The sequence below is a fragment of the Bubalus bubalis genome, chromosome 1 (assembly GCF_019923935.1).
Source record: "Bubalus bubalis isolate 160015118507 breed Murrah chromosome 1, NDDB_SH_1, whole genome shotgun sequence".
NCBI lineage: Eukaryota > Metazoa > Chordata > Mammalia > Artiodactyla > Bovidae > Bubalus > Bubalus bubalis.
This window is the reverse complement of record NC_059157.1, coordinates 29233563-29376755: the sequence shown is the minus strand read 5'-3', so window position 1 is coordinate 29376755 and position 143193 is coordinate 29233563. Positions and strand designations below refer to the sequence as shown.

At 41.1% G+C, this 143193-nt stretch overlaps 5 protein-coding genes and 1 long non-coding RNA gene across 17 annotated transcripts; 5 read left to right on the top strand and 1 right to left on the bottom strand.

Moving 5' to 3' along the window:
* The first annotated feature begins 4418 nt into the window (after window positions 1–4418).
* On the top strand, window positions 4419–15640 carry TLR3 (toll like receptor 3). Of its 3 annotated transcripts, none has more exons than XM_025289865.2 (5): window positions 4419–4779; window positions 7244–7695; window positions 9202–9393; window positions 12270–14119; window positions 14889–15640. In XM_025289865.2, exons 1-5 carry the CDS (start codon window positions 4749–4751, stop codon window positions 15115–15117), a joined length of 2754 nt encoding a protein of 917 aa, XP_025145650.2. In that variant the 5' UTR covers window positions 4419–4748; the 3' UTR covers window positions 15118–15640.
* Window positions 15641–31894: 16254 nt separating this feature from the next.
* Window positions 31895–71306, top strand: FAM149A (family with sequence similarity 149 member A). 4 transcript variants are annotated; one of them, XM_006060285.3, is made up of 15 exons: window positions 31896–32673; window positions 51441–51551; window positions 51848–51986; window positions 54177–54319; window positions 55649–55774; window positions 57204–57374; window positions 57927–58111; window positions 59013–59167; window positions 60451–60549; window positions 62082–62185; window positions 62592–62801; window positions 65533–65653; window positions 67547–67675; window positions 67763–67841; window positions 71074–71306. In XM_006060285.3, the coding sequence occupies exons 1-15, from the start codon at window positions 31967–31969 to the stop codon at window positions 71145–71147; spliced, it is 2553 nt and encodes an 850-aa protein (XP_006060347.2). In that variant the 5' UTR covers window positions 31896–31966; the 3' UTR covers window positions 71148–71306. The 4 variants fall into 4 exon arrangements, with proteins under 4 accessions (XP_025135546.1, XP_025135554.1, XP_006060347.2 ...); XM_025279761.2 differs by lacking the exon at window positions 55649–55774 and having other exon boundaries at window positions 31895–32673; XM_025279754.2 differs by lacking the exon at window positions 60451–60549.
* LOC102395436 lies at window positions 70343–77302 on the bottom strand. 4 transcript variants are annotated; one of them, XR_003107732.2, is made up of 5 exons: window positions 76937–77302; window positions 75422–75542; window positions 74857–74991; window positions 72160–72270; window positions 70343–70760 (listed from the first exon to the last, which is right to left on the bottom strand). It is a non-coding gene; the product is annotated as an uncharacterized LOC102395436 (long non-coding RNA). The 4 variants fall into 4 exon arrangements; XR_006549123.1 differs by having other exon boundaries at window positions 75422–77302; XR_003107734.2 differs by having other exon boundaries at window positions 74857–75612.
* Window positions 77303–77638: 336 nt separating this feature from the next.
* On the top strand, window positions 77639–91856 carry LOC102394892 (cytochrome P450 4V2). The gene is made up of 11 exons (XM_006060282.3): window positions 77639–77945; window positions 81287–81399; window positions 81782–81867; window positions 82649–82839; window positions 83233–83302; window positions 84587–84713; window positions 86323–86514; window positions 88586–88688; window positions 89681–89815; window positions 89910–90089; window positions 91301–91856. The coding sequence occupies exons 1-11, from the start codon at window positions 77732–77734 to the stop codon at window positions 91471–91473; spliced, it is 1584 nt and encodes a 527-aa protein (XP_006060344.3). The 5' UTR covers window positions 77639–77731; the 3' UTR covers window positions 91474–91856.
* A 4537-nt stretch (window positions 91857–96393) lies between these two features.
* KLKB1 (kallikrein B1) lies at window positions 96394–116991 on the top strand. Its single transcript, XM_044938292.1, has 15 exons — window positions 96394–96491; window positions 97092–97150; window positions 99118–99280; window positions 101029–101135; window positions 101772–101931; window positions 103438–103547; window positions 109087–109246; window positions 110293–110402; window positions 110540–110708; window positions 110803–110915; window positions 111090–111255; window positions 112977–113152; window positions 114049–114144; window positions 115899–116038; window positions 116536–116991. The coding sequence occupies exons 2-15, from the start codon at window positions 97093–97095 to the stop codon at window positions 116716–116718; spliced, it is 1911 nt and encodes a 636-aa protein (XP_044794227.1). The 5' UTR covers window positions 96394–96491; window position 97092; the 3' UTR covers window positions 116719–116991.
* Window positions 116992–118459: 1468 nt separating this feature from the next.
* F11 (coagulation factor XI) lies at window positions 118460–141272 on the top strand. Of its 4 annotated transcripts, none has more exons than XM_025279739.3 (16): window positions 118491–118769; window positions 121103–121658; window positions 122510–122565; window positions 125083–125245; window positions 126525–126631; window positions 127529–127619; window positions 129065–129174; window positions 129882–130041; window positions 132327–132436; window positions 132530–132692; window positions 132782–132888; window positions 136207–136375; window positions 137437–137612; window positions 138429–138524; window positions 139079–139218; window positions 139785–141272. In XM_025279739.3, the coding sequence occupies exons 3-16, from the start codon at window positions 122511–122513 to the stop codon at window positions 139944–139946; spliced, it is 1809 nt and encodes a 602-aa protein (XP_025135524.3). In that variant the 5' UTR covers window positions 118491–118769; window positions 121103–121658; window position 122510; the 3' UTR covers window positions 139947–141272. The 4 variants fall into 4 exon arrangements, with proteins under 4 accessions (XP_044794243.2, XP_025135524.3, XP_025135515.3 ...); XM_025279730.3 differs by having other exon boundaries at window positions 118493–118769; window positions 125083–125191; window positions 127529–127688; XM_006060290.4 differs by having other exon boundaries at window positions 118499–118769; window positions 127529–127688.
* The last annotated feature ends 1921 nt before the right edge of the window (window positions 141273–143193 follow it).

Genomic DNA, 143193 nt, shown 5'->3' with positions numbered 1-143193 from the left:
GCAATCAATCTGCAGGAGCATTCAGCTCTCACCAATGACCATTTTGATTTGATTCCAGTAAATTATTAGTTGCTTTTGATACTTTGAACTTCCTTGTGTTAAGTGTGATTGTTTAATGGCTTTGTCTAATATTTATAACTCCATTCATTGGAAACCCAGTAGGCATCAATTCATTCAGATTTAATTAGGATATTTAAAGTGTGGTTGTTGTTGTTGCTTACTAAGTTGTGTCTGACTGTTTGCAACCCCATGGACTGCAGCACACCAGGCTCCTCTGTCCTCCACTATCTCCTGGAGTTTGCTCAAATTCATGTCCATTTAAAGTGTAGGATAATGTAATATTGCATATCAACTATACTCCAGTTCAAAAAAAAGGGGAAAAGTAAGAATAATAAGGACAAATGCTCTTGTCAGCAGATTTTGATTTGGAATTAAGCTGCTCCTCATATAGACAGAGGTAGCACCCCTAGGGTTATTTATTTAATCATAACTCTGTAGAACAATTCCAGGAGGCCAGTTTACTCATAATAATTACTGAGAAAATGTCCACGTTGAAAATAAATAAATAGTGTAGGATGATAGTGAAGTGGAATATTTTTTTTTTTATTTTGCTACCCCACATGGTATGCGGGATCTTAATTCCCCAACCAGGGATAGCACCTGTTCCTCCTGCAGTAGGAGTGAGCAGTGTTAACTGCTGGAGTTGGGATTTTATTTTTTAAATTAATAAATGAATACCAAATTTAAAGCAAAGAGTTTGAAGCACCTTTCACCATATCCTGAGACTGTCAGTGAAGAAGCGCAAGACCCATTCACACAAACCCACCTCCCTAGATTTACAAGAGAGAGAAGGTCTAACCTCTTTCAACCACCCTGTAAAATTACCAAGAAATAACAAAATAAAGTTCAAAGTAAGTAGATGCTCTGTGTGTCAAATGTTGTGTGTGTGTGTTGTTTTTTCTTTCAGAGGGGAAGTTCAGGTTCACTCTTGCTTAGTAGACATGAATGAATGTAACAGGAGGGGCACAGTGTTACTTCCTCTCATTAACATTCTTGCTGAGTTTGTTGTCTGGCCAACAACAAACTTAATTTAAACCGTCACTTCAGTAAGCAGAAATGGAAATGACACTGGCAAGAGGAACTGCGTCTTTCACTTTATTATTTTTGTGTTTTTAAAATTTATTTTATTTGCTTTATTATTTTTGGCTGCACAGGGTCTTCACTGGTGCACTAGGCTTTCTCTAGTTGCAGTGAGTCGGAGCTACTCTCCAGTTGCAGTGCTTAGGCTTCTCATTGTGAGGGCTTTTCCTGTTGCAGAGCACAGGCTCTAGACTCAGAAGTTATGGTGCACAGGCTGTCGCCCCACAGCATGTGGGATCTTCCTGGACCAGGGATTGAACCCATGTGCCCTGCATTGCAAGGTGGCTCTTAACCACTGGCCCACCAGGGAAGCCGCATGTGCCTGTACTTTAGAGGAAGAGTTCACAAAGAAAAAGCAATGCCTCCTGGAATTTCAGACAACTCAGAGCAGGATTAATGTCCTTTCTGAACAGTGGTTGTGAAAGGAGACCAGTGCGCACAGTTCAAACTGACTGTCATCTGATGCTTTGAGGGAAATATAACTGTTTATCTAGGTCCATAATATACTGATCACATAATAAACTGATGGGAAGTTTTTTGTTTTGGAATCATCATTGACATACAATATTATATTAATTTCAGGTATACAACATAGTGATTCAGTATCTTTATGCATTTTGATCACAATAAATCAAGTTAAAATCTGTCACCATGTAACCTTGTTCTCAGATTATTGACTCTATTCCCTATCCGTTACATACTGGTGACTTACTTACTCTGTAGCTGGAAGTTTGTATCTGTTCTCCCGCCCACCCACTCTGGTAACCACCAGTTTGTTCACTGTATCTGTGAGTCTGTTTCTGTTTTGTTTGTTTTGGTTGTTTCAAGTCCACATATGGACACATATCACAGTTTTAATTCCCTTAAAAAGGGGAAAATAAAGTTTTTCACTGTAGCACCTACCGCCATAATAGATAAATAAGTTAATGCATAATTAAGAAACATACACTGGAGAGAAACTAACCTGTGTTGTTTTTAGAAGCCAGCATGAACTGAGGACTAATCATATCTCAATGCAAACTGGTATTATGCCTAAACTGATAATTGCATTATGAGATCACCGTAAAAATTATTTTGGGGAGCCATTCATTAGTTCAGCCAACATTATGGAAAGCCTAATATGTACAAGAAGTTATAAGGCATAAGAGATGGGTGTGTTGGATTATGAAAGAAATGAATTTTATGTAATAATGTCTAACACATCACTCCAAAATTTTTTGATTTAGTACATCACATAATTTATGTTTGTTCTTCTGGAATTGTTGGGGCAGGACTTGTGGGCACAACTCGTCTCTGCCCACTGGGGCATCAGCTGGAGTGACTCAACTGGGATTGGAAGACCCGGTCCCAATGTGGCATACTCAGTGGCCATCTTCTGGTTGCTCCGTTGGAGATACTGGCCAGACCCTCGGTTCTCCTCCCTGTTGCCTTGCACAAGGCTAGGCTGGGCTTCTCGCCACATGGCTACTGGGTTCTGAAAGGAAGTGGGAAAGTCCTGACATGCCAATGCTTATCCAGCCTTGGCTAGCTGCCTGCTTACTAATATCCCGTTGGCCAAAGCTAGTCATGTGGTCAAATCCAGGGTCAATGGGGAGACCACTCAAGGGTCTGAATACTGAAGGGCAGCCTGGTCCGTTGGAGTCAGCAGTGTTAACCTACCATGGAAGAATGACCGAGAGTCACACACAAGCACATCCTGCCCTGCCTTTGGGGGCTCACAGAGGAGACACCTTCTGAATACTGGGAATGTTTTACTGCACATCCCAATGCGTAGATGTAGTGGATAAATCGTTTACTCAGGACAGTTACCTGCTTATGCTATTACAGCATAGATGTGACAACAGAAGCTCACAAAAATGTAGCCACAAGGTGGTAAGCCCAATGCTGGGGCCCAGGAAAGGGCATTTTGCATCTGAAACAAATGTATTTCTTGCTCTCATTTTTGCAGTCAAGTCAAGCTAGTGACAGGTTTCACCTGTTCCAGGCTCTTTTCTTCCCTTGTTTGTATAAAGCATTGCAGCAGCTTGCAGTATGTCCTCAGGCAAAGCCCTCTTCTCGCTGTGTTTCATTTTCCTCCTTTCTCTAACAAAGAAGCTGGATTCAGTGATCTCTACAGTTCCTGCCGATTGTTATATTTTACTACATAACATGATAGTGAGAAATGGAAAATTTCCTGCCGTATCAGTAAACAAGGATGTCAGTTATCAGCGATTGCAGCCCTCCAACCTGAGTTGTTCAGCCCTGAAGGAACTCAGGAAGGAAAGAATACCTGCCATGTAGCAGCCATCGGACTGTAGCCACTCCCCACGGTGAGCCCTGAGGAAACTGATGTGAAAACATAGGATTCTGGCCCCAGATAGCTAAGGTGTACATCAAAAGAATGATTTCAGTGGAACCAGACTCTTGTATCTTCCTATACATAAAAAGGTGCTAAATTCCTTGAAAAGTGTTAGACACTCAGTCTTGTCTGACTCTTTGTGACCCCATGGACTGTAGCCCACCAGGCTCCTCTCCCATGGAGTTCTCCAGGCAAGAATACTGGAGTGGGTTGCCATTCCCTTCTCCAGGGGATCTTCCCAACCCAGGGGTCTCCTGCACTGCAAGTGGATTCTTTACCATCTGAGCCACCAGGGAAGTCCTGAGAAACCAGGAAGTCTGGTTTCTTTAATTAGTGATTGAATTGATACTCCTGACTACCTGCACTTGGTTGGAAAACTCCAATATATCCTAGTTCCTCCTCTTGCCTCCTCTGAATAGTTTCTCAGAGCTATCTAAAATGCTATCTCCTGGGTTGCATTTCTCATTTTACCCCCAAGCAAACTTACCTCCCAACTCTAAAAAAAAATGAGTAATTAAAAAAAAATTAATCATATCATGTTACATTAACAAGGAAAAAAATGTGTTCATTTTTTTTGACAAGCATATTCCTTACACTAGTTGAAGTCAGTAAAGCTAATTGATAACTAAATAGTGAATCTGAATTTTCTCTGGATGTGTCTGTTTGTTCCCTAACAGAGTCTGACCATGTAAAGTGGAACAGAATGAGTTAGGACCAGCTCGTAGCTTTGCCAAAGCCAGGTTTTCCTCTACTGTGAAACTTGGTCTCTTTCATCAAAAGGTTAATTTCTACATTATTTGCCTTCCAAGGTTGCTGAAAAGATAAAGTGAGATCAGAGAAGTGAAAGTACTTAGCTTTAATTAGGGACTGAGGTTTTTTTCTGTTCCTCTAATCACATTCTACTAGATTCCTGACAGCCATGCATCAGACTTCAGTTTGAAAAAAAAAAAAAAAATAGAGGAATTCACTCTCAGTCAGATATTCATCAACCTCTAGAATATTAGCTCTGCTCATATCAAAGAGTGAAGTCTTAATCCTTTCAACATTCTCTGTCACTGTGTCTGTGATCCTTTTAATAAAACCAAAGGGACCGTGCATGAAAAAGGAAAAAGAAGACATTTTTAAGAAGCAGTATAAAACACTTCTGAGACTATGATGTTTTTCTTTTGAATGTACCGAGTAGAAAAGCTGTCTTTTTTTTTTTTAACTTTAGTTTCACTTTCAAAATTGCAGCACATTCCCCAGATGAAAACGAACTGGATTTGGACTAATGAAAAAAGGAACGGTCAGCTGTCGTCACAGTAAGTGAAGGTACATTTTTTACATTTCTTATTGGGATAGGAGCTCTCGTGTTGGGCAAAGCTAGAATTACGTTAGTTTGAACATTCTTTGGTCTTCATTTGATCTAGTGCTTGAAATGGGTTAGAAGCATTCAACAAGGAGAACAGAGGAAAGGGGAGAGGGTGAAGGAGTGGGGAGAAGTGTATGGTAAGAGGACAAGTGACAGCAGCAATTTCTAATTAACATGAAACATTTTGTGTGGTGTTCTTTTTCTTTGTGATGTTCTGTAGTGGGAAGGCACACTGAGGAACTGATAGAAATCATTTTGCAACCGCCTTCTTAAAACAAACAAACAAAAAATCATATCTTTTCTTAAAGACACAAAGCCTTCTGAGCTTTAAAGAACTTACCTCCTTTTCTCAGTTTTGTTGGCTGGAGAGGAGATAGGGGCTGACATTCTATAGTGAATCTGACTATGAGAAAACATTCAGGCTTTCCTAGGAGTAAGCAAACAGCTTTCTTCGGCCTAAAAAGGAAAACGGAAGAAGATGAGACATGGAACAATGTCCAGATGTGTAGAAAGGTCAGAAATGAGTAAATGTGGGTTGGTCAGCCTCGGGCAGTACTGGTTTGGGGAAGTTGGCTCCAAATTTTCAAGTAGGATTACACGTTAGTGTGTGTCTGCATAAATTTAGGGGAAAATGTTGTGAATTTACAAGCCGAACTGTAAATAAAGATTAAGCAGCCTGGCTCCAGATGCCCTGTCCCAAACATTATTGGAAAAAGAAATGTATAATCCTAGGTTTTCCAAAATTGCAAGGCTCAGTGAACCTACTTTTCATCTCTTTCAGCCTTTCTTTGTTTCTATTACATCTCATGAAACATCAGCTCTTCACTCTCATCTCATTCTCTCGCTGTGTTTTTGTTTATTTTACCGAAGTACATTCTAGAATTAAAGTCCTTTTTGCAGGTTGCTTAGTTATAAACTTACAGAGTCTGTGCATATCTCAAAATGCTTTTTCTCCTTATCTTTAATTGTTCAGCCTGACATGAAATTTGAGGTTCAAAATTATTCCCCATCAATGTTTTGAAAGCTTATCACTATTGTTTTCTAGTGACTTATGTTGCTGGTGAAAAGCTTTGTAGCCATCAGGATCTCTTTCCTGTGGAAGTAATGGATCATATATGTTCTCCTTAGAGAGTTTTAGGATGTTTTTGGTGAGTGATGACAATTCTGAAGTTTCATAAGAGTATGTGTATTTTTCCTTTTTCACTCACCCTGCCTGGCATTTGGAGAGTCTTTTCTAGCAGATGAAGTGTTATCTTCAGATCTGAGAATGTCTTTCAGTCCTTACATGTTTTATAAATGGCTTAATCCTTCTCAGTAATTCTGATCTCTAGCTGTTGCCCTTCTGGAAGCAGTAAATGTCACCTAGACAAGGAGAGGAGTGTATTTTGGGGGCTGTGCCTGCTGCTGCTGCTGCTGCTAAGTCGCTTCAGTCGTGTCCGACTCTGTGCAACCCCATAGACAGCAGCCCACCAGGCTCCCCCGTCCCTGGGAGTCTCCAGGCAAGAACACTGGAGTGGGTCGCCATTTCCTTCTCCAATGCAAGAAAGTGAAAAGTGAAAGTGAAGTCGCTGAGTCTTGTCAGACTCTTAGTGACCCTATGGACTGCAGCCTACCAGGCTCCTCCGTCCATGGGATTTTCCAGGCAAGAGTGCTGGAGTGGGGTGCCATTGCCTTCTCCAGGGACTGTGCCTATGAACTGGTAAATAGAGGTCCTACCCTTATGGTACTAGGAGAAGAGTTTTAGGAATAGGTTTTAAAATGAGAAATGTAACAATAGATTAAATGAAATAAAAAATAACTAATGAGAAATGTGAAGAGGATGAGGAAAGAATATAATTAAGTTCCCTATTTTTTGGGGTGTGGGAAGAAACTACTTAACGTCTGGAAATAAAGAAATGGAAACATAAGCATATCATTCAGGTTTGTGTAAGTGACCATGAGAATTAAAAGTAGAAGTTGTTAAGAGGTTCACCTTGGAAGGTTGCAACTGTGCCGTGTGCTTACTGCTCAGTTGTGTCCGACTCCTTGTGACCCCATGGACTGTATCCCTCCAGGCTCCTCTATCCATGGGGATTCTCCAGGCAAGAATACTGGAGTGGGTTGCCATGCCCTCCTCCAGGAGATCTTCCCGACCGAGGAATCAAACCCAGGTCTCTCATATTGGAGGCAGGTTCTTCACCACTGAGTCACCAGGGAAGGGGAGAGTTTGTGGGTTCCATTTGTGAGTTTTTTGTGCTGATTCAGTCCACTTGATGTATTACTTGTATAAAACATACTTGTTTATCATAAATGTTATGAGTATCAAGAAGACACATAGTCACGTTTGGTTGCTTATTATTACAAGGAATAAACCAATGAATATGAAAGCGTATGTTATTAATGCTGTCCATTATTTCTGTGTTTTTCTTTATAAGGCAAAATCATGAGCAGGCCTTTGCCTTATCACATCTACTTCTTTACGGGACTGTTGACCTGTTGGATACTGTGTACATCTTCTGCCCACAAATGTACTGTTAGACATGAAGTAGCCGATTGCAGTCATCTGAAGTTGACTCAAATACCTGATGACCTCCCAACAAACATAACTGTGCTGAATCTTACCCATAATCAACTCAGAAGATTGCCACCTGCCAATTTTACGAGATACAGCCAACTTACTATCTTGGATGGGGGATTTAACTCCATCTCAAAGCTGGAGCCAGAACTGTGTCAAAGTCTCCCTTGGTTGGAAATTTTGAACCTCCAACACAACGAGATATCTCAGCTTTCTGATAAAACCTTTATCTTCTGCATGAATTTGACTGAACTCCATCTAATGTCCAACTCAATCCAAAAAATTCAAAATGATCCCTTTAAAAACCTGAAGGTAAGAAGGAAATGAACATTTTCATGTAAGAAATGAAAAATATATTATCAAATATTGTTTTCAAGTCATTTATGCATCATTAGACTTTGTAGCTATCAAGGTGAAGAATGAGAAGTCTGATGTACATAAATGGGAAGAGGGGTACCCCACACTCAAATATGGCCATTATGAATGGAAATATTTTCAAAAGAGCAAATACTGTCTTAAGTCAGTTTCAATCTTAATTATAAAGAACTCTCCTCTCTTGCATCCTTCCACTTGAAACAGAACTTAGATACAAGATGTGGAGACCAGAGATGAATCAGAATATCCTATGATGAAAGGCAAATAAACTCTCAGTACTGCTGATTTAGTACCTGCAGGGATGAAAAAGTGTCAAGTCCAAAATCTGATTTAAATAAAGTTAACAAATTGATCCATTATAAAGCAAATTGTTCAACTAAAAATTATCTCCTTTTGATTTATGAAATCTTCTACAGTATTACTTATCCAATGGTTACCACCTTTTTCTTGTCAACACTTTGCTTGAATTGTAAATCCATGCAAAATGTATGCTAAATCTGACGCAATTATTAAGTGATTTTTTATATCAAGGTTATTTTCAGAACTCTTTGTTTTCTTCATTTTGTGGGCTAACAAAAAAACTGAGCATCCCTTGGCCTTAGGTACCAAGAATAATGAACACATTTAATACGCTTAGACATATTTATAAAATGATTCATTGGATAGCTGGGGACTTGAAATGCTTTCTTGTCATGCCTGAGGTGGAAGAAATGTCTTTGGACTCAAAGACCTCAAAATCTGGTTAAATGCTCGCAAGATGTTATTTTTATTTTTAAAACATAAATTGAAGGCTTATGCTATTAATAGACATTATGTAAGACTTTGCCCTAACATGTATCAGCTTTTCCTTATATTTTACCTGAGTGGAAGTTTACATATTCAAAAGTAGCACGAAATGGTAAAACATCCCAAAGCACAGACAAAACAAATAAAAATGAGTATTCTGTACTAGTCAGGATGCAAAACTTACACAACCACCAATATTTCTCAATATAAAAATCCTTTTAGAATTTCATGGCCAGTAACGTTCTCTTCATGCCTCTTAAGACGCTGTTTCTTCAACTTTTTTTCTGTTGTTTAGATTCGAGACTAATGCATGACTATTTGTTTGATAAGCCACATGAATGTTTCCTACGTCATAAATGAAAGCTTATTATAAATAAGTAAAATGCTTATTATGAATATTCTTTACATCATGACAAATAAAACTTGTCCTTATATTTTGGAAGAGAAGTAAATTCTTTGAATTAAGAAATTCATCTTTGTAGCAATGGTGTTTTCAGTAACAATCAGGATTTCTTACCACTCCTACAGTCAGTTTTCTAGAGAATAATTGAGATGTGCTATTTTGCTGTCCAGTTATTTCTAAGATTCATGTACATTTAGAAGAACCATTTTTGATGCCAAGACTATAACTTACATACATATTTTTTTTCTCCTCAGAATTTAATCAAATTAGACCTCTCTCATAATGGCTTATCATCTACTAAATTAGGAACTCAGCTCCAACTGGAGAACCTCCAAGAGCTTCTATTATCAAATAATAAAATTTCTTCACTAGCACCAGAAGAACTTGATTTCCTTGGCAATTCTTCTTTAAAAAGATTAGAGCTGTCATCAAATCAAATCAAAGAGGTAAAGTAAACATTCTTGTGTTGTACTTCTCAGTGTGGGCAGACCCTAACTGTCTCATATGGATGAGAATCTAAAGCTAGAGATGAGGAAGGGATGATAACCTTTGTCATGTTTTCCAGAAATCCTTCACACATACTGCTTTGGGCCATAGACGTCAGCCTCACAAGAAAGTGAGTTTGGTAGCTATTAGAATCCAGACTCTGGGGCTGTGTTGTCAAAAAGAAGTGGAGAGTCCACTACAGACCAGAATTTTGGCCTTGGGGAACTTACATACTTTTCTCAGTCTAGTTTCCTTGCCTATAAAGTGGAAATAATGCTACCTATTGTACAGAAGTCCTGGAAAAGTTAATAATAGTATGATGGTTAAGAGCAGAGACTTTAGGGTTGGGTTGGCTGACTCCCTGTCTGGGTTTTATCTGTTAACAATTCTGTAATTGGGCAAATGATTCACATTCCGTCTGCTTCAGTTCCCTATATCTAAAATGGGCATAGTAATTACACTTCCCCATAGGGTTGTGTGGGGAAGAATTTAGCACAGTTTCTGGCATGTAGGAAGTTCTCGATAAATGATACCTTGCATTATATTTTTACAAACATCTTCCTATAATGGAGTAAACCTAACCTTTTTTTTGGGTCTATGACCATCAATTTGCTAATTATTTTTGAATACAGGTATGTCTGTATTTTATTCCTTTACAAACCAAGAAGAAGAGTATCAGGAATTCTAAGCAAAATCAAATTTTTTTAAAGCTATATTGATTTTCAGATAAAAAAAAGAGACTCTGAATGAAATTATCCTGAGATAATAATTAAATATCTTACTCAAGCTATTCGTGTTCATTTTGAACAGCATTTTTTTGTTTAGAACATTTATTGTAGAAATACATAAATAAATAAATGTAAAAGATGTGAAGTAATGAAGGAAAAAAATCATCCAAATCCCCATGATCCAAGGCAACCAGTGTTAGAATTTGGATATGTTTGTATCCAGCTTTTCTCCACAAAATAAAAGAAATAACAACAGCAACTGAAATTCATACAGTACTTATGTGTCAGGCATTGTGACAAGTTCTTTTTTTATTAACTTTATTTTGTATTGGGATATAGCCGATTAACAATGTTGTGATAAGTTCAGGTGATTAGCAAAGGAATACAGCCTAATTTTATACAGTTCTGTAACTAACTTATGCTTATCGTGGTTTTACACAGGAGTAAATTGAGGGACTTCCCCCGGCGATCCAGTGGCTAAGACGCAACACTCTCAATGCAAGGGGCCCAGATTCAATCTTTGGTCAAGGAACTAGATTCCACATGATGCAACTAAGACTTTGCATGCCAAAACTAAGTCCTGGCACAGCCAAATAAATAAATAACTTAAAAAAAAAGAGAGTAAATTGAGAGGAGGAAAAGTTAAGGAACTTACCCAGAATCTCAGGTGATGGGCTGGTGACTGAGCTGGGTTTCTAGAAGTGTTAGACCAGGGCATGTACTCTTCCCAGCTGTGCTGTATTGCTTTTCTGAGGATGACGGTGCATCCTGCCTTTTAAAATTAATATCATGTCATGAGTATCCTCCATGTCATTAAGAGTTATTCAAAAACTTAATTTTAGTGACAGCAAAATAACCCCATCATATACATTTACTTTAATTAATCTGACCCTTAATTAATTAAAGACCCTGATGCTGGGAAAGATTGAGGGCAGGAGGAGAGGGGGATTACAGAGAATGAGATGGTTGGATGGCATCACCGACTCAATGGACATGGGTTTGGGTGGACTCCAGGAGTTGGTGATGAACAGGGAAGCCTGGCCTGCTGCGATTCATTGGGTCGCAACGAGTCGGACACGACTGAGCGACTGAACTGAATCTAACCATTTTCCTGTTTTGTATTTTGACTCACTTATGATAAAGCACACTTTCTTCGATGTCTTTGTTATTTCTTCCATTAGCCCTAAGGTCACAGAAGTGACACGTTAGAAACCAGAGCCTCTTTGCTCTCCCGGTAGACTTGATCTATCCTCTCTGGATTCCTTCTCTCCTGCCTTCTGCCCTCTTGTTCCAGCACTGAGTCCCAGGGCAGCCAAGGCTTCCGGTGAGGGACTGGGGGGCAGAGCAGAAGGCAGATGGAAACAGAATAATGAAATAGTCAGGAGAAAACTTATTGGAAAAACAGAGAGTGTCACTGGAGCTCAGAGTCACAGAAGGGAAAGTGCGTGTCAGTGAACACTTTGGTCAATGGGTGGTAATAAAGTCCGCTCATTCATTCCAGGGTGTTCACTGAGAGCAGTGATCACCAAGACAGAAACAGCATCTGCCCCAGAGCTTACTTTGCAAAGAGTTTACTAATTACAGTTATACTCAGTGTAGTGAAATAAAAGTGCTAAGTATGTGTGTTAGCCACTCAGTCGTGTCCAACTATTTGTAACCCCTTGGACTGTAGCTCACCAGGCTCCTCTGTCCATGGGATTCTCCAGGAATACTGGAGTGGGTTGCCATTCTCTTCTCCAGGGGATCTTCCCCACCCAGAGATCAAACCCAGGTCTCTCACATGGCAGGCAGATTCTTTACAGTCTGAACCACCAGGGATGCCACTTAACCTAGTCTGGGAGATCAGGGAAGACCCTCTGAAGAAGTGGCATGGAGGCCAAGATGTGGTGCTGAATAGTGGCCAGTGACCATGGAAGTACAGGCTGGAGCAGGAGGCAGGTGACCCAGGCACAGAGGAAGGAGCTGGGAGAGAAAGGGATAGAGTGAAAACCCGGAGGAGGTGGTGAGAGAGGAAAGGAAATTGAGTAAAGAACTGTGCCTGTTTTCCAAGGGTCATACAGACTCTACTGTGTTTTGACTATTAACCTCTTCTTCCATCCCACTCTTAGTTCTCTCCTGGGTGTTTTCATGCCATTGGAAAATTATCTGGCCTCTCTCTGAACAATGCCAAGCTGAGCCCCAGTCTCACAGAGAAGCTCTGCTTGGAACTGTCAAACACAAGCATTGAGAATCTGTCCCTGAACAGCAACCAGCTGGACACAATCAGCCACACGACCTTCGATGGACTGAAGCAGACGAATCTCACCACGCTGGACCTTTCCCGTAACTCCTTACGTGTGATGGGTAATGACTCCTTTGCCTGGCTTCCACATCTTGAATACCTCTCTCTGGAGTATAATAACATAGAGCATTTGTCTTCTCGCTCTTTTTATGGGCTTTCCAACTTGACACACCTGGACTTGAGACGGTCTTTTACTAGACAAAGCATTTCACTGACTTCGCTCCCCAAGATTGACGATTTTTCCTTTCAGTGGCTAAAATGTTTGGAGTACCTCAACATGGAAGATAACAACTTTCCAGGCATAAAAAGAAATACTTTCACGGGATTGGTGAGGCTGAAATTTTTAAGTCTCTCCAACTCCTTCTCAAGTTTGCGGACTTTAACAAATGAGACATTTCTATCGCTCGCTGGTTCTCCTCTGCTCCTACTCAACCTAACCAAAAATAAAATCTCAAAAATTCAGAGTGGTGCTTTTTCTTGGTTGGGGCACCTGGAGGTCCTTGACCTCGGCCTTAATGAGATTGGGCAAGAACTCACAGGCCAGGAATGGAGAGGCCTAGACAATATTGTTGAAATCTACCTTTCCTACAACAAATACCTAGAGCTGACCACCAACTCTTTCACCTCAGTTCCAAGCCTTCAAAGACTGATGCTCCGAAGGGTGGCCCTGAAAAATGTGGCTTGCTCCCCTTCGCCTTTTCGCCCTCTTCCAAATCTGGTCATTCTGGATCTAAGCAACAACAACATAGCCAACGTAAATGATGAGTTGTTGAAGGGTCTTGAGAAACTAGAAATTCTGGACTTGCAGCATAACAACTTAGCTCGGCTCTGGAAGCATGCCAACCCTGGCGGCCCTGTTCAGTTTCTGAAGGGTCTTTCTCACCTCCGCATCCTTAACTTAGGGTCTAATGGCTTTGATGAGATCCCAGTGGAAGCCTTCAAGGACTTACGTGAATTGAAGAGTATTGATTTAGGAATGAATAATTTAAATATCCTTCCACAATCTGTCTTTGATAATCAAGTGTCACTAAAGTCATTAAGCCTTCAGAAGAACCTCATAACATCTGTTCAAAAGACTGTTTTTGGGCCAGCATTCAGGAACCTGAGTTATTTAGATATGCGTTTTAATCCATTTGATTGTACCTGTGAAAGCATTGCCTGGTTTGTTAATTGGATTAATAGTACCCACACCAACATCTCTGAACTGTCAAACCATTACCTCTGCAACACTCCGCCCCAATACCATGGTTTCCCAGTAATGCTTTTCGATGTATCACCCTGCAAAGACAGCGCCCCATTTGAACTCCTTTTCATGATTAACACCAATATCCTTTTGATTTTTATCTTTATTGTACTGCTCATCCATTTTGAAGGCTGGAGGATATCTTTTTATTGGAATGTTTCAGTGCATCGAGTTCTCGGTTTCAAAGAAATAGACAGAGCAGAGCAGTTTGAATATGCAGCATATATAATTCATGCCTACAAAGATAGGGATTGGGTCTGGAAGCACTTCTCCCCAATGGAGGAAGAAGATCATACTCTCAGATTTTGTCTGGAAGAAAGGGACTTTGAGGCAGGTGTCCTTGAACTTGAAGCAATTGTGAACAGCATCAGAAGGAGCAGAAAAATTATTTTCGTTATAACACAGAATCTATTGAAAGATCCACTATGCAAAAGGTAGGTGAACACTATGACATTTGAAATGTATTCTTATCTTTAAACTGAGCTTTTATTTTGTTTTAATTTTCTTTTATTGATTTGGCTGTGTCCAGTTTTAGTTGCGGCAGTCGGGACTGTCCATGCATTAAAGGGGTGCATGGGCTCTCTAGGTGGCCCATGGGCTCAGCAATTGGCGGCACGTGGGCCTAGTTTCTCCACAGCAAGTGGGATCCTAGCTCCCCCGTGCGTGCTTACTCAGTCACTTCAGGCGTGTCCGACTCTTTAGTTCCCCCACCAGGGATCAAACCCATGTCCACTGCATTGGCAGGTGGCGTCTTTACCACTGAGCCGCCAGGGAAGCCTCTGAACCACCAGAAGGAAAGTGAAAGTCACTCAGTCCTATCCGACCATTTGCGACCCCATGGACTCTACAGTCCATGGAATTCTCCAGGCCAGAATTCTGGAGTGGGTAGCCGTTCCCTTCTCCAGGGGATCTTCCCAACCCAGGGATCAAACCGAGGTGTCCCATATTACAGGTGGATTCTTTACCAGCTGAGTCCTTAAGGAAGCCCCTGAACCACCAGGAAAACCCCTGAATCGAGCTTTTAAATATTATTAACGTTATTACTCACAACTCAAAGTATTTTAAAAATAAAATTAAGAAGAAACATAACCTGGGTTTTAGTGACAAGACTAAAGTTAATTACAAGGAGAATGTTAGATTTTAGAGCGTTGGGCTGTTAAAAACTGTGCATTGATATATGACTTAATAATGTTTTTAACTTAGATTCAAGGTTCACCATGCAGTTCAGCAAGCTATTGAACAAAATCTGGATTCCATTATATTGATCTTTCTTGAGGAGATTCCGGATTATAAACTGAACCATGCACTCTGTTTGCGAAGAGGGATGTTTAAATCTCATTGCATCTTGAATTGGCCAGTTCAGAAAGAACGGGTAAATGCTTTTCATCATAAATTGAAAGTAGCACTTGGGTCCAGAAATTCAGTACATTAAATTTATTTAAAGACTAAATTAAAGGAGTAAGTTTCCTAATTTAAAAAAGTTCCATGGTAAATTTACATTTTCCTTGACAATAATATAAATCTGTTCATTCATATTCATAAGTAAGAATATCACCACTATGTCTCTTCTATGGAAATATGTCTCCCTATTTCAGGCCTTTTGTTACCAATTGACATAATCTGACCCAAAATAAACATATAAGAATATCTTTTACTAATGAACACACAGGTTACTGAGGCCTATGAAAACAGTTTTGAAATAGTCCTCAATTTAAAGAAAAGTTAGAGGTATATGAGGGTTTGTGATAAATATATTTGTCATTTTTTTTCTGGATGCACTCAGAATAAAATATGACTTTTAATGGGTACAATGCTATTTCAGTTGTGAAAGGGTAAAATGTACACCTATATTTCTAAAAGTTTAATTACAGCATTTTTTTAACTGAAAACTTTGTGTTTTAGTGGTGCCTGTTGCAGTGTTGATTTTATTAAATATTAAATTCCATTTTAGTATACACATGTGTGTGTGCTCAGTTGCTGAGTTGGGTTTCTGACTCTTTTCGACCTCGTGGCTGGGCGCTTCGGTCCATGGGATTTCCCAGGCAAGAATACTGGAGTGAGTTGCCATTTCCTTCTCCAGGGGATCTTCCCGACCCAGGGAGCTAACCTGTGTCTCTTGTACCTCCTGACTTGGCAGGCGGATTCTTTACTACTGTGCCACCTGGGAATCCCATATACTCAGGACAAAAAACATTTATTCTTCATTTTGATTACTTAATAAAATGAATCTTTTAATGAATACTTATGTTTCCTGATATTTGGATTTCTGAGGCATTAGAATAAACAATTCTTTTGCTTACAAGTGTTTCAGGAAGGCTTACTTCCCAAAGTTTAATTAGTAGATTGGCTTTGTGGAAACAAAATATTGTCTTACCCTGGTCACAGACTCAGGAGATGGCCCTGGCTAATTCACTTGGTTCCACTGGGATTTCTGCCTGCCAATCTTGAAAATTATAGTGATTAACAAAATATTAACTATTCCTACCTGACTCATTTGAAAAGACCCTGATTCTGGGAAAGATTGAAGGCAGGAGGAGAAGGGGATGACGGAGGATGAGATGGTTGGATGGTGTCACCGACTCAATAGACACGAATTTGAGCAAGCTCTGGGAGTTGGCGATGGACAGGGAGGCCTGGCACACTGCAATCCATGGGGTCGCAAAGAGTTGGACACAGCTGATCTACTGAACTGAACTGAACTATTCATATATCATTAGTGATGATGATTGTGGTATAATATATTCATGTAGACTATATTATTATAACCATTTAAAAAGTATCCTGTGTACAAGTTACTCTTATGATTGTTTTGTTTTACTTTCATTTTACAATTTAAAAAGGGTCTAATTATTGGAAATTGACATGAATAGCTTTTTTAAACCTTTATAGTTCTGGTATTCAAATATAAGGGAGAGTTGAAATGATCATGCTGAGATACTTTCTGTATCTGAAGCACTCATTTATCTGCTGAATTTAGGAAGCATGTGAGATGTCACATTTTGGAGATTTGGTTTAAATATTCTGTATTTCATATTAACTGTGTGTATATATATATCAGTTCAGTTCAGTTCAGTCACTCAATCATGTCCGACTCTTTGCGACCCCATGAATCACAGCACGCCAGGCCTCCCTGTCCATCACCAACTCCTGGAGTTCACTCAGACTCACGTCCATCAAGTCAGTGATGCCATCCAGCCATCTCATCCTCTGTCGTCCCCTTCTCCTTCTGCCCCCAATCCCTCCCAGCATCAGAGTCTTTTCCAATGAGTCAACTCTTCACATGAGGTGGCCAAAGTACTGGAGTTTCAGCTTTAGCATCATTCCTTCCAAAGAAATCCCAGGGTTGATCTCCTTTAGAATGGACTGGTTGGATCTCCTTGCAGTCCAAGGGACTCTCAAGAGTCTTCTCCAACACCACAGTTCAAAAGCATCAATTCTTCAGCACTCATGTGTATATATACACACACAGAACTATTAAATAGTTCTGTATTCTCAGGGTAGGTTCATGTAATCCTAAATAAAGTACACTCGCTGTACTGCTGGTTCTGAAGAACTCTACAACAACGTGAATATATGGAGAATTCATTTTCACTCTCACATTTATATGCCACCGTTATGCTTGAGATGTTAGTTTTATTGTTTTTTGTAAAGATTTGTTTTCTAACTGTGAAAAGTGAAAGTGAAAGTCATTCAGTCGTGTCTGACTCTTTGCGACCCCATGGACTGTGTCCATGGAATTTTCCAGGCCAGACACTAGAGTGGATAGCCTTTCCCTTCTCCAGGGGATCTTCCAACCCAGGGGTTGAACCCGAATTGCAGGCGGATTCTTCACCAGCTGAGCCACAAGGGAAGCCCATCTGTGAAAGAATCCTGTTTTATTTTGGTATCATAAAATAAAAATCACAACTGCTTTTTTCTTGATGCACTTTGTATGTTATCAATACTCCCAACCTCATTGAAACATTTTGAGGTCTGGCTGCCAGAGCTGGACTCAGGCAAAGTTACATTCACAAACTTTTACAAAATGTAACAACTTCAAAACACTTATAAATACTTCAATTTAGTGATTTTTTAGGCTACCAAAAAATGTTCTCTTTTAAATGACTCTAAAGTAAGTTCCCGGAGAAGGTGATAGCACCCTACTCCAGTACTCTTGCCTGGAAAATCCCATGGATGGAGGAGCCTGGTGGGCTGCAGTCCATGGGGTTGCAAAGAGTCGGACATGACTGAGTGACTTTCATTTTCACTATTATGAATTTATCAATATATTATCAGTTTGTGAAAAGCAAAGCAGGAAGTAATATTGCTTTTTCTCTCTTGTTTGTTTATGAAGTCACTGATCACAGGGGCACAATTTAAATTGAGTTCAAATGTCATTTTTTAGAAGTTGCTTAATATTTATGAGGTTAGGCTGTACAAGGGATGACCAGTTTAACTGAATATAAATATAACTAATAAAAGGTATAAGCCTTGACTTGTGTTTGACCCACACAGGAAGCTGCCGGTTCTTCTGCAGGTTGACCTTTCTAATTGTTCTCAGGGGGAGTTCATCCCCCTTGGGTTCAAGACAAAGGGAGTACAGAAAAGAATGTTTGTCTGACCTAATTTCCACAGTTGAACTGACTTGTCTGAATGTGCTCAGGATGTCATCATGTAAACCAATCACCCCAACTCCTTCCCATTTTCACTTTCAGAACAGAATCCAGCTGAATCAACAACACGGAGTTTGAAATAAACCTAGGTATTGAGATTTAAAAATGACACCTTTTAGGCTGCAGTAAGCAGTAGGCACAATCCATTTGGGAGAAAGAGAGGTTTTCAACGCCATTTACTTGATGTTTACTTTTTAAAATATCTACCTTGGATTATTTGTAAAAGGGTCTCAGTAGTAACTGATGGCCATCCTGAGAAAATGTAAAGATGTTCCAAATCAAGAGCTCAAAATAAGTTTCTTGCCAACCCTAGAGACAGTGGGCATCAGAGATCTTTTGGGGGTGGTGAAAATGTCCTGAAATAGGATTGTGGTTAATGATTGCACAACACTGTAAATTTACTAAAAATCACTGAATCATACACTTAAAACAGGTGAATTTTGGGTATGAAAATTAAACATTAATATAGCTATTTAAAAATCATATTCACTGAAGAGCTAGCTACATGTGCCTGTAGTTAGTCACTAAGTTGTCTCCAATTCTTTGGGACCCCATGGAGTGTAGGCTTCTCTGTCCATGGGATTCTCCAGGCAAGAATGCTGGAGTGGATTGACATTTCCTTCTCCAATATGTGCCTAACCCTGTGCTAAGCACTGTGGGGTACAGTTGGGTCTGAGATGCATGGTAGGAAATAGGGCAGTAGGAGTAGAGGTGGGAAGGGATGCTCAGAGATGGACCCGGCCAAGGAAGGATTTTGGTGAGTGACAAGGAAGATGGCAGAATGAATTGTAAGATGGAAGGGAAGGAGGGAGACATGGTTTGGTGCTGGAAGACAGTCCGGGTATGCAAAGGATGGAACCATATTGTGGAGGGCATAGCAGAAGAGCTGAGATTTAAGGGGTTAGGTATTTTGTGTTTATTTTGGTTTTGCTTGTTTCTCATATTTATTTTTATGTAGCCGTGCCTGGTCTAAGTTGCAGCACACAGGGTCTTTGGTTGTGGCATTTGGGCATCTGGTTCCCTGAGCAGGGATGGAACCTGGGTCCCCTGCATGGGGTACTCAGTGTCTTAGCCACTGAACCACCAGGGAAGTGCTTAAGGTATTTTGAAGTTGTAACTTGGTAGATTTCTATAGACAAAATGAGAAATTATCATAAAATTCCCTCTTGGGGTCTGTGACTTTGATTTACATGACACCTGGTTGAACAGAGGAGAATAACTTGTAACTTCACAGTCCACACAAGCAAGACTTACTCTCACATAACACAAGGGGATTTGAAGCATTTATTTTTTTCCGATAAATATATAAATCTGTATTAAAATAGCAAAGCATGATAATCAATTGATCACTAGTTACTAAGTACACCAGGTGATACGTCAGCCATTCTTAGTTCTTGCAACCAAGTTTCAATCCATATTACTGTTCAGGGGAAAAACTGGTTCTGTGAATTTCCCCCCACCAGCTTAACAAAGAGTCACGAGGGAGGGGTCACCGCACTTTTCAGTAATGGAAAAATGTTTCCAGTTCTGTGTGAGAATTCCTGGGAAACCTGTTCTGAATTCTTAGCTCACTTTTATCTTAAGTCAGTTCCCCAGAAAACAGACTCCTGGATGGAGATTAACTGAAGCAGGTGTCGAGTTAAAAAATATTCACAACCTAAAAGTTGAGTCGTGTTTTATTCGGCGGGAATTTTTAGAACTTCAAGCCTGGGAAGCAGCACCTCGAGTAACCCCGAGAGAACTGCTCTGAGGAGGTGAAGGGAGGAGCCGGGTTTCAGAGAAGTTTTACAACAAAGACAGGGTAGTCTGAACGTCAAAAGATAGTTGTTAATTAAAGAAAATCAGATATCTCAAGTTAAGAAATGTAGGGCTTTTCCGTCTATGGGCTTCCCAGGTGGCTCAGCAGTAAAGAATCTTCCTGCCAATCAGGAGACCAGGGTTCGATCCCTGGGTTGGGAAAGTCCCCTGGGGAAGGAAATGGCAACCCACAATAGTTATCTTGCTGGGAAATCTCGTGGACAGAGGAGCTTGGAGGTCAACAGTCCATGTGGTTGCAGAGTCAGACATGACTGAACGATTAAACAGCATGCATGGGAAGATGCAAGAGTCTGGGATCACTGAAATCATTCCTTTGATGTGCACCTTAGCTATCTGGGGCCAGTATCTCCTCAGAAGAGACCTATCCCTTGAAACTTACAAGCTTCCTAAACATGCCTCCTCCGTAGGATGAGTTATAGAACTTTATCTTAGATCAAGTACTCTTGGACAGGTAGGGCTCAGGCTCCTAAACACCAGGAATGCCTGGGAGGAGTCACAGGAGGGAACAACCGTAGGACCCATTGTTACTGATGCAGGCATCTGTACAAACCCAAAGCCCTGGTCGAAGAAAGGGCTTTGTCTTGGCTGTGGCCTCAGAGGGGACTCTCAGATCAGAGACTTTTCTCCACTCATTTGCTGAAGATAACCCTTCGGTGCAGGGGGATTTAAAGAGCTGTTCTGCTGGGGTTGTTTTGGTGTGAAGCAGCCTTGACTGGGATAAACACTGGGTCAAATGAGATCGTCCTTCCTCAGAGAGACCCGGTTACCTAAGCAGTGGTGAGAAACAGAGGATCCCTCTAGACTTCCTGATAACAGTGATTCTGCAGCCTCTCCTGATGTAACTTATCTCTGGCAGCTCACAACGTTCCCTGGCCTTAAAGGGCGTGTGCTCTCAAGATCAATCCTCGCCCTGAAGAGAGAGGAACACCCCTGCCCACCACCAGATCCACACTTCCTAGGGGACACCAGGCGAGTTCTGGACAGGATAGCAGAGTCTACAGAGGGAAGGTGGTATTTCAGGGATGGTCCAGGACTGAGGTTAGGAAACAGAAGTTCTGGTTAGTCTTTTGAATAGGTTCTTTTTATCATTCATTTTTGTTTATTTATGTATTGGGGGCTGGGTCATCATTGCTTTCTCTAGTTGTGGCAAGCGGGGGCCACTCTCTAGTTCCAGCCTGCAGGTTTCTCTTTGCAGTGGCTTCCCACAGGCTCCAGTAGTTGTGGTCCATAGGTTTAGTTGCCCAGGGCATGCAGGATCTTCCCGGACCAGGGATTGAATCTGTGTCCCCTGCATTGGCTGGCAGATTCTCAATCACTAGCCCACCTGGGAAGTCCCTTAGCCCATTTTAGAAATCAGGTTATTGGGCTTTTTTTTTCTTTTGCTATTGAATCGTAGTTCCTTATATATTTGAGAAATTAATTTCCAAAAGTTTCTAAAACCAGTTTTAATGTGTGGTGGTGTGAGTGAGTTCTCACACAACCAAGCAGTCCTTTGACACAAGCTGGGTGTCCTGTAACTCAACTCAATTCTGACACTATCTACCTGGAGAGAGCCTCAGACCCCAAAGGTTGAGGGCTCATTCCTACAAGACTGCACCCCCCCCACCCCCCCACCCCCCGCCAACTTCAGACAAAATCACACCAAAGTCATCACCTGATTGGATTAGAGTTCCTGGTACCAACTCCTTGGGTTCCATTAATTTGCTAGAGTGGCTTGCAGAACTCAGAGAAATATTTTACTTACTAGATTACCTGTTTATTATAAAAGGATATAACTCAGGAAAAGGCAGATGGAAAAGATGCTCAGGGCAAGGTATGGGGAAAGGGTGTGGAGTTTCCATGCCCTCCTGGAGTTCAGCCATTCTCCCTGAATCTACAGGTGTTTGCCAACCCAGAAGCCCTCTAACCCTCATACTTTGGGGATTTTATGGAGGTTTCATTACATGGGCTGCTGCTGCTAAGTCGCTTCAGTCGTGTCCGACTCGGTGCGACCCCATAGATGGCAGCCCACGAGGCCCCACCGTCCCTGGGATTCTCCAGGCAAGAACACTGGAGTGGGTTGCCATTTCCTCCTCCAATGCCTGAAAATGAAAAGTGAAAGTGAAGTCACCCAGTCGTGTCCAACTCTTAGCGACCCCATGGACTGCAGCCTACCAGGCTCCTCCATCCATGGGATTTTCCAGGCAAGAGTACTGGAGGGGGTTGCCATTGCCTTCTACCATTACATGGGCAAGATTGATTAAATCATTGGCCACTGGTGGCTGAATTCAGTGTCAGTCCCCTCCTCCCCAGAATGTGGGGGTGCGACTGAAATTTCCAAACCTCTAATCATATGCTCAGCCCTGCTGACACCCAGCCCCCATCCTTAGGTTCTTTCCACGTCATCTCATTAAGTTAAAGCCAGTTGTGGTGGAAAGGGACTTTCACCAGTTGTGGTGAAAAGTGAAGACACCAAGCTTCACTTTTATGGTTCTGAGTGTTTCAGGAACTGAGATCAAGAAACCAAATATTATAACAAAAGCTGCTCCCATTGCTCTTCTCACTGAAAGAATTTCAAGGGTTTTAGCTCCGTGCCAGAAATGAACAAAGGCCAAACACATATTATAAATCACAATATCACAACCTGTTATCAGATATACGGCTTACAAATGTTTTCTCCCATTCTGTAGGTTGCTCTTTACTCTTTCCATTGTATTCATTGCCGTGCAGAAGCTGTTTCATTTGGTGTAGTCCCACTCGTCCATTTTTGCTTTTGTTGTTTGTGCTTTGGGGGTCATATCTGTGAAATCATTGCCAATACCAAGGTCTTGAAGGGTTTCCCCTGTATTCTCGTCTAGTAGGTTTACAGTTTCAGGTCTTAAATATTTAAGTTTTTCATCCATTTGAGTTGATTATTGTGTATGGTGTAAGATGAGGCCAACAGATATATGGATAGATGCTCAGCATCAGGGAATTGCAGATCAAAGCCGCAATGTGATATCATCTCACATCTGTTGAAATGGATTTTATTGAAAAAACCAAAAGACAGCACATGTTGGTGAGGTTGTGGAGAAACTGGAACCCTTGCACACTGGTGCAGTTGCTATGGAAAATAATACGGAAATTCCTCAAAAAACTGCAAGTATCAAATGATCCTGCAATCCCACTTATGGGTATTTATCCTGTAAAACATTAATAAACAGAGACCAGAAGAGGGCGCTCTCATACCCTTGAGGCTAGCTGAGCCAAACAGGAAGAAGAAAGACTTTTCTGGCAAGGACCCAGCCAATGAAAAGTCAGGGACTCTGTTTACTACAGCTCTCCTTAATTCGCTGGGTTTTTTTCCTCCCTAGAGAGATGGTCTCCTTCTCTTGCTGTGTGGGAACTTGCACGTGGCTCACACTGGTTATGGACCCCCAATTGCAATTCTATGCTGATCCCAAATTAGCTCATTTTTGCTGGAGAAATATCTGGCATTTGTTTCAGGTCAGCAATCCAAAAGAGTTACTGTTCAGGATCTCAAAGGGATATTAGCAGATTCATTACATCACAACAATCAAAGGCACAAAAGTGCAAACAACCCAATTATATATTATTATAGTTTATTATTATCTAATGTATGCATGCATCCGTGCTCAGTCACTTCAGTCCTGTCTGACTCTTTGCAACCCTGTGGAGTATAGCCTGTCGAGCCCCTCTGAACATGGGGTTCTCCAGGCAAGAATACTGGAATGGGTTGCCATGCCCTCTTCTAGGGGATCTTCCTGACCCAGGGATCGAACCCTCATCTCCTGTGTCTCCTGCATTGCAGGACAATTCTTTACCAGAGCGACCTGGGAAGCCCTAATCTAGTGTGTGTGTGTGTGTGTGTGTGTGTGTGTGTGTAATTATTTTTTATAATATTTATAAGTCTCTTAAAGGCAAATTTATTTATATACAGCTTGGACAGTAATTAACACACTATGACATTTTGTCCATGCTATATGAGAAATTATCTTTTTTAAAAAAAGGAGATATTGGAACTTCCCTGGTGGTCCAGTGGTTAAGACTCCAAGCTTCCAATGCAGGGCCCTCAGATTCCATCCCTGGTTGGGAAACTAAGATCCCACATGCCGTGTAACATTGCCAAATTAAAAACTAAATCAATAAAATATTCAAAACTTTTCTTGAACTCACCTTTCTGTGACGCCCTTCTTAATCTTCCGCTTTTCCTTGTGTGCTCATTGGCCACAGGGCTTTAAGCAACCAGGGAAAGCTTATGGCCAGTTACCATAACAACAAAGAAATGACCACTGGAGGAGTCCAAAGAGAGAGGGTCCTTGACTGTATTCCTGGAAAACTGATGAGTCAGTCCCCAACAGTGCTGTCGTTTTTGATAACTGTTTAAATTTATCATATGAATTATCTCTGTGCTTTTTAAAACCAGTTTTTCTCACAGTGGCCTTTTCTTGCTGTACTTTAAAAGTCAGAACTATAAGCATCGTGTCCTTTATAATCTACTGAACTTTAAATATTTAAAGTGTTATAAGTCAAAGGTAAGAATATTTTATGCCCATCGTGCTTTGTATACCACTCCAAAATGTGTGACATTGGCATAAGGGTCATTTTGAGCTGACAGCAATTGAGAAAAAGGACAACCAGGATGAGCAATCTGCATCCCTATCCCCACCACCACCATCTGCATGAAAGCAGAACAGAAATTCTCATGTGAAAGTGAACCCCACCCCCCACCATCTGCATGAAAGCAGAACAGAAATCCCCATGTGAAGGCGAACCCCCACCACCAACCACCTCCCTGCCAACCTCCCGAACCAGGAGCAGGAAGAGATAAGATGGCACCATGAAAAGGTCAACAGTAACAAACCTCACTAAGCAGCCGATCTTCCATTACTCTCCCCATGTTTTTACTGTCCCACACTTTGCTGCCCCTAGAAACGTAAAGTCCTTTTCCCTTGTCTTCTGGATCTCAAGTCACTCCAGCCTGCAGCGGCTTGAAGCAGCATTTTGATTCTTGACCAGAGATGGAATGAGGCCTCAGAGTGAGAGCGCTGACCAGGGGGCCAATGACAAGGCCCCTGGCCCGTCAGCTTTGTGGAAATGAATTCCCACAATGCAACGGAAAGCAGTGAAATAAGTCAAGTGTTTATTAGGAGGAACAAGAGTCCCTGTGAGCAGGCACACAGAGCAGAGGCAGGGAGTCATGCCCTCGTGGTACTTTGAATCTCTTACATGGGGCATTTCTTCTGTGTTTCCTCTGACCAGTCACTTTGCTTGGCCTTGTTCTGAGTCTGTTTGGTTTAGCTCAGGGTCCTCCCATCTGGGCGTGCATCTCTTAGCCAAGATGGATTCCAGGGAAGAGGCCCATGGGTAGGTTGACATCAGCACACTCTTTTTGACCTCCACCGAGCCTTTCTGTACAAGTGTAGGCAGGAAGCTCCCCTTGACCTTGAGAATGAAGAATATGTGGTCTCTATCTCATCTGGGCAGGGCTCAGCCTCTCCTCTTATCCTCCTACTACTGTCTTCATCTTGGAGTGTCTGTCCACAGGGGATGAACTCCAGCTGAAAACCTCTGCTACGGGTGACTTTCCTCCTCTGGATCAGTATGTGCTTTGTAATCCCAGCCAGTGGTTTGATCTGTTCCAGTGTCAACTGCCATATGCTCTGCTTCAAGTGGAGAGCTAGGCTTTCGTGAATTCTTTGTACATAAGTATTTGTTACCAATATTTTATCAGACGCTTTCAATTTCTCTTGCTGATGCATTATCTTGGCTGGTGTTACAGAAAAATAGTACAAATATTATTTCCTTACTGGGAAGCTTCTTAACTTTACTCTTGTTAATCTTATTTTTATCAGTCTTTTATTTAGGGCCCAGCCAATGAACCTAAGGTGTAGAGAAAAAAATAATTTTCTTCCTCTTTTACAGTTGCAAACTTTTTTTAGAGAACTGTTAACCAGTTCTTCAGTTTCCTCTCTATTCCTCTTCTGGAGCATCTTGGTTTGTGAAATGTTTTTCATGAAGATTCAGGGATTTATCCTCCCCCTCCCACCCCCCAGCAATTACCTTGGTTCTGCAAATGTTTTAAGATTTCAATTTATCAGTCTTTTGCAAGACTGACAAGTGTCATGGAACAGACGTTCATGTGCTTAATACACAGTGAGGCCAAAAAATCTGAAAGGGCAGAGTTTGGAGCATAGAGAGGTTTACTGAATGGCCAAGCAAGGAGAATGAGTGGCTCGTGTTCAAAAAATCTCAAACCCCTCAATGGTTTTCAGCGAAATGTTTTTATAGGCTTAGGGTGAGGGCTACAGGATGTGTGACTTTCTTCTCTTTGGTTGATTGCAAGATAAAAGAGATGTTCCAGGACTCAGCTGGAAGTTTCCATCCTCCACGTAGGTGGAGATCTTAGTTCTTTCAGAAGAACTCAAAGGTATTGGTCTGTGTGTTCTTTGAGGAGGACCCTGGACCCTGCTTTAATCGCTGCACCATTGTTTCTTGATTGTTCCTCCTTTGTTTCCAAATTCCTTCACTTCCTTGATTCAGTTCAGTTCAGTTCAGTCTGTCTGACTCTTTGGGACCCCATGGACTGCAGCACGCCTGGCCTCCCTGTCCACCATCAACTCCTGGAGCTTGCTCAAACTCACGTCCATTGAGTCAGTAATGCCATCCAACCGTCTCATCCCCTGTCGTCCCCTTCTCCCACCTTCAATCTTTCCCAGCATCAGGGTCTTTTCAGATGAGTCAACTCTTTGCATCAGGTGGCTAAAGTATTGGAGTTTCAGCTTCAGCATCAGTCCTTCCAATGAATATTTGGGACTCATTTCCTTTAGGATGGACTGGTTGGATATCCTTGCTATCCAAGGGACTCTCAAGAGCCTTTTCCAACACCACAGTTCAAAAGCATCAATTCTTTGGCACTCAGCTTTCTTTATGGACCAACTCTCACATCCATACATGACTACTGGAAAAACCATAGCCTTGACTAGATGGACTTTTGTTGGCAAAATAATGTCTCTGCTTTTGAATATGCTGTCTAGGTTGGTCATAGCTTTTCTTCCAAGGAGCAAGCGTCTTTTAATTTCATGGCTGCAGTCACCATCTGCAGTGATTTTGGAGCCTGGAAAATTAAACTCTGTTTCCACTGTCTCCCCATCTACTTCCTTGATTAGCAGGGGCTGGAATTTGCCTTTTGGAACTCTGGGAAGTTCTAGGAGGCTGAAGAAACCTTTCCCTACAAACACAGAAAGGATTTATACCCAGGAGGACTCCACAGGTTCTTGCTCCCTTTCATTAGTCTTGCACACAGTTATTATGTGCTAAAACTGAGGCTTTATACCAAATCAAACTCTCAGGCACAGGGCTGCTGTTTACCTCCCAGTTCACTTTAAGCACAAACTTGGACATGCAGACCCTTGAAGTGGACGGAGACCTGCTGGTGAGACCTAAAGCCCTTGAGCCTGGCAGCCCCACCACACGTACAGATTTCCTGTGCTCCGCAGGAGGGCAATGCAGCTGCAGGCGCTGCTGCCTGAGCCCTGGGCTTCATCTGTGCTGAGATAAAGAGGATCCTCTCAGTGTGACTTGGTATCACATGTGATGAAAAACCAACATCTACTGAGAGCTTATGCTGTGGGATCATATCACATCCCAAGCATGTGTCAATTAATGTAACTCTCCAAGTCCCACTATTTCAGATAGAAACCGTTATCACCATGGGATTACAGGTGAGGAAACTAAGGAACAGAGAGCCATGGGTATTGGCCAGTAGCAGAGACAGTGTGAACTAGAAAGTCTAGCCCCAAAGGCTTCCATACCGTACCGTCTCCACCCAGGTGCTAAGCTAAATGTTTGTCGAACCAACAAATGCCTTTCCTTGCCCAGAAGTTTAGTTGTTTCTTTTATAAAATCAGATTTGGTTGTATTTTTCTTTATAGAATCTTGACCGTGGTGTCATACTGAGACAATATAAATCCCTAAACAGATTAATTCCTCAGGTTGTTTTAACTTTCAGGTTTCCAAAACATAATATCTCTACATAGCAACATGATCATCACTTCCTAATACTTTCTCAGTGATGTAGTCAAGCATCATTATACACATCAGAAAACCAATTAATTAAACAACTTAAGCAGGAGAAGTTTATTACATAAAACACAGCTTTGACATTTCAAATAAAGTCTATCCAAGATCAACACTGTCAAAATTAGAAAGGATGATTTGCTGCATTTACTCTCATTTCTCTACTCTGCAGAGCCAGGCCATCATGGCACATCACCCGGGGCTCATGTTTTAAGAATGACATGCAACTGGTAATTAACAGAAAAGCTGGGTAGCCTCTAATGTCTGTCTGAAAGACTGCTGACAGATGAACAATGGGTATAAAAGACCTAGTGTCTTCTGTAGAATTGTTTGTCATGTTTGCAATTATCCGTCGTTTTCAAAGGACCTTCAAACAAAAGGATCAATCATTTATCCATTGTGCCTTCTTCATAAAGCGGGCTGACCAGAAGGTTCTTACATCCACTGTTTAAACCACCATGGTATTTTTTTTTCTGTCCTTTTTATATATTCTGTCATCCTCCCTGTCAATTTTTTTAGACAATTATGATAATTATCTTAATTTGTAGCTAGCTTTTTAGAGCCAATACACCCACTGAGGAGAATAAAATGGCAACCCACTCCAATATTCTTGCCTGGAGAATCCCGTGGACAGAGGAGCCTGGAGGGCTGCTATCCATAGAGTCGTACAGAGTCGGACATGACTGAAGAGACTTAGCATGACTGCATGCAGTGGGGAAGGAAATGGCAACCCTCACCAGTATTCTTGCCTGGAGAATCCCAGGGACAGAGGAGCCTGGTGGGCTGCCGTCTATGGGGTCGCACAGAGTCAGACCCGACCGAAGCGACTTAGCACAGCAGCAGCACACCCACTGAAGACTTTCATAGAGGTACCAGAAAGATCCTATGATCATGAAGCATCCCAAATATTAATTACTACCCCAATAGTGTATTTGTTCCTTAGGGCTGTTATTGGAGAAGGCAATGGCACCCCACTCCAGTACTCTTGCCTGGAAAATCCCATGGACTGAGGAGCCTGGTAGGCTGCAGTCCATGGGGTCACGAAGAGTCGGACACAACGGAACGACTTCACTTTCACTTTTCACTTTCATGTGTTGGAGAAGGAAATGGCAACCCACTCCAGTGTTCTTGCCTGGAGAATCCCAGGGATGGGGGAGCCTGGTGGGCTGCTGTCTATGGGGTCGCACAGAGTCGGATACGACTGAAGTGACTTAGCAGCAGCAGCAGCAGCAGGGCTGTTATAACAAAGTGTCACAAACTGGGTGATTTTTTTTTTAATTTTTAATATTTATTTATTTATTTTGGCTGTGTCAGGTCTTAGTTGCAGCGTGTGGGATCTTTTCATTGCGATGCATGGATTCTCTAGTTGTGGTGCATGGGCTCAGTAGTTGCATGGGCTCCAGAGCACGTGGGCTTCAGAAGTTGTGGCACATGGGCTTAGTTGCTCTATGGCATGCAGGATCCTAACTCCCCAACCAAGGACTGAACCCACGTACCCTGGTGGCTCAGCTGGTAAAGAATTTGCCTGCAATGTGGGAGACCTAAATTCAATCCCTGGGTTAGGAAGAAGATCCCCTGGAGAAGGGAATGGCTCCCCACCCCAGTATTCTGGCCTGGAGAATTCCATAGACTGCATAGCCCATGAGGTTGCAAAGAGCAGGACACAACTGAGCGACTTTCACTTTCACCCTTCATTGCAAGGTGGACCACCAGGGAAGTCCTGCAAACTGGGTGATTTAAAACAATAGAAATGTTTCCTATCACAGTTCTGGAAACTAGAAGTCTGATAACAGATGCCAGTGGAGCCAAGCCCCCTCTGAAACCTGTAGGGAAGGGTCTTCCTTGCCTCTTCCTAACTTCCAGGCCCTGGCCTTCAAAGATTGATGCCCCTGGGCTTACAGCTGCCTCACGCCAGCCTCTGCCTCTGTTATTACATGATGTTCTCCTTGTGTGTTTGTGTTCAGAGATCTCTCTTCTTAAGGGTATTGGATTAGAGCCCATGCTAATGACCTTGTCTTATGTTGATTTTATCTGTAAAGATCCTATTAATATCTCCAGATAAGGTTACATACACACACAGAGTTAGGACTACATCATATCTTTGTGGGGAACACAGTTCAGCCCGTAACAGAGAGGATACCTGCAAACACACCTCAGAGACAAACTACCTTCAAGGCTGGGACTTGAAAGAGTAGGAACTTTTCTGTTGGCCTTATTGACAGTATCTTTGTATTTAAAGCGGTCTTCCCAGGTGGCTCAGTGGTAAAGAATCTGCCTGCCAATGCAGGAGACACGAATTCGATCCCTGGGTGGGAAAGATCCCTTGAAAAGAAAACGGCAACCCACACCAGTATTATTGCCTGGGAAATCCTATGGACAGAGGAGCCTGGCGGGCTACATCCATGAGGTCACAAAAGAGGTGGACACGACTTCGCAGCTATACAACAATAATAGCATGTATGTAAAAAAAGGCGTGTGCAATAATGGAAGTGGTTAGTAATGAAAGCATAGAAATAACTGAAGACAGGTGGATGAATTCCCTGCTGTTCATGGAGAAGGGTGATTTGCTCCCTTATATTACTGCCCTCTGTATATAAAATATATATCATATATATGACTCACTCCCCTTGCTTTGATTCTGTGCTCAACTTAATTTGACCTCAACAGGAATTCCTCTCTAAGAGAAAGAGCAGACAACACTGCAGCTGTTATTACTTAACACATCTGAGTTGGATTTACACATCAGTATTTTATGAGTTAAGTTACTGGGGCTCCATCCTAAGAGGTTGCTCAGCTATGAAGGTCTTGGGCCTGTAAAATCAGAAACCCAGAGAGGTGGCAGCAGACAAGTGCAGCTCCCAAGGAACTGGGTGAGTTGAATCAAGCTTCACTCAGCAATGACCCTTTGTGCTGACTCTCCCTTCAAGTTACATTACTTGTGTTCAGAATCAATCCGATGATTAAGGGCTTAAACCCTGAAAGCTCATACTCTAGAAATGATCTGAATACAGCTTCTTATTAACCTTCCCTCCTATCAGAGAGCTGGCCATGTTTCATTTTGGCCTTCGGCTAAGTCCCAGATCTTTTGGAATCAGGCTTATGGTTCCCAGGTTTGTGTTCAAACTTCGTATCATTTTGCCCAGAGTTCTGCAAATCTGTTGAAGTTCCAAGGGTGATAAATTGGAGAGTGTTCCTTTAAGGCGAGGTTCAAGGAGGAGACCCAGGTGTCTATTGTAGACGCAGCCAGAGGCTGCAGTCTGGGGCCCAATTAGCAGTGAGCTAATCCGGGTTTTTGTTTAGCTTAGCAACCGCCTGCGCCGTCCCGGGGGCCCGTCGGGGTCTCTTCGGGGGCCGGAGGCCCGGGTCTGAGTCCTCCGCCCGCGGTGGCACCGGCGGCTGCAGGAGTCGGCCCCCGTGGGCACCGGGACCCCTGCCCTCGGGGTCTTGCAGCAGCGCTAAGGCAAAGAAGGATCTGCTCACCGCAGAGGGCGGCAAACCCGGCGTCGGGGAAGGTCCGGCCGAGGAGTAGCGGGGCCGAGCGCCCGGAGGATTTCCTCCGCTAGGAGAGAGCATCAAAGGCCCCCCGGGGGTGCGCGACTAGAGGGGACTCCACGGGCCCCGCCGCGCCCCGCCCCGGCCCAGGGCCGCCTCATCCCGAGCCCTGCGGGCGGCGGTGGATGGAGCCCTGCAGCCTGGCTCCGCGTGGACTTGAGGTTCGGGCCACAGGCAGGACGGCGTTTCTAGGGCCAGGACATGAAGGTCGCGGTGTTGGACCTTGGGTCTCTCTTTGCCAAAATCTTCAAGACCTCGACGGCGCCCCCTGCGGCCCCCTCGCCGGTTGCCTCCTCCAGCCCCTCGCAAGGCGCTGCTGCCGCGGGGGCCGCGGGTTCCCGCCCGGGCACCTCGCTCAGCGCGGCCCGGACTTTGACCGTCCTCCCGGCCCTGGCCTCCGACTCCCCGTCCAGCTCTCGGGGGCCCTCGGTCCTGCTGCAGCCGACGCCCGCTGCGCTCCATCCCCTGCTTGCCGCCCCCCACGTCCGAGTCTCCGTCGCCGGCCGCCCGGCAGAGGCTGTGGAGACTCCCGCTTCGCTGCCCAGTAGCCCTGGAGCAGCCAAAGTCCGGTCCTCGCCCCTGCCCCTGCCCTTGGCTCTCCCGCCCGCCCCCTCCAGCGGCGGCTGCAGCTCGGCGGGCTCCCCCGCCCACCTGGTGGTCGTGGCGCGGCAGCCCCCGGGCTCCGGCGTGGTCTGGGCGGCGTATCCGTCCATCGGGGGCTCGGTGGGTAGCAGCATCAGCAGCAGTGTGACCGCGAGCCCGCGGAACCCTCGCCCCCCCTGCCCTGGGGAGACAGAACCCAGCGCTCGGGTGCCCCCCGGGCCTGGCCCCAAGACCCTGTTCTTCACTTTGCCGGACATCGGCGAGGAGTGGGCCTCGGACAGCGACTCGGAGGACGGCCGGCTAGGGTGAGTAGCCCCGCTGGGGCCAGGCAGGTCCTTCTGGGGACCCCACCCTCCACCTGCCACAGCCACCTTGCTGGGCGCCCTGTTACAGAACCGCGCTATTTGCCATTACTTCCGCAAACTCCCCTGGATCACCCTCCTTGCACTTTTATTGGGTCCTGATTCCTTGGCTTTCTGTTCTTTTAAAATACAGGCTGTGACAGGCTTGCGCTCAGCTTTCTGGGAAATAATCCTCTGGTGTTTACCATCAGAGAGGGAAAGACGATGAAACAGGGCTTGCAGGAAAGAAAGGCAACATTTTGTTTCTTTTCTCGCTGAAGCCTTCCCTTTTAGATCGTTTGAGAGTCTGGTTTCCTTAAGGATTTAGAAAGGAGCCTTTGAGTCCTTCTCTCTGATGCAGGATTAACAGATGTGCAAGTAACCCAATTACTACACTCGCAGCTCTCATTTTAAGAAATGGTGAGACTCATGCCTCCCCCCTTTTTCAAGGATCAGCCCCAATTCTCATCCCTTTAAGTGGGATCTTTTTTTTTTGGTATGAGACAAGGAGGCAATTTATGTATGCATAACATCATCTGACACAAATGGATTTGTTATATCTTGTATCCTAGAGCTCCTGTGTTCTTGCCATGGGGCCTTGAGATACTCCAGAAACACTGACTGACTTCATGGGGACCATCTCAATGGGAATTGGGAGACACTTCCCTCAACACACAAACTCACACACATTCCTCTTGGAAAATGTGGATGTCAGAAGTCAGGCAAATTTTATTTTGTTAATGAGCAGAAGATATAGCTATTCTTAAGTGAATATAAAGATGTTCAGCCTTCTAAATTTCACAAAAGGATACAGTCAAGGGCAAATGTAGTGAAACAGTCAAGCACAAACCAGGAAGTCCCTTTCCTGGTTGCAGATTTCTTCATTGTAGTCTAGTGAAGGAAGAACGGTCAGGCCTGCTAGCAGAAAAGCTCTCCTCTGCCCACAAAAATGGACTGGAAAACTTTGGCATTAAGACTGATTCTAAGTCATTCAAAATTCAAATAACTATTTTCACAAAGCCATGTGACACTCATCTCAGTGTTAAAATAAGCAGTTAAGTAGTAAGTTGTTTCTTTTCACTTAAATTATTGTATTATGAAATAGATGAATTAACTGATTTTTTCCCCCTAAAGGAAAATCAGTTGCATTTGGATGAGTGGCTAGAATCCCTGGAGGAGGGCATGGCAACCCACTCCAGTAGTCTTGCCTGGAGAATCCTCACAAAATCCTCACAAAAGAAGAGCCTGCCAGGCTATAGTCCATAGGGTCTCAAAGATTTGGACAGAAGCAACTGAGCACGCATGCCTGCAAGTGGCTAGAATACGTATGCCTAAGGATTTAGACCTTTGTTATTGGCTACTGGTCCTTAACATTTATGCAATTAATGTTTTATGAGCAAACATATACACAGTGATCTTGAACTCTAGTCTTAGTCCTTTTTCCAGCAGGCACTGAAACATTCAGTAGGGCCAATGAAAGCACTAGTGTGGTTTTCTTTCTTGAACATTTTAGTCTATGTTGCTGCTGCTGCTGCTGCTAAGTCGCTTCAATCGTGTCTGACTCTGTGCGACCCCATAGACGGCAGCCCACCAGGCTCCCCCATTACTGGGATTCTCCAGGCAAGAACACTGGAGTGGCTTGCCATAGTCTATGTTAGCATTGTCCAAAAATGCTCAATAGATACTTTTTTGAATAACACTGTATTTGGCACTGTTTACAGTATGCTAATCTGCATTAGCAGAGATATCCAATTGTCCTGAAAGGGCAGACACTGAATTTTATAAAATTGCTTTGAGGAATAATAGGCACAGATACGTGTGTTCAAGGATCTTCCTATTTATGCTTGTTTGTTCTCTCTGTGGAACACCCTACAGCACTTTTGAGTACATTAGTTATTTTTTTTTTCTTTTGCATATACAAATAGTCATATTCCCTTCCTTTCATACCTCATTTTTTTTTTAAATCATGAAATTTACAAAGGGACAAGGGGGAAGAAAAAAAGAAAGAAATCTTTCTTTCGATCTTACAGGCCTTTTGCATCTTAAAATGTATTTTTTCCCTCCTGGACATCTGGTTTGACTATGACACTGAGTAAGAAATAATCCTTCAACAATGGATTTAAATTGCACAACAATTTTCACCTTATCTATTTGTTTTCAGATAGCTGCTATTAATCATTAGCCCGCTTAATTAATAATAAAACCATATATTTGGTTTTCTCAAGCCAGATATGTGAAGAATGGAAGGTGGTTAAAGTAGGAATAAGAGAGGGAAGAGGGGGAAAAGCATAACTAAAGAGAATGTAGATACATGTCAAACAAAGGTAAGAAAATCTTGAGAAACAGTTAATCTAATTTTAAGACCACCACTCATTTTTAAAAAAGTCCTCATTCACAATTTATATTTTTTGGAAGATCTATGCATCTTACCTTTGACCTGATTCTGTTCTTGGCCTTTACTAAAATTAAAAATACTGAAATTTCAGTGAGGATATATGCAAACTTTCTTTCAGTTCAGAGCCTTTTTCTTTTTCATTAAGGTGCTGTGTAATAGCATGAGTTTTGATCTCTGATTCATAGATTAAATGAATGACTAGCCCACAGAAGAGGGGTTCGCTCTTTCCAGTGACACGTTTAAACCAGAGGCAGAGGTACTGAGTTTCCTCCTTTACCCCATTCTCCCACACCCCCGGATGTGTGAGCTAGCACTTGTCAACTTCACCTTCATTTCCCTGTGTCTTTGATATACACATTGTCCCTCCTTCACACTGGTTTCCCGTCTCCCCATCCCTCATCACTACCTCCTTTTGCATTTCTGGTTTGATCTATACATTTATCACCTTGTAAATGGACTTACTCTTTCTTTGCGAATAGAAGAACTTCTATCAGTAGATAAGATAGGCAGATCGGCACTGTTGTTTGTGAAGATTGGTAGATTTAAACCTCATATTGTTGGAAGGTATTTCTATCTCTTTTAAGTTATTGCTGATAATATATAGTCATTGCTTTTGTGAGTGGTTGAGTTCCCTTGTTAAAGTCTTTTAAGTATGGAAATATCACAATAGCTGCATGCAGGACTTGTGAACTTGACTGCCAATGAAAAAGAATGCAGGGACTTGTTGAGTCCAGAGCTGGGGTGACTCTTCAGGATTCAGCCAGGAATTGAATGAGTTGAATTCCAATCTCAAACCATTTGCTTGCTGTGTAATTCTGGGCAAGCTCTTCAGTTTCCACCTTGATAAAATGGAGATAATAATGATGCTTTTCTCATACAGATGTTTCAAAAATTCATTGAAATAATATTTTAAGTTCCTAACATAGAGAAATGTGTGTAACCCTGGTGGCTCAGATAGTAAAGAATCCGCCTGCAATGTGGGAGACCTGGGTTTGATCCCTGGGTTGGGAAGATCCCCTGGAGGAGGGCATGGCAACCCACTCCAGTATTCTTAACTGGAGAATTCCATGGGCAGAGGGGTCTGGCGGGCTACACTCCATGGGGTTGCAAAGAATCAGACACGACTGAGTGACCAAGCGCATCTGATTCTTACCTACTTCTTGGCACAGAAATGAAAATAGAAAAGTATGTTTCATTGAAGAATACATACCAGGAGAAGAAAAGAGTGACAAAAATTCATTTATATTTATCATCTTGACTGTAATAAATGGAATCTTTTAGTGCAGTTATTAGGCAGAACAAGTAAGAGCACACTCTAATCTTGCATAATTTTCCCTGTGAAACTTACAGAAGATAAAGGCTACTTTAATTAGTATTGCTACTGTTTGCTGTACAGTATCTAGAAGAAAATGTATTTGCCACCCAGGGATCAAACTTTTAATTTTTAGGGACACTGCAGAGTAACCAGTAGCCTCACAAATCAAATCGTGCATGGCCAATACTTCATATAGCCCTTGCCATTCCTGCTTAGTGATGTGTTCTTTATATGCACATCATATCTTTTTTAAACTATAAACTTTGTCCTGTGACATTTAAGACAGCACACATCCACAAAAGGCATTTAATAAATATTTATTAAATGAATAAATGAAAATATTTCCATTACAATATCCACTTTCGTATGTTCCTAATCTTGTAAAAATCCAGAGGAAATTTAAATGTACATATGTCTTTTTTTACTATGTATTTATTTATGGCTGTGCTGTGTCTTTGTTGCTGCTCAGGCTTTTCTCTAGTTGTGGGGAGCATGGGCTTCTCATCGCAGTGGCTTCTCTTGTTGCAGAGCAGGGGGCTCTAGGCACACAGGCTTCAGTGGTTGCGGCATTTAGGCTCAGTAGTTGTGGACCACGGGCTTTGTTGCCCTGTGGCATGTGGGATTTTCCCGAACCAGAGATTGAACCAGTGTCCCCTGTATTGCAAAGCAGATTCTTAACCACTAGAGAGCCAAGGAAGCCCTCTTAAAAAAAAAAAAAAGTATTTTTTTGAGTGCACCAGGTCTTAATTGTGGCACGTAGGAGCAGCATCTGTGTTGTGCCATGAAGGATCTGGTTCCCTGACCAGGGACAGAACGCAGGCCCTCTGTGTTGGGAGCTTGGAGTCTGAGCCACTGGACCACCAGGGAAGTCCCTAAATGTCCTTCTTTAAGAATAATTGTCTTGGGCCTCTCTGTTCCATTGTCTTGGAGTTTTCCCAGAGTTGGTAATGCTTTCTGCTGGGACTTTGCATTCCCACAGGGATGAATTGTGTACTCAGCAGACAATTGTCATTTGACTATTACTTTCTATTACAGTCAGATGACCATAAATTTCATTAAAAAATAGTAATGAACCTGACTTGGGCATTCATGCCTCGCATTTGCTTAAACCCAAGAAAAGAATTTTGTTCTTAATGTCTTATACTGTAGGTTTTTAAGCTTTAAATTATCTTCTTTATTACTTTGAAGGCTCAAAAAACTGAACTTGAGCTATTATGTTCTTCTGCTGTGTATTTAAAAGACACATATTAAACCTTTTCTAATGTAATAGCTAATGTAATATAATAGCTAATGTGTGTGTAACACTTGGCATGCTAGCAGTTATCGGTTACCACTCCATGAAAAGTACAGAAAGTAAGAACAAATTCCTGGTGGTCCAGGACTCTGTGCTTTCAGTGAAGGGGGCATTAGTTTGATTCTTGGTCGGGGAACTAAGATCCTGAATGCCATGGGGTATGACAAAATAAATAAATAAATAAATAATTTTTAAAGGACATCAAACTCCTTACCAAATTATATTATATAAAAAATAATAACCTTTGGAAAAAAAGAAAGAATGAGAGAATAAATGTTTAGAAAAGTTTTTAGCAACTGACAGAGTAACATTATGTCTATTGACTGATAATTGGACTTTGTATTTTGTGCATCTTTTTTTCCATTTTGCTTTCTAATAATTTATTTTTATTATACTTAAAAGTTATAACATCCACAATGAAGAGGAAAGAAAAATTTAATAGTCAGACTACACATTAGTCCTTGGGGTTGCAAAGAGGTTGCAAAGAGTTAGACACACACAGCTTGGTGAGTAAGCCTGTAGCACGTGTTAGCCTGAGAAGCACTGAAGCAGACTTTACTTCAACACTTGTAAACCACAATGAACAGCAAATTTCAGGACACCGAGAGAAAAAAACAGCCAGATGACCACACTAGCATTTTACTCTTCCTAAAATACAGGGCTAAGCAATGTTTGAACAGTATCCTCTGATTAAAGAAGACATTCTTTAAATGATTGTTCAAATAATCTAGAGTCAAGAATATGCTCTTGTCACAAAGTTTTTGGGAGCCCTGGCTGTGGGGATATAACCTGTGGCCAGAAGGAGGAGGTTTCTCACAGTTAATGCATTTTTTTTTTCAAGTTTTACACCAATGCTGTATCCCATCAGAGCTCGTTCACAGCCCTTGGTGGCTGTTGTTTCTCTCATAAGGCATAACTTGCAAGTACAGATAATGTGTTTTTTTGTTCCTAAGGGAACTTTTAAGAGGAAATTTACAGACATGATCTGCTTTCTTCTCTTATTGCCAATTTGTAGTCTCTTTGGAAGAATCCCTGACTTACCAGTAATAAATGATCAGGTGTATTAATCCCTTCTGAATTGCACAGGAGGGAATCATGTCCCATAGGAGGGAATTCTATGACCCATTAAGTTTTTTTAAGTTTAATTTTAAGTTTAATTTACATTTGAAACTCCCTTTCTTCCCCTGGTGGAAATGAAAGCCCAGTTATCTGGGATTGCTCTCATCTTTATCTTAGACTTGAGCCTCATTCTGGGGGCTTTGATAAGACCAGGGCATTCATCAGTGGGGAAGGAGCCCACTTGTTCTTTAATAACCTCTGTTGCTGCTGAATATACTGAGATATCCATAATCTTGTCCTTCATAATAACCCAGGTCCCATGCCTTTATCCACAAAGGCCCTTCCAGTTAGGGGTCTCCCCGCTTAATTCTGTGGTACTTCTGGGAGGCCCTGGGGGCAGCCCACTGCTCTCATACCAACGTTCTCCGTCACAGGACTTCCAGGAAGATGCCAACCCACAGCACACAGCCTTCCTCTGGGGTTCTACCAGCCAACCTGGCCTGTGTACAAGGATCAGTGCCCTCTGATCCCTTACCTCGTAACATCATCGGTCAGCCTCTGTTGCCCCTGAGGTCTGCATTTTGTGCTTCTGCGTCAGTTTCCTGAAGGTCATCCTCTAGAACTCCCTGGTGCTGAAAGGCTGATTCAGGGCTCCACTGGCCCATGGGAATAAGAAAAGAAGCACTTTTCCAATGATGGGCTGGATAGATTTCCGCCCTCATTAACTTCCTGGCCAGGCATCTTCCTTATGGTACAGTGTTTCACTGGTTTAAAACATTAGTTTTGTGACTGTTTCTCAAATATGTATTATTCTATGGAGCCAAGGTTTGTAGCCTAATGACTAGTATTTCCTTGTCTACCAGGTACCAAATGCTGTGTGCATATTCTATAGTCATTATCATGAATCCCCAGAACACACACACAAGGAAGGAATTTTATTTTCATTTACATATGAAGAAATTGAGGTTCAGAAAGGATTATAAATGGTCTCATTCAGATGGTTAATATGTGGAAATGAAAGATTCAAATTCACACAGTCAATTTTTATCACCCACGCTTACGTGTAGCCAAGTTTTTTTAAAAGAATTAAGATGGTAATAAGGATTAAAATCTACTTCTAAGGAAATCGTAGCATTTTTTCTGAAACAAACTGACTCTAGGAAATAGTACTCTTTCCAATAAGAATTAGTTTGAAAATAAAAATCATGTTAAGTAATCTAAAATTATCTTTCTCAAAATAATATTCCTAGTAATACTATAAGGAGACAAAAATTAAAGCGTACTTTTGTCCACTTTGAGGCACAGATAACAAATGATTTTTATTATAAAGCTAGAATTTCTTTAAAGCATTTCCTTTCTTTAAAGCAAAACTATTGTCATCTTTCTTTTACTTTATTATGTATGTGTTTCGCATAAATTATTTTGTGTATATTTAATAGTAAATCAAATATTTTATTTGTACAAGTAAGGCAGATAATTAGCAAGCATTGTCTTACTGGGGAAAAATAACAGGAGAAGCAATTAGATATGCCTTTGCTAAAGGGAAAACGTACACATTAGCATTCTCTTAATTAGCCGTTTCACTTAAGGGTTTAGAAGAAGCCTTATATTAATAATTAAATATTGACAACTGTAAAGATATGGGAATGGAGGTGAAAGGGATAGTCTTGATAAAACTCTATTTTTTAATTTCTAATTTAATTTAATTTTTGGCTGCACCATCCAGCCTTGCAGGGTCTTAGCTCCCCTACCAAGAATCAAACCCAGGCCCTCTACAGTTAGAGCACAGGGTCCTAACCACTGGACCACCTGGGAATTCCCTACTCTATTTTTTTTTTTTTAACTTTACAATATTGTATTGGTTTTGCCAAATATCAAAATGAATCCGCCACAGGTATACATGTGTTCCCCATCCTGAACCCTCCTCCCTCCCCATACCATCCCTCTGGGTCATCCCAGTGCACCAGCCCCAAAAATGTTAATTACTGATAAAATTAGTCCTAAATTTCTTGGTTCAGATTTCACACAACTAAGACCGAGGTAAAGGACGATGATTTTAGGTGAGATGTGAGTAAGAAGAACTTGTTCTTTTGCTTACAAAACAGACTCAGAGACTTTGAGAACAGGCTTATATTTGCAGGGGATTGGGGGGAGGAAGGATGGGGAAGGGATAGGTAGGGAGCTTGAGATGGACTTGTACACACTGCTTTATTTAAAATGGATAACCAGCAAGGACCTACAGTATAGTATAGGGAACTCTTCTCAATGTTATGCAGAAAGCTGGATAGGAGGGGAGTTTGGGGGAGAATGGATACATGTGTATGTACGGCTGAGTCTCTTCGCTGTTCACCTGAAATTATCACAACATTGTTAATCGGCTATACCCCAATATAAAAGGTTGACATTAACACATGTAATAGGCAGTTGACTAAAATAAAAGCAAAGCAAAAAAAGTTAAAAAATGTTTCTCCATAGAATATTTGTATAGTAATGTTATCTTCAACAGTAACTCAGCTCAGTGTTATAAAAAACAAAAACAACACAACCCTCTGGGACACCTTACTACATAGTACCTTTTTTTTTTTTTCCTTTTTATAATGAGAAAAATGTGCTTTTACCTTTATTTTAGCCAAGGATTGACGTGTGCTTAATGGAAATGTGTCTTAATGTTTCAGAGTTCGTGATTCTTGTGAATTCAAAGTCAATATGAAATTCAGTTTAGGAATGCAGCACTTTTCTTTACCATTTAATTATTTAATGTTGCTCTTTTGCTTAACATGGACACTTTGAGTTTAGCATCGTGTATCTGTGTGTGTGTGTGTGAACTCCAAATACATATAAGCCATCTACTTGTCCCTGTTGGAAACCTCTGTTTTTGCCTCAAACTGATTACAAAGCAGCAGGCAATCTTGTTTTCACCATTAAGTACCAATGAATTGTTCTTGCATTAAAGAATTGCAGGAGGGACGGGGGACTTCCCTGGTAGTCCACTGATTCATCCTCCAAGCTGCCAGTGCAGGGAGTGAGGGTTCCATCCCTGGTCAGGGAACTAAGATCCCTCATGCCATTCAGTGTAGCCAAAAGATTAGGGGAAAAAAAGAAGAATTAGGGATAAAATGTGTATTTTACTGAAGATTCCCTTGGGAGATGAATGGAGATTTGTATCACACATTGTACAATATTTCAGTGCAAAAATTTCCTTCATTCTACTTCCAACAGTGACAAACTAGGTTGTTTTAGGAAAACCACCACCTGAGTGCATGTAGAAGAGCTGGAGAATAAATTTTAAAAAGCCACTGAAGTTTTGGTAAACTGGAAATAGACCAGCCTCATAGGAACTGAAACCCAGCTTTAAATCTTCTTAATTCCTGATTGGATTTAGATGATTTGAATTTGCTGGAGCTCCTAGCCCTGTCTGCTGTAAGAACCAAATTTAATCCCCTCTGTATTTAAGATTATAGCAACAACTGTATATTGTTCATCAAAGACACAGTTTATATATAAGAATATAGAAATATTGAATATAAATGTTTATGGATGAAGAGTTTGTACATGCAATTGCTAATGAAAAGAAACACACTTATTTCCACAGCAGAGAAATAGTAATATTAATCATCTGACAAATTATGCTGGTACAATATCATTTTCCAGTTTAGACTGCTTCTTAATAAAGGATTACCTTTTCTATACAAAAAAGTAGTCACCTTTAGGGTTGTTATGAGGTTTGGGAGTAAGGTATGTAGGTCCCTGACCTAATTACCTGCCAAGGTGAAAGCAGCATCCATGGAGGGTGTCAGTGAGATGACACTTGGTGTTAACTGCACAGACTAGATATTGTTCACTGAAACAGTGATTTCTGATTTAACCAGGTCCTATATCTGTGGTGGTGGTGGTAGTTTAGTCACTAAGTCATGTCCAGCTCTTGCAACCCCATGGACTGTAGCCCACCAGGCTCCTCTGTCCATGGGATTCTCCAGGCGAGAATACTGGAGTGGGTTGCCATTTCTTTCTTCAGGGGATCTTCCTGACCCAGGAATCAAACCTGGGTCTCCTGCATTGCAGGCAGATGCTTTACTGACTGAGCTATGAGGGAAGCCTATATCTGTACTATGATGAAAATTCACTAAACCTTGCAAAAGCATTGTTGTTCATTCACTCATCCATGTCCCACTCTTTGTGACCCCATGGACTGCAGCACACCAGGCTTTCCTGTCCTTCACTATTTTCCGGGGTTTGCTCAAACTCATGTCCATTGAGTTGGTGATGCCAGTCCATTCATCTCAACCTCTGTTGTCCCCTTCTTCCCCTGCCTTCAGTCTTTCCCAGCATCAAGGTCTTTTACAGGGGGTCATCTCTTTGCATCAGATGGCTAAAGTATTGGAGCTTCAGCTCCAGTATCACTCCTTCCAATGAATATTCAGGACTGATTTCCTCTAGGATGGACTGGTTGGATCTCCTGGCAGTCCAAGGGACTCTCAAGAGTCTTCTCCAACACTGGTCTTCTCTAACAGTTCAAAAGTATCAGTTCTTTGGTGCTCAGCCTTCTTCATGGTCCAGCTCTCACATCCATACACAACTCCTGGAAAAACCATAGCTTTGACTAGACAGACCTTTGTTGGCAAAGTAATTTTTCTCCTTTTTAATATGCTACATTTGTCATAGCTTTTCTTCCAAGGAGCAAGTGTCTTTTAATTTCATGGCTGTAGTCACCATCTGCAGTGATTTTGGAGCCCAAGAAAATAGTCTGTCACTGTTTCCATTGTTTCCCCATCTATTTACCATAAAGTGATGGGACCAGATGCCATGATCTTAGTTTTTGGAATGTTGGGTTATAAGCCAGCCTTTCACTCTCCTCTCTCACTTTCATCAAAAGGCTCTTTAGTTCCTCTTTGCTTTCGGCCATAGGTGGTGTCATCTGCATATCTGAGGTTATTGATATTTCACCTGGCAATCTTGATTCCAGCTTGTGCTTAATCCAGTCTAGCATTTTTCATGATGTACCCTGCATATAAATTAAATAAGCAGGGTGACAATATACAGCCTTGGTATACTCCTTTACCAATTTTGAACCAGTCCATATTCCATGTCCGGTTCTAACTGTTGCTTCTTGACCTGCATACAGATTTCTCAGGAGGCATGTAAGGTGGTCTGGTATTCCCATCTCTTTCAGAATTTTCCACAGTTTGTTGTGAGCCACATAGTCAAAGGCTTCAGCATAGTCAATGAAGCAGAAGTAGATATCCTTCTGGAATTCTCTTGCTTTTTCTATGATCCAACGGATGTTGTCAATTTGATCTTTGACTCCTTTGACTTTTCTAAATCCAGCTTGTACATCTGGAAGTTCTCAATTCACATACTGTTGAAGACTAGCTTGAAGGATTTTGAACATTACTTTGCTGCTGCTGCTAAGTCGCTTCAGTCATGTCCGACTCTGTGCGACCCCATAGAGGGCAGCCCACCAGGCTCCCCCATCCCTGGGATTCTCCAGGCAAGAACACTGGAGTGGGTTGCCATTTCCTTCTCCAATGAATGAAAGTGAAAAGTGAAAATGAAGTCGCTCAGTCATGTCTGACTCTTAGCAACCCCATGGACTGCAGCCTACCAGGCTCCTCTGTCCATGGGATTTTCCAGGCAAGAGTACTGGAGTGGGGTGCCATTGCCTTCTCCTATTACTTTGCTAGCATGTGAAATGAGTGCAGTTGTGCAATAGTTTGAACATGCTAGGCCTTGCCCTTCTTTGGGACTGGAATGAAAACTGACCTTTTCCAGTTCTATGGCCACTGCTGAGTTTTCCAAATTTGCTGGCATATTATGCGTAGCACTTTAACAGCATCATTTTTTTAGGATTTGAAATAGCTCAGCTGGAATTTCACCACTTCCACTACCTTTGTTCGTAGTGATTTTTTTTCTAAGGCCCACTTGACTTCGCACTGCAGAGTGTCTGGCTCCAGGTGAGTGATCACACCATCATGGTTATTTGGGTCATGAAGATCTTTTGTGTATAGTTCTTCTGTGTATTTTTGCAACCTCTTCTTAATCTCTTCTGCTTCTTTTCGGTCTGTACTCTTTCTGTCTTTCACTTTGCCCATCTTGTATGAAATGTTCCCTTGGTATCTCTAATTTTCTTGAAGGGATCTCTAGTCTTTCCCTTTCTATTGTTTTCCTCATTTTCTTATGCAAAACATAATAGAATTAAAATGTAATTGGGCATGGTTTTCAAAGTGCAAAAAGAGTGCCATCTAGTGCTTATGTGGCAGTATTGCATGTAAACAATTCAGTTTTAAGGACTTTGCTCCCATAATTGTGGAGGTGGTGGTAAATCCAGTACCTGCAGGGCAGATCAGAGGGCTAAAGACCCAGGGGAGAATTTTAGTTGCAGTTCAAGTCCAAAGGCAGTCTGCTGGCAGAGCTGTTTCTTGGTCTTCAGAGCCAGAGGACATGCTCCCAAGGAGGAGGCTCCTCATCCTCACTTGGCCAGGACTGGGGTGATGACATTTTAGGGGATTCTTGAGAGGCCTGAGTGTACTGGGCATGTGAGAGGGATAGAGACTCAAAGAGGATGTTGGCAGGGTAAAGAAGTCTGCAGATTCTTTTACCCCTTTCCTGCTGAGAGAGGCATTCTATTTTCCAGCAGGAGGAATAGATGGGCTTCTTTATACCTGCTCAGGGTTAGAAGGCCTCGTATCTAACAGGAGAATGGATGGCCAGGGCAGGCCGCATCCCCTTTATTCATTGTGATTATTAAGAACTTCTTAGTGGGAGAGGGCACACCCCAGGTAGTGCCCACCTTTGGACATCTTGCTTTGACAATGTATCTTACTTCAACCAACTCACTCTTGTTTCTTTTGGTTTATGAAAAGAGTGGCTTGGCCACTTGGCTGTCTCACAGCATAGCCCCCGGTGACTCTCATCTTGGTGTAATTGTATGAGTTCAAGACTGAAACAAGCATATATTCATAAACCAAAACAAGGTGTATGAGAGAAAGCATCTGAAGATGGAGACACAAGACCGCACAGGAAGTGAATCTGGGTGCCTAATGAGACCTAGTGCTGTGTGTGTGTATGTGTGTGTGAGAGAGAGAGTGTGTGTGTGTGCGCACACTGCAGGATCTTGGAACTCCAAGAAGTGTAGCCCGCTAGGCTCCTCTATTCATGGCATTCTCCAGACAAGGATACTGGAATGCGTTGTCATTTCCTACTCTAGGGGATCTTCCCCACCCGGGGATCAAACCCCCCTCTCCTGCTGTTTCCTGCATTGGCAGGCAGATTCTTCACCATTGAGCCACCTGGGAAGCCCAATGAGACCTAGAGTCCCTGTAAATCAGATTAGCATCTTGCCTTTACCAGGCTGAGACTTCACTTTTTATTACACCTCCCTCTACTTATCCTCATCCCCACTAGGAATCCTTTGACGCGAGGAGGGGGCTTGGTGAAATGGTTCCGTATTCCTCCTGTTGACTAAAATTCTATTTTTAAAGGTTAAGAATGGCAGACACATGTCTGGGCAGACCCCGGTGAAGGGGGTGCGAAGGTCAGATCGGTGCGCACTGGAGGCGCCGAGAGGGCAGTGGAGCGGTGGACGCCTGCGGTCAAAGCTCAGGGCACTGGATTGTGAAAGGTGGCCCCTGGCAGCGGGAAGGGGGCACGCGTGCTCTTCCAGGGAGAGGGGGCGCGACCGAGGCCCTGAGCGCCTGGTAGGAGCAGGGAGCGCTGCGAGTCTCTGGAAGACGCGGGACGCAGCCAGGGAACCAGCCTCCGGCGCTGCCCGACCTCAGCGAGGGGCGCGGCAGCCACGGAGGCGGAGGGGAGGGCGGGCGCGGGCCTGGAGGCGTCGCCCTGCCGCACTGGAATCTGGATGGAGGAGTCGGAGGGGGAGTAGCGCCGGGCGCCGGGCGATCGCAGTGCCCATGGACCGCGCTGCCTGGGCCCGGAGCGCCCCTGGCCGCAGCCCTAGAGACTCGCGGTTCCCGGCAGCGCTGCGGAGGCACATGCAGGGCTAGCGGGCCGGGGCGCAGAGCTGGGCGGCCGGGGACCCCCCGCCCCCGGGGCGCGGGGGCGCCGCCTGCAGGGCGCGGGCGCGGGTTGGCAGCGCCCAGCGGTGCCCAGGCCTCTGGGCTCCGGGCCCGGCCCACAGGACGCAAGCCCAGGCCTGGGGCTGATGGTGATTGGGTAAGTCCTGATCTGGGAAGGTAGGAGGCATGAACTTGCCTCCGTATAGATAGCATTTTTGTGCCATGCTCTTGGTCCCCACCCCCCCACCCCCCACCCCCAACACCACTGCTTGCAAAGCCAGAATGCATCTGGTCTGTTCCCCGGCATCCATTCATGAAATCTCGTGCTGACATCATCCGGCCTCCTGGAACCAAGATGCTCGCTTGGTCTGATGAGCATTCGTGGCGTCTGAGATAACTTTTCATCAGTCCCGAGGGCAGAGAGCCTCAGTTGCTTCTAGGATGTGCTTGTGTAAATCAGGGTTTACCATCCTGCATTCCAGCCCATTCACGTTTCAGACAGTCTTTTAAAGCAGAAATATACATTTTGAAAGCTGCGGTTACTGATTACTAATTGAATTTCTGTAGAGCAAAGTGACAGAGGTTTGTGGGCTATCGAGGGCTTTTTTTTTTTTTTTTTTTCCTTTCTGCTGTGGGGCGCTTGTAGGATATCCGCTCGCCAACCCAGGACGGAACCCCGGCCTGGCAGTCTAAGTCCAGTTAACTGGACTGCCAGGTAACTCCCAAGAGGCAGCTTTAAAAAAAAAAAAAAAAAAAAAAGTCGATTATCTAGTCGTTTCCTTGACCTGGAATAGAGTGACTCAAGGAGATAGAGTGCATGTGCATGCTAAGTCACTGAAGTCGTGTTCGACTCTTTGCAACCCGGTGGACTATAGCCGTCCAGGCTCCTCTGTCCATGAGATTCTCCAGGCAAGAATCCTGGAGTGGGTTTCCATGCCCTTCTCCAAGGGATCTTCCCAAACCTTAGCCTTAATTTAACTTTCATGTAGCAACCAATTAGTGCAGTGGAGTTCAGTGATTGCCCTTCAGTCTGCCCTAAGACCCAGATCCTGTGCCCAGATCAACAGCCTTAAATGTAGTGACTAGTGGCATTTTATTATTTCTAAAATTTAAACAGAATGGACAGGAAATAGTGTAAAATGCTTATATGTCTGTGTATCACATAATACAAGCTTACTAGACATGTCACCGCTTTAAGTTTTAAGATATTTATAAGACATACTTTAAGTTGTGTATACTTTCCTAGACTCTCTAAATGACGGAGGAGTTGACAGTTTACAGGATATTAAAGATGCTCAATATTATGTCTGATATAACTACAGTACATGGTTAGAGGCCAGAGAAACCACAAGGTTCAAAATAAACTGTAAAAAGAAATATGGCCAGTTTTATGTGTTTTATCCTTCATTCACCACATCAGTAACTTGTGGTTCCTGGAGAGACATGCAGATTAGATGGCCTGGGTCCCAGGACCAGCTCCAACCCTCTCTTCTTCATGACTTTGAGCAGTCATTGAGTTTGTTGGGCTCAAATTCCTCTTTAGAATTCCTTTGAACTTTGTGATCAAATGTATTTGCTGTTCAACTGAACTCTGATGTTGAACTCTGATGTATTTCCCACAGAAATACAGTGGTTTCAGAGAAGAGGAGGCAGGGAAGAGGTGAGGAGAAAGGAGTTAGAAGTGGTGTGGAGGTAGCTAGCATTTTCAGGCTTCTGTTTTCCAGCTATCTGCCCCCTCCCAGCATCCGTGCATCTTTCAGTCCTCCTGTCCTCAACTACACTTTGATGTGAGTAGGAATGCTGATCTGAGCAAGAATATGGTGTGATGTGAAGAGAGGGGTTCCTTCTTCAATTTGTAAACAGCTTTCTTCTTAGTTTGAAAAGATATCCCCTTGCTCCCTTAGAAAAAGGGTGAATTTTTTGAAAGAAGAAATTACTGTTCATTGAAAACAAAGCAGACTGGCATGAGTCTGATTAATGACTTTAACTTTCAATTGCAGAAAAGGCAGAGGAAGAGCTCAAAACGAGAAAGGTGGACTTGAGTGCATTAGGTGCTTCATAAATAGTCATTTTTGGAGATAGCAGCTATGCTAAGAACTGTGAATCTTCTTTCTTTATAAAGGATAAAGAATTCTCCAGCAATATCTTGGATGTGGAGGATACTTTCATTTTGCATTAAACAGAAACATTCAGAGTGATTAGAGGGCCAAAGTATGCTCTTTGTTTGAGGTACTAATTTAATATCTCACTAGGGATCCTTTCAGCAAACAGAGAGCATCTCTAAGTGAAAGGAAGTATTTTGGGTGCTCTAGATGGAAAATATTAATAAGGTATCAGGATCATCCCAATAAGAAACTTAAGTAGGGGCTTCCCTGGTGGTCCAGTGGCTAAGACTCCACACTCCGAGTGCGAAGGGCTGGTTTCAATCCCTGGTTGGGGAATTAGATCCCACATGCCTCAACTTAAGAGTTCGCATGCCACAACTAAAGATCCCACGTGCCCCAACTAAGGCCTGGTGGAGCCAAATAAATAAATATAAATATTTTTAAAAACTAAAGTACCAAGACAGATGTATAATAGGAAATGCTGGGAAAAGTGAAATAAAATAAGAACACGGTGTTTTCATTGAGTGGCATATGCCAACAAAGTAGTGATTTATCTGGCCTGATTATGTAGACACTTTACATACTCATCTAGTTTAAGTCTCACAACAACTGGAAAAATAACTTGGTCAAGCACACAGGCTTGTCAGTGCCTGGGCAAGATTTGAATCCATGCTATTTTATTCTATAGATACTACCAAAGAATAATATTTTATCTAATTTACCACCCTGGTGTTTAAAATTCTTTCTCAATAACAAGCAAATTAACTTATATATGAGTATATATTTTATAATACTCAAAGCAGATGTATTTGATACAATTTTTTATTGTCTCATGTCATAAGTATTTTTATGTTTATCTAGAGTTATAGAGTCATGTTGACATGACTGGATAAGGTTATAAGTAAGGCAGTATGTTAGTATAAAAGCTTGTCTATATTCTTTTCTCCATTACTCTTTCTTTAACAGCTTTGTTCTTAAGATTGTTTGCTTGTACTTATGACTATTAAACAAGAAAGGGAGGGGAAAAAAATCCTATAATTCTGTTATTCTCCCTTGTAAATATATATATGATTGCTCACTTTTGTGTAGTAATAACTACACAAAGTAATAGTTGCTGCTGCTAAGTCGCTTCAGTCGTGTCCGACTCTGTGCAACCCCATAGACGGCAGCCCACCAGACTCCTCTGTCCCTGGGATTCTCTAGGCAAGAATACTGGAGTGGGTTGCCATTTCCTTCAGTAATAGTAATTAAAAGTAATAGTAATTAACTTGTTAAAAATTCTCCTTGTTGTAGAGTTCTTTAGTATATAACAAAGGGTAAAACTGATCCTCATATTAATAGTTTTTAAAACTCCATTTACATTCAGAAACACAAGTGTTGAAAATTACATACCATTTATTTGAAAAGCAAATTTTTAAATGAATGCTAGAGTGGTGTCCCTGTTAGAAAATGGACTGTTTTCCTCAAATAACTACCATATCTAAAGTTAATATAAAACATGTGGGAAAATACGACTTTGATAAAAGAACAGAAGTAGTTTACTGTTACAAAGGTATTTTGATTAGAGGGAAGTAAATGTTTTAAGAGGTTCATTGAAAGGACATTTTAATGATTAACACTAACTGGACTACACCAGCCAGGTTTAATGCCATATTTAAAATTGAGAGATTTCTTCTGTTTTAGTTTTCCATTACTTTTAATATTTTAAAACTTTTTTTTTTTTTTTTTGGTATAAGGCTGGTTGGCTTTTGCAAGCCCAAGGGCGCCTGGGGTCAAGGAATACCTGGGACCTGAAATCCAGCTCACGTTTCCATCACCAAGTTTTGGAGCGAGGCTCTGTTCACCTAGGTTTGGGGCAACCTTTAGACCAATCTGGTTGAGTCACAAGAAGTTGCTTTTTCCTAGTTTATGTAACAGTGCATATAGGTTAATAACAACCTTGATTTTTTTAAATTAATTAATTAATTTTCAGTTCCGTTCAGTTGCTCAGTCGTGTCCGACTCTTTGTGACCCCATGAATCGCAGCACACCAGGCCTCCCTGTCCATCACCAACTCCTGGAGTTCACTCAAACTCACGTCCATCGAGTCGGTGATGCCATCCAGCCATCTCATACTCTGTCGTCCCCTTTTCCTCCTGCCCCCAATCCCTACCAACATCAGAGTCTTTTCCAATGAGTCAACTCTTCACATGAGATGGCCAAAGTACTGGAGTTTCAGCTTTAGCATCATTTGGAGGCTAATTACTTTACAAAATAGTGGTGGTTTTTGCATACATCAACATGAATCAGCCACGGGTGCGCGTGTCCCCCCATCCTGAACCTCCCTTCCACCTCCCTCCCCACTGCACAACCTTGATTTTAAGAAAAATAAAAATGGTAGGGAACTAAGCCTCAGTGTCTTGAGGTGTGTGTGGGGTGTGTGTGCTCATACATGTGTGTATTTTAGGGAGACATGATGGGAAGAGAGGGTCAACTCTATATGAAAGGAAATTTTAAATGTCTTAATGAATGAACTTTTCTTACAGTTACTTTTCATATTTTATTTTTTCAGAAGAGGACTGTCAGAAGGATCTGGAAAGCAGAGTTTCACTGTGAAAAGCAAAGATCCTTTACCTACCCATTTTACAAAAAATGTACAGAAAGCCATTGCTAAATACAGTCGGTAAGAATTAGCCTTTAAATGCTTCTGATCACAAAATCAAAACTTGCCTGAATGAATATGGGAAACAGAATCACTGATGGGCCATGGATTTCTCCAAGGTGAAAAAAAATAAAACGCTTTATTTTTAGCCAAGTGAAATGTTACACTGCATAAATCTTTTAAAATCAGTGTACTGTGAAAATTAACCAGTATATTTAAAGAAAAAAGAGGAAGTAAGCTCAGAGAGGTGAAGCCGCTTCCCAGTAAAACCTGTTTCCAGTAACTGTCGTTTATGTTACTTATATTTCTTCCTGCAGGGAATCTGTGTCATCATTTTCATCAAGTGGGAGCCCCACGCCTACAGAAGCCCCCAACTCCTGGTCTGGGTCTGGGACACAGAGTTCAACAACTGGTTTATCTACGGAGAGGAGCTCCATTTACTCCTGGAGAGATGATGTATGTCTCACAAAATTTTGGATAATCTCATGGTTACAATTCATAACGATGATCTGCTTTCTTATTTTTTTTTAAGTTTTTACCAAATTAAAATCTTTACCTGGTCCACTTGTACATGCACATAAATATTAAAGCACTGATATGTCACACATAAAACTGAAAATACAGGCACTCTTAAGAAAAATTAAAAAGCTCCCATAACCACACAATCCAGAATCTTAGCTGTTGATAGTTCGGTTTTTCCCACCTCCAAACCCCCCATCAGGTTGTTATATATGATTTCTTGCATAAATATCTGTGTTTGGAAATTCAGGAGAGATTCTGACAATTAGGAACGTGAACAAGAGAAAAATTGGGGAAAAATAAAAGCTGTTTAGAAAAAACACATCACAATTAGGGAATTTCCCCCTGAATATTCTAAATGAGATATTTTACACCTAATCCCAGCAGAAGATGTTAACCCTGTAGTGAGACTGAGCTGGGTGGGACTTTAGTCTGCAGCGCAAACTTACCATTCAAATCTGTGTGATTGCACAGTTTCTGACCTCTTCATCCCCTCAAGAGTCTGAGAATTCCGGAACACAGGCTTTTGTGACGCCCCTGTGGCCTGGAAGAGTCCGGACTAGCTCTTTGGATGGTCTCATTCCTGCTGTTTTCTTGTTTGTGTTCTGGTTTTCTTTGCTTTCTTTAAAAGCAGCTCTCCGCCCTGGACTGTGCATGTGGGTCCACTCCCCGGGGATGGTTTTACATAGTTTTATAGGAGCGGGTCTCCAAAGGGGCCAGAGGGAGAGGGTTGTGGGGTGCGGGGCGGGGGTTGGGGGGCAGCTGAAAGGGAGTCAGCCCTGAATCACTCGGCACTTTTCGGAGGAGATTTGAGTCTGTCACTGGGATAAACACCGCCAACCCCCACCCACACTCTTTGGTCAAAAGAGTGCAGATGGGAAGAAGGCTGAGAACCATTGCTTTATGAAGCATTACCGTCCAAATGCTGGGTTCCTTTCCTGCAAAATTTCAAGTAATTATCCAAAGAGAGTCTTATGACTTCCATTTATAGAGTTTAAATTACTCCAGTCCCTAAACATTGTTTTGCTTTGAATTTTAAAATGTTTATTTACTTTTTAATAGGTAATATTTGTAAAAGCAACAAAATACAAAAGAGAGAAAAATGAGAGAAAAATGAAAATAAGCCCTCTTCATACCCCAGCCAAATACTGTTCTGAGTTTTCTCCTTATTTGTATTTTAAAAGAGGTAATTCAGCTACCCTGCAGTCTGGGAATCTAGTTTTTTATCAACTAAGGGGAAGAAGTATCATGGAAAATATGGAATAGCAGTCTGTGAAAATCAGCCTGAATTGACCATTTTGGATCAGGTATGTCAGGCTGAATTTATGGGTTAGATTTCACACACCTGCCCTGGGAGAAAATGGACTGAACTAAAGCCCTTGCCCTGTAAGCCAATAATTGGTTCCTCCAGTTGTACTTCTGTTCACGTTTTCCTCACTGACTCTAGGTCAGTGAGGTAAGGGCTCAAGGCCTGTTACTTCTCACTCATTTTCAATATACAGAAAAACTGAAGGGTTTTCTCACTGACAGTTCACTGCGTCCACAGCCCAAGAATCTCTTAAGGCCAGACAGGAAAAATGAATATTCTGGTCTCATCCTAATAACCACATCTTTTAGGATACCTAAGATGGTTTTTTGTTTGTTTTTCTGTTTTCCTTGATTAAAAGAAAGTGATTATTTCCCTTTCCATGAAATAATATTCCTTTTCATTAGAAAAAGATTGTAATTTGCAAATGTAGTTAGGTGTCCGATGCACAATTATATGAGGGACACATGTCTGTGTACCCACATATATGTGCATATGTATGTGCTTGGATATATGGTGTGTGTGTTTCTAGCATTATCAATGTCTATGTCAATATGTATATTCATAGCTATAACTATGTTTATGTAAAATCTTGGATTATGAGACTTTCTCGTAGTAGAGATTATCTCTATTTAACAGTTAAGGAAACTAAGTCTCAGTTGGGATGTAATTTTTCAGAAGAGTAAAATTGGAGCCCTGGTATGTCTGGTTTCGATTGAGTCACACTCCCTCCTATTATATAAATTGTAAGTGTCATTGATTCTGAAGCCTTTATTGACAACTTCTAGTCCTGTAACTAAATGTGCATTTCTATATTTTAGGAGTTTGACAAAGCCAGTGCACAGAAAGTGCAGCAGTTATTCTGGGAGGTCGAGGAAATGTTGTTTGAAGGGAAAGTAAGCCCTCACACCCAGAATCTCCAGGCTGAGTGCCGTGAATGGGCGGGCCGGTCCCTGCATCTGAGGTGAGGAGGTTGTTCACAAAAATTCTCCAGAAGGGAGTTGGGAACTGCTCCCTGTTGACCTGTTCAATACGTCGGTATATTTTGAGTGAAAGTGTTTGTCAAAATATGTACCCAGAACACGTGTGCTTTACTGAGAAATCACTCCCTTTGAAATGGTGTCTGAGGAAATCTGGAGACCTTCCAAGTGCACTTTAATCTGTGAGAAGCAGATGGAGCTCGTGCTTGGAAAGGCATTTGTGTATCACAGGGGCAAGAATGGAAGAAGGGAGGGAGTTATCCGTGCCTTCCCACTCCCTAGTCTGTGAGCAGCTATGTCTGTCTGTCCTCGAGGAGCAATGCATGGGGCAAGGTCTGGGCAGGAACAGAGAGATTATTTGCTAGATGATGGCGTGGATGAATCTGACCATCTCATCAAGATCCCTTATGTAGGAGAAGGTCATCTATTTCTTTTTAATATCAAAGATGAAGTATATAGATTGAGTATAAAGGGAAGATTGTCTTCCTTCAATTACTCAGCCAAACCTACTTAGAGGGTTAAAAAAAAAAAATCCATGTCAGTTATCTGAAGTTTCTCTGGGTTATATCTGGGGAGACTACATTAGAACTTCCATACACATGTTGATAAATCTTCTGGTTATCTTAACTAAGTAACTAAGATTTTTAAAACTCCTGACTTAACTAAGATTTTTAAAAATCTTTACTCGGTAGGTTTAATTTTTCATCTCCAGGCCATTGTAAGCCTCTGCCTTAGAATCCACTAGATGTTAATGATGCAACGTGGACTTTCCTAGGCGTCATGGTGCACTTGCCTAAACCCAGGAGCTCAGATCTGTTTCTTTCAGTGTTGTCTTACATACTTAAGATAAAAATGAAGGAAGAGAGAGGGTAGAGAAAAGAAAAGATGGCAAGGACCATAAACCAAGTATATATATTCACATTATTTTCCTTTGTTGCGAATGTATCAGTTAACATAGGGAGCTTCTGTGTGCCTAGCATTACCCTAGTTGTCTGAATGTGATTATACTGTCTCTAAGCTACTTGTTAGTCCTACAAGGGAACTGTTATTCCACTTTGCATACAAAATGGAACAGATGAAATCAGTGGCTCAGGGAGCCTGCAAACTTTGGGTAAAAGCTCTCCATCAATGGCAAGAACAGTGTAGTATGTCCCCTCTCAAAGCCCGTACATTTCCTGTGATCCCGTTACACTGCTCATGTACCAGTATTTACCTTATTGCTTCATACTTTCAAAACTGCTTCAAAACATCTTCCCCTTTCCAATAAAAAAATATTAGTTTCCTTTTTTCCACCCCCCTCCCCCCACTTTCAGAGTATTAGGAAGACAGCTCATCCCGCCTGCTGATGAAGGAGTTGAGCATTTCCAGAGCAGCCGGCCTGCTTCTGCCATCCACGGACCCTTCCTTGATGACTGTGGACACAGCAGCAACATCAGAGAGTATGTTGCTAGAAGTTACTTTCGAAAAGTGTGAAAGTGTTAGTCGCTCAGTCGTGTCTGACTCTCTGCGATCCCATGGACCATAGCCTGCCAGGCTCCTCTGTCCATAGAATTCTCCAGCAATACTGGAGTGGGTTGCCATTTCCTTCTCCAAGGGATCTTTCTTGATCCCTTGACCTCAATCTACCAGACCCAGGTATCGAACCTGGGTGTCCTGCATTGCAGGCAGATTGTTTACCAACTGAGCCACCTGGGAAGCATATTTTAAATTACATATTTAAATGAATAATTAATAGCCAGAGTGTGCATGTGCCAAGTTGCTTCAGTTGCGTCTGACTCTTTGCATCCCTATGAACTATCCATGGCTCCTCTGTCCATGGGATTCTCCAGACAAGAATAGCCATGGAGTGTAGCCATGCCCTCCTCCCGGGGATCTTCCTGACCCAGGGACTGAACCCACATCTCCTGTGGCTCCTGCATTGCAGGTGGATTTTTCACTGCTAAGCCACTGGGGAACCCCAGTAGCCACGACTGAAACAACTTAGCACACACACACACATCCATCCACTGTTACGAGCAGATGTGCTCACGCTCAGTCATGTCTGACTCTTTGCGACTCCGTGGACTGTAGCCCGCCAGGCTCCTCTGTCCATGGAATTCTCCAGGCAAGAATACTGGAGAGAGTTGTCATGCCCTCCTTCAGGGGATCTTCCTGATCCAGGAATGGAACCTGAGTCTCCTGTGTCTCCTGCGTTGGCAGGTAGATTCTTTGCCACTGTGCCATGTAGGAAGCCCTAAAAAGTATTTTCAAATGCATTTTAGTTACACTTTTTCATGTCTATCTCAGCCGCGATCCTTGGCTTCACCAACTTAGAAATTTAGATTTTAATAAAGGGCAAATATAGAGCAATTTTTTTTCACCCAAGATACTTTCGATTCTAAACTGATGGTGCTGTGTGCATGTAATACAAATATCAAGACAGTTAACTTTTAAACTGTTGTTTCAAATACTCTGAGAGGCGGGGGCTAGATGCCAAATCAAGAACTGCCTCATGGTGATGGATACTAAGCCTCAAGACAGTAGCAGAAGAAATAAACTCTATTCTGTGTTCTTTTGCTCATGAACAGATTTTGGTAAATCCCTTATGCCATTCACACATCTTAGGGACGGACTATGCCATGATGCTCCTTCATCATAGCAAAGAAGACACAAACTCGTAGAATAATTAATATTTTTAAGAAGCCCTTAAAAATTTTAATGATGCCTGGGTTAAAATGTTGCTTTTAAGCATATGCCTTTTGTCAAATGTAATGTTTAGTGCTTTTTAAAATTTGGAAATCTGTGGCTTTATAACTAACTGAAGGGCCCACCCTGATCATGTAAACATTATATTGCTGACCCTCATGGAGAATCTGCTTTTCCCCATAGGCTGTGCATCTCTGGCTCTCAGATAGTCCCGGCCGTGCTCTCAGCCCCCTCCCTGCCGGGTCCTGATGGTACCAGGGTTGTGGACCTCATGGCACATTCATCTCTGGAAGAAGAGGTTTTTGATGTGGATGGAAAGATTGAAGAGTATTTTGCTTTTGACAGAAAACAAGAGTAAATAGAATTTTATTCGACATTGACTTAGTACAATAATATTTATTGGGCGTGTATGTTGATTATAGGCTCATGTAGTGTTTTGTGTATTTTTCACTTATCCGAAAGATTTTCCATTCTTTTGAGAGTCCTGTGCACCCCAAAGTTTTTCAATTCCTGGCAGGATATAGATATGTTAGAGCAGTGTTTCCCTGTCTTTCTGACAAAGTGGCACCGACAGAAAATAAGAATCGCGTATAGCGTGTTGGTGAAAGTGGAAAAAGGCTCCTCGTGGCCTTTGTCCCCCAGGGTTTCGGAATCTGCCTGCCCAGGAGAGCAAAGGGGAAAAGGTCCAGGTCAGTCTCTGCTCTAAATGCATATCTGATTCTTAGACAAGTGCTATTGGTATTGTATAATGAAAATTTGCGTCTTGATTAAAAATTAGTACTAAGAAAATGCTGTTTGTCTATATACATACAGTATACATATATGCATGTGTGTCGGATACAGGAGTAGCATTCTTTTAACCTCAACCATTGATAGCTTAGTAATGAGAATGGGTTTTGTCCTTAGTGGCGAGGACTGTCTTGAACAAAAACCAGCTCATCGTCGCAGGACGTGGCATAAGCATGGACTTCCTCCCGTGTCGCCACACGACTGTGTCAGAGATGCGGTGGCTGCAGAAGTATTTGATCATGTCTGGATGAATGTGGTGGAGGTGTTGGAAAAGCTGACCAGAAAAAACTGGGAACTTACAGGTACGTAATTTGTAGAATGTGACGTATTGAAAAGAAAAAGTAACCTGTGCTCCTCAGCTTTCTGTCCCACTTGCTTGACTTGGCCAAATCTAGGACATGACTGGAGTGAGAAGGGAAGTGGGTTTCTGCCTTTATTCACAAGTAACCTTTAATCACCTCAGAAATGACATTCTCACGTTTTGAGCTATAAAAATAAGATTGATGTATTCCTGAAAAAATACAGAAATACATTAGAGAGAAGCTCAAAGTCACTTTTTAAATTCTGATTAAAAAAAATTACCTAACTAATCTCTAGTAATGGGATATTGTTTTTTAATTCTAGATGACATTATTTCTAAAATAAAAGGTCAACAAAGCTAATTTATTAATCACTTCATTTACCTGTATAAAATGTTCTCTACTCGAAACCGAGCAGAAACAAATGATAGAAATGTCAGTGGTGGACAGTAATGACTTGTGTTAACCAATTTTCACAATAGTATAATAATATATCATATATATATTATTATAATAATATAGTAATAATTAATCAATAATTAATATAATAGTATATATTATAATATATTATATATTATATATAATTAATAATATATTAAATATTACTTTTTGCAATCAAAGGGATTAATTGGGATATTATAAAATACCAAGAATCATTCTTGCTCCAAGTGTATAATTCTGATTTTTTTTTCTTACCTACCACTGAAAGGATAGGCATTTCATTAGATGCTCTTGGAAAAGTGTCAAAGCCCATTACTCTGTAGGGTCTGTTCTCTTTAAGGTTCAATGGCCATCGCAGACTCAAGGATCTCAAGAAGAAATGCTCTCTCTGAACAGTGAATTTTAAGTACATATACAGTATTAGATAATGTTTTGTAATAATATTGGTTTTTCTTTGGCACAGAAGGAAAAAAACAGAAAGAAAAATTGAAAGTAGCCGAGAATAAATCTCCACCCATAGTCATTTCCCGCATTAACGCTGATGTGTCCAGTGTTCCACCATCCAGAAGCTCTGAAACTCGAAGTGTATCCCTGGCTTCTCATCTTAACCCACTGCAGGTAGGTGCTTTCTCGCTCTCTCTTTCAGTCTTTATGTATCTGGCCTCAGGTTGTCCAGAGTGCCAGTGTCCAGTGTTAAATTGTTATCAAGATATTTGGGTCTGTTGGCCAATAAGACCAAAATTTTAAAATATTTTATGAAGTTTAATAGAATTTCCAGATTTCCTGATAGAACAGGGACACTCAGATGAAGTTTAATAGAATCACCAGATTGTTTGACAGAGCAGGGACACTCAGATTTGTGACTTTCCAGCTGTTTGGAGTGGTAGAACTGATTCCACAATTTTTGAAAAGAAAACATGCTTTCCCCAGTATTTCTAGACAAGTTGAAGGTTTCGGATGTTCTCCTTCCCTCCCACCAAAGCAATAAAAGACTCAATCAATGAGTATGCATTGAATTCATTCAGCATTTATTGAGTTTGTATTAAGTGAACTGTATTGGGGCTTCTTAGGTGGTTCAGTGGTAAAGAATCTGCCTACCAATGCAGGAGGCCCAGATTCGATCCCTGGGTCAGGAAGATCCCCTGGCATAGGAAATGGCAACCCCCTCCAGTATTTTTGGCTGAGAAATTCCATGGAGGAGCCTGGTGGGCTATAGTCCATGGGGTTGCAAAGAGTCAGACACAACTGAGCACCCACACACCAACTATATTAGGTGTTTTAAGGACACACAGAGATGATCACAGCATATTCTCTGAAATAGTCGAGTGAAAAGTATTATACAGGTCAGATGCAGTGTCTTCTCTAAGTGATGTGCAAAAGAAGGGTTGTAAGAGGATGCGGATGAGGATGATTTACCGTGCCTGAAGCGAGGCTTCATCTTTTAGGTTGGAGATGAAATTTGAGCCAAACATGAGGAAACAGGTAGTTTTCCTGGGTGGGAAGACTGTGTGGGTCAATTCAGACAATTCTCACGTGGAGGCGTGAGGGAGGGCGGCATTGACGGACTGAGGGCTGGAGAATGGGGCACCGGGACCAGCAGAGTCTCTGTGGTAGGACGTGGCATTGGGAATTGAGACCCGTAAGGAGGATTATCTTGGACCTGTTGTTCAACTTTTCTAAACTTCAGTTTCTTTATCTGTAGAATGAGGGCAATCATATGTTGTGCAAGGGGTTGTTGTGAGCACAGAATCATACAAACATGTACTGGGAACTCAATACGGTTTTCTTGAATTACGTCCCTATGTGAAGAAAGATCTAGTGGGAAGTGGGCTGGAAAGGATGCACTTGTTCATGGGAGACCTTCAGGAAGGCTAAGGAGTTTGGACTTTATGTTTGTACAGCCCATCTGGTGTGGGGAAGCAGACAAAAGAGAAGACGAAATTCCTGGTTCTTACAAGTTAGTTGGAGGGAGTCAAGCCATGACAAAGAATACAGCACATGTGCGTATGTGCGCGTGTACACACACACACACACACACACACACACAGAGGCGATCTAGTAGATAATGTTTAGAATAGATGACAGCTGTAGCTTTAGATATATCCAAAGATACAACTTTGGAGGATGACAAAGCAGAGGCAGAAATAGGCACCCAGCATAGGAGCAATAGGGCGTGAGGTTCAGGGAGCAGTGGATTAAAACAGAAATAACTAATAGAATTTACTCTCTAGTGCCAGGGCTTTCCACTTAGTCTTTGCTTGTGCTGTTCAAAAGAAACTTTTGAAATTGCTACCAGCTTAATGTGCTTTTTGGTCTCTTTAAATTGCTGATAGGCTCAATAATATTTCCCACTTTTCATATTAAAATATGAAACGTGAATCACATACAAATGAACAGTGATGACAACATAGAAGAGAAGCTTTAACTATCAGGCAACATAAATATAGGGCTTCCCTGGTGGCTCAGAGGTTAAAGCGTCTGCCTGCAATGTGGGAGACCTGGGTTCGATCCCTGCATCGGGAAGATCCCCTGGAGAAGGAAATGGCAACCCACTCCAGTACTCTTGCCTGGAGAATCCCATGGAGGGAGGATCCTGGTAGGCTACAGTCCACGGGGTTGCAAAGAGTCGGACGCGACTGAGCTACTTCACTTCACTTCAACAAAATATACTTGAGAAATACGGAAAATTTCAAATCTAAGGAAATTTTTCAACAGATATTTTGTTGTACTTATGGCTTTTTATGGTTTTTAAAAATGTTTTTTACAGCTATTTTGTTTTAATTTGGATAAATGTAAAAGAAAGTGAATGGGCAACAAAGTTAAAAGTAAAAATAAAATGCTGCTGCTGCTGCTGCTGCTAAGTCGTTCACGCGTGTCCGACTCTGTGTGACCCCATAGACGGCAGCCCATCAGGCTCCCCCATCCCTGGGATTCTCCAGGCAAGAACACTGGAGTGGGTTGCCATTTCCTTCTCCAATGCATGAAAGTGAAAAGTGAAAGTGAAGTTTCTCGTGTCCAACTCTTCACAACCCCTAGTAGAGTTTATTTTGAAACAGGCAAAGCATTTGGTGGTAATCACACTAGGTCTTAATTTATGCCTCTGACATTTTTATATGCATTCGATATGAGGAAAATGGGATTAGGGTTGCCACATTTTTCTGGAATTAGAATTCTAGTTTTAGAAACCCTGTTTTCCTGAAACTAAATATTATCTTAAATCTACTTGGTCGTATTACAGGCCAGATATTAGATTAGTAATAATTTAGTCTTTATTTCACGCTTTCACCAAGGTTATCAAATTGAATTCTCCTAATAACTCTACGAAGTTGCAGGAGGATTCTTTACTGCTGAGCGACTGGAGAAGCCCATTCAGAAATTCGGTCATTCTTTATTAATTTCTCTTCACATATTTTTAGAAAATAGAGTCCCTTTATTAAATGCACCTCCCATTAGCCAGTTTGAAGGTGTCCTTTAACAGTAATTGCAGTGACCCTGGATGCTTTTTAATTTTTATTGTGTTTACTTTTCTCAGATACACCGCTTCTCCAACAATTTTTATAGTGACTTGAATGGTGTGATGACAATTCAAGCAAAACCACTTCAGCAGAGACCTACCTGTTTTGCAGATAGAACACAGTGCGTATAAAAAATAGTGATCCACCCTCTTCCCCGGGCTGGATGCGTTCTAGCCCTAAAAACCACATGCAGTCAATGTGTAAAAGGACGATAGTCAGGTATCAGCCACAAAACAATTTGTTAGGTTGGGGCTGATAAGAAAAGGGGACTGTAGCTATGAATTCTGCCTCTTGTGGGCTATATGGTTTGATGCAAACCAGAAGAAATTTAGATCTTTTTTCCCTGTTGATGATCCTTCATTGAAATTAAAATTGAGCTGGGCATGTTAGTCTGTTCATTCATTGAACAAATGGGACTATGTTCTGCACGCCAGGCTGTAGACAGAGTCTGCTAAAGGATAAATATGTAAGTGCCCTGTTCTCGCAGAGCTTACCCCTGAGCAATTAAGTTGCTTTCTCTCCCCCAGGAGTGAGCAGGAGGACAAACCATTGGGTGTAGGATCCGCTGTTCTTTCCTCAGCCCAGAACCGTCTGGCCCGGATTATGGATGCTCGTGGACCACAGACCTCCGCAAAGAAAACACTCGCGCACAGGAGGCTGCCTTCTCTTACCTCGGACTCCCAGAGACTGAAAATCCCCAATGTGTACAGTGATGAAGTTCTTAGGGGGACAAAACTGTAAGTCTTGCTTCTCTCTGGTGGTAAAGCAAAGATCACAGAGGACAGAGATGCTGGTCAGTTAGTTTGTGGTTTATTCCAGACAAAGCATCTGCTGTCAGATTTTATATGATCATTGTTCTAAGTGGTTCATTACTCTGGATATTTAACATGAACTGAAGTAGTATACTTAGTTGGATACTAGAATATAAAGTCAGGCCATGTACCTATAGCACAGGCAGCCAAACAAAAGGAAGTTCTTTGAGAGAGAGGGTCTTGGATGGGTTTCAGTGATCGAGTCTGTAAAACGAATAATTAGCTAATTATTAGCGTTTAAAAAACATAATTGATACTTTCATTGTGATGTGTAAAAATTGATGTACATAGCTATTAGAGTAAATAGCTCCAGTAAATAGTTCTTTACTGGCTCAGCAGTAAAGAACCTTACCTGCAATGCAGGAGATGTGGCAGGAGCTGTTCGATTCTTGGACTGGGAAGATCCCTTGGAGAAAGAAATGGTAACCCACTCCAGTATTCTTGCCTGGGAAATCCCATGGACAGCCCATGAGGTCACAGAAGAGTTGGACACAACTTAAAGACTCAACAACAACATACCTATTAGTTTTATTTCTCTCTAAGGACAAGTTTCACTCTGTGTAGGGAATTTCAGATAATCTTTTGGCCTTGGGGAATCAACATCAAATCATTGCCTTATTAAAAAGACATTTGTCGCTTCCTTTAATTGCAGAATTACAGAGGAGCAGTTTTCTCAGTCACCAAGTGTCAGGCAATATTTAGGTTAATAGTAGTGTCTTGTTGATTGCTTTGACAGTCCAAGAACAGCTTTTTTAAATGTATTTTTGGCTGCTTTGGCTCTTAGTCACTGCACACAAGATGTTAAATTGTGGCACATGGGATCTTATCAGTAGTTCCCCAAAGATGGAACCTGCATCTGCAAGCAGATTCTTACCCACTGGACCACAGGGAAGTCCTGTAATGTAGCACTTTTTCATACACTTTTTCACTTAAACATTACTCATATTTTCCATGTTATTGCATATTTTTGAAAGCATGATTTTAATGACTAAAATATAATTATGTGGGTATATGTGTTGCCCTGTTACTGGAAAATTTCATATCTTTTATATTTTCACTATTATAATGTGCAGTGAATATTATCTGACATAAATCTTAGTTGCTATGCTATGCTATGCTAAGTCACTTCAGTCATGTCCGACTCTGTGTGACCCCATAGACGGCAGCCCACCAGGCTCCCCCGTCCCTGGGATTCTCCAGGCAAGAACACTGGAGTGGGTTGCCATTTCCTTCTCCAATGCATGAAAGTGAAAAGAGAAAGTGAAGTAGCTCAGTTGTGTCCGACTCTTAGAGACCCCATGGACTGCAGCCTACCAGGCTCCTCTCTCTGTCCATGGGATTTTCCAGGCAAGAGTACTAGAGTGGGGTGCCATTGCCTTCTCCAAATCTTAGTTAGGGTGTCTTAAAATTGTTTCCTGGTAGTGAGTCCTAGAAGTAAAGCTACTAGGTCAAAGATTATGGATATTTTTAAGGCTCTTGAAATATTTTTTCAAAGTTCTTCTAAGAATGGTTCTACCAATTTTTATAGATCCCCTGGCAACAGACAAGACTCTTTCCTTACAGCCTGTAAACTTTAGGTAGTATGTGTATTTTAAAACCTGATGGATCAAAACCTGTCATATTTTAATTTTCATAAGTTTATGATTAGTGAATAAATGAAAAATGAATTAGAATTCATTTCTAGAGTATCCATCTCTATTCTTGTGCATGAGTTGGATCATTTAATTTTTCAATGTTATTATCTGGTAAGGAAGGTGTCTTATCATCCTTACTCTTCTTTTATTAAAATTTCTAATCCATCCTGATAAATTTTACAATCTGGTTGTCAAATTTTAAAAAAAGTATCACATTGGACCTCATAGCTTTAAATCTATTTAAGATTTAGGAATAATTGACATTTTCAGAATATTTAGTTTTCCCATCAAAGAGCATTATCTTGCCTCTTGATTTTATGACCTTACATAAAATTTTGTGGTTTTCCTCACCTAAGCCCTGCAGAGTAGAATTAATTTTATCCTGCATTGATTGCTCTATTCCCTAAATTTCTACAGCAGTTGTAATAAGAACCAGATACTGGACATAGCACTATATCAACTGCATTGCCTTGTAATCTAATTATTTATGTGTCTTCATCTTGTTTTCAATAACTTGTAATCTCCCTTAGGGCTTCCCTGGTGTCTCAGTGGTAAAGAATCCTTCTGCCAATGCAGGAGAGGCAGGAGACACAGGTTTGATCCATGAGTCCAGAAGATCCCCTGGAGGAGGAAATGGCAACCCACTCCAGTATTCTTGCCTGGGAAATCCCATGGACAGAGGAGCCTGGTGGGCTACAGATCACAGGGTCGCACAAGGTTGGACACAGCTTAGAGACTAAACAACAACAAATCTCCATAAGGGGAGGAACTAGACCTTCAGAAACTTGTGTGTTCTGCGCATAGCTGAGCACTTATTAAACACAGGCTCATAGTCCTTGCTAAACACGGGAGTGACTGGAGCTGGGGCTCAGTCCCCCGCCCACATTCATCTTCAGGAAACTCAGCTCATTCTGCTAGGTGCTGGAGGCAGGCTGTGATCAATAGCTCAGGTGAGGAGCTTTGCAGAAAAGTCTTTTGTCCCTCTGCACCTGGGTGCTCAGGTCACGTTGTTGTGTTTACAGGCAAACTGGCGTGGACCGTATGGGCTCCCCACCGACTCAAACCCCATGGAGCCGGCTGCCCCCAATAGGCTCCGAGACTGGAGAGCACCACGTGGCAGGTCCCGGATCACGCCCTGTTTCCGTAAGACAAATGTCTTAATACTTAAGTGCACCATTTTCACTGTTTGTTGGAAAGCAAGCAGACATAACTGTAACACTTTCACAAGAGCTCAGTAGCATAAAACATCTCCCTGATCTGCTTCCTGAAAGTCAGTAGCTTGTGAGAATTTACAGGAGGCTGGATGGTTGATTCAATATTTTGTGAAATACAAACATGGCCTGAATTAAATCAGAGGGTCCAGGTGTCAAGGAAATATCTGGTGGTCAGGATGGTGTAGTAAGGAAAAGTGTGAAGGTTAGGTAAAGAGGGGCTTCCCTGGGGGCTCAGATGGTAAAGAATCTGCCTGCGATGCAGGAGACCTGAGTTCGATCCCTGGGTTGGGAAAATCCCCTGGAGAAGAAAATGGCAACCCACTCCAGTATTCTTGCCTGGAGAATCCTGTGGACAGGTAGATCTGTGTTTGAAGCCTGTCACACAAACTCTCTGTATGATTTGGTACAAATTAATCTCCCTTAATTTTATTTATAAAAGGGCAATAATGATTCCCACATCAAAGAATTGCTATAAGGATTAAATGAATTTATAGATGTTAAATAATGCCTGGCATAGATTAAAAGCACAGTAAAATACTCTGCCATTTTTACTAGTTCTCTTTTTTTTTTGGCCCTGCCACATGGCATCAGGGATCTTAGTTCCCTGACCAGGGATTGAACCCTGGCCATGGCAATGAAAATGCCGAGTCCCTAACCATGGACTACCGGCGAAGCCCTAAACTCTCATCTTTATAGCTAATCTGTACCATGTTCACTGCAGTGTAGAGGCACTGTCTTCTTCACCCAAGCTCAGTTCAGCCAAGCAATTACAGAAAGCCTGAGGAAGCTATGATGCTGGTAGGAAGCATAATCAGATTTCCCCCAGATTTATACAGACTTCTCACTGCTGCTGCTGCTAAGTCGCTTCAGTCGTGTCCGACTCTGTGCGACCCCATAGACGGCAGCCCACCAGGCTCCCCTGTCCCTGGGATTCTCCAGGCAAGAACACTGGAGTGGGTTGCCATTTCCTTCTCCAATGCATGAAAGTGAAAAGTGAAACTGAAGTTGCTCAGTCGTGTCTGACTCTTAGCGACCCCATGGACTGCAGCCTACCAGGCTCCTCCATCCATGGGATTCTCCAGGCAAGAGTACTGGAGTGGGGTGTCATTGCCTTCTCCGAGACTCCAATATAAGCAACTATTTATTTTAATTTTTGGCCATGTAGCATATAGAATCTTAGTTCCCTGACAAGGCATTAAATCCCCACCCTCTGCATTGGAAGTGTGGAGCCTTAACCATTGGAGAGCCAAAGAAGTCTAACTTGTGTCTCTTTGATAAAATATAGAAGAATGCCAACCATAGGAAACATAAAGTCTAGAGAGAGAAAAACCAACTGAGGCAGTGCTTTCTCTCACATTCCTTCTGCCTCCTTGGGCACAGCAATAAAAATCATTCCCAGAAGGCAAGAGTTGCAAAGCTTTAATATTTAACCTTAGAATATTGTGGCTTAGAGTGGAATCATAAAAGCAGTCAAACATCACATTTAAAAAAATTCAGATGCCTCACAAATTCACCCATGCTGCATTCACAAATGCAGAATAACATTTCTATCATAATTTAATATTAATAATTTTATGTGGTTAATGTTTTAATCCATATTTACTTATTAGGGCTTTATCAGATTAAAAGATACAGTTAGTTACACAAAGTATATTTTGATACTTGTGTTAGTAGACCTTATACTTAGCAACATCTAAATATAAGTTTTTCAAATAAGCGAAAGAATGAATAGATGAGAGACTGATTGAAACATATACAGATTTTCTCTTGTCTTTTTAAGAATTGCATTTGTTTTAAAAAGAATATATTATCCTTTATTTAGCTCAGAGGAAGACATCTACAAAATCATGGGTTGAGTGCATTACCTGATAATGTAGAACGGTCACCTCTTCGAGAAAGATCTCTAACCATGGAACAGTTTTCAAGGCCCAGCACTACCCATACATTTCGGGTAGGTTCTCTGTTAACCGTTAACTCTGATTCTTAAAAATATTCAAAACAATAAAACTCATCCTTCATTTTATTTTTCTTCTAACAGTCAGATACACCTCAAAAAGGTTCATTAACACTGATGGAATTTGCTGGGCATGTGTGGACAGGTCAAGGTTTTTTAACAGGTCAGTGTTTTCCATATACAAACAAAACGATGTCATATGTGAAGTTTCAAGTTTTCAAGATTATCTACCTTGAGAGGATAATTTTGACCAAGTGTTTGTAGTCTTTGGTTGTATCTCAGGAATTTTTATGAAGAGCAAAATACAAAGACAAGCACTTCTCTACTGTTGGTTAAAAAACAAAAATCTTCTGAGTACATTTGAAGATATAACTCTATTTTTTTTTAACAGTTCATGAATCCAGTAGCATCTCATCTGGCAAACAGATACTCTGAGAAGTTGCAGGGCATGGACAGCTTTTATAAAAGGAAGGCAGGCCAAGGAAAGGAAGTCATAAGCAAAGGAAAAAGGAAAGTTCATTGGAGGAAAGGAAAGGGTTAAGTGATGATGGCTTCTCATTGGCTGAGCTGCTGGGTTTCCCATTGGCTGGGCTTGTTGCTCGGCAACAAGGAAGTCTTCCCTCCTCCTGCTGGGGTAGGATGCGGCTGGGCTGCTTGTTTGGGAGACCAAGATAGTTTCTTTCTGGTTGTGCTGAGCTTAGTCACTCAGTCGTGTCCGACTCTTTGCGACTCCAAGGACTGTAGCCCACCAGGCTCCTCTGTCTGTGAGGTTCTCCTGGAGTGGATTGCCATGACCTTCTCCCAGGCATCTTCCCAACTCAGGGAAAAAACCCAGGTCTCCCGCATTGCAGGCAGATTCTTTATTGTCTGAGGCACCAGGGAAGCCCAAGAATACTGGAGTGAGTAGCTTATCCCTTCTCCAGGGGATCTTCCCAACCCAGGAATCGAACTGGGTCTCTTGCATTGCAGGCATGCTTTACCAGCTGTCTTCTATTGGGATTTTTGAAGGTGAGTGGTAAGCAGGCTAGAGAGCTCCCTCTACTGGCCTTCTGCCCCCAACTTTGGCTGAGGTTTCCTTTTATTAATTTTCATAATCTTAAAAGAGAAAATGCCCAAAGGTTCTGAATAACTTAGGGCCTCACCCACGTAAAAAAGAAAATGCTGTCTTATGAGTCTTAAGAGAAATCAAGGTCTTTCTCTGTTGTAGAGTTTCTACACTTTTCTTCTAAATGAAACTCGATACTTTTAGATTCTCTTTGAAGATCTAATTACAAAAATGCTTCACAAAAGTAATAATACAAATATTCCAGTTATTTTATGATTTAGAGTTTTACAGATAAATACTTATTCTCAGCTAATATGCCATTTAACCCAGTATTCTTGCCTGGAGAATCCCAGGGACGAGGGAGCCTGGTGGGCTGCTGTCTATGGGGTCACACAGAGTCAGACATGACTGAAGTGACTTAGCAGCAGCAGCATGCCATTTAAAGAATGAGGTTTCTAGCCTGAACTCAGGCCAATGATATTTTAATTTTCAAAACCATTGCCAGCATTTTTATTTAAGGAGGTAACATAGCATCGTCCCCTGGAAAAGGGATATGGCAACCCACTGCAGTACCCTTGCCTGGAAAGTCGCATGGACAGAGGAGCCTGGTGGGCTCACGAAATATGTCATGACTCAGTGACTAAACCACCACCACCATATAGCGTTGTCGTGAGGTGTGTCACTCTGGAATCAAATGCCTAACTCTAGTACCTATTGGCTGAGCACTTTAAGAGAGCCTCAGCCTCTCCTGAGGGGCTTCCTTGGTGGCTCAGTGGTAAAGAATCTACCTGCCAATGCAGGAGATGCAAGAGAGGCAGGTTTGATTCCCAGTATGGAAAGATCCCCACGAGGAGGAAATGACAACCCACTCCAATATTCTTATCTGGGAAAAATCCCATAAACAGAGGAGCCTAGTGGGCTACAGTCCATGGGGTCACAAAAGAGTCAGACACAATTTAGCAACTAAACAAAGACAATAACAACCTCTTTGGATCTTAGTTCTTTTGTAATAGACTAGATAGACTAATTATTGGAAAAACGTATGGAAAGGACCTAGCCAGATGTCAAGGATACATTGTTCACTCAAAAATTATGAACCATTTTTATTATGAATAATCTGAAACATAGAGGACAATTTGCTGTTTTAAGGGAAATACTTAATATAGTATCATTTATTATTATTATTTTATAGTATCATTTTAAGATAAATCTAGTATAATTCAAGCATTGGGACAGTCTAGGCTTATCACTGTTTATATCAGCCGAGCATAGTGATGTCAAAGAGTTCTTTATTCGTTTGAAATTTCCCTTGCTATGCTCATAGCTCTAAGCTGCCAGGCCTTTTTGTTGCTGTTTTTCTTATACGTTCCCCAGCAGTGTTTGCTATCGTTTTCAGTGACAATAGTTCTTTCTGTAAATGGCGGCCATGATACTTGAGAGACAGGAGAGTGAGAGTTGATAAATGTGATCTCTGCAGATGGCTGCAGATGGTGCTGAGGAGTTTTGATGAAATTGATTTTGGAGATGTTGATCGAAGTGTGCTAAGTAGAAAAGTGGAATAGCACACAGGAAGAGAGGTTAGGAAGGGGAAACCGAAGTCTGAATTTGTTTAAAATCTACACTCTTACTTTTTCACCAAATACTAAGTTACTGTATTCTCTTATCAATAACTTTCTGACAACTATTATTATTGCTGGTTGGAGCCCTCTTTCATGTCTATAGAAGTGATGGAAGGGAGACTTCCCTGGTGGTCCATTGGCTAAGCTCCATGCTCCCAATGCAGGGGGCCCAGGTTCGATCCCTGGTCAGGGAACTAGATCCCACATGCTGCAACTGAGACGAGACACAGCCAAAATAAAATTAAAGTAAAATAAAGTAGTAATATGATTTTTTTTCAAAGCAATGAAAGGTACATAAGAGAGATGATCCTGTATTTCTAACGATGTATTTTCTCTCTGATGAGCAGGCATGTGGTTTGTGCTTACCTTTGTTCCCAGATCCAAAAGCAGCAGGGATATAAACTTACCAACATTTGCTCTGTAGCAGGAAAAAAGAAAAAAAAAGAAATGAGAGGCAAATAGTGGGAAGGACTTCTTAAGGCAGCTGACAGTTATCTGGGACAATTCACAGCCAGGATCCAGGCCCAGTTAAGGGGAGCACCCTTCCTTCTTCTCAGCACCCCAAATGGCAGTTTCTCCATATGACTGTTCCCTGATTTGTGTAAAAGTGACATTACAATTTTTTTAATTAAAAAAAATATATATCATGTGCATGGAACATGCAAACATGACCCTTTTGAGAGCTGGGGTTTGTAAAAACATTTGAATGAGAATTTTTCTTGGTGTTTCAGGCTCACAGTATCCACCTAAATCTTTCCAGAGGACAACACTGACTTTAAGAAAGAGATTCCAAGTGGCCTCCTGATGTGACATCACCAGAACTACAACCCTTCTGGAGCATTCAAAGCCTCAGCACACCATTTATCACTTGAAAAGTGGAAGAATTATTATGTTATGTATCTGACAGTCTGAGATGTTAGACTGCCTGAGAGAAATGCAAACAAATAAACAATTTAATTTTGAACACTTTGCATTGTTAAGAGAATATGAGTCAAAATTACCAACCTCCTCCTTTATTGGAAGCATTCCTATACAGGTTCTTTAGGTTTTACTCAGATGAATCTAGTATGTGTTTATAATCCATCCTTTAATCAGTTATACACAGATATCCACATGCTTAATGTGTGTATTCATACACTAACATATGGAAGTATATTATTTAGGAAAAAAGCCTTTTTATCTAACAGTATATAACTATGTCTTGACATTTTTGTCTCATTCTGTTATTAACGCCATCAAAATCATAGTCACTAATAGATATTACTCCCTCTTTAGAAGATAGAAAAGTTGGTACAGTATGCTAGGTTGACTCATATTCAGATTGTTCTAGTCATTGTCCTGACTTAGAGGAAAGTCAATGGCTAAGTGTCTCAAGCCAGTTTTGTTTTTACTAGTTTTCATGCTCAAATTCAGGCAGTCTATTTCAAATACAATAAAAGTATTCCAAATTGATTGCTTGTGTAAAAGCTGAATATAAATGTATTTAAGCCATATTGCATATGGTTTCCTCTTTACTATTAACGACAAGAAGTGCTCATCTACTGGTGGGAAGTGTTTGCAGCAGCATCTTCCTCATCTTAACACAATCTGATCTCTGCTTAAATGGTCACTTCTGCAGAAAACCTTCCCAGACCCCTCTGTCTCAACAGCAGCTTTATCCACCCTCTGTCCTCTAGCCTTGCCATATTTTTCTTCAGAGCACATGTCCTGACCTGATATTAATATAGAAAATTGAACAGAGAAGGTGCGGGAGCAGTATCAATTGGAGGCAAGCCTCTAGGGTCCTTTATCTTTTGCTTCCTTTTCCCCCTACCTACCGTTGTTTTCCTTTAATAGTGACTGAAATCCTTGGATTCAGATATTGTCAGATCTCAAATGGCCATGTCTTCTTTTCTATCAGAGAAGTATAGTCTATGCATATAAAGTGCCTGTAAAAAAAGGTAAAAGAAAGTCAGCCCAATGACTAGAACAATCTGATTATTAGTCAACCTGGCATATTGTACCAACTTTTCTAAAGGAGGGAGTAATATCTATAAGTGACTAGGATTTTAATGGCATTAATAATAGAATGAGACAAAAGTCAAGACAGTTATATACTGCTAGATTAAAAAGGCATATTCCTAAATAATATACTTTCATATATTAGTGTGAATACATGCACTAAGCATGTGTGTGACTGTGTGACCATCATCCTGGATTTATTACTTCATCAAATATTTATCAAGCACCTTCTTCATGTAAGATTCTGGAACATTGGGCTGAACAAGACAAAGACTTTGCCCTAACAGAACTTATATTCTCATGAAGGACACAGAGTATAAACAAATCAATAGAAATATAAGGTCAGATAATAATAAATGCGATGAAGAAACATAAAATATGGCCATGTGACAGGATGGAAAGAGTTGCAAGTTTAGACAGAATAATCAGGAAAGGCTTTATTGCAAAGAGTATTTGAGCAAAGACTCAAAGAACATGAGAAAAGTCATATAGAGATGAAAAAAAAAAATTCTAGACATAGGGGAAAACACATAGCCTAAAACAGGAGCATACCTGGAGGTTTAGAGAGCAGTAAAGAGGCCGGTGGGACACGGGATGGATGTAGCAAGCGGGTAAATAATAAGAGATGAGATCAGTAAAGTAACAGGGGCAAGGGATTAAGATTCTTTTTTGGCGGTGGGAGTTATAAGTTACCTGAAACCAGAAGCCACTGGAGAATTTTGAGGACAGAGTGATGTAAGATGATGTTTCAGATTAGATGACAGAGGGGCAGCTGGTGACAAGTCAGGGACTTTGGGTGTGTTCTCAAATTTGAACCAATAGGATTTGCTGTTGGATTGGATGAGGAGGGTAACAACAACAACAAAAAGAATCCAGGTTGACCCCAAGGCTTTGGTTTAATACTTGGAAAGATGATGTTGACATTTACCCATCAGAAAGAATTCAAGAGAAGCAGATTTGGAAGCATGTTGGGATGTGTTTGTCTGATGCCTATTAGATGTCTAAGTGGAGATGTTACACTGGGGTTTAAAGAGGAGGTTCAGACTGGGGGAATATATATACATGCAGATACATATAGATACAGATATATATACCCCAGATATATATATATATTTTATATATATATATATATAATTTAAGTACTGAAATGGATGAGCTAAACAAGAGAGTGGAGAATGGAAAAGCAGAGAAAAAGAGTTCGAGCTCTAGGTATTTTAACATCTAGTGGTATGTGGTGCGAAGAGAAACTAGCAAAGCAGAAAAGAATGACCGGTGAGGGAGAAAACAGTCCAGAGAATATGGAATCCTCAAAGTTAAACGGGGCAGGGGTTCAAGGAAGTAATAAGCACTCACATATGTTGAATGCTGTTGATAAGTCAATTTAGATAGGGTCTGAGAAATGACTTAAAGGTTTAGCTACATGGAAGATAGGGCTTCCCTCATAGCTCAGTTTGTAAGACCCTGGTTCAATTCCTGGGTCGGGAAGATCCCCTGGAGAAGGGATAGGCTACCCACTCCAGTATTCTTCCCTTGTGGCTTCCCTTGTGACTCATCGAAAAAGAGTTGCCAGTCCAGGTCCGATGCACGATACTGGATGCTTGGGGCTGTTGCACTGGGATGACCCAGAGGGATGGTATGGGGAGGGAGGAGGGAGGAGGGTTCAGGATGGGGAACACGTGTATACCTGTGGCAGATTCATGTTGATATATGGCAAAACCAATACAATATTGTAAAGTTAAAAAAAATAAAAAAGACCCACAGCTTGAAAAAAAAAATAAACAGCAAAAAAAAAAAAAAAAGAATCTGCCTGCAATGTGAGAGACCTGGGTTCCATCCCTGGTTTGGGAAGATCCCCTGGAGAAGGAAAGGCTACCCACTCCAGTATTCTGGCCTAGAGAATTCCATGGACTGTATAGCCCATGGGGTTGCAAAGAGTCAGACACACCTGAGTGACTTAAAAAAAAAAAAAACATGGAAGATATTGGTGATCTTGACAAGATCTGTGCTAGGAGAATGAATGGTCAAGGCAAAACTCTGACTGCAGAGGCTTCAGGAGAGAATACAGGGAGAGGAATTGAAGATGATAGGAATTTACACTTGATGGTTTGACGTGTGTGAGTATATAGATACCATAGTTCTGTATCCAGCCAGAATTTGTTTTTCAGTCTAAAATAAACTTTTTCATATTGGGAACCATTCCAAGTGACAGAAAATTTCAGTAAATCCAAGTGTCAACGTTTACAAAGCCCTTCTGTAGTTTATAACATATTCTGGCCTACCACTTTAACTGTCAAAAGCACTTGCTGGAGAGAGTGGCAAAGACCTTCCAAGTGAGAAGGAATTCATCCTTTACTCTAGAATGAATCTTCAGGAGGGAAGGTTCACACCTTCCTACTCAGTCAGATTCATTCCGCAAGGCTGACAATCAACACAGTTACAAAGGCTGATAGTCTTGACCTTGGCAGAGCACTGTTCCCTACACAGAGGATTCTTCCACTTTATGGTGGACTCACTGTGCGCTTTGTCGCCAAGAGAGAAAGGATGGTGCTGTACATTTCTTGCAGGCCTGGCCATTTGACTGGTTTCATCTGAAATTTCAATATTCCAAGGCAATTTCAATATTCCAAGGCAGTATGAGAAGGTCCCATCTGGTAACAAGGAAACCATAGGAAAGATGAAAGGAAACAAAATAGAAGGCTTTTATTGTGTTGCCCCTTTAAAAAAAACAAACTTCAGTGCCTCTTCCTCACTCACAAATTGTCTTCAAAATAGAAATAAAAATTTAAGCCTGGCAGTCAAGCTCTATTTCAGCTTGCTCCATGCCGCCAAATTATCTTGCTCTTGTCACTATGAGTTGACCTGTGTGCAAACAGGAGCCCCTCCACTGCCTTTAGAATCCCTCATATCTTCCCCTGGGTGGGGGCATTTCTTGGCTCACATTTGCTGCTTGCTCCTGGGATCACCCTGTTTCTCCACTTCCGAAGGCAGCACTTGTATGTAACAGTTCTTGTTTTGTCCACAGAGATTAGCAGAGAGTCAGATATATACAAACCCTGTACTTTTATTTGTATAACGGACCTTGTAGTTGAGCCTTGATACATTTTTTGGAGAGATGTTAGTCATGTGGGATCTTAGTTCCCGACCAAGTAGAAGTGCAGAGTCTTAGTCACAGGGCCACCAGGAAGTTCTATCCTTGATCCTTTAGAGAGGAGGAAATCGAAGTCCAGGAAGATATACTAACAGATGCTGCAGATACACTTTTTTAAAGTCTTAAAGTAAACAATATAGACATGAATCACATAAAAGTTCAAGATTCTTCCCCATTCCCAAATGATCAATTTGCTCAGTATTTTTCTTTCCAGATATCAGTCTAGCAGTAGAAAGAAAGAAAAACAAAGGGCTGGTGTACTGTGATGACCCAGAGGGATGTTATGGGGAGGGAGGTGGGAGGGGGTTTCAGGATTGGGAACACATGTACACCCATGGTGGATTCATGTTGATGTATGGCAAAACCAATACAATATTGTAAAGTAATTAGCCTCTAATTAAAATAAATAAATTTAAAATTAAAGAAAAAAAGTCTCCCAAAGAGGGCATTAGGTTAAATACTTGGTTCTGCGACTTGCTTATTTTTTTCACTTAATATTTCACAAACATTGTTCTATGTCAGTATATGTTGATGACTTGAAATCCAGTTAGAGAAAAGTCTTAGGTTTCTTCTGCAGGTGACTGTGAGCAAACTATACAATAGCTGCTGGAAAAACTAATCCAATTAAGCAAAGTAAAAATGCAGGATATTCTCTTTGCATCCTGCTGTTGTGTGAAAATTGTATAAATCTTAATTATGTTGAACTGGTTCATAGTGCTTTTCAGGTCTACTATATCCTTCTACTTTTCTGCCTATTAATTTTTTAGAGTTTGATATTGAAATTCCAACTAAAAATCTTTTTTTTTTTCCAACTAAAAATCTTAATTCGTCTAGTTTTTGATATTGAAACTCCAAGTAAAAATCTTAATGTATCTACTTTAAGAGTAATTTTAATATATAGTGGAACTGAATGTAACTGTTCTTTATTTCTCACGTCTCCTGTAAATGTGTTATCACACTTTCATAATTTAAAAAAGAAAAATATGCAGGGTATTCTCAATACTTCATCTTCCTTGGCACTTTTTCTACAATTTAGGGACCTTCTGCTAGGAGAGGAACACTCCCCTCTCAGTCCCTTTTCGAGGAAGTATCAAGAGTAGAAAAGGAAAGGAGAATCAGGACTGAGCACCTGGAGAAAAGGGAGGAATTGAGAGTCAGAGAACCCAGGCCCTGGGCGGAACCGGAGGGTCCTTCTCACTGTCCTTACTTTTTCCCTGTGCGGGCTCTGCGGTGTGTCGTCTTTCCCTTTTCAGCGTGCTCCCCAACTGCTGTCTCCTTATCAAATCCTCCTCTGCCAGCATCTCTTACCTTCACCGCTTTCAGAGACCCCCACCTCCATCCTCACCCACCCGCCATTGTCTTGTTCTCTTGGGGTGCTAACTTTTCTTGGTCCCGAAAAATATTCTGAAAAATACTTGGATCATAGCTTGGATTACTCAACTCACCTGTGTCGCAATCAGCCGCCCAATGCAGCCTGATAACTGGTGCCCCGAAGGTCGTGCCCCTAAGGCTACTCAGCATCAAAGTAGGCAGCTACCAGGGTGACCCTAACGTGGAAGCCAAGAAGCAACCCATCTCCATCCGGGCTGGCAGCCGGTCCTAGCGGAGTGCAAAGGAGCGAGGTTAGATACCCAGCCGCGAGCGAAAAATGAGCTCCAGAGGTTGAGCTTCAAACCAGATGCTTTTTTTTTTTTTTTTTTTCCATTTTAAAACATCCAGCTCGCTATACCCTGAAGTTGTCCGGGACCCAGCAGCTGCTGGGTATAACCCACGCAGCCCCCAGCCCCTGGACGCCTCTCCATCACTAAACCGCTTGCTTCCACTCCACCTTCATTATCCTCCAGTCTCCACCCACTAACGTGCCTCCGTTTACACCCGCACAGCCTATTGAGCGCTCAAGCCGCTTTCCGAACTTTCGTTTTCCGCTGGAAGCACAACAGAGGCCGGTGCGCGTTACGAAGGCTTTGACCCGTCATAACAAGCCCGGCCGGGCGTCGTCGGCTCGGAGACCAGAGTGGGAGCCAGACGGGTGCTCACCCCCTCCACCGGCCGGAGGGGGCAAGTGACCTGGCCCGGCGCGCCCCTTCCTGCGGCTCGGCTCCGACCGCCCGCAGGCCAGGAACTCCTCCCAGCGCCCGCGCACTTGACCTCGGGGGGCTGGACAGCGCCAGCCGCCCGCAGCATCCCGCCCTGCGGTCCCCGCGGTCTCGGCGCCGGTGCACAGCGGCCCAGCGGGCGCGATGCTGGCGCCGTGGTTGCTGAGCGTCGGGCCGAAGCTGCTGCTCTGGGGCGGGCTGTGCGCCGTCTCTCTGGCAGGCGCCACCCTCACCCTGAACCTCCTGCAGATGGTGGCGAGCTACGCGCGGAAATGGCGTCAGATGCGTCCCGTCCCGACCATTGGGGACCCCTACCCCTTGGTGGGACACGCGCTGATGATGAAGCCGGACGCAAGAGGTAAGGGCGCCGGCCGCGTCCCCATCCGAGGGCCCGGGCTTCCAGCACGCGCCGCCCGCCGGCCCTAGAGCATGTAGTCTGGACACTGAAGTGCCCGGCCTGCTGACTCCGGGAGAGAGAGAATTTGTCACCCACTCATTAGAAGACGGGTTCCCAATTCTATCCAGGTTCCCTATGACACCTGGCAACATTGCGTTTGCATTTGGTCCAAATGAACTTTTTCTGCCTGTGCAGCACAGATCACAAGCTTTCTAAGCTCTTGTCCTGCTTTTCTGCTGCTGCTTTTTCCACCTCGTAGCTGCGCCTACACCTCAGAACACTGCTGCCTTTGCTTCTGTCTGGGCTTTTAAAGCCTTTAAGGGCAGAAACTTCCCTGTGCCTGCGTGCTAAGTAGCTTCAGAGGTGTTCCACTCTTTGTGGCCCCATGGGCGGTAGCCCTCCAGGCTCCTCTGTCCATGGGATTCTCCAAGCAGGAATACTGGAGTGGGTGGCCATGCCCTTCTCCAGGGGATCTTCCCAACCCAGGAATGGAACCCAGGTCCCTTACATCTCCTGCATTAGCAGGTGGGTTCTTTACCACTGGCACCACCTGGAACAAGATAAATCCCTTAGAACACAGAAGTCTCTGTCTCTCTCTCTCAAAAGGCACTTGAGGTTCTTCCCTATCCAGACATCACAAGACTTGACCACAACTTTGATTCCTTCTTGACTTTCATATTTTAGCCCTTTTAAGGAGGTTATGTAATAACAAAACATATGGCCAGGCCTTCTTGAAAACTCATGCAGGAATTTCAAAATTCTTATTTAAGAGTGAATTTATTTTTATTGAGATCGTCTTTTTGAAGAGAGAGATTTATAGTGTTTTGTTGATGGAAAAGATTGCTTTAAGCTAGAAAAGTCTCAGAAGTATCTGAGATTTGGAGTCCTCCATTAGGGAGGATGAATTATTAACAGATATGAGCACTTTATTTTCAGGGCTTCCCAGGTAGCGCAAGTAGTAAAGAATCTGCCTGCCAATGCAGGAGACCCAAGAAACTGGGGTTCAAAGGGACTGGGGTTCGATCCCTGGGTTGGGAAGATCCCCTGGAGGAGGAAATGGCAACCCAGTCTAGTATGCTTGCCTGGAAAAAAATCCCATGGACGGATGAGCCTAGTGGGCTACAGTCCATGGGGTCGCAAAGAGTCAAACACAACTGATGAACACACATACTTTATTTCATAGGGGTATAAATTGAATTACCCAGAGCTGAAAAGATTTGCTCAATATGACATGCTTTAAAATAAGTCAGGGACCAGAACCCAATTCCCCCTCCAATTAATTGTAAATACTAGTGGTTTTACAGGCTGAAGATTAACTGCAATGCTTGAAGGATTATTTTCCTTTGTTTTCCCAAGCAAAACAATACTGTCATCTTAAACTCACAAGAATACCACGAGGCCTTGTGGGAGAGTGTTTACCAAAATACTGAACGTATTTTAGGGCAGAAGAAATCCAAGTAGACGTTTCACCATCCAAACATCAAAGTGACTAACGTCACAAGTGATCCAACAACACATTTATTTATATCAAAACCACATTTGTAAAGTCATCTTCAAAGTGTTAGTTGCTCAGTCGTGTCCGACTCTTTGTGACCCCATGGACTGTAGCCCACCAGGCTCCTCTGTCGTTGGGATTCTCCAGGCAAGAATACTGGGTAGCCCTTCCCTTCTCCAGGGGATCTTTCCCACCCAGGATTGAACCCAAGTCTCCTGCATTGCAAACAGATTCTTTACCATCTAAGCTATGAGAAAAGTCCCTAATACTTAAAAGCTGAGCTAACTTCCCTTTCTATCCTAAGGCTTTATAAAATTAAACAAAAAAGTTATGTAAAAATATAAGTACATGCTTAAGAAAAAAAGAAACCACTCTAACGTAGAGTTTTAAACAACTTCCCAAAATCAAACAACTTGGTTCCAAAGCTGGAAATTGAGCCAAGGTTTGCCTGATGCCAAAATCCAGTATTTATATGCCAGATTAAAATGGTCCTTTATGAAAGGCAGTACGCTGTCATTCTCTTTACTCAGAAAGTAATTCCAAAGACAACTTGCAGTTTGTTTTAAAATAGGTCTTATTCAGTGGAGATTTCAATTAGAAAAATTCTCAAAAAGAACATGAGACTTCTTAAGCATACTGTTTCTTTAGTGGGGATGGGAAGGTCTATATTTTTACATAACTTTTTTGTTTAATATTATAAACTTGTAGTATCACGGGCTTCCTTGGTGGCGACTCAGATGGTAAAGCGTCTACCTACAATTTGGGAGACCCGGGTTCAATCCCTGGATTGAGAAGATCTCCTGGAGAAGGAAATGGCAACCCACTCCAGTATTCTTGCCTGGAAAATCCCATGGATGGAGGAACCTGGTGGGCTATAGTCCATGGGGTCCCAAAGAGTCGGACACGACTGAGCGACTTCATTTTCACTTTGTAGTAGTACAGAGTAATTTTAAGGATTAAATGTAATGCATGTGGTTTCTAGAACACTGTCCAAACTTGGTTTGAATAAGCTCTTTAAGATTGTCAATCATCCGTTTATCGAGGCCCTGCTTTGTGCTCAGTGCTGAGCTCAACAAAACTGGGGATTTCAGAATATTCTGCAAAATAGTTCCTGTCCTCGGCGTCTCATCTCACATGGAGGCTGTGCCTTACATTTTGTGGCTGTCTTCCCATGAGCCTCTTGAACTCTACTAGACTCTTGCTTTTGCTTCTGTGTCAGTACTTGTCTTCCTCAGCGGCTACCTGCTATTGGACCTGATACCTTCAAACCAGATTCAGACTTCCCTGTCTCCTCTGTCAGATCAGACTGAGGCAGGCAGTGTATCAGCATGAAGCAACCCAAGTGTCCATCCCTGGTTGAATGGATAAAGAAAATGTCACACACACACAGCAATATTACTCAGTCATAAAAAGAAGGAAATACTGCCATTTGTAAAAACATGGATGAAACTTGAGGCCGTGAATGCTAAATGAAATGTCTGACAAAGAAGATAAGTGTGTGATCTCACTTCTCTGTGGAATCTAAAATAACATAAGGAACTTATTACAAAATTCTTGTCTTTTTTTTAAAAAAAGTATTGGAGTAGAGTTGATTCAGAATGTTACATTAGTTTCAGGTATACAACAAAGTGAATCAGTTATACATTTTATATGTGTGTGTGTTTTTATATATATATATCCTTTTTTAGATTCTTTTCTCATATAGGTCATTACAGAGTTTTAAGTAGAGTTTCCTGCGCTCTACAGTAGATCCTTGTTAGACGGAATTCTTGTCTTGATTGATTTTAAGGTTAAATATTTCTCCTAGATTTTTTTCAGCAGATAGTTGATGGCACTGAAGAATACCGACACCTGCCACTGCTGAAACTCTGGCTCGGGCCCGTGCCTCTCGTGATCCTTTATAATGCAGAAACTGTGGAAGTGAGTATGTGGCAAATATGGTCCATATTCCACTGTCTGTTTGATGGTGTGGGAATCTCATTAGATGTGGTCATTCTCCACATTCACCTGCCTCCCCCCATCTCCCTCAGTAAATTCTCTATTCAGTTCCTAGTTGGTGGCAGAAACCAGGAATCATCTTGGGTGTTTTCTTTCAATTCCATTTAGTCCTCGAGACTGAATGACAGTTATATGTTCAAAACTCTTAATTGAATTTCTTTGAGGCACAGGAATAAAAATGAATCACAGAGAAATAACAATTATGAAATCTTGTTTTAAAAAGTAGTTGTGTTCTAGCCAGATGTTCTTGTAATTGATATCGTTTTGATGTCTATATCTCTCTTTTTTTTTTTCTCTTTTTGAGGTAATTTTAAACAGTTCAAAGCACATTGAAAAATCCTATATGTACAAGTTCTTAGAACCGTGGCTTGGACTAGGACTTCTTACAAGGTATGTCAGTGGAAATTTGTAAAGTTGTCTTATAGAAACAGTTTCTTCTCTGGGTAACTTGTTATTTCAGGAACTGACCCAAAGTATTCTTCCAATAACAAGACTGAGCTCTCGAGAATTATGGGAGCAGGCGGAAGGAAGAGTCTAGTTAACAATCGGCCTTTGATTGACAGGAGTCCTAGGTATATGGTAATATCCAGGCACTGTATTTAATAGTGATAATCACTAGTGTTCCAAGAACAATGAGGAGGTATTGATATATGAATGGAGTAAAGCAAAGGATAGTTTGGAGGAGGGAAATCTTGAAAATATAATGAAAAAGCAGTCACATCCCCCCCAGAGAAGTATATCAAGCATAGGGACCTCAATTCTTGATTCAGAAACAGGACTCCAGAAAGACAGGACCCTTGTGGGGACTTTAGATAATTCAAAGATAATAGAGATTAAAGTAAATCATGGAGCAGTGGATCATCTGAGGACCATGGTATTGACAAAAGGGAGAAAAATTCTAATCTTTAGAACCTCAGAACTTAGAAGTATAGGAAAAATTTTAATTGTTTCCATTTTTAATAAATGCCCTTGTAAATATTAGTAATATAGAACAATATCCAAAATATTCACATTCTGTAGCTATACATGAGTCTTTGTCATTCTGATCAAAGCAATCGAGAATCTACAGAATAAGCTATTTCAGGAGAACTTGGTGACTTGACTATATTTATATTTTATCTGTTTCAGATGTTGCTTCTTTTTTCTTTGTAACCATGTATTGTATTTCTAGTACTGGAAACAAATGGCGCTCTAGGAGAAAAATGTTAACACCCACTTTCCATTTTACAATTCTGGAGGATTTCTTAGATGTCATGAATGAACAAGCAAATATATTGGTTACTAAGCTTGAAAAGCATGTTAACCAAGAAGCGTTTAACTGCTTTTTTTACATCACTCTTTGTACCTTAGATATAATCTGTGGTAAGTCTCGCTGATTTATTTTTAAAGTTAGGCTGTAAAGAAAATGGCCCAAATAGAAAATAACAGTTCATGGTGTATGTGGAGGGGGGCCATTTAGAAGGGATTTGGGGTTCATCTGGATAACCTAAATTAGGTTAGCCTGCTGAGAAGCAGTGGCCATTCACAGGACTTCAAACCCAGCAGTTACAGAGCCAATACGACCAGAAGGTCAGAGGGAAGGAAGGGTAGGAGCTGGGAGGAAGAGAAGCAGAAGATTCGAGAGAAAAGGGAAAAGAAGAATTCTGCAATATATCAGAACAGGACATAATGTCTTTTTTTAAAATGTCTGACACTGGAAAATGTACCCAAGATGTGTGCGTGAATTGAATGGTTACTTCTCACTCTATTTTACAGAAACAGCTATGGGAAAGAACCTTGGTGCTCAAAGCAATGATGATTCCGAGTATGTTCGAGCCGTTTATAGGTAAATGAAATCCTTTCAATTATTTCTAAAACTGTTATTGATTAGGGCTTTAAAAATTATTGCTAATCACTTCTGTCTATATTGTATCTTTTTCATCATTTCAAAATGAAACATTATACTAAAAATCAACCTAATCATTAAAGCATGTATTTCAATAGTAGAGGAAGAGTTGTGTAAATTATAGCACATTCAGATTACGCAGTAATTTTAAATGACTATTTTATATACAGAGAGATTATATTATGATGCTAAGTTGAAGAGAAAGATAGACATTTTCATGGAAAAAATGAGAAGATACTACATCAAAATGTTAGCTGTGTTTATTGTTGTATGTGTGCTTCTTTTTCTTAATGTGTTTTATTTTTATTGTGGTTCATTCTCCTTTCCTATATTTTCTACCCTTGAGTATGTATTATTTCTTAATAGAAATAATCAACTTTACTTTTAAAATTGCTCATGATTATTAAGAGGCAGCGCCAGGATCTGATTCAACATATCCTATGTTTAATCCATGGCTCCTTTCACTTAATCTTATTAATTGTTGAGCATCTAACCTGCCATTCACTGCACAAGGTACTGACTAGTTTTATACGGGCACACAAAACAGTAACAGGGGAGACAGGCATTGAAGCAGCTGACTATAACCTTATAAATTATGATAATGACTTGGAAAGAAAAGATCAAGTTGATGCGAGAGGGGACACAGGGATAAATTTTACAGATTGAGTGGCCGTGAAAGGTCCTTTCTGTGGAATTGGCATCTAAGCTGGTCACAAAGGAGGAGGCTGTGTAGGTCTTTCTGCTTTTCACTGGAAATGCTGAGGGTGGGGCTCGTGACAGCTCTGTGACAGATGGGGATTGATGAGCACTTTTCCGTGGAAGAGGGAAGTCATTTGTTTTGTTAGCACTGCAGAGGAGTGAGCAAGTGAATGAGTGGTCATTAAAAAGAGGCAGATTTCATATGATCTTGTGGTGCAAGAGCCATGCGTGGCCTGGGGAGGGCAAGAACTCTCCCTGGAGAAGAAGCAGCAGAGATCAGATGGCCATCTGGTCAGAATGTTTTATAATGGATTCTTCGTTCCTCTCAAGAACGCATTCAATGTTTAAGCTTCCCTGGATAGTCCATGCCTTCATGTTGATGGTAAAGCTTGGAGTTCTCAATAGCCTCTAAGATGAATCATCGCCGTTCCCCAAATCACCCATGCTGAGACGGGGCATCACATCAGGGCTCAAGAAATACACATTCTCAGTACGTCAGCTGATGTGTTTTTATCCTATTTATAGAATGAGTGATTCGATACATCAAAGAATGAAGACGCCCTGGCTCTGGCTTGACCTTATATTCTATATGTTTAAAAATGGACGAGAACACAGAAGGAGCCTAAAGATTGTACATGATTTTACCAACAATGTAAGCCCTCGATTTTTTTTTTTACTTGTGATAAAACATACTCAACATAAAATTTACCATTAAGTGCATTCACGATGTTGTGAACCATCGCCACTCTCCACTTCCAGATCTTTACAAGTCCAAGATTTTTATGTTGTATTACCATAGTCTGGAACCTGTGTCTCATAAAAGGTGAATACTAATGGGAAAAAGTAGACAGCAAGATTGCATCTTAACTCTGTATTAGCATTATGTGTGTGGTTACTGGCAGGAGACGTTGGATGAATGAAGTTTTAGATCAAGGTGGCCACAATGGAAGACAGAGTAATCTCCATTACTGGGTGGTGGGAGAATGACCAACAGTTTGTATCTTTTAACTATAATTAATTATTTCCTCAAATTACATGCATTACTATCAATGCCAATAATTAATGAACTGCAAATTGGATGAATGATACTATTTACTTAATAAACATTGAAAATTGCATACTGAGTGCCAGGCACTAGGGGTTTCCCCAAGGATGAAGAGAAATATGATGTTTTGTCACCAAAGAACTTAGGATCCATTCATTCAGACCACTTAGCAGCAGGTTTGGTCAATTGCTTGATAGGAGGAGAAAGTTGACATACATGACCAAATTAAATTTATGGGCTTTAGTTCTTTTATTCACTCAGAAAAGATCTAATGAACGTCCTTAAATGCCAGGCAGTGCTCTGAAAGTTAAAGTGAAAGTCACTCAGTTATGTCCAACTCTTTGCAACCCCATGGACTATACAGTCCATGGAATTCTCCAGGCCAGAATACTGGAGCGGGTAGCCTTTCCCTTCTCCAGGCGATCTTCCCAACCCAAGGATCAAACCCAGGTCTCCCACATTTCAGGTGGATTCTTTACCAAATGAGCTATCAGGGAAGGGTTGCAATTAACATCAGTGAACAAAGACAGATTTGCTGCCATGGGGATGCTATATTTGAGGTATGCATTATATTATACAGCAAGTATAATATAATGTCAGGGAGGTGAGTGAAATGGAGAAAAATAGAGTTGGGAAGATAGTGCTGGAGACCAGGGTAGCAGTGATCTGGGAAGGTCTTTCTGATGGTGTGCAGAGGGGACAGACCTTAAAGAAGGAGGGAGCCAGCCACACTGGTGTCTGAAGAGAGAGACTTCCAGGCAACAGGAACAGCAAGCACATCAGATGATGTCACCTGTGAACTAGCTGTTTCTTTTCTCCAATCCAACCAGTAATGAGAGCAATCCATAATTAGCCTCTTATATAATGACTGCATTCTCTTCACCACCCAAGCTTTTTCTCATTAGCTCATTCAAATCTCTAGGGCACCATTTAGGGGATTACCAGGTCTATTCCATGTTAGAAGGATGGCACTTGAATATGCTGAATTTGTCTGATGTTAAATTTGTTTTTAAAAGTCTTATCAAATAATGTCCTAAAATGTTAACAGGAAGCTTTATCTATATTTTCCACAATAGTCTAAGTTATTCTTGAGTCAGAATAGGAAAGGTTTAGGAAAAAAAAAAATCCATGAAAGAAACTAGTATATTTTCATGGGAAAATGTATTATGGGGCTATATCAAACTCCACACAAGAGCATATTATTTAAATCATACAGGTCATCACTGAACGGGCCAATGAAATGAAGAGACATGAAGAAGGTACGAGTAACGACAAAGAGAAGGACTTTCCTCCACCCAAAACTAAATGCAGGGCTTTTCTTGATTTGCTTTTAAATGTGACTGATGACCAAGGGAACAAGCTGAGTCATGAAGATATAAGAGAAGAAGTCGACACCTTTATGTTTGAGGTATTTTATCTTGTCACATCATTTTTGGGTATCATTTTAAAAATTCCAAAAAAAAATTTTGAATCTTTAGCATTATTTTTAAAAGTTTATTCGTTTTAAAATAGCCTCATATAACTGAGGATGAGTCACTAAATTACAACTAGAAATTACAAAAGAACCTGATTAAGTTATCAAATCAACTTCCTTCTTAAGAAAAAAGCCTTTAACTTGTGGTGAGTAAAGCAGTTTTCTCAGGATAACCTAAAACCCATCAGACTTTTCCAAGTAGAAAAGCAGCCAGAAATTTTTCAGTTCCCTGTATTGCTTCATGCTTAAAAAAAACAAAAACTCTGAAACCCACAAGTCTGTCTTTTCACTACCTCCTTTTTGAAGTTCTAGCAAATGAACTCCTGCTATGAGCTGCCCAAACTAAAGAAGAGGAGCAAGAGCCCTCTGATAGCGAATTGAACTAGTTTGTGGATTCTAAAGGGATTTCTGGGCTTCACATCATTAAAAGAAAGTTGTGGTTTTTACAGAAGGTAATTCTAGTGTTATTAAATATTACAAAGAATGAATCGTTCAGTGGATGGATAGCCAAATAAAGATGAAGAAATGTTTTAAAAAGCACCATATGGTAATATCCCGGAAGTGGAGGAAGGTGAAGCGCATGGGTGGTTTAGCATGGCTCAGTGCAGGCCGCCCCTGGGTGGGACGAGCCGCCCTGCCTGCAGGCGTCTGGGGGCGCAGTGTAGGAAAGCAGGCTGAGTGTCCCTAGATCTGAGTTCTCCTTCTGGCTCTCTCCTGATTAGCCTTATGAGATGCTTGCCTGTCACCCCAGATCCTTGTCACAGCTTCCCTATGCTCAGCAGGCATCTCTTGTTTGGATCAGGCTTCCGCTTACAAATTCAAGAGCAGTTATTAAGAATTATTTAGCAAGAGCACTTCCTTCTGTGGCTTTGGTAAACAGCTGAGTGAAAGGGGCCAGATCTTGTCTGGAGTTCAGGGTGGCGTCCGTGAAGGTACCGCAGGCCGGAGAAGAGGCCAGGACACCAATATCAGAGACTCCAAAAATACATGTTTTATAAAATTGCAGAATAAGCCTCAAACAATTCAATTTAGAGGCTTCCTTGGTGGCTCCGTGGTAGAGAATCCGCCTGCCAATGCAGGAGACACAGGTTTGATCCCTGGGTTGGAAAGATGCCCTAGGAAAGAAGTGGCAACCCACTCAGTGCTCTTGCCTGGGAAATCCATCGACAGAGGAACTTGATGGGCTACAGTCCATGGGGTCACAAAGAGTCAGACACAACTGAGCGACTAAACAACAGCAACGACAAATTCAACTGAGAAGCTGTTTTAAGAAGCAGGTGCTTTGGAGATTTCCGCCCAGAGAAATAAAAATGACAATTATCACTTGTGTTGCATAGCGAAAATGGAAAAGTAAGAACTTCCACAAAGGAATAATTTTGTCTTTAGTGCCCCCTGAAAGTCTTATTCATAGAGCTATACTATTATTATTGATTTTCCAAATAACTTTTTTTTTCTGAAGAACTCAGGTAAACAATTTTGGGATCTGTTTTTAATCTCTAAAATGTAAATAGTGGTATCAAGTATTTCACGGAGTTTTTCTGAAGAATAAGTTAGTTTCTGCAAAGTACTTAGTATTTTGCCTAAAGCTCAGCCAGGAGGGGATGCATCAACTTCTGGATGTGGAAGATGTTACTCAGAACCACACATAGACTCCTGGCCTCCAAGGTCCACAGGTAAAACCCACCTTACAAAGGCTAGGAGGTGGAGGAGTACAGGTCTGGCAGATTGGCTCATGAAAGTCAGAGATTTCCCCCTTAAAAACAGTCTAGAGCACCTTGTCCCCTTCTCACCACATATGCAACCTTGTGTGGTGTTGAAATGCCTCTCTAAGCATGAATCTCCCCTTTGAAGGGACTGTTTTGTTTCTTATCGAGGTGAAATGCTGCACCCAGTTAATTTATTGTTTGGAGTCACGGTGCAGCTGGCAGATCCAGACAGTTCAAAATGGAGTTCTCTCTTCTAATCTTCACCATACGACTCTGCTATTTTTTCCTTGCATTTGTAGGGCCATGATACGACTGCAGCTGCAATAAACTGGTCCTTGTATCTATTGGGTTGGTATCCAGAAGTCCAGCAGAAAGTGGACAGTGAGCTGGAAGAAGTATTTGGTATGTTCAGTGCCTTCGCTGGTTACCCCATGGGCACCATGGCCACCGAAGCAAGAATTGTTCTCGCTCAGGAAGGGTATGCAGTAGGATCTGTTCTAAAGGTACCACACTGAGCAGGAAGGCTACCATGTGGGGTCCCTTCCAATGCCAGTTTTCTTAGCAAGGCCTGGTTAAGAATGTAGGCATTTGCTACGTGCTTGGCATGTGATGCACAGATAAATGTTAGGATCCTCGGGCATCTCACTGCTTAATAGATGAAGCAGGTGTACATGCAACAGCACTGAGTCATGGGGTCAAGGCAACCTGTTTCATCCCGCCTCGCATCTGGCCACGAATGAGAGAAAAGACGCATTAAGCTGCTAGGATGTACATTTCTATTACACAGCCAGCAATCTACAGGCTGACGCCAGCAGTGATGTCTTCAGATTCCCAGCACCACAAAAGCAAACCCTGTCTCATTACTTGGCCACTCTCCTCTCTTCCCTCAGCCCCTGGAATTCTCTAATTTACAGTCTGTTTCTAATGGGACTTACTACCTGTTCTGGGTACTTCCTGGGCTTCTCAGGTGGCTCAGTGGTAAAGAATCCACCTGCCAATGCAGGAGATGTGGGTTGGATCCCTGGGTCAGGAAGATCCCCAGAGAAGGAAACAGCCACCCCTTGCAGTATTCTTGCCTGGGAAATTCCACAGACAGAGGAGCCTGGTGGGCTACAGTGCATTGGGTCGCACACGAGTCAGACATGACTTAGCAACTAAACAACAGAATACTTCCTATAAATGGAATCCTACAAATATGTGATTGTTGGTGTCTGGTTTCTTTCACTGAATAGATCTCATTTTTTTTTTTTTTTGATTGTGGGTGATATTAGAGATTCTACTTTAGCTGTAGATATTTAACATTCAGTGTTTTGATGTGTATTCTTCATCAATGTCCCATCTCCCAGGCTCAAATAATTATTTCATTGTTATTCTGTGTATTCTGTTAAAACCAGGGAAGTCTGACCGTCCTGTTACCCTAGAAGACCTGAAGAAACTTAAATATCTGGACTGTGTTATTAAGGAGAGCCTTCGCCTTTTCCCGTCTGTTCCTTTCTTTGCCCGTAATCTTAGTGAAGACTGTGAAGTTGGTAAAGATTGTATAATTTGAATAGGAGGGAGAGTGGGTTATTTTTATGGTCTGTCTTGCTCCATCCTCATGGCCTATTGACTACTTCTTGACAGCGGGTTACAAAATCGTGCAAGGCTCTCAAGTAATCATCATGCCCTACGCACTGCATAGAGATCCAAAGTACTTCCCGGATCCTGAGGAATTCAAGCCAGAACGGTTCTTTCCTGAGAATTTGAAAGGACGTCATACATACGCATATGTGCCCTTCTCTGCAGGCCCCCGGAACTGTATAGGTCTGTATCCATCAGAACTGGTTTCACCTTTCAGGTTGGCAGAGCGGTAGTGGTTTTCTTACAAAAATTTCTTGAGATATAGCATCCCATAGGCAACTGTCTTTTAACAAAACTGACTTCCTTTTCCTTCCCCTTTGCTACACATTATTGTTTTAAAATGTGACTGTCATAAAGTTTATTAGTTTTCTTGTGCAGCCATAACAAAGTACCCTACACTGGGTGCTTAAACCACAGGAATTTATTTTCTCCCAATTCTGGAGGCTAAAAGTCCAAGATCAAGGTGACAACAGAATTAATAATAAGCCTCTCCTTAGCTTACTGGATCCATGCTGCTCTTCTCCCTGCATCCCTACATGGCCTCTGTGTGTGTGTTCTAATCTTTCCTTTCCATAAGGATACCAGTCACATTGGATTAGGATTCACCCATCTGACCATTTTAATTACTTCTTTAAACGTCCTGTCTCCAAACACAGTCATATTCTGAGATACTGAGTTTTAAGATTTATGAATCTTAAAAAAAAAAAAAAGCTATGAATTTGGGGCATCAGGGCACAATTTAGCCCATAATATAAAGCATAATTCTTTCCTTGGTAGACGTTGACAATATTGTAGCTTTTAGATGAAAAAAGAATATACTTCATATGGTAGAAAACTTATGTATAATGATTCGTTATATTTAATTTCTGTTTGTTGCTTTTAAGAACTTCATTTTGGAAAACAAAAACACAAAACACCCTAAGGCCAGCTGAAGTGCTTAAACAAAGTGAATGCACATCACCAAGCATTATAAACATGTTCAGCTTCAGAATCTCTAGCATTTTATCATTTATGCAAATACAGGCATTCATATAATAAGACCAGATTTAAATGGGTGAGTCTGAAGCTTATTTGGTGACTCTGTAGTAAATTAAATTAAAGGCTCAATAAGAAAGTAATCTAGAGTAGTGATTCTCAGGCTTGAATGAGCCCAGGATTCGTTTAGGCTTTTGCTAAAATATAAATTCCTGTTCCATCCCAGCCGTTCAGATGTACTGGTGGGAGAAGGAAAGGGCACTCAAGAATCTTCATTTTTAACAAGCATCCCAAGTGATTCTGATTCTCCCAGGGCCCATCACAAAAACAAAATTGTTTGCTTCCTCTGATTAGACTTCTGATTTCTCACATTTAAGGTATATCTATTTAATGATGTTGGTATTTACTTTAATTTGAAGGTCAAAAGTTTGCCATAATGGAAGAAAAGACCATTCTTTCCTGCATCCTGAGGCACTTTTGGGTAGAATCCAACCAAAAAAGAGAAGAACTTGGTCTAGCAGGAGAGCTCATTCTTCGTCCAAGTAACGGCATCTGGATCAAGTTGAAGAGGAGAAACACAGATGAATCCTAACTGTATTACTGGGTTATGCTCTTATCATAAAAAGGTCTTTCTTTAAAGGGAACTTTTCATTTACAGTTTGTAGATCATGGATTCAGTATTCTTAATCCCTCAATTTAATTTTTTTCTTGTCCCACTTAGCTTGGATCAAGTCTACCAAAAGCAAGAGTTTCCATATCTTCATCACCATCATAGCTTTGACTCCTGGTCTTGATCCCAAGATAAATTAACTAATGACCGTACACAAATGAACATATAAAAACTTCTCCACAGAAGGATCCACAGGCCAATTCCATTCCAATCAACAGACCCAAAAGATACAATTTAAATGAAGTTCTAGAATATTTTTAAGATGTTCTTATTGACTCAGGAATAAATATTTGCATGTACACATACATTTGTTCAAAAAGGCTGTGTAATTAAGTACTATGACTTAAGGAGCTTAAATTTCAAGAATTGTATCAGTGGCATCAGTTTTGAGGAGAATAATCCTTATGATAGTTTTCAAAGATTTAATCATGTACAGTGGATCATTTAAAAGTTCACTCACAGGTTCTGTTCCTCTTTCCCTTTGGAGTGTGTACTTATAGCTTTCCTTTCATTTTTTCAGAGCATCACAATTACCTTTCTATATTGTATATTATTGGGAGAGATTCCTCCTGGTAATCTCCTGTCCCTCCCCATGCCTCAGGGAATTGATTGGGAGCTCTAAGGCTTTGGAAGGTCTAAGGACCTTAGAGATTTTCTAGTTATGCAGTGACCTCTCCCTGTCTACAGGTTCTGAATCCATGGATTCAACCAAGGACTGATAGAAATTATTTGAAAAAACAATTCCAGAAAGCCAAACTATTTACAAAGCATTTATGTTGTATTCACAACTATTTATATAGCAGTTACATTGTATTCTGGTGGCTCAGAGGTTAAAGCGTCTTCCTGCAATGCAGGAGACCTGGGTTCGATCCCTGGCTCGGGAAGATCCCCTGGAGAAGGAAATGGCAACCCACTCCAGTATTCTTGCCTGGAGAATCCCATGGACAGAGGAGCCCGGTGGGCTACAGTCCACGGGGTCACAAAGAGTCGGACACGACTGAGCGACTTCACTCACTTCACTACATTGTATTAGGTATTGTAAGTAATCTAGAGATGATTTAAAGTATAGAGTTGGATGTGCAGATCCATGTGCAAATGCTACACTATTTTGTGTAAGGGACTTGAGCATCCATAGATTAGTGTGGGGGGCCTGGGACCAATCCCTCGTGGATACCGAGGGGTACTCCGTCTTAATAGAACAGGCTGAGTTCAGGGGAAAGTAAGTCCCAAAGCCACGCTGCTAGTGGGTGATGATAAAGCTGGCAATGGAGATCTTTAAGTCTCTCCACTCCCAATATGGTGGCACTTCCACAATAGGATCTGGCTCCGTGGCCCGTGTCTAGATATGTTATTAGAATGTAGATGTTCTGCCTCTGATTTTGGCATAGTTCCTCTTCCATTATTAAAGAAAAAGAGAAGCCATTCATCTAGATTAAGTATCCCAATCACATCTCACTTAGTATAGGGTTAGACTTGTAGTAAATTGAATCCTCCAGGACATACCTGTCAAGCTGATAACAGACACCTGTTCCCCAAATTTTAATGCCATAGACAACATCTCTAGTCCCTCACTCAGTGACTTTTAGAAACTTCTTTTAAGAAATAATTTTAATAAAAATTGTTTCTTCAATTTTCCAAGACAATAACTGATAGAAACAACAAGAAGATGCATGATGTATTCTTCAATGGATATCAAAGAAAGAGGTTACAAAACCAAAGCCGCTTGGGAAGCATCACAGGCTGTGGTACTAAGGACAGGGTCAGCAGATCTACCCACTTTCATATCCCCAATGTGGACCACCCAGCCCCTAAGCTGAGCAGAAAAAGTCAAGAACATATATGATATAAAGACAAGATTTCCATCTTATGGTTAACCTTCTTACTTAAAAATTGGGTATGTAGAAATCTTGCTCCCCAATAACCCTGGATAATTAGAATTTTATTTGTGGAAATTGGCCTTATCTCTGAATTTCATGCACTTACATGGAAACCTTTGTGTGTGTTTAAGTGACCCTGCAATATGATGTAAAGTTAAATGTAAAATATTACTACATGTTGTCTTTTGGTCTAAAATCTTCATTTAGCCTCAGAATAATTTGTTTATTTTTTTTTTAACCTGGAAATTCTCTGAAACTGTGTCAGAGTTGTAACTGAGAAATATGTCATCTTTTGGAATATGGAAATGTAGATGCTGATTTTTTTAAATAAAAGGATGATCAAATATCTATATCCCTATTACCTGTCTTCTACTCAAAAGAGGTAACTCAAGAAAAATAAATTACATTTTAAACATGGGTGCTACATTTTATCCTAAGAGTTGACATTAGTTGGAAATATGGATAACTTTAAAGGATAATTTAGTGGATGACTGATTCATAATGTAATAAAAGTATTAGTACTTTTGAGTTGATATCATTAGTGTCATTCACACTTTCTAACAAAATGACCCTTCCGCTGCTATCATAGACTGATTGCAAATTTCCCATACTTTGAAGCATAAACTAGAGGAGAAGCAGAAATCCCAGAACGTTTTGTTCATCTGATAGCAAAAAGTAAAATCCCTCTTAAGGGCTCCCTGGGAGTAAGCAAAAACCACAGCATCACTGGGTCCCAGGGGTTTACAGCCTAGAAACCTCTCCAGGACGGGGCCTATTGAACTGACACTCTACTCTCCGTCACAGACAACCGAGGAATGTCAATTTCTGAACCACCTGACCTGTCTCACAAAGAGATGCTGGTCATAAAAAGGTCAGTTTTTACCCTGGAATGTATTTGGATCAATCAAATGTATTTATTTCCAGCATCTAATGAGATGCTGATAGATACATTTAACTTTGTTTACTCTGCCCAGAGACTCCCTCTTTCTAGGAACAGTACCTTCTTTATTTGTAGAATTATCCTGCGATACCCCCACTTTCTCTTCTCCTTTTGCTTCTTCAAACCACACCCACTGTAAACATGTGGTTCCAGAGCCAGCCATGGAGCGCTCCCCTCCTGCCCAAAGGCTCTCACACTTTGAATCTCTAGGACTTTTATGCTGACAGCAGAAGCAAGCTCTCTTTTTAAAGGGCTCAGAGGTAAGATTAGGCACAGCCAGATAATCCCCATTTGATTAGTTACTAAAACAGTTTAGTAACCTTAATTATTGATACATCTGCAAAATTGCTTTTGTCCTGTAACATAAAGTAATCATGGACAAATGTGGTACCCCATTTTCTTCAATGTCTGGGATGGTAGAAGGAAGCCTTGGGGAACATTTTAGAATTCTGCCTACCATTGCCTCTTTTCATCTTCTTTCTGATTTGCTTCTTCTGAATCCACAAGCAAATCTTTAGTTTTATTATATTATGAGAACATATGTTCCACTATGAGAAAAATTCAGAAGAAACACAGGAGAATATTTAAATAGATTTAAACTGGTACTCGCACCATTTAGGGAAACAACCTCTGAGGGTTTCTGCTGTGATCTGGAGACAGGGCAGTTTTTTCCAGGCATCTTATTTTTCCTGATGAGGCCAGTAGCAAAGGAAATCACCAATTTAGATTCTTTAATATTGCACAAGTCAGAGGATTCCCTTTTGTTGTTTGCTGGTATGTCAGTTGATACCCTGAATTTAAATGGATATTTAAATATGCAGTCTGAATATTTGAAATATGCTACTTCATTACAGCCAGAAAAAAATGTTTTACTGGCAACATTTTCCTACATTCTTAATAAACACAGTTCTGCACTGCAGTAACATGCATTAAATATTTATTTAAGAACTCCCTAAAAATCTAATTTATTAGTCAGAAAGATGTACTGCATCTTTGAAGAACAGTTAGAAAACAAAGGAGATTTAGTGGGCAAGGGATTGTAGTCTTTACATATTTCTAAAAGTACAGGAAAGAGAGTAAATCATTTTGTATAGATTTAATAGGTCAATCTAGAATGATGGATAGAGTGGCAAGGAGATATATTTCAGTATATAGGGAGATTTTTTTCTTTAAAATAAAATTCCCTGAACAAGAATAGGCTCCTAGGAAAACCAGCATGTTTCTGTCCGGTCTGCTGCTGGGGCTGCTAAGTCGCTTCAGTCGTGTCCGACTCTGTGCGACCCCATAGACGGCAGCCCACCAGGCTCCCCCATCCCTGGGATTCTCCAGGCAAGAACACTGGAGTGGGTTGCCATTTGGTCTAGGTGTCCTGAAAAAGAAGTCTACATTCTAGGCTAGGAGTGCTAACTTTATCTGAAAAGAGGCAGATGGTAAATCTTTTCAGCTTTGCAGGCTATACTGTCTCTGTCACAACAACTTAACCCTATAGGGTAAAAGCAACATGGATAATACAGGAGTGGATGAGCATGAGTGTTCCAATAAAACTTCATTTATAAAAACAGGCACTGGACCAGATTTGGCCTGTGAACAAATTGTCAAACCCTGCTACGTTCTATTTCCTGAACTGGATGGGAAGAAGTCCTAAACATTGGTCAATTCCATTCCATCCTACAAACCTCACTGTTACAGGATTCCTTCACAAAGGAAGGCATGGATACCATTTGCTAAAAGGCTCATTATGACTTCCAGGAGGATGGATCCCTTTCCACCCCCTTATTCATATGTATCCAGGTCATTACACTGGAAATGTCTAGTTAGATACATTATGAGCCCCAAATAACTAGGAATTTTGGGGACATTTTTAAAATGGAAACGTGTACATGAATTATGTGGTCCTATTATGAAATAGTTAATGTATTAAATAGTTGAACACAGAAATGGGATGTTCATAGAATATGTTGACAGGACAAAAAGTTGAAACTCTTGGCAGAACACCAAAGTCAATATCGGAGCCAAGCAAATACTGCGTGCAGAGCCCTATCGGGAAAGCTTGAAGACCGGCCATTTTTCAATGGCACGAGACACTCTCAGCTCCAGAACCACGGAAGCAATTGTGCTTTCAGGTAGAGGATTTCTATTATTCTGATTGCTTCCAAATAGTTGTTTTTTTTTTTTTTTTTCCATTAAGCATTGTTTTTACTTTATAAAGCAACTATTAGTTGACATTCTAATTTCCTGTATATTTAGAGAATGTAGAAGGAACTGATGCTCTTATATGTGGAAACATAAGTGCAAGATACTTTTCAATCAAAGAGAACATTGATTAAAAAGTTTAAAATGGGCTTGAATATTTGGAATATCTTTCCTTAGGGATTTTGGACAGATACCATTACCATGGTTTACAATAATTTTCCTTTTGCTCAAATCAAGAGGTTTCACAAATGTTTAATTTCTGTCTACCAATTCCCTTCGCATAATTGCTAAGAACATAGGTGCCAAATGGACAATAAACACAAGAGTAATCTAGAGGTCTCAATTTGTATCTCATGCCAAGTCCTTGAGCGTAAAATGTTCAGAAAACCATTGCTTTCTATACTGATAATTGTGTGCTTAGATTTGCTATCCAGACATTTACAAGAAAATCTGTATTACCTTATATTAAGATTCATGTTAAATATGATCTATAAACAGTAGAGTTCTGTGCCTGTTGCTTTCTCTTTTAGGATGACTGCACTCAGGCAAGCAGCTTACTTCGTTTGCTTGTTTGCTACAGTTTCCTGTGGTGAGTGGATTATCTCTAAGATGCAAAGGGTGAGGGGGAGAGTAATCAAGCAAGACATCCGACCCTCAGGATACATATCCTTTTAAGGTTCAGCACCAACTACCACTTTGCAGATATATCATCCTAGATACACCAGAAGGAGGGGCCCAGAAATGAGAATGTCTTGGCAGGTGTTGACAGAAACTTCTGTTTGGAAAAGACTCTCCACAAAGCATATCTTAAAACAGGTAGCCCTCTATTTTTATTATCAACATTAAAAAATCAACTTTATCTGAATATTCAGAAGAGTGCTAGGTATTTTATAGCAGCTGGGTCCAACCCGAGTACCATAATATGTACTCAGTACATATTTTTACTCTTTTAGACTTCTGGAGAATCATTTCAGAAAAGGAAGTACCTAATTTATATTTAATTTAGGAAGTCATCTATTTGAATAGTTTGAGTTTCACCATCAGGTTTTGATCTTATTTCTCTTTCTATCCATTAAAATTTCACAGAATAGGAATGATTTTAGACACTGTTTTTCATTAATTATTGTAGAATGGAGTTTTTGCAATGCCACCATTATGGGTGGTTTCTGAGTCTTTGTTGACTTAAGAAGACCACATCACAATGATGTTTATGGCTAAGACAAACACTTCTAGGTGTCTAGGGTAAGGGTTACATTTGGCAAAAAATAAATTCTTAAGGAAGAAGCTTTTTTCCCCTAAACCAAACTCCCCTCCATCTGTCCCCTCATTCCAAATTGCTCTTCTGAGCCATAATCATTACCACATACAAATACACTGAATGCTGAAGAGTAGAAGCCAGAGATGCTGTGAACCACGGTGACTTCAATTTTATTATTTTTGAAAATAATTATGATCATGCTAGGGAAATTAGAGGTGCAAATTAGCGGAAAATGAGAAAATACCTGTCATCTGTAGTCTTATAATACAGAGATGGGCTTTGTTAAAAATATCTTTTTCAGATATTTTTCTGCATGTGTCTTTATACACTCTGTTATTAGATACTTTTTTGTAACTTACGTTTCCCATTTATAGTGATCTTTCAAACAGATAAATATATATCATGTTTTTGGAGCTTAATATTCTTCTCTATCAGAGAAGGCAATGGCAACCCACTCCAGTACTCTTGCCTGGAAAATCCCATGGATGGAGGAGCCTGGTAGGCTGCAGTCCATGGGGTCGTGAAGAGTCAGGCACGACTGAGCGACTTCACTTTCACTTTTCACTTTCATGCATTGGAGAAGGAAATGGCAACCCACTCCAGTGTTCTTGCCTGGAGAATCCCAGGGACGGGGGAGTCTGGTGGGCTGCCGTCTATGGGGTTGCACAGAGTCAGACACAACTGAAGCGACTTAGCAGCAGCAGCAGCATTCTTCTCTATTCATGATATTTTTGTATGCACATTCTTATATACATGTTTATTTCTGTAGAAAAAACTTTGGAAATTAAAACACCAGATATAGTAAAGGTGTGCATAGTTTTGAAGGTTTTATGATATATATCATCAAATTATCTTCCAGAAAAGTTGTTCCCATGTTAGAAGATACGGAGAAACCAAGCTAAGGTTGCATTTGAGGGAAAATAATTTATGTACAAATTATTATGGTTGAGCATGATAAATGAAAATCAACCAAGTATTTTTATGCATAGGTACCCAAAAATTAATTTTAACATCATGCATCAAGCCCTAATATATCACTATTTCAGGAATTCCTTGGCTGTCCAGTGGTTAGGACTCTGTGCTTCCACTACAGACATGGGTTTGAGCCCTGGTCAGGGAACTAAGATCCCACATATTGTACAGCAGGTATATTTCATCTTGCTTCTGCATTTAGTCATGTCATAAGATCTCTGGGTATTCCATGGACCAATTAGGAAGGTTTAGAACGCAGATACATTTCTTTTAAAATTATTATTTCTTCCACATTAATGTGTCTTTTTTCAATGATTCTGTCACAGGATGCTTGACTCAACTATATCGCAACACATTCTTCAGAGGTGGGGATGTATCAGCCATGTACACCCCAGATGCCCAATACTGTCAGCTGATGTGCACCTTCCACCCTAGGTGCTTGCTCTTTAGCTTTCTTCCTGAAAATTCAACCAGTGATGCAGACAAAAGGTAAATGTTGATATTTCTTTATTGGGGAAGCCAGTCATTTTTCAAAATGGAATCAGTTGTGTGCACCATATAGCAAGATTATGTTTCTAAATGGCCAGCTTCATTGGAATCACCCTGAGGAGCCCTTATCTAAGCAGATTCTTAGGCTCAAGCCCAGACCTATCAAACCTAAGTCTCTTGGGCCTGGAGATCTGCATTTTAAACAATGGCTTAGAGCCATAGAAAGTAGTCTTTTCCTATCCAAGACCTCAAGGAAAACACTTGAAAATCACTGAGTTAAGAGATTATCTCAAGAAAGGGTCTAATGCTGCTGCTGCTAAGTTGCTTCAGTTGTGTCTGACTCTTAGCGACCCCATGGGCTGCAGCCCACCAGGCTCCTCCATCCATGGGATTTTCCAGGCAAGAGTACTGGAGTGTGATTGCCTTCTCCAGAAAGGGTCTAATAATAGGTGAATATTTCACCTGAACAAGAAAGGTACTTGCTGTCTGATGCATGATCACACTTACGGATAGCATAGTTCTTAAGAAGATACTATAGAAGGCAAGCATTTTGTTGAGAAAATAATTAAAATCCATCTTGTAACCTTGGGAGAAGGTAGGTCTGAATGATGCCTATAATGAGCCAGTTTGGGCACCTATAGTATTCATGGCATGTGTATGCCTACATGTGCACGCATGCATGTGTGTGTGTGTGTGCACGCATGTGTGGACATGAACATATATTGTTAACTGGTAATTTGAAAAAGTAAGAGCATTTGAAAAGTAGTTGGTAATGAAAAGTCTTATTCAGTCATAAAGTTGCTCAAGTACCACCACAGTTTTATTAGAATTTTCTTTACTTTTGATCAATATCCAGAATGAATGTTTCTTCCTTGTTCCCATTTCCATATCCATAATTCTTTTCCTTTATCTTTATTCTATTTGAATTAAAAACTAGGAGTTAGACTGTCATTCCATGATTCTACAAGGAAAATGAAAATGAAAAGGTTAGCCATGTGATCATGTCCGACTCTTTGTGACCCCATGGACTGTAGCCTACCAGGCTCCTCTGTGCATGGAATTATCCCAGACAAGGATACTGGAGTGGGTAGCCATTCCTTTCTCCAGGTAATTTTTCCCAACCTAGAGACCAAACCCAGGTCTCCTGCATTGCAAGCAGATTCTTTACCATCTGAGCCACCAGGGAAGCCCTCTACAAGGGAAAACTTGTATAGCAAACCTAGACTGTATGTTAGAGGTGGCAACTTTTCATTTAAAAAGTTGAATTGGGTTCTAGAATCCTTTTAAATAAGGAAATTACATAAAAGTTGACATTAAAGACAGAATGAAGTTTTTTAGTAGGTGTGGACTGTAAGGAGTTAGTAGTCAGGATGAATACCAAATATAGATGCAACTCTCATGACTGATTTAATTTCTTAAATGAAAATATTTATAACAACAATCACCGGGTGGGAACATAATTCCCACAAAGTTTGGGAACACAGGAAGAATCATTCCCTCTTTTATATGATTGACTTTCTCTATTTGAAATGTGAATATAAAGGAAAACAATGCTAAAGGTAGGTATTACAAAGATTGTTAGGTATTAAGGAATTGCCTCTAAGAATGTTTTTTTTCCCAGCAGGTGTCAGGCATGCTGTAGTATTTTCCTTATTTCTGGCTGTATTTGTAAGTGCATAGAAATGCTAGACATTTCCTCAATGTGTGTTTATCATTCTATTTCTTATTAAACTACTTTTAAAAAACAGGTTTGGTTGCTTCTTGAAGGACAGTGTTACAGGAACCCTGCCGAGAGTGTCACGGACAGGTGTAATTTCGGGACATTCTTTAAAGCGATGTGGTCATCAAATTAGTGGTAAGATGTGATTTCTGAGCTCAGTTTGAATGGACAGTGGGTCTACCTTAGAACAGCTTCTGCTCAAACTCTGTACCACCACGTGCTTTTGGAACGGAGCACTTAGAAAGATAACAGAGATGGGGTTGTATTCTGGATGCACGCTCTTATCTTCAGCAGTCATCTCACACTTGAGGAGCCTCTATCATTTATGAGGCTGGCACTTTGGTGTCAGATGTACAGAAAGTAAATACACAACCAAATAATACTCTCCCCTTGTTTCCCAAACAGAAACAGACCAACAGAGAACAAACTTAATGGTTACTAACGGAGAAGGGTGGGGGGAGGGATAGATTGGGAATTTGGGATGGACATGTACATACTGCTATATTTAAATAGATAACCAACAAGGACCTACTGTATACCACAGGGAACTCTGCTCAGTACTCTATAATAAGCTATATGGGAAAAGAATCTGAAAGAGAATGGATATACGTATATGTATAACTGAATCATTTTGCTGTTCCTGAAACCAACACATTTGAAATCAACTATAGTCCACTAGAAAATTTAAAAAAAAGCTACCTAGCCCAAATTGATGATTTACTTCCAGAAGGGAAACTGATTGAATTTGTTCTGTGTGTTTTATTTGGACAGCTTGCCACCGAAGCATTTATAAAGGAATCGATATGAGAGGAGTCAATTTCAATGTATCTAAGGTGAGAAGTGCCGAAGAATGCCAAGAAAGGTGCACCAACAACATTCACTGCCAGTTCTTCACATATGCCACGAAAACCTTCTTCAGTGCAGAGTACCGGTGAGTAACATTCAGTGTCTGTTCTTTCTGATGGTGTTTTCAGAAGCATAACCTTTTTTTCTTCATAACCATTTTTTTTCCCCAACTGAAAATCAGAGAGAGTTTTTAGGTCTAATCAGTTTTCTTAGTCTTAAAGAGAATAAGAGTATTCTTAAAGAGATGGAAATACCAGACCATCTTACCTACCTCCTGAGAAACCTGCATGCAGGTCAAGAAGCAACAGTTAGAACTGGACATGGAACAACAGACTGGTTCCAAATAGGAAAAGGAGTACATCAAGGCTGTATACTGTCACCCTGCTTGTTTAACTTATATGCAGAGTACATCAGGCAAAATGCCAGGCTGGATGAATCACAAGCTGGAATTAAGATTGCCAGCAGAAATAGCAACAACTTCAGATATGCAGATGATACCACTTTAATGGCAGAAAGTAAAGAGGAACTAAACAGCCTCTTGATGAAGGTGAAAGAGAAGAGTGAAAAAGCTGGGTTAAAACTCAACATTCAAAAAACAGATCATGGTATCTGGTCCTATCACTTCATGGCAAATAGATGGGGAAAATGTGGAAACAGTGTCAGATTTCACTTTCTTGGTCTCCAAAATCAATGTGGACAGTGACTACAGTCATGAAATTAAAAGACACTTGATTCTTGGAAGAATAGCTATGTCAAACCTACACAGTGTTTTAAAAAGCAGACATCACTTTGATGACAAAGGTCCATATAGTCAAACCTATGGTTTTTGCAGTAGTAATGTATGGATGTGGGAGTTGGACCATAAAGAAGGCTGAGCACCAAAGAATTGACACTTTTGAACTGAGGTGCTGGAGAAGACTCTTGAGAGTCACGTGGACTGCAAGGAGATCAAACCATTCAATCCTAGAGGAAATCAACCCTGAATATTCATTGGAAGGACTGATGCTGAAGCCAAAGCTCCAATATTTTGGCCATCTGATTTAAAGAGCTGACTCACTGGAAAAGCCCCTGATGCTGGGAGAAAGTGAGGGCAAGAGGAGAAGGGGGCAACAGAGGATAAGATGGTTGGATGATATCACTGACTCAATGGACATGAGTCTGAGCAAACTCAGAGAGATAGTGATGGACAGAGAAGCCTGGCATGCTGCAGTTCATGGGGTCGAAGAGTTGGACATGACTTAGACACTGAACAACAGTCTTATTATTTTATTCAATTTTGGCATCATTTTTCCTAAAGAGAAAAATTTCCATTTGGTCCGCAAAAACCCTGTGCTTGTAGAGTGAGATGTCAGTAGAATAATGTCCTGTAGAAGAATAGTTCCTACTGCACCCTCACCCTAACCCTCCCTCTATAGAGGGGGACATGTCTGTTTGATGAATAACACAATTTCTAACTCGCTCATCACTGAGGTCACTGTTCTGATTGCTTTGTTTATTTTCTACTGACCATGGATCATTTTCAACAGGGAATGGACTTCTGCAGGCACCTTGAAGTTTAGGAAGCAAAGTAACCTCTGTTTTTCACATTCAGGAACTCCTGCCTATTAAAACGCAGCCCACAGGGGACACCTACGCGTATAAAGGTGCTGAGTGATGTGGAGTCTGGATTCTCACTGAAGGCCTGTGGAAACTCGAAAATTGGTAATTGTATGGCTCCTACTTCACTGTGTGGGCTTCTTCCCCAGTGGCTCAGTGGTAAAGAATCTGCCTGCAATACAGGAGATGCATGAGACACAGGCTCGATCCCTGGGTCGTGAAGATCCCCTGGAGAAGGGAATGCAACTCACGCCAGTATTTTTGCCTGGAGAATTCCACGGACTGAGGAGCCTGGTGGACTACAGTCCATGGGGTTGCAAAAGAGTCAGAGACAACTTAGTGACTGAACAACACACAGGGGAATACTAGTCATTATGCTAAGAGCCTTGGCTTTGTAGAATAATGCACATTTGAGCAGTCTTCACATCAGTCAGTGAAACACTGTACCACAAGGAAGGTAACCAACCAGAAAGTCAGTGAGGGCAGATATTTATATAGTCCTTCCTTTGATTTGCACCATAGAGAATTAAGGGTTTCCTTTGTAGTTCAGATGGTAAAGAATCTGCTTGCAATGCAGGAGATGCAGGAGACACAGGCTCAATCCCTGGGTCGGAAAGATCCCCGGAGGAGGAAATGGCAACTCACTTCAGTATTCTTGCCTGGAAAATCCCATACAGGCTACAGCCCATGGGGTCGCAAAGAATCAGACATGACTGAGTGTGCGCGCGCGTGCACACGCGCCCCCCCCCCCCACACTTCACTGTGTGATTGTACTAGGCAGAAAAAGAGCCTCCCCAAAACATCCACATCCTAATCTCTGGAATCTGTAAATATGTTACCTTACAGGGCAAAAAAGCCTTGATTAAGTATGTGATTATGTTAAAAAAAACTTTGAGATTATTCTGGATTATGTGGATAGACCCAATGTAGTCACAAGGGTCCTGATAAAAGAAAGAGAAAGCAGAAGGATCAGAGAGTCAGACAGAGAGATCAGAAGAGGGTACACTTCTGGCTTTGAACTGGAGGAAGGGTCCCTAAGTCAAGGAATGCAGGTGGCCTCTAGAATCTGAAAAAGGTAAGGAAAAAAGTTCTACAGAAATTCCCAAAGGAACAAAGCCATGCCGGCATCTTGATTTAAAGCCCAGTAAGACCCGTTTCTAGGGAAGGAAATGGCAACCCACTCCAGTATCTTTGCTGGAAAAGTCCCATGGACAGAGGAGCCAGGCGAGCTACAGTCCATGGGGTTACAAATAGTTAGACACGACTGATGACTAAGCACTACACGTTATCCCTATCATGAAAGAACTAAGGACAAAGATCCATTTCAGACTTCTCGACTTCTGATCTTCAGAACCGTGAGATAATAAATGTGTTGTTTTAAGCCACTAAGTTTGGGATAATTTTTTAAGCAGCCCTAGGAAACTAGTACAGTGACATTGTAGAGAAAACTATATGGTCATTTCTTGGTGGTGTCTATTATCTAGCGAAGGGACTCTGGCATAATAAATCAATGAAACCCTATGTTTCAGACATAGGGGTAATTTTAATTGAAAGAGCCAGAAAACTTGCTAAGATAGTCTGTCTTATTTAGCATATCAGCATGTCAATGATAACACGTTATCGAAACCAAATTATCAATAGCCACTTCTATACAGTTACGTGCTGACTCTGTGCCAAGCCCTGAATGGGGAGCTGGGCTAGGCTCCTGCCTTAGAAGACTAGGGAGTTGGCAACAATGCCTCTTTTTTCCCTTTGGTTCCCAGCCTCCCCCAGCACACTTCTTCCATGGTGTGCTCCAGATTTATTGCTTCAAGTTAAGTATTATTTTATTTTTTAATAGTCAGATTTGGTTCTTTTCTGTAATTTAATTTCTGGCTATTGATATTGTCTGGTGAAACATTGTTTTCATACTTCTCTTCAGTCCTTTAAGATTTTTTTTCTGTTGTTTTTTTTTTTTAATGTGTGGACCATTTTTAGAGTCTTTATTGAATTTGTTACAATATTGCTTCTGTTTTAAGTTTTGGGGGCTTTTTCTTTTTTTTTGGCCATGAGGCATGTGGGGTCTTAGCTCACCTACCAGGAATCAAACCCACATCCTCTGCATCGGAAGGTGAAATCTTAACCATTGGACCAAGAAGGAAGTTCCCTCTCCAGTTCTTTGGACATGGTTTCCTTTAGTTCTTTGAACATATTTAAAATAGCTGATGTAAAATCTTGGTATACTAAATCCAATGTTCTTGCTTCCTTAGTGATGGTTTATACCTTTACTTCTGTGTATGGGCCATATTTCCTTGTTTCTTGACATGTCTCATGATTTTTTTGTAAAAAAAAAAAAAATCAGACTTATTAAATACAAGCATGTGACAAACTCAGGACATCAAACGCCCTCCTTCCCCAGAGTTTGTTGTTGTTGTTAATATTTTGTGTTGCTGTTGCTGTTTGTTTGGGGACTTTCCTGAGCTAATTGTACACAATTGCTAGCCCCTGTTGTGACATGACCACGGATGTCTGTGCTCAGCTTCCCCTACAGTTTTCTAATGACAGGACAGAAGTTTCTTTGGGTGCCTAGAAGTAGTGAGTTTGCCAGCCTTGGACAAGGGGCTTTTTGTGAGACTTAGGGCATGCGTTTCACTGCCCTGCCCTGGCCTGCCCTTTACAACTTTGCCCTGGCCTCCACTTTCTGCTGACACTGAGTTCACAGAGGTCAAAGTCAGTCCTCGGTGAGGGCTCGGGGCTTTCCCAGCACGGGAAATGTGCAGAGCCTCTGTCAGGCACACAGTCCGCTCTATACAAGTATATGGCTTTCCAGATTCCCAGGAGTATCTCAGAGATTTTCAAACTGGGTTTTCCTTCTAAGATTCTCATTGGCTTGTGGTATGCCCCTGCTATTACTACTGACTTAGGCAGCTACAATGATGTATAATAATCACAATCTTTTTTTTTTTTGACAAATACTTTCAAGGAAAAGGCTGTTGACACTGAGGAGGTTCTGAATCAGGTTAAAGAAACTCAGTCCTTGGGAATAGGGTTTTCCTGAGAACCTCCAGTCAAATGATGACAGTTATCTGGGGACAGGGCTTGGGAGTAGCTCCAATTCCGTTCTGCCCCTTCCTGAGGCCCATTAGGCTGCTGGTTTTCCCCACGATTGTGGGTATTTTCAAGGCTTCCATGGAGCTGTGGAGAGGGGATGAGAGGGCAAGTTAAAAACCTCATAGAACTCAGGGCTCTTGCTGAGATTTGGCTGTTGTTCTTGGATAAAAACTCCCTGGGCTATTATAAGCCTTTGGTTCACTTCTAGAGTTCTGAAACTACATTAATTTTGACATTCTGGCCAGTGCTCTTGTTTCTTTCTTCTTTTTTTTTTTTTAATGGAGGAAAGGGTTTGGAAGGTCTTTACTCCGTCGTTCCTACTGACATCTTGTAGCGCTTTTGACAAACAAAACAAATGAAAATGAAACTATCTTTAAAAAACTACATGGTCTTTGGAACATACTTAGGCCCTATCCTTTTGTCATCTGGACGGGTCAGACTGTGCCTGCACTTTATATTCAGCAATGGTTCCGTATTTTGTTTGGAGCAACAGACGTGTCAAAAGACAGTAACCAAGATCCTGAGATATCTCGAAACATAGGAAAATAAGATACCATTAAAGAAACAGATTAGATATTTAACCCTAAAAAGTCAGGATGACTGTTTGAAATTTTTGTTTTTGAAGAATGGTCATTGGGAAAAGGATTGGACTAATCTGTCTGGTTTCATAAAATAGATACTGCTATGATGAAAATACGAAAAAAATTCTGACTCCTAGAGTGGTCCAGAAGTGAACCTCGTCATGAGGTAGTCAGCTCCTTATCATTATAAATGTCTGAAAAAAAGGTTGAACTACTTGAGAGGATGTAGTTGAAGGTAGACATGGAATCCCATAAATTCTCTTCCAGCTTAAAGTCTGATTTTTTTAAAAAAAGATTTAAGTAGTTGAGGTCTAATTTCCTAAACTTCCCATCTGAAGATATTATGTGTGGCAGGCACACTCTCTTGATCTAACTATGTTCATTTAAATTTGAATTCTTTATGTCTTTCTCATAATTGCTACCATTATTCTTTAAGCTTACATAATTTTAATAGAATTTGTTTTTGTTGTTCGGTGGATAAATCATGTCCAATTCTTTGCAATCCCATGGACTGCAGCACACCAGGCTTCCTTGTCTTTCACTGTCTCCTGGAGTTTGCTGAAATTAATGTCCATTGAGTTGATGATGCTATACAATCATCTCATCCTCTACCACCCTCCTCTCCTTTTGCTTTCAAACTTTCTTAGCATCAGGGCCTTTTCCAACAAGTCAGCTCTTTGTATCAAGTGGCCAAAGTATTGGAGTTTCAGTTTCAGCATCAGTTCTTCTAATGAATATTCAGAGTTGATTTCCTTTAATCTCCTTGCAATCAAAGGGACTCCCAAGAGTCTGCTCCAGCACCACAGTTCAAAAGCATCAATTTTTCAGCACTCAGCCTTCTTTTTGGCCCACCTCTCACATCCGTACATGACTAATGGAAAAACCATAGCTTTGACTATACAGACCTTTGCTGGCAAACTGATGCCTTTGCTTTTTAACAGGTTGTCTAGGTTTGTCGTAACTTTCTTTCCAAATGTCTAACTCTGTGACCCCAGGACTGTAGCCTGCCAGGCTCCTCTGTCCATGTGATTTCCCAGGCAAGACTACTGGAGTGGGTTGCCATTTCCTCCTCCAGGGGATCTTCCTGACTCAGGGATCAAACCTGTGGCTCTTGCTGTGTCTCCTGCATTGCAGGCAGATTCTTTACTGCTTAACCACCTGAGAGGCCCTAATAGACTTTTAAAGTGATAGTTGCTCAGTCGTGTCTGACTCTTTGTGACCCCGTGGGCTATACAGTCCATGGAATTCTCTAGGCCAGAATACCAGAGTGAGTAGCCTTTCCCTTCTCCAGGGGATCTTCCCAACCCAGGGTTCAAACCCAGGTCTCCCACATTGCAGGCAGATTCTTTACCAGCTGAGCCACAAGGGAAACCCAAGAATACTGGAGTGGGTAGCCTATCCTTTCTCCAGTGGCTTTTCCTGACCCAGGAAATGAAACACTTTATGTGTTATCAAATTGAGTAAATAATAAGAACATAAGTAAAAGTATAATTGAGATATAATTATGTTATGGAAAATGAAAGTGGATTTCCTCTTGTTCTAATGGGTACATGGCATTTTTGTTAGAAATTCAGGTTTTTGTTGATGTCTTTATTCAAATATTTTTCAAAATATTCAGGAAAACATAACACAAAAGCTCACATGCCTAAGGCCTGAATTTCAGGGTCAGGGTAACATAAAGAAAATATAAACAAAAGCTGAGTAGCTTAGGTATTTCAGACCAAGTAGGATAGAACACAGGTTAAGACATTTTATTTCTCTGACATAGGTATCTGTCTTTTATCAGATTGAGACCAGTTTTTTCTTCTCCCAAATGGCAAACAACAAGCTTGGGGATTTTTCAACAGACATTTTTTTCACTAAGGATGTGTAGTTCTATGAACAAACAACAGTCATAGTTTCCTTAGTTATGATGACGAAGTACAAGCATATGTAGCATCGTGACATGTACATCTTCCCCTGTGGGTTCACAGGCTGCCGCGTGGACATTTTCCAACATCGTGCGTTTTCAGATGTGGATGTTGCCAGAATTATCGCACCAGATGCTTTTGTGTGTCGAACCATCTGCACCTATCACCCCAGCTGTCTTTTCTTCACATTCTATACAAATGCATGGAAGACAGACTCTCAGAGGTCAGTAGGCGTGTGTCATGCTCACTACCGTCTTGGCATCATTTTCATTTTATACTTTGAGTTTTTCCCAAGTTTTGTTCATTTCCCTCAAAACACTTGAACTCATAGAATGAACTTATGGTGACCAGAGGGGAAAGTGGCGGGGGAGAGGGATAGTTCGGGACTTTGGGGTGGACATGTACACACTGCTATATTTAAAGTGGATAACCAACAAGGACTGTATGGCACAGGGAACTCTGCTCAACGCTATATGGCAGCCTGGTTGGCAGGGGAGTTCGGGGAAGAAGCATATATGTGTATGTATGGTGGAGTCCCTTTGCTATCCACCTGAATCTATCACAACATTGTTAATTGGCTATACTCCAATATAAAATAAATTTTTTTAATTAAAAAAAAAACACACTTGAACTCATAGTTTAAATAGGTGCTCTTCTGCCAGGTGCAGATTAGTTAAGAGATTAGCAGACTTTCCTATCCATCTTCTCTTACTTAAACAGACCATCCAATCAATGAAATAATAGCCATGGATACCTTTCCTACTAATCTTAATGTTTTGTACTAGCTTGAAGTAAACCACTCACTGGGAGCATATCCTTTAAGCTCCTTTGTTCTGACCCCAGTGTTTCAGAAACTAGAGCCCTGTTTATCCTGATCAAGGTTCCGATTCCATCTCTTGACCCATAGATAACCTGTCCTTTTCTTTACACACAAGATGGAGCTAAGAGAAGGGTATCAAGTTATAATAGCATCAGCACCATAAATCCCCAGAATCTGTTATTTCTTCTTCTTTTTTTTTAATTAGAAGGTAGAACTTTACCTTTCTTTTCTTTTCGGGCTATTTGTGCCTATAAGTTTTCTTCAGAGGGAGATGTGGCTTGATTTACATTTAATCTCTGTAATTCATTAGAGTCCTGTAGTCTGATGTTCTTTGGAGGGAATTTCTCAGAAGAATAAAACTTGCAGGGGGTGTTTTTTTGATATGAGGTGTTCTTGTATTTGCCTTTAATGGGGTTTTCTTTCTTTCTCTTGCTTTTTTTTGACAATAGAAATGTTTGTTTCCTTAAGACTTCCCAAAGTGGGAGCCCAAGTTCCCCTAGTCCTCAGGAAAATGCCATCTCTGGATACAGCCTTCTAACCTGCAAACAAACTCTGCCTGGTAATGCGATTTGATAAAAAAAATATTACACAAAATGTGATACATTCTATGATCTTCTAACAAGCCTCAGTGTTCCAGAAACTTGTGTATGTGTGGCTTATCATTTGCATTTTCTATTGTTTTTACATTTGACATAGGCACAGAGCCCTGCCACTCCAAAATTTACCCGCAAGTTGCTTTTGAAGGAGAAGAGCTGCATGTGACCTTCGTGAAAGGAGTGGATGATTGCCAAGAGACCTGTACAAAGATGATTCGCTGTCAGTTTTTTACTTATTCTTTATTCCCAGAAGACTGTAGAGGAGAGAAGTTAGTGAATGCTTATTTTTCAAAAACAGTTGGCAGATAATTTCCTGGGCTTTCATCCTCTGAGGTTTAATCTCATGCTGATCATCTTGTCTAGGTGTAAATGTTCCTTACGCTTATCTTTGGATGGCTCCCCAACTAACATTACTTATGGGATGCAAGCAAGCTCTGGTTATTCCTTGAGGTTGTGTAAACGTGGGGACAGCCGTGGTGAGTAAATCTCACTTTTTTCATAAAAGGGATCCCTGTAGAGGGATGTGTGAGTTGTTTAGATAGCTTTTTTTAATCTTCTATAATGGAACTATGTGTCTTGTTTTCCTTAATTGAAGGGGACTGTGATTCACCCTCTGATCCCAACCATTAACTTCAATGCTCTCTTTTTAGTCTGTACAACAAAAAGGACACGCATTGTTGGAGGAACAAATGCTTCTTGGGGAGAGTGGCCCTGGCAGGTCAGCCTGCAAGTGAAGCAGAGAGCTCAGAGCCACCTGTGCGGAGGGTCAATCATTGGACGCCAGTGGGTCTTAACTGCTGCCCATTGCTTCGATGGGTAAGGTTTGGCTGCATCTTATCTGGAGTTGTATCTTGCCTCTTCATTTTGAAGACTCTATAATCAATTTCTCCATCATCATGTCAGTTTATTAATATCCATCCCTCCACAAAGTTACAATAGCTTTTGATGGTAAGAACTTGGAAGATTTTCTCTCTCAGCAACTTTCCCAGGTAACTCAGGGATAAAGAATCCGCCTGCCTCCAGGGAAGGTTCGATCCCTGGGTTGGAAAGACTCCCTGGAGGAGTAAATGGCAACCTGTTCCAGTATTTGTGGCTGGAAAATTCCATGGACAGAGGATCCTGGTGGGCTCCATAGGGTCAGAGAGTGGGACATGACTGAGCACCCATGCACGCCATTGTTAACTGCAGTCACCATGCTATCTGTTATATCCCCAGAACTTATTTATCCTATAACTTTACTCTAAATAGTAATTTTAGACTTATTTTGCATATATCCATATTTAAAGAGTTAATTTAAATGTTCACACTTCCCAAAATATAGATATAATTTACATAGTGTTGAGGTTCCTCTCCTTTGTCCTATTAGAGGTGTTACATAAAAACTGGGTTTTCCTCTTGGTTGGATGTCAAGTCAAAAGACACAACCAAGCCAAAAATTGGGAGAAGGAAGGATTTATTATTGCAGTGAGTAAGGAGAACACTGAGGATCTTTCCCAAAGCAGTTGTGTCCCCAAACAGCAGAACTGGAGAAGTTTTAAGCTAAGGGTACATGCATATTCTTGAAGGGCCTTGGCCTGAGTCCAGGCCTTAGTTGATTGAAGTCATGACATGGGTCAGAAAATGTCACCATCATCATGCCTTAGGTTCCAGTTGATCTGGTGGTTGAGTGCTTCTGGCTAATCTTTGCCGTTGAAAGACAACTAGGAGTCTTTACAGCTGACCCATAATCTTTGCTATTGCTACTTCTCTTACCTGTAATAGTCCTTTGTCTCTGCATTCTTTTATTCCCTTTAAGATCATTAATTACTGAGACCTATTCAAGGACAGAGCTTTCTTGTGGTTTAGTCATAACCTACCTGCAATGCAAAAGACATAGGTTTGAACCCTGGATGGGGAGAATCCCCTGGAGGAGGTCACGGCAACCCACTCCAGTATTCTTGCCAGGAAAACCCTATGGACTAGTGGGCTATAGTCCATGGGGTTGCAAAAAGTCCAACACAATTGAAGCAACTGAGCACATTCGAGGACTAGCATTGTGGCCCTGCTTAAATCACAAAACGGCTTAAGGTAAAAATGGTTTCTTTTATATCAAGAAAACCATGACTGGATCTCTTTCTCTGAGGACCCCCTACCCTATCTGGTTACAGGGAGACTTGTGTACAGTCATTCTTTCTTGCCAGCTCTGAATTTCATGGAAGTGATTGCTTTCAACTTGGTGAATGATTTTCCATGATAAACTGCGAGACATCTCCTGAACACAGTTTCTCTCAGAAAGGGACAGCAACATTCTTGTATATTCACTTACAGAAAACATGACATAATTATACACTTTCCAATATTTTTAACTAAATCTTCAGAGTTCAGCACTGCTGCTGTTGGTGCTAAATTGCAAGGAGGAGAAATTAGGTATGTAAACATACGTTATATGTAGTATTTTCTTCCCAGTTCTCTTTTGAAAGGTAAAGTGAAAGGAGAAAAGAACAATATCAAAGGCCAGTCTTTCTGGTTTCAAATCAGTTCTTATTTTTCCCTCCTAGGCTTCTTTTGTCAAATATTTGGCGCATTTATGGTGGCATTTTAAATCTGTCAGAGATAACGACAGAGACGTCTTTCTCACAAATCAAAGAGATTATTGTCCACCCAAATTATAAAATCTCAGAAGGCAGTCATGACATTGCCTTAATAAAACTTGAGGCTCCTTTGAATTTTACTGGTACGTAGCATATTTAAGGAGACATGTATAGCTGAACTGTGTTGGTTTAAATTTTCACATCAGTTTCAAGGAGGGGTCAGAATCTAAGGAGACTGTCTTTATTTTCTGGTTAGTGAAGTTGCAGGAAAAATGAGTATTGCCAGGAAAAATAATTTGAGACTTGACATAAAATGTCTTCTACTTCAGGGCCAAGATGTGTTACTTAGTTCTTTCAGGAAGGAATACAGCTGCATATTATACTATTGAAATAATAACAGACATGGAAGGGAGCATGACTTCCTTTGACAAGAGTAGCAGAATTAGCATTGCCTTGAGCATAGGCATATTAGGAGTATCTGAGGGCAAGCATATTCAAATATTAATTTCCAGGTGAAACCTGAGTAGGGAAGAGACTGCTGGACAAGGCAGTTCTGGGAGACAGTAGCTTTGTGGTTGGACGGGGTGCATTTGGAGGTACAAAAATCTCCACAGTTGCTGAATGCCTGCTGGGTCTGCTAAAGATTCTGTGTCCTCAGGCAGGATGTCCTTGCCTCCAGTTACCCCACCATGGGATTGTTATTAAAATCAGTTAGTAAGTTAAAGTGCCTAAAAATCATGCTTAAAACAGTGTAGACCCCTCTGCTATTACTATTGAGGGAATCATACACAAGAACTTGTAAAGGCTCTTGACAGTAAATTTGGGTTCGGAGTTTTAAAATTTAACACCCAAAATGACTGTGATTGGTGAGACATATTCTTGAGTCACTGACCTTAGAAACTGAGTGGAAAGTAAAAGGTGTATTCTACTTGGTGCTACTCTAGAGAAAGAGAATATAGGGGCAGAAAGAGTATGTATTTTTAAAGTCAATGTCCATAACTAAATCTAGCCAAACTCTAATGTAAAAATTACCTTTCAGATTTGCAAAAAGCAATATGCCTACCTTCCAAAGATGATACAAAACCAGTTTACACTGACTGTTGGATAACTGGATGGGGCTTCACAGAGGAAAAAGGTACCACATGGCATTTTATATGTTAAAACACATGGAGTAGATTTGTTTAATTGGCCTCTAAAGTTATATCCAGATTTGTGATTTTTTTTTCTAACTATTCATTCCCAGATATGTATTCAGTAATTCTTGAGAAGACAGTTTTGCTTGGTCCTGGAAAAATTCATAGGGTAATCTCTTAAGCATCTTTGTTTGACTTCTCCTAAAGGATTGGTCCTATACAGGACTAACAACTTCCCCAAGCTCATCCTGTCCTCAGAATTAATAGAGTTCCCATCTCCCAAGGCCACTGTTATCCCTTGGATTAATAACCAGGAGTACAGGCAGACATGTCATCTCTCTTTCTGGAAGGCTTTTAAATCTTTTTTTAAAACACATCCTTCCTGCAACCTGGTAAAGCCTGCGAACCTCTTCTCTAATGATGCTTTTACACCCATAAATAAAACACACAGGATTACAATGAAAACCAATGAAACTGCAACTTATCAGAATACTTTGAAAATGACAGTGTTAATAGCTCAGTCGTGTCAGACTCTTTGAGACCCCTTGGACTGTAGCCTGCCAGGCTCCTCTCTGTCCATGGGATTCTCCAGGCAAGAATACTAGACTTGATTGCCATGTTCTCCTCCTGGGGATCTTCCTGACCCAGGGATCAGACCTGGGTCTCCTGCACTGCAGGTGGACTTTTTACCATCTGAGCCACCAGGGAAGCCCTTATTTCTTAACAATTAATGTAAATCAACTTTATTATAAATTGTATAGTTCATTCCTGCCAAATTGAGAACTATAGATTTTTTAAAACTGTTTAAAATTGCAGTAGAGTTGATTTACAATGTTGTGTGACTTGCTGTTGTACAGCAAAGTGAATCAGTTATACATATATCCACTCTTTCTTAGATTCTTTGCCCATACAGGTCATTGCAGAGTACTGAGTAGCATTGCCCATACCATATAGTAGGTCCTTATTGGTTATCTATTTTATATATAGTAGTGTGTATATGTAGATAACCAATAAGGACCTACTATATATGTTGAGGGGCTTCCCAGGTGGCGTTAGGGGCAAAGAACCTGCCTGCCCAGGCAGGAGACGTTAAGAGACTAGAGTTGTATCTCTGGGTCGGCAACATCCCCTGGAGGAGGACATGGCAACCCACTCCAGAATTCTTGCCCGGAAAATCCCACGGACAGAGGAGCCTGGTGGGCTACAGTCCATGGGGTCGCAAAGAGTAGGACTCGACTGAGCGACTGAGCACACATATGTATAGTTTTTCCAGTTTTACTGAGATGTAATTGACATACACGAGTGCATAAGTCTATGCTAAACAGAATAATGTTTGGCTTACATATGTTGTGAAATGATCACTATTATAAATTTGGTTAGCATTCATCATCTATTACAGATGCATGTGTGCTAAGTCACTTCAGTAGAGTCTGACTCTTTGCGACCCCATGGACTGTAGCCTGCCAGGCTCCTCGTCCGTGGGATTCTCCAGGCAAGAATACTGGAGTGGGTTGCAATGTCCTCCTCCAGGGGATCTTCCTGACCCAGAGATTGAACCTGCATCTCTTTTGTCTGCTACATTGGCAGTCAGGTTCTTCACCACTAGCACTACCTATGAAGCCCCTATTACAGATACAGACATACAAAAATTTTTATATGAAGAAATGACCTTCACGGAAACGTCAGCATTCTCATTTAAGACTGTAGTCTTACTTCTATATTTATTTTATTGCCTTCTTCTGATGTTGCCTCACAGGTAAAATCCAAAATACCCTACAGAAGGCAAATATTCCTTTGATATCAAATGAAGAATGCCAGAAAAGTTACAGAGATTATAAAATAACCAAACAGATGATCTGTGCTGGCTATAAAGAAGGAGGAAAAGATGCTTGCAAGGTAATTCATTAGAGTATGAAAAACACACAACAGGCCACTTGAGAAAAATCATTTCAAGATATGTTTTTCCAAGAGCAGTTCTCTATAGCTTTCTAAATGACTTGGAACCAAATAACCTGATAATTTCATATAAAATCTTTTAAAAATTGAATATACACCTATAATTTTTATATCTATCTCACAGCAGGAGTATGCCATCTTTAAGGGAAGACAATTGTGCAGAGAAATCATTGTGCTAAAATACAAGCACTTTAAGTTTATCTCACCTTGGGATGTGATGATGCCAAATTTTCTGTGTTGGAATGAGCAGAAAACGCCAACTATATACTGTTGAATTAGGTCACTTTTACTATGTCCAACAGCTCATGAGACACATGAAATATCTGAAGAGCTACGAGAAATTGTTTCCATGGTGTGTGTGGTATGACTACAGAATTTTAAAGGCACATCCATCATAACCTTCTCTCATTTTGCTTTTTCCTTTTACTGTGACACAGGGTGATTCAGGCGGTCCCTTGGTTTGTCAACATGAAGAAACATGGCATTTGGTGGGCATCACTAGTTGGGGTGAAGGCTGTGCCCGCAGGGAACAACCAGGAGTCTACACCAAAGTTGCTGAGTACGTGGACTGGATTTTAGAGAAAACCCAGGACAGCCATGGTCAGCCTTTGAGGAAGTAGCCAGCTTGAGAAGCTTCATAGACACGGGGAAGAGCCCCCCTTGGAGTATTCGATTAACAACCTGCGTCCAATTCACGTGCTGAACCTTGGGGTTTCTCATCTGCAAAAACCCCACAGAGGACAAGAGGAGTGGTGTCTACCTCTTGTCCCTGTCATAAAAGGAACAATGCATAACGCTTTCAGCATTCAGTAATAATACCGTAATGGGAGAGAAAAACAACTGAGTATCTCTACAATTGTTTGTTATAAAATAAAAATGGGCAAAAAGTGTGATTAACGTGTTTTATTCTGATAGTGAAACAGAACAGAAGACAAGTGACTCCAGGTTGTAGCACATTGCCTGGGATCATTCTAACCTTACCACTGCCTCCGGAACTCAGTCTATCCCAGGGATGATAAATTCTTCTCTCAGCCTCACCTGCACAGTCATTCATACCTACTACTGCCTGCCTCACTTGGGGTGAAGAGCCAGTGATCTTGGATTTTGTTCTGCCAAGTGGAATGGAAGAAACCTGTGAAATGTGCACTTTTGCAAGGAAGAGATGGGTTATCTGAACCTGGAAGATTAGCAGCGCAGCTTTCCATGTCAGCTTCTTACCTTGGTTCCCTGGGTGTTGCCACAGGGCTCCAGACTGGCCGTGCAGGGGAGACCTGTGGGGCTGCAACTGTCTGGGTGCAACTTCTGCCATAAGATCCTCACGTAGCCTTCGTGGAAGACAGGGGTCTGATTTGCTGGGGGTTCAGTGGGCTTCCCAGGTGGCGCTAGTGGTGAAGAATGTGCCTGCCAATGCAGGAGACATAGGAGACACAGGTTTGATCCATGGGTTGGGAAGATCCCCTGGAGGAGGGCTTGGAAACCCACCCCAGTATTCTTGCCTGGAGAATCCCATGGACAGAGGAGCCTGGCAGGCTACAGTCCATGGGGTTGCAAAGAATTGGACATGATTGACTTAGCACACACAGTTGATCCTGGGTTCTGCAGTAGTAACCCAAAAGCAGTAATAAGTAAATTCGTGTGGTAGGAAGCAGTCCTGGAATGAATGATATCAAGTCTTATGTAATACAAATTCCAAACTTGTCCGTGACCAACCACCACAACTGATATCAGGTAGTTATATTCCATCCCACTGAACTGACTTGACATTGACACAGAATTTGACCATTCACAAAATACTGGGTAAATGAATTAGAAAAATAGAAAAGCAAAGTTCCTAAAAGAGGTTGAGTTTTTCCTTCTATATTCACAGACACAATGAGAGGTAGACAGGACTAAAGATGGAGGGGACTGACTGAAAGAAAACCACAAGGTCTGAGTCATTCATAAACCACACAGTAAGAAACTGAAGAGTTAAGGGCTTACTCCACAAATAAATTCCCCAGATTTTGTAATATCCGGCTGGATTCCCTGAAATGATTTAAAAAAAAAACAAAACCCCACAACTTCAACTTTTACTTTAGTGTGCAACACAGATACTGTGGGTATTGTTTTATATTTAAAAAGAAAAAAAGTGGTTTGCAGTGAAAATCTTTTATCTTTGCTACTAGTGTCCTAAAGGATGTTTGAATAGGACTTGAAGGGCTTGCAGTGTAATCCTTGGGCTTTTTTTATTTTTATTTTTTATCCTTGGGTTCTTGCTGGTCAGAGAATGACCTCCTTTGGGCAAAAGAGGGGAGCTTTAAATGTGAAGATCCTCTGGGATATGCTGATCATTTTAAAGTTGCCAACTGGAACTAGTGGTGCTGGACTGGTCTCTTTATTACCCATCATGTGTTCAGTACAAGGGGAAACAGAAAGGGCACTTCACCCAGTAAGAGCGTCAACAAACTGAAATGTGTGTAAGAGGCCAAGAGGGCCAGAGGCTGGCGTGACTTCACTTTCACGAGGGCGAATGGACAGAGAGGCATGGGGCAGCACCGAGCCTGAAAGCCAGGGCTGGGCCATCAGCATAGCCAGCTGCGGAACGCCGAGCACATGTACACATCTGATACGAGGTGAGCCAGCGGCTCCCGCATCCGTCTCATTACTCACCGAGGAGTGGGAAACATCTAAGGTATACTTAAAATTTATTAAAGTGGGAGCCACTTTCATTCACATCTTGTAGATTATGAATGGGCATTCACGTCTAATGAATGAGTATGTCTTTAGGCTCAAGATGAAGCAATGGCAGCTCAAAGAGGTAAAGAGATTAGTTCAAGGTCACCCGCAAGGACAGAGTCAGGACTAGGACTGACATTCATATCCCAGGTGAAAGTTATGAGCAACGTAGACAGCATATTAAAAAGTAGAGACATTACTCTGCCAACAAAGGTCCAGGCTATGGTTTTTCCAGTAGTCATGTATGGATGTGAGAGTTGGACTATAAAGAAAGCTGAGCACCAAAGAATTGATGCTTTTGAACTGTAGTGTTGGAGAAGACTCTTGAGAGTCCCTTGGACAGCAAGCAGATCCAACCAGTCCATCCTAAAGGAGATCAGTCCTGGGTGTTCATTGGAAGGACTGATGTTGAAGCTGAAACTCCAATACTTTGGCCACCTGATACAGACAGCTGACCAATTGAAAAGACCCTGATGCTGGGAAAGATTGAGGGCAGGAGGAGAAGGGGACGATACAGGATGAGATGGTTGGATGGCATCACCGACACAATGGACATAGGTTTGGGAGGTCTCCAGGAGTTGGTGATGGACAGGGAGGCCTGGCGTGCTGCAGTCCACGGGGTTGCAAAGGGTCAGACATGACTGAGTGACTGAACTGAACTGAACTGATATATCCTAGGCCCATGTCATGTTGTATTATGAGGAAGATAAAAAATGACAGGAGCACGTATAGCAGTCATTCGCAATTTTCATTATCATCTAAAGCAGTGGTTCTCAACTGGACACATTCCTGGCCAGGGGACTTTTGGCAATATCTAGAGACATTTGATTGCCACACCTGGATGATGTGGGTACTAGTGGGTAGAAGCCATAGATGTTGGTAAACATCCTACTATGAACAGAACAGCCCCTCAGAACAAATAATTATCTAATTATTAGTAATTAGTAAATTACTAATATTACAAATATTACTAATGCCAGGGTTGAAAGGTCAGTATTAAAAGAGAATGAAAAGGGGATATTTCAGGGACAGCAAGGAAGGTTTCAGGACGTAGGAGTCTGTGCTTTTCTTCAAAGCAAGTCTTGATAAGAAAGGAGCTCCAAGAGAAAGCTGATGTTGGCTGTGACTGAGAAAGTGCACCTGTGTGTTTTTTCCTGTCCCAGAGAGAGAATTTTAGGCCACCAAGGGTCCCAGCTTCTAACTTATTCTTGGGTCTCTATAGACCAAGTTCTGGATTTTTCCTGAGATTTTGTCCAGTAATTCCCTATTTTCATTAAGCTTCAAAAGCATGCTACTTCACTGAGGGGGATGGGGGGAGAAAGCTTTAAGAGAAAAGTATTTAACATTAGAATTCTAATCTGCAAAACATTAGTCGAAGAGAATTCTTAGAATACTTGGTGTCAATTTGAAAAGAAGCTCTGTTTAATATGGAAGAGTTCCTACACAGGTAAGAAACTTATTCTATTTTCATTTGAATAGACAAGAATATTTTGGAATCCTTATATTATTTCGAAGGCTTTAGAAATTTCACTAATTTAGCAAGACCAAATTTAGGAAAATATTATTTGGTTTCCCAATGATGTATATCGCTTGTCAGAGTCTTTCTGTTTCTCTCAATAGAGTTGGAGGCTTATCATTATAATCTTTGTACTAAGGCTTTAGGATAGAGATGGGGTTTCATGAAGTAAACAGTACAGGGAAATAAGGACCTTACATAATTTCATGTATCCATTTTCCACAAAAAGCTTTCCTGGCATAAATTCACTATTCTATGTTTGAACTGCATAAAGAACAGTGCATTATAGACATATGCTTTTTGTGTAGCTGAAATGTACTTTTATTTTTATTTATTTATTTTTGGCCACATGGGATCTAGTTCCCTGAAAGTGAAAGTGTTACTCACTCAATTGAGTCCTACTCTTTGTAGACCCCATGGACTGTAGCCCCCCAGGCTCCTCTGACCATGGGATTCCCCAGGCAAGAACAGTGGAGTGGGTTGCATTTGTTCCTCCAGGGGATCTTCCCAACCCAGGGATTGAACCCACACCTCCTGGGTCTCCTGCATTGCAGCCGGATGCTTTACCACTGAGCTACTAGTGCTCATTAAAACGAATCCTCTCTTTCCAGGTCTCCGAGGAGGTAACACTGTGTAAAGGGAAATGGGCTTGCAGAAGAGCAGGGATCTACAATTGGCCCCACCTGCTCCACAACCCTGGAACAGCTGAGTTTCAATTCTCTACTGTTCCAAACATCAGTTAGTCCATCAGACCTCCCTTGTTTTCTTTTCAGATGGTGAGACTCCAGTTAGCCTGGAATAAATGATTAACAGTTGCTATTTGAAAATGTGGTTAAGTGCAGCTTTGGCCAGCGGGCATCCTCATTTTGAGTTTGCCCAATGGTTAAGAAGTGAAGAAGTGAAAGTGAAGTTGCTCAGTCGTGTCTGAGAGTTTGCGACCGCATGGACTGTAGTCTCCCAGGCTCCTCTGTCCGTGGGATATTCCAGGCAAGAATACTGGAATGGGTTAAGGCACAAGGGCATATTTAAATTCTCTAAGCTTCTCTCTGGTCACTTCTTTGAATACACAGTAAAACAAGAGAGAAAAAAAAATCAGTGTATTGAAAAAGCAAGCACCTCTACCAGAGTACATGTTTGATATGCAAAGATTTTAAGTACTTTCACAGGCATTCTGCACAAGGAAACGATGTTACATCACACTGGGAATCAGTAAAAGTAAATATTAAAGTTAAGTGAACAGTACCTGCAAAAACTCATTTAGAAGAGGATGGCCATTTTGGAAGACAAAAAACATTCTTATTAAGAATTGCAACAAACAAGGTGTTTCAGGTATGATTTCAAAAATTATTATTTAAGATGTCCCTCAAACAATTATTCCTTGAAGTGCCTTTTTCTATGGAGTTAAAAAATTTTTACAATAGAGATGAAATGTGTCTGATTTAATATTTTGGGCATTTTTAGTTAATATCCATAAGCAATGTAGGAGGAGATTGCAGAATGGAAGAAGAGTAATAGTTTGTACTCAGTAGCAAGTATTTTAGGAATTGAAAAGATATTCAAGAGTAATATGAACACATCAGAAGACGATCTGTCTCATAGATTTCCCTTGAGACAGGAAAACTGTCTCAAGTTTTCCATAGAGATGTCAATTCAGGGCTTTGTGGAGATAAGTATGTGTGTAGAAGACCAAGACAATCTAGGAATGTATTTGCAACCTCATTTTAAAAATAGAAAATTTTAGAAGCAGAAGATCAGTTATAGCTTCTTTGATAGATTTAGAAAAGAAACTTCAACAATGGAAAGAAAGGAAATGAATTGGAAGAGAAGATAAATATGGAAAAATGGAGATGGAGAGAGGGTCAGATGATCATGAGAAATGTCTGATTAATAGTGAGCTGGAGGCAAAAGAGAGGGAGGGAAGGAAGGTAAGGGGACGACCCTTCTAAGTCCTTGGTTCCTCCCAACCGTGAACATGTTGACCACTGCACAAACAACCATGTTGAGGAATATTCTAGGATTGGGAGGAAGATAAAATCCAGCATTATGATAAGGAGCTCTGCGACTACATTGAATTATTTATTCCTCTCCCTCCATATTTCTTGTAAACTCTGACATCAGTAAATTAATTATAAATTCATGTCTTATGTTCTAAACATATGCACATTTTTCATTTTTTGTAGGATGACTTTATTACATCAAATGGTACATTTCGCTTTATTTGCCTCTGTTGCTGGTGGTAAGTAGAGTTTTATCTTTAGTGTGGACTGGAAATAGCTTGGTTCCCTGACTTATGGATTAGAAAACAGGAGGGCATAAACCCAAAAGGGAAAATCACACATTGTCTTATTGATATTTTATTTAAGAAGGTCTAGTGGTGGGTCTAAACCTGCATGGTAATTACCATCAAACTAGTAATGAGTGATAATGATATTTTGAGATATCTGAAACTGTAGTGTTTTCAAATCTGCTATTTTTATTATGACAAAGGCACAGGTCCTGTGGACACTAATGCATTTTGCTCTTACATTAGTCATAGAAAGATAAGCCATATTTTAGTTAGAAGTTAGTGAAAATAAAGTTGAAATTTCTCCCCATTTAAGTCCATGGACTACATAATCCTCTAAGCCTCTAGTGATAATTTCTACTGTTTTTTTACCTATATACTTTTCCACATACTTACTGGCATGTTGGTTATTACTGAGATAAAATTACTGATTTTTAGTTTTACTTATTTTTTTGTTGCTACAATAAGTTTGAGTTATATTTTGTTCTGCCCAAATATTTTAATTTTTGTTATATATATTTATATATTTAAGAAGACCAAGGGTTGTATCTTAGTATTTGTCAAGGAAAATATACCAAGATTAAAAAACCCAATACATTTATTCAGTGATTAAAATAGTAATGACCTAAAAATCCACAATCTGGAATATTAGATGTTTCTTTCTAGAAATAGAAGAAAATTTCAATTTTATGTAATTTAGTTTTGTTTGTATTTTTAATTTATTTATGGTTTCAGTGGAAGGGGCTTCCATAATTTTTCTAAGAGTCTAAAGTTTTTGTTACTAAAATGACCTATTTATTTGTTTGGCTTTGTTTTATTAAAATATAATTGATGTACCACACTGTATATGTTTAAGGTCTATACCACAATGATTTTACTTACATACATCATGAAATGATGGCCACAATATGGCCATCATCTCATATAGATACATTAAAGAAACAGAAAAAAAATGTGTTCCTTATGATGCTATCTTGTAGGATTTACTCTCCTAACTTTCACATATAACATATTGCTACTGCTAAGTTACTTCAGTCGTGTCCGACTCTGTGTGACCCCATAGACGGCAGCCCACCAGGCTCCCCCGTCCCTGGGATTCTCCAGGCAAGAACACTGGAGTGGGTTGCCATTTCCTTCTCCAATGCAGGAAAGTGAAAAGTGAAAGTGAAGTCTCTCAGTCATGTCCGACTCTTCGCGACCCCATGGACTGCAGCTCACCAGGCTCCTCTGTCCATGGGATTCTCCAGGCAAGAGTACTGGAGTGGGGTGCCATTGCCTTCTCTGATATATATATATAACGTACAGCAGTGTTAATTACATTTATCATGTTGCACATTACATTTCTGGTACTTATTTATCTTATAACTTGAAGTTTGTACCTTTTGACTTTTTTTTTTTTTTTTTTGGCCATGCCATGTGGCATGCAGGGTTTTAGCTCCCCAGCCAGGAATCGAACCCATGCCCTCTGCATTTGGAGCACAAAGTCTTAACCACTGGACTGCCAGGAAATCCCCCTTTTGACTATCCATATCCAATACCCTTTTCCTCCAGTGACTGTCTCTGGTATACACAAATCTGATCTCTTTTAAAAAAATGTTTATTTTTAAAATATAATTGATGTACAATGCTATGTTAATTCCTAAAAACAAAACAAATGAACAAACATAATGAAACAGAAATAGAATCATAGAAACACAGAACCAACAGGTGATTGCCAGAGAGGAGGTGGTAAGGTGAAGAGAGAAATAGGTGAGGGTGATTAAGAGACCCAGACTTCCAGCTGCAAAATAAATGATTCATAGTAATAGACTGTACAGTGTGGGGAATATAGTCAATAATTATGTACTATCTTTGTATGGTGACCGATGGTAACTAGATTTGTCATAATGATGAACTGAAATGTACAGAAATATCTAGTCACTATGTTGTGCAACAGGAACTACCATAGTGTTGTAGGTCAATTGAACTGGTCCATTTAAAAGACTGAAGTGATATGATACCTTAGCCCATCAAGGGCCATCAAACGCTACCCAAAGCAGTAGGTACCCAAAGTTGGGTGGCTACCCAAAGGCTACACGGAGCCTTTGTTTCACACAAGCATGATGTTTAGACATAGAGAAGCGATGGGGAAAGGAAAAGCAGAGACCATTCTAGACCTGGATGGGGTCCTAGAAGGTGTTTTTGCCAGAAAAGATCTGAGAAACAAATCAATTACTCGCAAAGCATCCACATTTCCAGACAATCACTCAGAAGCGCCATTCTATTGAGACACACATGCCATTTTATAATTTTCTTTTCTATCTATGGCTGCTCATCCAATAAACTAAAAGTGTTGATGGCCCTGGTTTCTAAGTTCTGGCATATTTCCCGTTAAGTAGACCTATTTCACTTGCTTTTGTGAGATTATTACCTGATTGGACATGTGCCCCATAAAATCCCAAATCACATGCGTCATGTATTACAACCTAGAGTGTGTGACCACGCTGTTCCAAGATGCCTACTTTAAAGGAGGAGACATCACTGTGGCTTTCACGCCAAATGCCAAGCACTGCCAAATCATCTGCACCCACCATCCAAGGTGCTTGCTCTTCACTTTTATGACTGAATCATCATCAGAAGATCCTACCAAGTGGTAAATGTTTGCTTTTCTATGTAGAGGAAATAGATTGTATATGACAGACAGTTACCAGCAATGAACTGTCATCTACCATTTTATAAAACTTAATGTTAACATTGGAAAATGTATCTTCCTTCAACTGAAATATTAAATATTTACAGAAGAAAGCAGCATTTAGGCAGTTCAGGAGGAACAGACGTGCCCCTCAGTGTGGACTTTCCAACTTCTCTGGTGGTCTCAATATTAATGATACTCTCTGTCTGATTTTTTCCTACTTTAAAGTCAGTTCATCATTTTGTTCTTTGCCTTTCAATTGATTATTGATATTTTATATTATTCAAATTAGTACATTTCCCTCAATGATGTTATTAGAAAAAAGTTTCATTGTTTATAAAGCTAATTTGAAAGAACAGTATAATGATTTCATATCATCCCAAGACTTTTTGCCATTTTTGTCTTCTCTATTATGTATGTGTAGATGTCTAACCATGTGAAATAATTTGAAGCCATCATAATATTTCACCCTTAAATATTTCAGCATATATTATCGTACACAAAAGACATTAAAAATTAACAAGAATCCCTTTATATCATCTCAATTGTCCTTCCAATGTAATTTACAGCAATTAACCAGAATCTTATCAAGGTTCACAAATTACATTTGGTAGTTTTGTCTCTATAGTCATATTCTTAAAAATCTTGGGACATTCCACTTACCATTTTTGTTTTCATATTGAGTTTAACATTTAATAATAAAGCTTTACTGCAGAATGACATTATCAACATCTTTATGCACTATTGCTGCATTCAGAGTATTTACATAGTTCCCTGAACTTAAAAAATTTAGTATTCTAGAATTTACCACTGAGGTTGGCAAAGTTTTTCTTAATAGGCAGAAAGTAAATATCTTAGGCTTTGTGGATCCAATAGCAAAATCAAAGATATTATATAAATACTTATATAATGATACAAAATATAATCATTGAAAACTGTAGAAACCATTCTCAGCTCATGAACTATATACTAAAACAGGCAGAGAGCTGCATTTAACCAAAAGTCCACAGTTCACCCACTCCTATTTCGTGTTTGGAAGGAAAATTTTATGTCCTCTTTTCAATGCCAGGATGTTGGAGTGAAAACCAAATTCACAGTCTCTTAAGAAAATATTTGTTTTGGCATGAGATAGAGGAACTTGTTTCCTTCTCTTTGACTCTCTGTGGGCTGACTTTTAAGATCCATTATTTTAAAATATACATTTTTACCCAGTAATGGTATTTCTTTTAAAAAAAATCAGGTATACGTGCATCCTGAAAGACAGTGTTACAGAAACACTGCCAATGGTGAATATGACAGGAGCAATTTCTGGATACTCTTCCAAGCAATGCTTGCACCAAATAAGTGGTAAGATGTCTTGCTAGAATTGATATTCATTAGTTACTGTGATGTATACACGTAGTTACACCAGCTATGGTTTTCTGGCTATAAAATAAAATCCTGCGATATGGAAACAAACCCTCTCAGTGAAGTACTCGTCACATAGAGTAAAAACTAGCACACACGCGTGTCTTCCCCCACCACTCCATATGTTGTGCTTATGCTTAACCACTCAGTTGCGTCTGACATTTTGTGGCCCCATGGACATAGCCCTCACGCTCCTCTGTCCATGGAATTTTCCAGGCAAGAATATTGGAGTAGGATGCCATTTCCTACTCCACAGGATTTTTCCCACCCAGGGATAGAACTCCTGTCTCTTGTGTCTCCTGCACTGGCAGGTAGATTCTTTACCACTAATGCCACCTGGGAAGCCCCACCCTATTACAGTTCATTAATATTTATCTCATCGGACACATCCAACTACATCAGTTCATCATTCATTTTTCCCCCACCTCCTTTCCAGCTTAAAGTTTTATATGAAAGTCCTTATTAAATATATTAATTCAAATCAAGGAAAGCAGCTATAAAGGTTGAGATGACACTTGCCTTAATAGTGAAATAGATACTAGTATAGGTTAATTAGTGAATCAGTCCATTAGTGGAGTGAAGGAGACAAGAGAGGCCAGTTCATAAAACTGAAGCAGAAATGTACAAGTCTCATGTTGCTGCAGTGTAAGAAGGACACTGGCATCCTCTTACTGTTTCCATGGAAGAGTAGGAATTAAGCAGATTAAAACAGAACTAGAGGATTTCTGAGAAAAAGTCAGTGAAAGAGTAAGTCTGGAGGAACAGTGGCTGAGATTGAATTGTCAGACTTGACCCCAGAGACTGGAAAATAACCATGTATTCTGATTTCATTTCCAGCTTGCAGCAAAGACGTGTATGTGGACCTAAACATGAAGGGGATGAACTATAACAGCTCCCTTGCCCAGAGTGCTCAGGAATGCCAACAGAGGTGTACAGATGACACACACTGCCATTTTTTTACATTCGCCACAAGGCACTTTCCAAGCCTAAAGGATCGGTGAGGGAGCTGTGGGCTGATGGAAAACAAAACGAAATTCTTTTTTTCCCTATCAACTTGATGTCAAATTTTATTTTTAACCCATGCAAGACTATTCTAAAAATACTAATACTATAGATTTTTTGGTGAAAAATGTATTTAAAGTCCAACTTGGATGCACTTCCTTTTATAATACAGAATCTGTCTTTCAGTGACACTTAGCAAAAATATTAAATCCACCTCCTAGCTAATTTATTGTTGTTGCTGTTTAGGCTCTTAAGTTATGTCCAACTCTTTTGTGACCCCATGGACGATAGCCCGCGAGGCTCCTCTGTCCATGGGATTTCCCAGGCAAGAATACTGGAGTGGGTTGCCATTTCCTTCTCCAGGGGATCTTCCTGACCCAGGGACTGAACTATATATTCTGTAAAAATATAAAAGGATCTGATTTGCAATTTATTAACTTCTTTTCTCTTAAATATGTTTAGGGAAAATATCATTAACTTTTAAATTTAGAAATATTTGAGATATTTTGGATTTGTATAGGGAGCTACAATTATCTGGAGCTTCCCTGGTGATTCAGGGGTAAAGAATCTGCCTGCAATGCAGGAAGCCATGGGAGGTGTGAGTTCAGTCCCTGGGTTGGGAAGAGACCCTGGAGAAGGAAGGGGCAAACCTTTCCAGTATTCTTTCCTGGGAGATTCCATGGACAGAGGAGCCTGGAAGGCTACAGTCCACGGGTTCACAGAGAGTCAGACATAACCGAAGCAACTTAGCACACACACGTACTACACTTATCTGAAATCCAACGATGAAAGAAGAACTCAAAATGACTAGTATTTGGATTTTAACATTCTGATCTACACATTCACAAAAAGGAGATGAGCGGAAATAAAGTGTCAAAGATTTACTTGAAGAAAAGCAATGAATGATAACACAAGATGAAGTTCTCAAATCAATAATTAAGGTTTTGTGGTTTATCTTTAGCTCAGCTCAAACCTACCTTTCTACCTATTTTATGTGTAAGATTCAGTGCAAAGTGAACAGCAAGCCAGGACATCAGGAGTTGCTAGGTATTATTTGAAAAGTTAAAATGGTAAAATTGAGACGAGCTTGAGAAGTCTTTAATTTCTGCATCTCCACTCTTCATGTTACTACCCATCTAAAGCTGTCATTTTACTGATGAAAAAATAAAACTGACAAAGTTCACAGAATCACCAACTCCCAGCAGAGATGGGACTCAAGAGCAGCTGTCTAGTCTCTCAGATCAAAGTTTTCAGAGCAATTTTAGCTTCCATGCCCAGGCCATCTCTAAATGTGAATTTTTTATCATCTTATATTTTTCCTTACTTGCGTTTGGAGGGATAAAATAATTTTCCATTTTGGTCTTTATTCAGTAACACTTGTCTGTTGAAGAACACCCAAACAGGGACACCAACCAGCATAACGAAGCTCCACGAAGTGGTATCTGGATTTTCTTTGAAGTCCTGTGGCCTTTCTAACCTGGGTAACTTTATTTTCTTAATGAGGTAGTTTAGCCATTCAGTGCTAATGATATGTACAATGGGCCTCACTTAGGATATGAATTTGTGCTCACTGATCAAATGGACCCATTGACCTTTTATTTTCCTCATGAGAAAAAATTCATAATGGTCTATATGACTACAATTTATATTGGAATTTAAAGCTTACAGCAATCACTTCAGTTATCCTAATTTTAAAAGTGTAAAAGATCTTGGGATAAACAAATCTTTTAAAGTTACTAGTAAGACCTTGTTTATTTAGAGCCGTTTTAGGTTTGCAGCAAAATTGAGAGCAAAGGATAAAGATTTCCCTTTACCTCCTGCCCAGACATGTAGTCAGCCTCCCCTGTTACCAGCATCCCTCACCAGATGGTACATTTGTTACAACTGATGAGCCAACATCATAATCACATCATAATCACCCGAAGTTCACAGTTTACATGACGAGTCACTCTTGGAGTCATACATTGTATGGGTCTGAACAAATATATAGAGGCATGTTTCCATCATCAGAGTACCATTCAGAATATTTTCACTGCCTTAAAATTTCTCTGTGCTCTGCCTGTTCATCCCTCCCTCATCGCCCAACAAATTTTTTATATGGAATTTACGAATACCGTGAGTGGGGTTTTACTTTTACTGACGCTACCAATGAACTGAGCTTCTGAATATGATGTCTTCTGCTGTGCAGCTTGTATCAGGGACGTTTTCCCCAGAACGGCGTTTGTGGACATCACCATCGACACTGTCGTGGCCCCAGATCCCTTTGTCTGTCGCAGCGTCTGTACTCACCATCCCAGTTGTCTGTTTTTTACCTTCTTGTCTGAAGAATGGCCAACAGCATCTGAAAGGTAAGGAGTTAAAATTAAGGGTCATGTGTTATCTTTTAAAACAGTTGATCAAAACCCACCCTTGAAAATTCTGAGCAACTACAAATTTTATCTAAATGTCTCTCTGGAATAGATAAAAACTGCAAGGAAGAATCCTAGCTCCTCTCTTTCCATTTCCCACTTACTGACCGCAGGACTTTTGCTTTTCTTTAGGTTAGGGAGGTCTTTGCCTTCAGCAAAAGGAGAGCAACAGAGGATGAGATGATTAGATACTATCAGCGACTCAATGGGCATGAATTTGAACAAATTCCGGGAGATAGTGAAGGACAGGGAAGCCTGGTGTGCTGCAGTCCATGGGGTCCCAAAGAGTCAGACACAACTTAGTGACTGAACAATTGACAACGAGAGAGTTGCTAGTTCTGAATAGAAGGAAGAAAATAATGATAGTCACTGAGAGGTATCATAGCCCAATGCCTGGTTTAAGATCATTGATCCAGGAGTACAAAGAGCTGGAAATAGCAGTGACCTGTCAAATTCAAAGTGGAGAGGGGGAGAAACAGTGGCCTTCATCAAAAGAACTGGGGATAATGGTGGAGGACGCTTTGAGAATTTAGGCCATTTCCCTACTGATGCATATTAACACAGGAAACTGTAATAAAAGCACGGGAAATTGCTATGATCATCAAAAGGATGTTTGTTGCCCCCATTAACAAAATTCACTAAAAAAAAGGAGAAATCATCTTAAGACTGTTTGCTTAAAAATCTAGATTGTAGGTATTATCTGAATCTGAATTCTTAAGAGTCCTTGGCATTTGCTTGACACGGCTGTTCATTCCTGGGGGGAGTGTCCCCCAGAGGAATTCAGCCAAAATAAGCCCTTGAGCTCCTGTCCATCAAGCAAGACTGGTTTTTTTATTGGGGAGGATATAACTACAGAAGTATCAATACTAGCTGTGTCACATGAGAATATGTTACTTTCATTTTCTCAATATGGTCCTAAACATGCGGATGCGATAAGTACGCTCCATAGATTAAAAACCCTGTACTACTTGGGCCAGAGTGGAAGTAAAACAGAAGTGATGAGATTGGGATATATTGTTAACGTAGAGCCAGTATGATTTGCTGATGGATTGAATACCAGCATGAAGGAAAAAGTCAGTGATAGCTGCAAAATTTTTTGGCTCAAGAAAGTTGCAAGGTTGGAAACACCAATGAAGAGATGAGGGAAGATTTCCTATAGAGTTGATTTCAAGAGGGAAGAGGTGTCTGGTAGTCAATGAGAAAGAAATATCGAATTGGCAGCTAAAAAGAGAGATTTAAGTCAGTGATTAGGTATCCCCAGCTGGTAATTAATGCCGCTGAAACTGATGAGATCATCAAAAAATTGAACAGAGAGAAGGAGGGCAAAGACTGAACCTTAAGGCACTAAAAATTTCAGAACTTAGAAAGATGTCTTTGTAAGGTGTTATTCTGTCTTAATCACAGTTCTCTTTCTTTCATATTCCATTTATAAAATTCCCAGTCAATACCTATAAGAGGAAGTATTTGATCATCATTACAGGGTGAGAGAAGAACATGGGTGCTACAAGCCAAGACTTGGCCTCTTAAATTTGAATTAATGAATATTAAATAAAACTAAATCTTCATTTCCTCAGCTGTATTAGCCACATTTCAAGTACTCATCATATGGCTGGCTAGCAGAAGGAAATGGCAACCCACTCCAGTGTTCTTGCCTGGAGACTCCCAGGGACGGGGGAGCCTGGTGGGCTGCCGTCTATGGGGTCGCACGGAGTCGGACATGCCTGAAGGGACTTAGCAGCAGCAGCAGGGGCTGTTGTAGTGACTAGCATAGATGCAGAGTGTTTACGTCATTGCAAAAAACTGTTGGACATCACTGCCCTGGATTGTGATTTTGTACTAGTTAGGAAAGGTTACTTCCTCCCAGAGAAATGCCGCCTGGGTGTGGAGCCTGCATTTATCTCTGTCTAAGCCTACAGCAGATGTCTAGGCAGCATGAAAATTCCTGGATGGTTGAGATAGTCTAGGAAAATTGAGAGAAAGGAAATGAAAAAGGAAGGTGCTAGGAACAGTGATGTTGAACAGAGCAAGCTCAGAAGATTTGGAGGAAGTTTGGAAAATTTGTCTGCAACCTATGCAACCTAGAGTCTGACTCAGTGTACTTTCAAAATGGGAACTCCTTCCCTATTAAATACCAACAGGAACTGATTTCTATATGCGCTATGAAAATGTCTTCTTCTTTGATATGGTTTACATGGTGCCTCTTGACGTCCCTTTTTCACTCTTAGAAATCTGTGTCTCCTTAAAACATCTTCAAGTGGATTGCCAAGCGCACGCTTTAGAAAGAACAGAGCTTTTTCTGGTTTTAGTCTACAACACTGCCAGCACAGTGTCCCAGGTAATCAGTGCAAGCCCTTTCTTCTGGTCAAGGTCAACAAATGGGCGGGAGGGTTTTGCCTTTCACATCTCCATATGTGCTTCTGCTGTGCAGTGTTCTGCCATTCTTCATTCTATCGCAACACTGATTTCTTGGGAGAAGAACTGGACATCATAGACGCGGACAGCCATGAAGCCTGCCAGAAAACATGTACCAACAGCATCCGCTGCCAGTTCTTTACCTATTCTCCATCTCAAGAATCATGCAACGGAGGGAAGTAAGACATATATCAAGACCCATAGACGCTCCTGTCCCAGCTTGTTGAGAGATGAGTTATGTTTATACCATTTTGCTTCCAACCTGCAGGGGTAAATGCTACTTAAAACTTTCTGCAAATGGATCTCCAACTAAAATACTTCATGGGACAGGGAGCATCTCTGGATACACGTTAAGGTTATGTAAAATGGATAATGGTGAGTTTAACGTCACTTGAAAAAAGTAATAGCCTGAAGGAGTTATTTTATACTGAGTATGTCATGACTAAGAGAATCAGTAATAGCCACAGAGGGGAGAAAATTAGCACAACAATGAATGCAGTTGCAATTTTCTGTTATTTTCACTGCTGTCAATCAGGCTGACCTGTTTTAAAGGTAAATATTGGGCTTTAACTAAACTCTGCATTGCCTGGCATTAATTAAATATATGTTATAATCCCTGGGTCAAGAAGATCCCCTGGAGAAGGGAATGGCAACCCATCCCAGTATTCTCACCTGGAGAATCCCATGGAGGGGGGAGCCTGGTGGGCTATAGTCCATGGGTTTGCTAAGAGTCAGACACCACTGAGCGGCTAACATTTTTTGCTTAAACATTTTATAATTTGATACATTTATATAACTAGTATTTCCTGGTGAGGCTCAGGTTTAGTCAACATTTTTATGTCTGTTTGTTGATATCAAGGTCAAATGATCTTTCTTATTATCCTTTATAATAGAAATATCAACCAGCATCTTAATTAGTCATCTTCTTTCTATTGGTTGTTACTTGATCTTTAATTGAAATATAAATACTCATCTTATGTTTGGAAAATTATGTTATATATACAAGAAATATTCAGTAACTCCTTCTCCAGGGTCTTCAGATTTCTTGCAAGTGTTCGGAGTATTTATGAATATTAGCAAAAGTTACAGTAAAACCTTATTAACTTGTAACAATGAGTATGAGAGAGTGGAAATAAAAAGATTATCTATATTAAGCATGACCTATAATAATATAAAAATGATAATACCATATCAGCAGTACTTCCATTCCAGTGGCCAATTTCTGAGCCTAGTAACAAAAGATGGTTTGTAGCCAAACAACAGTAAGGGAAAGAATAGGAACATTCTCCCTACACGCATTCCTCTCTAAATTATCGTAATAACCTACAACGACTTTAGTGTTCATTGATTTACATACACTGCATGTTTCTAGACTTTTATTGCTTACTGCCCAATATTACAATGCAATATAAATTAAGTTGCAGCTGAGATTTAATGAGTGAAATGGAAATGATAATTATGCTTTGTAGTAGATTTCAAAGTATGAAAATCTTCTGTGTCAGAAATACTGGCTCTACTGAGAGGTGAAGAAATAAATCCTGAGGTTCTGAGAACTTGTTTTGTAGAACACACAAGGTTACATTGTGTCCAATATTACCCTCCTAGCTGGGAAATTCTGCCACTTTTGCCTAGAAAATCCCATGGATGGAGGAGCCTGGTGGGCTGCAGTCCACGGGGTTGCTAGAGTCAGACACGACTGAGAGACTTCACTTTCACTTTTCACTTTCCTGCATTGGAGAAGGAAATGGCAACCCACTCCAGTGTTCTTGCCTGGAGAATCCCAGGGACGGCGGAGCCTGGTGGGCTGCTGTCTATGGGGTCGCACAGAGTCGGACACGACTGGAGCGACTTAGCAGCAGCAGCAGAGTTTAGAGGGGCTCTGATGGGACTCTGGGAGAAGGCAATGGCACCCCACTCCAGTACTCTTGCCTGGAAAATCCCATGGACGGAGGAGCCTGGTAGGCTGCAGTCCATGGGGTCGCAAAGAGTCAGACACGACTGAGCGACTTCACTTTCACTTTTCACTTTCCTGCATTGGAGAAGGAAATGGCAACCCACTCCAGTGTTCTTGCCTGGAGAATCCCAGGGACGGCGGAGCCTGGTGGGCTGCTGTCTATGGGGTCGCACAGAGTCGGACACGACTGAAGTGACTTAGCAGCAGCAGATGGGACTCTGGATGGTTCTAGCTTCTTTACAAAGATAGTCAGTTGAGTTGTATCTCATACCTTCTCTGTTTTTCTTGCAATAAATTTACCTAAGACAAAAAGGAGTATTTACGATCTTTCTGTTGTGCTGGTGCTACCAAGCAATAGAAAGGATGCAGCCGATTTTATCGTCAGCAATGGTGACATCATTTTAAAAAGGGGAGCCACCACTTACACCTTAAATTGCAGAATCTATTCTCTACCCTCCTTCCTTTCTAATGCTTCTTATGTTTCTAATGTTCCTCCTTATGTTCCTTTCTAATGAATCTATGGACTCTGGTCTCTAAAGGTTGCAGATTATATCAGGTGTAGACTGACAGCTAAACAGAAACTATAAGATAAAGGAAAATAAAATCTTATGTCTTTAATGCACCTTCTGATATAAGTGAAATGAGTTGATTAGGTTTTACTGCATTAGGTTAAAAATGTGCTAATATGCAAGGGAACATCTGACTGAGATGTTTATATCTTTCACTGTCATTGGTTTATACTATAACTTAACTTTCTGGAGACACAGAGCAATTGCCATCCAAAGAAACATGTATTAGTTCAAAATGCAAGGCCAAGCATGGGTATTTTCAGCACTTTGTTTGAACTGAGAAACAAACAGCGAGATCTATAACTCATCTTAACAAGGTCTTTATTTACGTGTTCTTAATATATTTTAGTTATTGCTGACATATTAATTTTCCAAGTCAAGAAAGAACTGAGGGGTGAGTTTGAATCAAAGTCCTCGGAAATATCAAGGGTCGAGCATAAAACCCCAATCTGTCAACAAGACCAAAGGGCAGAAGCAGTTCACAAACAGAAGAGAAGCCGGTTTGGGGTGTGGGTAGAGCTGGAGTGACCAAATGGGCCAAAGGGCAGCTGGGGTGGGAGGGCAGTGGGAGGAACTGGACAAAGGCTGCAAACAGAGTGCGAGGTGCTCACCTCTAACCAGAGTTCTCAAACTTCAGTGAGGCTGATCAAAACTTAGGTGGTCAGGGTCCACTGTCAGAGTTTCTGATTCACGACATCTAAGGTGGGGCCCATGAATGATCATCTCTCACAAATTTCCAGGTCATGCCTGGGAGGTCGGTCTGGGGGCCACACTTGACAACCATTGCTTTAAAAGAACCGCTGGGGTTGTCATCTGAGGGAGGGTAAGCCTTGAAGTCCCAGATGAAACATTATTTTGTTGTTGTTGTTCAGTCGCTCGGTCGTGTCCGACTATTTGCGACCCCAGGGACTATAGCATGCCAGGCTGCCCTGTCCTTCTCTATTATTTGGGGCATTATTTGGGAACGTGCAATTACAAGGTGACCCACTCATTCAGGTTTTATGTTCATATTGTGCTTTACCAACTTGAGTCTAAAGTATCTTCAAGTGAAGGTCACGGTACATTATTGAACCCAGGGCAGGGTGTTCTTCCCTGTGTGCCTGAAGGAACGTAACTACTGATGGAAAATGAAGATTTAGGAAGCTACTCACTGCAATCTTTCTGTCGTAGTGTGTACAACCAAAATCAAGACCAGAATTGTAGGAGGAACCCGGTCTGTTCACGGAGAGTGGCCGTGGCAGATAACTCTGCACGTGACATCACCCACCCAGAGACACCTGTGTGGAGGCGCCATCATCGGAAACCAGTGGATATTAACAGCTGCTCACTGTTTCAACGAGTTCAGTACCATTGCTGGTTCTACTCGTTCACCATGCTCAGGCATATGTTAATATTAAATCTACTCTAGGATTTTATTTCAAAGATGTCAGTTTTCCTATTTGCTAAATTAATTTTCTGCCTTTAGTGAGGAAAAAAGCAAACAGGAAGAGCTGTTCATATTCTATACCAGCATCAGAAGAGGTGCGGGAACATGGCTGTTTGACTCCATAATATTCCACTTTTCTGGCTAAATGTATACACATCCCCAGGGGACTTCTGGTTACCTCCTGTTGAGTATATCACCTTCTGTGCACTGTCCTGGGCTTTGGGTTTAGGACTAAACTCAAAGACAATTTCCCACTTCCTGAATGTAATTTCCCACTTATTCTCCCTCTCCCCTCTAACTCTGTCTCCTCCTCCTCCTCCTCTCTCTCTCTCCCTTCCTCTCTCCCCACCCCTCACTCTATTTCCAGACACAGAAAGAAGGGTTTATTATACATCATCATATTGGATTTTCTACTTCAGTCATTTTCATTACCGGCCAGATATGAAAGCTCCATCGAGAGCATACAGACTGTGTGTATCCCAGGGAATTTTAGTTGACCAGATTTCCTCTTTGCAATGCAGTATCTTCTGGGTTGTTTTTAGACTCAGATTTGTGGTTTTGTCGGTTTATTTTTATCATTATGCAGCTTACTCATAACTCAAAGATTTGAGGTCAGTAGTCTCTTTTAGCTTTAACATATGGGACAGTGGGGTGCCAGAAAGTATGAGTGAATTTCTCAGGGTCACAGCCAATCAACGGCAGCACTGAAAGTAAAACCCAGAAATGTGTGTGTGTGTGTTGAAGGGTGGAAAAAGTATTCATTGATGTTTTTGTGTTTAATATAAGGTAAATGATAGCCCAGGACCTTCCATAAAAGAGGACTATGTGACTGAAAAATCTTAGCAGAAAATCACTTCTTTCCACCTAAAAGCCCCCCACTGGCTAGGAATAGTTAGTTAAATAGCACTGTATCTCAAAAGGTTGGGAATTACTTGCTAACGGAATTCTCTTTTCCTCTCTTGCTTACTCCTTAGGGTCGAGTCACCTAAAGTGTTGCGTGTCTATAGCAGCATTTTGAATCAATCAGAAATAAAAGAGGATACATCTTTCTTTGGGGTTCAAGAAATAATAATTCATGATCAATATGAAAAGGCAGAAAGTGGATATGACATTGCCTTGTTGAAACTAGAAACGGCAATGAATTACACAGGTATGGAAAATTTTAAACAGAAAGTTGTCTACAGTGATGCTGGGCTTCACACACCCAGGTTCATGGCCTGACCCTGGCAACCCCTCCATGTATTACTGTCTTTAAAAAGACAGAAGGGCTGCAAAGCTCCCCTTTCAGTCCATTAAGACTGAGTGCTGGGATCTTTCCTGGTGGTCCAGTGGTTGAGATTTTGCCTTTCAATACAGGGGGTGCAGGTTTGATCCCTGGTCTGGGAGTTAAGATCCCACATGCCACATCCCACAGGCAAAAGAAATCAGAGCATAAACAACAGAAGCAATATTGTAACAAACTCAATAAAGGCTTTAAAAATGGTTCATATTAAAATATATATATATATATATATATATATATATTTTCATATAAAAGACTGACATGCTGTCCTGATGATTCAATCTATTTTTTTGTGCGGAGCGGTTAAAATGGCAAGTTTTCTTCAGATTCACAGAATGACATGACTTCATAATATATTGGAATGTTAAAGATGGCTTATATCTCCTTTTTAAGGAAGAAACGATGGCAAGTCAGAATGAGGAAGCAGTTTCTATAGCATCACAGACCTCCTGAGAGTGACAGTTAGTGGAGGAGGCTGTCTCTTGTTCCCTCCTCCTTGATGTGTGATAGATAACAATGAACATGAGGAATGAAAATGTATGACAAAGAGAAAAAAAAAAAAAAAACCCCGAATATAATAAACTGAGAACACACCCTAATCATAGAAGGTGAAGGAAGAGAGTTTTCCTGGGAAATGTGATGTATTCTGTTTCTGATAACTAAACTGTGATTTTTAAAATTTAGATTCTCAATGGCCCATATGCCTACCTTCCAAAGGAGATAGAAATGTGATGTATACTGAATGCTGGGTGACCGGATGGGGATACAGAAAATTAAGAGGTAAGATACCATATTTCTTTGTGTGCTACAGCGGAAGATACAGAGCACAGTTTAATCACAACATTTTCTGCTACCTCAAGTCACACAGCTAAAATGAAAGTAAAATAATAACATTATTCAATTGCAGAAAGTGTATTCATAAGGATGGAAAGGCAAAAATCACCCAAATGAAGATGATACCTCGCCTATTTGATTGGGAATTTTAAATATGACAATCTCTTTAAAGACTCATTACTTTTAATGAAGTTTAATTCAAAACCTAGCACTTTTCAGTAAATGTCTTAGCCTGTTACCCAATTATCTTCTCTGGGAAGTAATTCCAGTTAGAGCCATAATTAATTTTGAGCTAAATTAACATGAACAAAATGGTACAATAGTGAGAATAACATCTTCTCTACACGCTGTAATTACAAAAGGTCTGTGAACCAAACCTGATTTTTTTTCTTCTAGATTTTTAAATAGGTGCAGTTTTTATTTTAAATATATGTACTTATATTTAAATTTATATTATATGTATGTGGTTATTCCATTTATAAATCAAAATTTTGTTTTAGACAAAATACAGAATACTCTCCAGAAAGCCAAGGTACCCTTGATGACAAATGAAGAATGCCAGGCAGGTTACAGAGAGCACAGAATAACCAGTAAGATGGTCTGTGCAGGCTACAGAGAAGGCGGGAAGGACGCCTGTAAGGTAACCCTGTCTTCAGCCAATTGGATAAACTCGAATTAGAATGTTTAGTGCATTAAACTTTTTTTAATTTTTAAGTTAAATTTTTTTACTAATTTATTTATATTTGGCTGCACTGGGTCTTTGCTGCTGCACAGGGGTTTCTCTAGTTGCAGGGCCCGGGGACTACTTCTGAGTTGCGGTGCTCAGGATCAGTAATGTGACACTTGGGCTCAGTTGCTTCACAGTATGTGGGATCTTAGTTCCCAGACCAGGGATCGAACCCGCCCCCACCCCCACCTCTGCATTGGCAGGTGGATTCTTAATCACTGGGCCACCAGGGAAGTCCTCTGGTGCATTTTTTGAAAAACAGTCTTCTGCCAATGAGCAGAGAACACAGTGGGTTTGTTTTTCCCTTACCCTAAAATCTGACGTGGATAGACTGGTGTGCGGGATAGGTAATCTGCATCTTTGAAGTTTATTAAAGGGCCAAGACAGAATTTCAGGTGAAATCACTCCTGGGGCACGGTATTTAAGATGCGAAGTCTGAACTGATCTGCGTGCCCTTTTCTTTTCTCTGTTTGTCACAGGGGGATTCGGGGGGGCCCCTGTCCTGTAAACACAACGAGGTGTGGCACCTGGTAGGCATCACGAGTTGGGGTGAAGGCTGCGGCCAAAGGGAGCGGCCAGGTGTTTACACCAACGTGGTCGAGTACGTGGACTGGATCCTGGAGAAAACGCAAGGCCCTTGAAAGGGTCCTCAGAGACCACTGGACTTCCTGAAGGGTAAATCAGATCATTCCCTGAAAAAGGTTTGGATTTCACTGAAGAAGACACTGCACCTTCATTTTCCTCCACAGGCTACAATTCTGAGCCTGTAACAGACTGGAGGGGTTGGGTATTGTCATGCTCCCTAAGCTCCCAGGGTTCCGTGATGATCCGAGTCTGACTTCAGTATCCAGGCTCTGTTTTGTTGGCTATACCTCTCCTAAACCAAGGATATACAATCAAGATTAAGATATTTAAAGATGAAAGCATAGCCAGATAGACCAGAAAAGAATCAAGTGGCGGCACCAAAGGATCAGGTAGAACTGCTCAAAGAAACCACTGTAAAAAGGTGTGGTGAATGAAACATGGGAAGCGGAGAAAATAGGAACGGGGACAGTCAGCATCGAATCGCAAGATTCTGTGCTCTGCGTACAGGGAACTCTTTTGGGAAGAAAGAACTTAACTGAATTTGATGGCAGGTTTCAGAATAATTAAGAATTCTTATTGTTAATTTTTAAATGGGTTTGGGTAGAGACAAGCTATGAATAAGTGAGTGTGAATGTGGACTCCACAATTTCTGTAAAGGAAAGGATTAAAAGCAGTTATCCACCTGGAAGTGGGTCCTCTGTACATGGATTTCATATGCATTTGGCATAGTTTTGGGTACAGGAGGGCTGGTGAAGATGAAGGGGGTAAGCTAAAGACTAAGACAACCTGCCTCTGTGAGTGTGGGTTCACAAATCTACATTTATAGACGATAAATGTATTGAACAGAAATCAATGTAACATACACCAATCGTACAGGTGAAAATTATTTGGGAACACATGGATGGGTACAGCAGTGTCTTCAGCATTTTCAAGGCACCACCTGTATTCTCAGTACTGGGATGTTCCCTGTGATGCAAATATTTACATGGGTATTGTTTTAGATATGGTCTAATAATATAAATTTTGCACTATCTCCACCCGTTTTCAATCCATACCAACAACTTGTGTCAAGATTCTATCTAATATGCACAGTACTGATTGAACAGACTGAACTGGGGGGAATGCGGTGGTGAGCCAGTCAATATATCTCTACCTTCTTGAAGCTTCCAGTCTGGTTAGCAAGAGCCACAAAAGGAAAGTAATTACACGTGTATAAAATACAGAGTTTTAAATGGAAATGAGGAGGCAGCATAGGGTTCTACGAGAAGGGAAGGGAAAAGACAATTTGGAGCAGGTTCAAAGATTGGGATAAAAAGGAATTTTCCGAGGAAGACACAGTAAAAGCAAAAGCAAAAAAAAAAAAAAAAAAAAAAAAAAAGAAATCAAAAAAGACCAGAATGGCTTTAAAACCTTGGCTACTGTCCCGCCTCATTAAAGACTCAGAGAAACTTTGCTCCATTTTGACGAAGAGGCTTGTCCCAGCTGGTCCTCCCTTCACCCCCTGGGTTCTCCTCATCCTCTCATCTTCTGCTCTTACGGGCTTTCCCCACGGCCTACCTCAGACTGGGGCAGAACGGGACTGTCCCTTTCCTTGTGCAAGAGACTTTCCCACATTCTGGTTAAGGTCTTCAAAGTTCACATGTAGAGACTTCACTACTGCCCTAGGCTCCAGCAGCCGTGAAGGGAGGTGCCGTGCAGTGACAGAGGTTTCCCCTCTCAGCCCGCCTCTCCCCCAGATGGCCTGAAGCTGCCTGGTACCCTGGGGAGGGAGGCGCTTCTGGGGGCCTTTCTCGACATCCATCCCATTTCCTTCCAGGAGTGTGTATGCAGTGTTCATCCATCAGAGCAGGCAAGCTTCTCTTCCCTTCTGTCCTTCCCAAGGCCATCTACAGACTGAAACTAACTCTTCCAAGCAATTTTTCAACTAGGAATGTGCCTCTGTGTGTGTGCACGCACGATCATGCCTGGGGTGGGGGGGCAGGAATGAATGAAAAGGAATGTTGCTGATAACCACAACACTTAACACTCACTCAGCTTCACTGCTTATCTGGGTCTTGATGATCCCTCATCTTCAGATACAGATTTAGTCTCCTAGGACTTGGGTAACACATTGCCACAAACTGAACGCTTTAAAACAACAGAAACTCTTTCTCTCACAATTCTAAAGGCTGGAAACCCGAAATCAAGGTTCAGCAGGGTCATGCTTCCTCCAAGGCCCCCAGGGGTGGGTCTTTCCTGGTCTCTAAATTTTAAATTATGGCCTTCTTAGATCTCTGGGGGGCTTCCCAGATAGCTCAGTTGGTAAAGAATTCGCCTGCAATGCAGGAGACCCCAGTTCAATTCCTGGGTCGGGAAGATCCGCTGGAGAAGGGATAGGCCACCCACTCTGGTGTTCTTGGGCTTCCCTTGTGGCTCAGATGGTAAAGAATCCACCTGCAATGTGGGAGACCTAGGATCGATCCCTGCGTTGGGAAGATTCCTTGGAGAAGGGAAAGGCTACCCACTCCAGTATTCTGGCCTGGAGAATTCCATGTATAGTCCATGGGGTCGCAAACAGTCGAACACGACTGAGCCACTTTCACTTTCACTTAGATCCCCAGGGCACTCAGGTGTGAAAGCAGAGTCCTGACCACTGCCCCACCTGGGAATTCTTCAATTAGGAGCTTCTGGAGCAGCCATTTAAGCAATCCTTTAAGGATATCATTTCTATCATTTCATTCAATCCAAATGAGTTAAAATAGACATCCTAGAGTTAACAGGTTGTTAAGTGGATATCCTAGGCTTAAAATTTAGTCGGCCAACCAGTCAGCGATTAGTGTTGTTAATAATAATAATAGGAGCATCATTTTTGGCTAACAAGACTAAGTGAAAGTGTTAGTCGCTCAGTCGTGTCTGACTCTTTGAGACCCCATGGAAGCCTGCCGGGCTTCTCTGTCCATGGAATTCTCCAGGCAAGAATACTGGAGTGGGTTGCCATTCCTTCATCTAGGGGATCTTCCCAACCCAGAGATCAAACCAGGGTCTCCTGCATTTGCAGGCAGAGTCTCTACCATCTGAGATACCAGGGAAGCCCAACAAGAGAAGAAAGGAATGCAACTAAGAATATTACAATCTGTCCATCTTGTGGAATGCCTGCTGTGGGCTTTACTTCTTGTCATACCCTGTACTCCTCATCACCACCATGCAAGACAAGGTATTATTATTATCCCCATTATAGCATAATATCATGTTGATGCTTTTACAGGGGAAAAAAAAAAGACAAAATACCTTGCAAGTATTTTCCTCTCAATTCTCCACTTTCCC

What these genes read in the sequence shown, in the direction of transcription:
- KLKB1 (XM_044938292.1), top strand. Translation starts at nt 97,093, where the DNA reads ATGACTGCACTCAGGCAAGCAGCTTACTTCGTTTGCTTGTTTGCTACA. An exon ending in ATGTGGTCATCAAATTAGTG is followed by an intron (nt 101,136 to 101,771) that starts GTAAGATGTGAT and finishes TTATTTGGACAG; the next exon opens with CTTGCCACCGAAGCATTTAT. An exon ending in CTGCAAACAAACTCTGCCTG is followed by an intron (nt 110,403 to 110,539) that starts GTAATGCGATTT and finishes CATTTGACATAG; the next exon opens with GCACAGAGCCCTGCCACTCC.
- F11 (XM_006060290.4), top strand. Translation starts at nt 122,511, where the DNA reads ATGACTTTATTACATCAAATGGTACATTTCGCTTTATTTGCCTCTGTT. An exon ending in AACGGCAATGAATTACACAG is followed by an intron (nt 137,613 to 138,428) that starts GTATGGAAAATT and finishes TTTAAAATTTAG; the next exon opens with ATTCTCAATGGCCCATATGC. An exon ending in GGGATACAGAAAATTAAGAG is followed by an intron (nt 138,525 to 139,078) that starts GTAAGATACCAT and finishes ATTTTGTTTTAG; the next exon opens with ACAAAATACAGAATACTCTC.
- TLR3 (XM_025289865.2), top strand. Translation starts at nt 4,749, where the DNA reads ATGAAAAAAGGAACGGTCAGCTGTCGTCACA. An exon ending in AACGGTCAGCTGTCGTCACA is followed by an intron (nt 4,780 to 7,243) that starts GTAAGTGAAGGT and finishes TTTCTTTATAAG; the next exon opens with GCAAAATCATGAGCAGGCCT. An exon ending in ATCCCTTTAAAAACCTGAAG is followed by an intron (nt 7,696 to 9,201) that starts GTAAGAAGGAAA and finishes TTTTCTCCTCAG; the next exon opens with AATTTAATCAAATTAGACCT.
- FAM149A (XM_006060285.3), top strand. Translation starts at nt 31,967, where the DNA reads ATGAAGGTCGCGGTGTTGGACCTTGGGTCTCTCTTTGCCAAAATCTTC. An exon ending in GCCATTGCTAAATACAGTCG is followed by an intron (nt 51,552 to 51,847) that starts GTAAGAATTAGC and finishes TTCTTCCTGCAG; the next exon opens with GGAATCTGTGTCATCATTTT. An exon ending in TGTTTTGCAGATAGAACACA is followed by an intron (nt 62,186 to 62,591) that starts GTGCGTATAAAA and finishes TCTCTCCCCCAG; the next exon opens with GAGTGAGCAGGAGGACAAAC.
- LOC102394892 (XM_006060282.3), top strand. Translation starts at nt 77,732, where the DNA reads ATGCTGGCGCCGTGGTTGCTGAGCGTCGGGCCGAAGCTGCTGCTCTGG. An exon ending in ATAATGCAGAAACTGTGGAA is followed by an intron (nt 81,400 to 81,781) that starts GTGAGTATGTGG and finishes TCTCTTTTTGAG; the next exon opens with GTAATTTTAAACAGTTCAAA. An exon ending in TGAGCTGGAAGAAGTATTTG is followed by an intron (nt 88,689 to 89,680) that starts GTATGTTCAGTG and finishes TGTTAAAACCAG; the next exon opens with GGAAGTCTGACCGTCCTGTT.